This window comes from Nothobranchius furzeri, chromosome 1, assembly GCF_043380555.1.
Source record: "Nothobranchius furzeri strain GRZ-AD chromosome 1, NfurGRZ-RIMD1, whole genome shotgun sequence".
NCBI lineage: Eukaryota > Metazoa > Chordata > Actinopteri > Cyprinodontiformes > Nothobranchiidae > Nothobranchius > Nothobranchius furzeri.
In genome coordinates, this window is record NC_091741.1 from 107,356,110 (window position 1) to 107,492,850 (window position 136,741).

Consider the following 136,741-nt stretch of genomic DNA (forward strand, 5'->3'; position numbering starts at 1 on the left):
ATCCTAGAATATCCATCACAAAAGAAACACTGAAAGACATGCAAGATCAGGCTTCAACACAGGAAAAAACTTTATGGTTGGCAAGAGGCGCCACTAACACAGATGTTTGGAGAAGTCCAGATGGTAGACCCATACTACCACCTGGCATCAGGCAAACTGCAATGGAAGAAGCACATGGTGTTGGACATGTTGGTGTAGCACAGATGATGAGAAATTTGTCCCCCTGGTGGCATCCATACCTAACAGACATGGCCAGATATTTGGTTAAAACTTGTACAGAGTGTACTCAGTTTGGCATTAAACCTACCTTGAAACCAATCCAAGGTCAATTTCCAATACCAACATGCCCTGGAAAAGAGATAATCATAGATTTCACAGATATGATTGACAGGGTAAAAGGCTACAGGTATCTCCTAGTGTGTGTAGATGCCTACACTGGATGGCCGGAGGCTTGGCCTGCGAAAAAAGAAGACAGCAAAACAGTCATCAAATGTCTGATCAATCATTACATTCCCCAACACGGGTTCCCGGAAAAGATCAGATCGGACAATGGGACACATTTTAAGAACAAAGATCTACAAGAGGTTGAAACCATGCTGGGACTGAAACACAAGTTTGGTTCAGTGTATCATCCTCAGTCCCAGGGAAAAGTGGAAAGAATGAATCAAACGTTAAAGGTCAAATTGGCTAAAATCTGTGCACAGACCAAATTAACTTGGTTAGATGCTTTGCCCCTTGCTCTGATGTCCACACAGAGCTCAGTTAACAAAACCACAAGGTTTACTCCCTTTGAACTACAGACTGGACGGCCGTTTCCAGGACCTGCCACAAAACTACCTCTGACTGCTGACCTGACTGACTCCCTCGACTCAAGGTCATATTATAACCTGTTGCATAGTCTTGTCTCTCAGTTCTCGTTACAGGTTAAGGCTGATCGTACCACCACAGATGCCCCATCTCCACAACCTGGGACAGACTGGGTCCTGCTGAAGGTCACCAAAAGGAAGTGGACGGAACCGAGGTGGACCGGACCCTACAGGATCACAGAGAGGACGTCACACGCTGTCCGGCTGGACGGCAAAGGAGACTCCTGGTACCATTGGACCCAGTGTGCTGCTGCGGAGGAGCCACACCGCACCCTGACCGAGATCCAAGAGAACCTGTCACAGAGGGAGGAGCCTAACCAGGAAGAGAAGTAGCTGACTACAGTAGCGTGCAAAGCTACCAATTCTGCGGGACGAGGTAGCGTGCCAAGCTACCACCACATCCTGCAGGACGAGAATCTTGATATCATCACCCCCTGCAGCTGCCTGGAGCCAGTGAAGGGACCTCAACAGGGGGAAGAAGTAACCACCCTATGAACATTCTACAAGGGTTCTATTTAACACCCTCATTTATTTTACAAGGGTTATATTTAACACCCTTCATTTATTTTATCTGGGTTCTATTTCACACCCTCATCTATTTTACAAGGGTAATATTTTACACCCTCTACTCATTTTATATTATTATTCATTTACCTGTTTAGTATTAGATATATGTTTGTGCTCATTGCATTTCTACAACCTTTATGTACATTCTGATCACTCATTTGTCCTGGCCAGAAGAAGATTCTGAGGGTAACATAATTCAACAAGAATCCTTTACAATAGTCTGGTATCCAAGTAAGCTGAACCGGTTGGCATACAGGGACAGCAGGTTGGGGTTGTGGAACGACAGATACTTTCGCGATTTCTCTAATTTAGAAGATTTGTTAACAATAGCAATTTTAGCTTATAGCGCGTTCTCTGGTACTGATTACAGCAGCTATAACCCATACAATTTCTTAAATTAAGACCTGTATAAGTCTAATTATGTCTTGGCCATTCCCTCCCATTATCACGTGCAGGCAGCGTCTCCTGATCCTACTTCTCACTGTTATCCTGCTATGTATCCCATTGGCTATTTTATTCCTCTGTAATGACTTCCCCTTGCCACCCTCACCCCCTACATCCACTAAGAATACCCCGCTAACACCAACAGCCCATCCACCACCTATTGACCGGCACAAGCGATCCCTACCTCTCCCATCCCCCTCACCTCCTTGTAACTCTGATTTTCTCTATTTAACCCAAGCAATCACTCTGTGTATCCCATTATCCACAGCCACCACGGTTACACTCCCCTACGATGTTTTGCCCTCGAACCCTGCACATGGTCGTTACACGCCATCTGATCTGAAAGAGCATGTTTGGTACTTAACGTGGGGATCTTATTCTCAATGGAAGTGGAGCAGTCTTGTTGCTGAAACAGGCGATGATTGGTCATCCTACTCCAAAGGAGTAGCTACAACTTGGCGTACCAGAATCAAATTGATAAAACAAGGAGGATCCAAAACAGGCCCTTTGACTTTCATAATTAGTTCAATAAACTCTCTCGGATGTACCCTATTTGTACTTGCTCCCTGGATTAGTGGAAGGTACTACTGGACAGTGCACCTTTGTGTCCGTAATATTACTTCACCTACCTCTACGGTCTTTGATATTGTCGGCCTAAGTAAGTCTCACCCCACTCCTGTGTTAACTGACATGGATAAAGTAAATAAACCCTCACCAGCGATAACTATTGACACTAAAAGCCCTTCTGTTGATGAGACGTTTCAGACGGTTACAGGCATTTCCGCTAGCACTAACAATTGGTTACTCCTGGCTGAACAAGCAGCTAATGCTTCAGATCAAGATTGTCTTGTTTGCCTTTCAGCTCGTCCTACTCTCCGTATTGTACCTCCTCCGATCCCTCCAGAATGTTTCCTTCATTTGATGAACGGGACTTCCCTAAATTCTAATTGTACTAAGTTTGGACAAATCTTTCCAAAGCAAAAACCAGGTGATGACATTGGTACGCCCTTCTTTTCAAACATTGTGGCCCCTAATAACTTCAGTTGTATTCATCTAATTGGACGAGGCGGTCCTTTTCTAGGGAATGTCACCACTACTTGGTGCGTTAATACAACCGTGTCAGTTTCATCACAATTCAAACCCAAAAAGCGTGCCAACCTATGGTGGTGGTGTGGTGCTCCACAACTCTATAATGGTTTTCCCAGGAAATCTTCAGGTTTGTGTGCCCTTATTACTTTACTGTTACCTGTCACTGTTACTCCTGTAACACTTCGTGATACCCCTGTTTCCAGCTCTTACTCTAGCATACGGCGAAAACGATCTGTACCAGCTTTACCTGCATTTCACAATCCCACTTATATAGATGCCATTGGCGTCCCCAGAGGTGTTCCCGACGAATACAAATTAGTTGACCAAATAGCCGCCGGATGGGAATCTATTTTTGTCTGGATAACTCCCAATAAAAATGTCGACCGCATTAACTACATCCATTTCAATGTTCAACTCTTAAGTAACTACACTCGTACTGCACTTGAGGCAGTTCACCAACAACTATCGGCTACTTCCTTGATGGCGTTCCAAAACAGAATTGCTGTAGATATGCTGTTAGCTGAAAAAGGGGGCGTGTGTTCCATGTTTTCTCACGATTGCTGTGTTTACATACCCAACAATACGGCCTCGGACGGTAGCTTAACTAAGGCCTTAGACGGCCTCCGCTCTTTGACAGAAAAAATGAAATCCCACTCTGGTGTAGACACCTCCATGTGGGACTCTTGGCTTGATGTATTTGGTAAATACAAATCGCTCGTTTCCTCCGTCCTGGTGTCCATGTCTGTCTTCGCTGCCATTCTTGTTACATGCGGTTGTTGCTGTATCCCTTGTCTTAGGCAACTAGTCCAGAGATTGATTACCATTGCCATCTCTCCTCCACCTGCTGACCCAATTATCCAGATGCCCTTGTTACTAGCCAATCCTAACATCTATTTGGGAGGGGAACCCTCTGATGAAAGTGATGACTCTCATGATGAAGAAGATGTTGTTAGAGTGTGAGAATATTGAGTGATTTATGTAACAATCCCTTAAACTGTTTATTTCTATGAGTTTTTTGATTGTGTTGTTTTTATTTTTTTGATCATTGATGTCCTAGGCATGCCCACTCTGTGCCAAAAGGCGTTCGCCTCAAAATGAGGGGACATGGGGGAATTTTCCCTATTTGACGTACATAATTAGGGTTTTTCGCCCTCATACGGGTGTGCATGCGATCCATACATGTTGTAACATGTTCAGTTGAAAGTATAATGCTAGAGATGTGAGAAAATGTAATCTGATTGATTGATTGTATTGGTGTTTTAAAACTCTGCTTATTATATTCTTTTTGATGGAATTTGGGGTTGTTGTTGTTTTGCTTTCCTACATCTTTGGTGAACTCTTAAAAGAGTTCAAAAGGGGGATTGAAAATATATGTAACTCTCATATAAGCTCTTTTATTATTCATTCTTACATGCTACTCTTTTCATTATGGGATCATGTTATAATATAAAGGTCTCTCTGTGTTTCTCTCCTGCACAAGCTCTTAAAACAGCTGCAGGAACTCCAAAAGGGAGTGAGACATTGCAGTCTCTTCTTGTACCAGGTTACCAAGGATGTTTCTGCTTATCTTAAGAATTACAAGTTCTTGTGACATGTTAGATCCTGCCTAACGAGGCAATATATATATATATATTTACCTTATAAGCTCATTTTATTATTCTATGCTATGGAAACTCGCTCAGATACTCAAGGCCTTCACACAAAGATTAATAGCTGTGTATCTTCTCCTGCACAAGAGAAAGGAGTGTGCACATTCCATCTCCACTCAGTGCCTCTCGGTACCAGTGAATGTATCTTCTCCTGTCATGAATATATCAGGATGTTCCTGGTAATCTCAAGGATGTATGTTCTAGTGATGTATTAAACTGTCCGCTAACAAGGCTGTTATTTTCACCTGTCATGATCATTGACGTATGTACATGGCAAACTGCGTATGTAACATTCCTGTAATCTTCAATAAAAATCAGCCGTTTTCAGTAGAACGGCGAGAGTCTGTCCGAAGCAGCTGGCAAGAGCAGGTCGCGGGACTTGCTGCAGAGGCTCTCCCCCTCATGAGCGGTGAAACAGTGAATGGACTTCTGATCATTTGTCTCCTCGTTCTGTCAACTTAAAAGGTGTTTAACTCCATCTTCTCCGTACCCGTGCTTGGTCTAACAGAAGAAAGACCAACAACTTCTAATGACTGCTCAGAGTGAAGGGAGCTAGCATCGTCTAGTTAGCCGTCGTCTTCGTCACTGCCGCGGCTCCGCCCTCTCGGTCCTCCAGGCATCGCCTACCAATGTTGCAGTTTTTAAAATTGATACGTGGGTGGAGTAAGACTCTGAGGCACACTTGACATGCACTTTAACCATGCAATAAAAATGCAACAAAAAGAAAAAAATTACGTAAAATCATTCAACACTGTAGCCCCATCTAAATTTCTACTAGTGAGCAGAGCGGTATGACTATAGCAACCTTTTCTATTGTCTTGCTTAACCGAACAGTGGATGTGCTAACCACACATCGACCAGCAAATAATGCTCTCAACAGGCAAAAAAAAAGACACTAGGTAAGAAGTGCCTATTTCAAGCAAACTCCAAACATGTACAGGCTTTCCAAAAAAATGTCTGTCTGGATGGGAATGGAGCCGAGAAACCCTTGCAATGACATGTTGGCATGTAGTGTCTTTTGAAATAATATTAACCATTAAAACTGCTTTATAATGGGCGGTTTTAGAGGGTCAATAACAGCTTCTTGTCACACCCTGTCCTGTCTTCTCCTAGGTTGTAGTCTGTGTCTCCGTTAATTGCTCCCACCTGCCTCTTGTTTCCCAATCACCATAGCTCCCGTTCCTCATGTATTTAAACCCCTTCTGTTCTGTGTTCCTTGTGGTGTCATTGTTTCATTGTCCAGCGTGCTTAATAAACCCTTGTTAATCGTTCCAACCTGCCTGCCTGTTTCCTCCCCGGTCTGGATCCACGCCTTTCCTCCGCTCCACTCCGCAGCACGTCGTGACAGAATGACACCACCCGAACCCGTTGATGGATCCAGCCGGGAGATTCTGCCCTGGGAGAACCTGCTCCAGTGGCTCACGTCCGACCACCGGCCAGCTTCTCCATCTCCTTCTGCCCCAGCTCCGCCTCGCCGCCGCCGGCGTCGCCGACCTTCGGCCGCAGCGTTCCTCCCTGTCCTCTCGGAACCGGAGGCATGTTTGGACCGGGAGCCGCTGCCAGATCGCTCCAGCTATGAGGGCACGAGGCTGGCGATCTGTTCCCCCGGAGTCGGTCCACGGCGTGGGGAGAGACGCCGGAAGCCACCACAGCCCAGCGCTTTGGGACGGAGCTTCGAGCCCGCCGATGGCTGTGCCCGGCGCGGCAGTTCGGACACGCCCCCGGCCAGACCACCAGTCCCGTCTCCTGCCGAACCGGAGCCTCCGTCGGTTGCAGAGGAAGGAGCAGCAATCGCGGCCCGGCTGATGGAGCAACGGGCGGAGCTCGGCCGGTTCCGCGAGCTCCTCAGCCGTAAGGAGTCTCACCTGGACGCCCTATCCTCCTCGTCCCAGGGCCAGAGGAGCGAGCGCGGGGTTCCCCCAGCGGAGCTCGCCGGTCAGCGGGCTGAGCTGGCCCAGCTCAGTTGGACGCTCAGCCTCAGGGAGCTACAGCTGGACGAGCTGACCTCCCACCTCTCCTCAACGCTCCAAGCCCTCCTAGCAGCGGCTCTCCCACCGGCCAAGAAGCAGACGGCACCGGCCCATAAGCCAACAGAGCGGGCCCAGAGACGGAGGGTACCGACCCGGAAGCAGATGGAGCCGAATCCGGTCCAAAACTCGGCGGTTCAGAAGTCGAGGGACCAGAAGCCCACTCCACCGGGCCAGAAGCAGATGGCTCCGGTTACGGTCCAGAGGTCGACGGTCCGAAAACCGAAGAACCAGAAGTCGACGCCCCTGGACCTGAAGTCGATGGAAGTCGACGCCCGTTCCTGTCCTGAAGTCGACGCCCGTTCCTGTCCTGAAGTCGATGCCCGTTCCTGTCCTGAAGTCGACGCCCGTTCCTGTCCTGAAGTCGTCCCCTCTGATGACGTCCCCTCTGTTGACGTCCCCTCTGATGACGTCGCCGCCACCTCTGATGACGTCCCCTCTGATGACGTCTCCTCCACCTCTGATGACGTCTCCTCCACCTCTGATGACGTCTCCTCCACCTCTGATGACGTCTCTTCCACCTCTGATGACGTCTCCTCCACCTCTGATGACGTCTCCTCCACCTCTGATGACGTCTCCTCCACCTCTGATGACGTCTCCTCCACCTCTGATGACGTCGCCGCCACCTCTGATGACGTCGCCGCCACCTCTGATGACGTCCCCTCTGATGACGTAGCCGCCACCTCTGATGATGTCCCCTCTGATGACGTCGCCGCCTCCCCTGAAGTCGGCTCTTCTGATGACGTCGCCGCCTCCCCTGAAGTCGGCTCGTCTGATGACGTCGCCGCCTCCCCTGAAGTCGGCTCGTCTGATGACGTCGCCGCCTCCCCTGAAGTCGGCTCGGCTGATGACGTCGCCGCCTCCCCTGAAGTCGGCTCGGCTGATGACGTCGCCGCCTCCTCCTCTGAAGTCGGCTCGTCTGATGATGTCGCCGGCTCGTCTGAAGTCGGCTCGTCTGATGACGTCGCCGCCTCCTCCTCTGAAGTCGGCTCGTCTGATGACGTCGCCGCCTCCTCCTCTGAAGTCGGCTCGTCTGATGACGTTGCCGCCTCCTCCTCTGAAGTCGGCTCGTCTGATGACGTCGCCGCTTCCTCCTCTGAAGTCGGCTCGTCTGATGACGTCGCTGCCTCCTCCCCTGAAGTCGGCTCGTCTGACGTCGCCGCCTCCTCCCCTGAAGTCGGCTCGTCCGACGACGTCGCCGCCCCTGAAGTTGGCTCGTCTGGGGATGCTCTCTGCTCTCAAGAGGCCGATGCTCCATCCAGCCCGGCGCCTCCACGGCCTCCGGTTCCGATGGTGGTTTTGAGAGCCACGCCGGCCCAGCCTGCAAAGACTTTGTCACCGGTCCAGCCTGCAGAGCTCCTCTATCGTAGACGCAGGTCCTCAAGAGTCCGTCCTCGTCTCCTCCTCTGCCGCAGGCGCCGGCCTCCAAGGGCCCGTCGCCTCCTCTTCTGCCGCAGGCGCCGGCCTCCAAGGGCCCGTCGCCTCCTCTTCTGCCGCAGGCGCCGGCCTCCAAGGGCCCGTCGCCTCCTCTTCTGCCGCAGGCGCCGGCCTCCAAGGGCCCGTCGCCTCCTCGTCTGCCGCAGGCGCCGGCCTCCACGGGCCCGTCGCCTCCTCGTCTGCCGCAGGCGCCGGCTCCCGGACTCTGCCGTGCCCTGCCGCCTCTCCATCGTCCTCTGGGCCCTCCCTCCGGGTCCCCCTCCCCCCGCCCTGCTCCTGGTTCCTGTGGGCGTCTGGAATCCGCCCTTTGAGGGGGGGGGGTACTGTCACACCCTGTCCTGTCTTCTCCTAGGTTGTAGTCTGTGTCTCCGTTAATTGCTCCCACCTGCCTCTTGTTTCCCAATCACCATAGCTCCTGTTCCTCGTGTATTTAAACCCCTTCTGTTCTGTGTTCCTTGTGGTGTCATTGTTTCATTGTCCAGCGTGCTTAATGAACCCTTGTTAATCGTTTCTACCTGCCTGCCTGTTTCCTCCCCGGTCTGGATCCACGCCTTTCCTCCGCTCCACTCCGCAGCACGTCGTGACACTTCTTCAAAACTGTTGGTGTTTGAACACCACCTGACATCAATGTGTGCAGACCTCTCAGCTTTTGACTCTTCTATCAAATCCAGTGTTACAGTTAGCATCATCGAAAATGATCTACTTGATTGGAGGCAATGGCACCACTAGACTGTTTTCAAAGAAAAGTTTTTATGCTGACATTAAAGCATATGTTTCACATAACTCATATCAGTCATAGTCATAGTTTTGATGTCTTTCACAATGTGTTCTATTATTTTAGAACTGATGGAGTCGATCAGTTTGTTTTGGATTGGTTTGCCAAGATAACTAACGTGACTGCCAGCTCCACTTACTACTCTGCTAACATGCTGCTTCATCACTGGATCGAATTTGACTATAAGCTCCACATCTTGTAGAAAATTTCCATTGTCGGGTTCCTTTAGTGTGTCTGTGGACCCCCTAAATGCCATGTTTCTTTCAGCTAAAGACTGCATTATTGCCACCAGCTGAGCACAACACACAATGGAACAAACCAGAAAAGCACTACTCCAACAAAGGATAAGGAACAACATAACTAAACAGAAACAAGTGGAAAATGAACTGGAAAAAAAAGATTCCTGGATCTAAAAATGGATTTACAAACTGGATGGGAAAACAGAAAAACAAACAAAATGACACATGATAGAGCAACAAGAAAGAGTTGAACAAAGTTAAGAAATGACATAAAGAAGTTAAACAAACTATTTGACAAGAAAAAGAAGAAAGAACAACAAGATCTCACAAAACTAAAGCACATCCTGAGTGTCCGTCTTCTGAAATCTGTGGTCCACACTTTCATCACTTCAAGGCTGGATTACTCTAACTCCTGCTTATACGGCATCAGTAAAGCAGCTCTTTCTAGACTTCAGCTGGTCCAGAATTAAGCAGCTAGGTTCCTGACTGGAGCTGAAAGAAGACAACACATTTCACCAATTCTGAAATCTCTCCACTGGTTGCCCATGCAGTTCAGGATAAATTTCAAAATTTTGCTTCTGACTTACAAATCCTTGAACCATCAAGCTCCTCCATATCTGTGTGAACTTGTCCATTACTGCAATCTGCCGCGTGCTCTCAGGTCCGAAGATAAGCTCCTCCTAGCTGTTCCGAATGCACGTTTAAAAAGCCGTGGAGAAAGGGCTTTCTCTGTCTGTGCTCCCAAGCTGTGGAACGCATTACCACTACTAGTGAGGCAAGCACCAACAGCTAGCATTTTTAAATCACGCATGAAAACTCACTACTTCAACCCAAGCCCCCACAATGCGGCTCCAAAAATGGTCCCATCCCGGAAGTAAGAAAAAGTGCAGTTCCACCCTCATCCGCTGGGGGCTGGTACCAGAAGCGAGCAAATCCTCATTGACTCCCATGTTAAAAATGCCATTTTCACAGCAGAAATAAACATGTTTACAGCCTGGTACCAAAACATGATTTTTGTCTAAATTATCTAGTTTATACTCATGACAACTCTGAGGGGGGTGAATTTGTTTCTCACTCTTCTGTTTAAGTGTATTGAAAGCCTAAATTTCTGTATAATTAATGAGCATCCGACACACGTGACCACCGCCTCAGACCCACGTGACCACAGAGCTAGCTCCGTGGAAAGGCCTCAGTACAGCCTCGGTCTCTCCTGGAAACTGTTTCGGGATTTTGAGTCTCTGTGCTTGTGAATTCTGTTTTGGATAATATTGGTGCAATTGTTGGACAAAATTACTTGCTGTGGCATTAATTGCACTAATAGAGCGTCCAAGGAGTCTCCACTTCATTTTTTTTTCGGTAAGTTAAAATCTATATTTGTATTTTATGTCACTGCCGCCTTTAAACTAGCTGAGTTTACAGAAGTAGTTAGCTAACTATCAGTTTAACATGTAGCATGTACTGTTTAACCATGAAATTTAAATGTAAAATACGGTAAAATAACTAATAGGGCATATTTCGATGGGTAAAAGGGTAAAGGTGTTTTCATCTGAACCCTTAAAATCTCCAGCAGGCTACGCTGCACTATTGAACTTAGCGACGTGACATGTCTCTGAGAAAGCGTAAAAACACGGACGCTTCTTCTGAAGCGGGAAAATAACACTTCTTCTTAAGCAGAGCAGGATGTCGCCTCGGCTCGTTCACGGCCGAGCCGGACTGAGCTCGATAACATTGACCAAGCACAGCCACTGGGTCGTTGGAGCTACCACCAGGCCTGCTGAAGGAACACCAGCAAGTTTCATCAGACTCGTAAAGTTTGTTTTTGCTGGGGACCCCCTGTATTTTACCGCTCCCTCCTGCAGTCTTCCCCTATTAAAATTTAAAATGTGTAACTTTATGTATTTTGATGAATGACTGAGGCCTAGTCCACACGTAGCCGGGGTTTTTAAAAAACGAATATTCGCCCCTCCAAAAACTTGCATCCACACCACCGTAGTGTGTTTACACTAGCCGACAGCATGGATGCCCTCAGAGCTGCGCTCTGTCACTACCCGATCCATCAATTGTCCAAGCGCTTTTTGCTTGTTTGTTTTTGCAAGCGGAATTACTGCTCCTTGCGGAAGACCACCGGCTACGTGTGGACAGGGCCTAATATTCATGTTAAACTAAAACGTTAGGCATTTAGGGGGAAAAAACAAAATAATAAACATTATACAGATGTCAAATAAATCAAACTGTAATTAAACTATATATTTTCAAAGTCTCGATTCTGGATAAAATCCAACAACATATGCTTTATAAATAACAAAAACTACACATGGCTTTTACACACACACACACACACACACACACACACACACACACACACACACACACACACACACACACATGCATGCACGCAAGCACATTCACTCACATACACACACAGTGCTCTGGTGTACCAGTGTGTTCATGAAACCAAAGAAGTCCAATTGCCTTCTTTAAAAATCCATTTGATGTCATACTGAACAACTGTTGTATTTGATTCTAATTTGAATGATTCTGTTTCAGGTGGAAATGCTGTGTGATTCCTGTGCCATGTGGCCCATGACCTGTGTCAGCCAGTTCTGGATGTGGCCTTGCTGAGTTCTCTGTAGCAAGGTTTTCTGGCGCTTGGGGCCGTTCCAGAGTGCACCTGGTCCTTGGCGGTCTCGCACTTCATATCCCAGCACACGCACGAACACATGCTTGTTGATGTTTGTTGTTCATGATGTTTGTGGTTCATGGTTTACATGTTTATAGTTGTTCATCCCACGTTTTCTTGATGACTCTTAGAAATGTTTCTTCACAGGTGCAGCTGCTGGTTGCTGTTTTTATGTTGGTTTCCTAGTTGTATAAATTTTTCCTCCTATTTACTTGTTTATCCCACACTTTCTGTATACCTGTATTTTGTTGTTTTTCAATAAAGAATGACTAATTATTTAAGTTTGGTTTTTGTTGCACACAAATATCTACAAAGCTAATATTTACATAACAAGTATGATTGGGTTTTGCATACGGCACTCTGTTTATTTTAGTAAGATTTTTAAACCAAGTAAAAATAGTAAAGAACACATTTCTATTGGCTGCTAAGAAACTGTTGGGATTTAAAATGGGCCTGTTGTACAAATAACTTGTAAATGATTATTCCTCACTTTGTAGTCTTAACCAAAGAAATTCCAGTAATTGAGCAAAAACATTTATTTTTTTACACTGCATTTTATAAAACAACAGGGCACAAAGTGTCGACACAATAAAAAAAAACGTAAAATATTAAAAGGTTGTCTCCGAGGGTCTCTGCAGCTCTCTGGGCACCACGCCTCACGTAGCTGTCTCCAATGATCCAAATGGCTATGGAGAAAAAATAACAGGTTTGTCATAATTGTTTAAAGTACAAAACCATACATGAAGTGGTCAAGACAGGTATTTGGAACTTACACTTGCTGCGTTGTGTAGCTGATGTTGGAGACACACAGGCTGCCATGGTGACCTTTAAACAGATCTAAGAAAAAAATGTAATAAAAGAATGAAACTTAAAAACTCCCAGATCTCATGTCATATTTACTAATCAGCTATGGCTGATTTATTGTTTGGATCACTGTGAGTTACACTAATTCTAATATATTTTTATTTCTATTACACAAACATACTTTTTAACTGTTATTTTCACATAACTGTTATCAGGCTCTCTTGTTCTGGTTCTCATGATAATTCCCTACCTAACCTTACCCAAGAATGACTTCCCCTGTCCCGCTGGGAGGGTTTCAAACACTGCCAGCATCTGTTGGAGCTTGTGGCGGGGTGCTGAGGGCCGGCTCCAGCCCAGGAATGAGCTCTCCTCGCCGGCCGGGAGGGTTTGAAACACCGCCATCCTCTCCTCTGCTGGCTGGAGACCATGACGCACTGTTGTTCATTCTGTTATGGTTACCGGTGCTTGTGTTGCAATGTGAAACGCTTGGTCTCAGATTTTGTAAGAAAAATAATAAAATGTCCCCCCAAAATATGACTTAAATATATTTTCTCTTCTTCATTATACACTTAATGGCTGGTGCGACTCAGGAGCGATAGCCCGGAGAATATGGTACTGAAAACTTGCTCAAAGCAAAATGTTTTCATTATGGAAACAAATTATAAACTTACCGATTTTATACTTTTTTTAATCCAGGTACTTTTCACGAAAAGGCGCCGAAAACCTCCACCTAAACTTCGTGTTAGGTTCAGGTCCATGGGTGTTCCCCAATTAGCTCCGGTAGGGTTGAAGCTAGGTGGCTACATCCGTTAGCTCGGCTCCCACCTCCGCGTTAGCTTTAGGTTATCCAGGGTTAGCTCGTAGCTAGTTCGCCCGGGTGTCGTCACTCGATCCCAGCCTTACAGCCCCACCCTCAGCTCCTCCTCTTATCCCTTTTATGGAATTGTCTGGGCTGGACGGAACCTGTGACACGGTCAAAATGGTGGTGGTGGCCACCTCCCATTATAGACAAAAACGTGTTATTGGAGCCTATGGAATCGTTTTGTCCAGTATGTACAGTATATGCTTCAACCTAGCGTATACCACATAATTATGAACCTCACTTACAACTACATTGTTTAAAAATGGAATTCACAATATCAACTTCCGTATTATTGAGGTTCTTTTTTTTTAAATGTTTTTCTTATTTTTTATTCTCCTTGTGTTTTATTGATTTTTAACTGTTAGTTTTAGGAATTTTGTTGTATTTCCTTTTTATCTTTTATCTCTGCTCTACATGACTGTATAACGCCGGTTTAATTAACTAACATTTTTAGTGTACAGCGCCTTGTTTGGTTGTAATGCCTTGTTGAATGCGCTTTATAAATAAAATTGGAATTGGAAATGGAATTGTGCCCCAGGATGCCAGAACAGACGTGGACGAGATAAGAGAAGAGCCTTCTACAGGATTCCCCAAGATCCGGAACGCCGCAAACGTTGGATCATCGCAATGAAACACGCTTGCCTCCAGGCTAAAATGAAGCTGTGGGATCCCGAGAGTAAATGTTTTCGGCTATGGAGCAACCACTTCATATCAGGTACTTAAACCAACGTTTCCTCAACTGTGTATGGTATTTATTTTAAATGCTTTTATTACGATTATTAGTGAGCTTCCTAAACTTATTTTGGCGTGGCTTTTTCTGTCTTATTACTCATAGCAACAAGTAAACGTCACGTAAAACGTTGCCTCGTGATTTCTGCGTGCTGCCGTTTACGTGTTTTATGATCACAGCAATTAACCAGCTAAGCTGTATTTCCTTTTTAAGCAATGGTTGATCAATTGTCAGATCACACATAAAAAGCACTTTGGATTGTTATTATCTGTCTCATCGAGACAGATCTCAGACAGATCCTGAGATGCTCCTGCCTGACATATTTATTTTATTCATGGAAAAAAATCAGACTAGTGATTTCTCTTGGCGTTCAGTTTATGCATTCAAACAGCACAGCACTCTATTTAAACTACTTACATGTAAATCTATGTTATTTGTGTTTTTGTTTAATTTGTTTTATAAATTATAAATGTCAGGGTCTCACATCCGGTAAGAGGACCGCTCTGACAGATTCTGGCGTTTTTAAAAAGTATCGTAGGGGCACGGTAAGGGTAGAAGATGTTTAGTCTATTTAATTTCTTACTATATTAAACGATTTCTTCGGTTTTAAAGTGTGAAGTAAACTCCGGAGTAAAATCCAAGCCAGTCCCATTCATTTGGTTTACCTTTGTTGCCTGCCAACATGGCATCTACTCTCTGTGAATCACGTGATGTCCGGAGCTCTATGGATGACAACACACTGATCTCACATGATGTTACATCCCGGTTCACAAAAACACCAACCCAGGCAACCATCACTATAGTAGTTAACAGGATCAGACAAGACCAAACTTTACATAAAAGGACAAACCTCACAGCAAACCTCACAGTAGCACGGTTATTAGAACTGGTAGCAAACTGCACTTATTTCACTTAGAACCATATACAAACAACTAGAAGACATCACCATGGGAAACTCGCTATCAGCCACCCTTTGGGAGTTCTTCATGGAAGATCTGGAACAGAAAGCCATTGCCACCCATCAGACCATCTGGTCACTGAGCTCAGCGCAGCTCGCTGTCAGCGCGCACGTGAGTTGGACAGCGAGCTTAAGATGTGTAGATCGGGGGCTTGGAGTGCATCGCAGAACCAGAGCACATGCGGGAAGATTCATCTCACTGTGTTTTCCAAACCCTGTCTCTCAGAGAGACTTGTCACTTAGAAAATGTTCCCTGATTATGAAACTTTGGCTGAATAGCACTTGTTCCTGTCTCCAATGTGGCGATGCATCCATGAGCCTGTCTGAGGAAAAAGTCCAGAACCTCATATCCTCTTCAGCTCAGAAAGCTCCTACAGAGACATCTGATTACGCTTAAGCAGGTGACTGGTCAACTGTTGGACCCGTTCAGGTTTACACAGACAATCACATTTAGAATTGGCATACAGGTAAAAATGAATGCAGTAAAATAAAATATATTTAAATTAAACATTCATTCATTAGTTTACAAGCAGAGAGCCGCATCAGATGTGTGGCAAGATGGAGAAACGAGGGCCCGGGCGGGATTCGATCCCCAGGCTCCCGGGTGAGAGACATGCGCGCTAACCAGTCAGTCAAAGGGGCATCCCCTTGGTGAAGTAGCCAGGGTGCATGATCAGTCGGGACACTGTGACAGGACGCTCACACTGCCACAGATGGAAGAAAGAGCCGCGGGTTGCCGACCCCTGACCTAGCTACACACACGTAAGTGAGGGGAGCATATCCAGAACTGGGCTGACCCAGGCCATGGCCCACTGGGGCAGAAGGAAACCAGAATCTAAAGGCAACTCCACCTGACACAGAAGAATTTAAATAAGAATCAAATTCTATTTGGGTTCAATATGATGTCATAACTGTTCTGATTATGGAAGATGGACTCAGATTAATTCAATTCAATTCAATTCAAGTTTATTTATATAGCGCCAAATCACGACAAGAGTCGTCTCAAGGCACTTCACATAATAAACATTCCAATTCACAGTTCATTAAGTCAATCAGAAATAATGTTTCCTATATAAGGAACCCAGCAAATTGCATCAAGTCACTGACTAGTGTCAGTGACTATACAGCAATCCTCATACTAAGCAAGCATGCAGCGACAGTGGAGAGGAAAACTCCCTTTTAACAGGAAGAAACCTCCAGAGAATCCTGGCTCAGTATAAGCAGCCATCCTCCACGACTCACTGGGGATCGAGAAGACAGAGCAGGCAGACAAAGACACAGACACACACAGACACAGACACACACACACACACACACACACACACACACACACACACACACACACACACACACACACACACACACACAGACACGCACACGCACGCGCATGCACACATTAGTAGATTAGTATGGAAGCCCATTCCTGCCACTCAGACTAAAAAAATTATCTCATAATTATGACTTAATAGTTAGCTAAGTCATAATTATGAGTTAGCTAATTATCTCATAATTATGAGATAATTAGCTAACTCATAATTATGACTTAGCTATCTCATAATCATGAGATTGTCACGACCAGAACTTGGAAGACCCGTGATGACACCAAACACAGTAAAAGTTCATGAAAAGTCTTTAATGGATGTGGCGTTACCAGAGGAGTGCGAGGCTGGAGACAGTCGGAGAGGAGGCGTGGGTCAAAAACCAGAACGAGGCGAAGCAGGTAAATGGAGAAGGCTAGAGAAGGGGTCAAAGGCAGGCGAGGGTCAAGATGGCAGGCAGAGTCCTAGGCAGAGGTCAGGCGTGAAAACGAGGTCCGGAGGCTGTGATCAGGCAAGGTGCAAGGCTGGAAAATCTACTGGCAAAGAGTGTTCAATAATCTGGCAGGGGACTGGTGGCTGGCAGGTGAATATATAGCAGGGGGAGCAGGTGTGTGTAATGAGCTGATGACAGGGACAGGTGAGATGAATGAAGTGGCTGAGGGCTTGATGAGGAGGCAGAAGAGGTAGAGTAGGGTGTAAGACTGGGAGGCATGACAGAGATTCTATCTCATTATTATGACTTAGCTATCTCATAATTATGAGATAAATTCTGCTGGCCTCCACGGACTTCCATTTTTGTGATTCCTTATTTTTCAGCCGGCAGCACACAACTTTGTTCGCGCTGAGTGGTGAGAATGGCTATTTGTACGCGTTGCTGCAAGACCTCTCAAGAATAATGATTAACGATGTACAACAAATCTTTCTTGCCTCGCCAAAGCGCCAAAATCAAGTATGGACAAAGCTCGTATTGTATGTGTCCGGCTACATACACAGCTATGAAGGTAAGCTAACAAACCTCTGCTCTGTGTTACTAACGATGCTACATGCTAGCTCTTTACTAGCCTAAGTTAACAGCACAAGGAAATGTTACTGGAGTGACAACTAAAGGTCATGGGTGTTTTTTGTGTCTGATATGAAAAACCATATTTTATATGTTATTCTCAGTTTTAAACAAGTAGTCAGGAGAAGTCACGGTTAGGTTCGTGTGTTTCAGGTCAATGAGGAAAAACCAGAAGCCCCACTGTCTGAGTGTAGGGAAACGTTACCCTGCAGGTTCAGTGCAGGATTGATTCAGGTTCAAAAGAAGCCTGTTCATGTTTTTAAACGTCCCATTTTTGCGAGTCATATCATTGCTCTTAGTTTGATAACAGGTTAATGACATCCCTGAACTATGTGTGTCCTGTGGTAACAGAGATAAAATGTGTCCCAGAAAGAATGTAGTAAGTAAAGTTTGTATAAATAGCATGTCGCAGAAAGTCAGCAATTACAGGGAGTACAGAATTATTAGGCCACTTCCTTTCCTTTGGCAAAATGGGTCAAAAGAAGGACTTGACAGGCTCAGAAAGGTCAAAAATGGTGAGATATCTTGCAGAGGGATGCAGCAGTCTTAAAATTGCAAAGCTTCTGAAGCGTGATCATCGAACTATCAAGCGTTTCATTCAAAATAGTCAACAGGGTCGCAAGAAGCGTATGGACAAACCAAGGTGCAAAATAACTGCCCATGAACTGAGAAAAGTCAAGCTTGCAGCTGCCAAGATGCCACTTGCCACCAGTTTGGCCATATTTCAGAGCTGCAACATCACTGGAGTGCCCAAAAGCACAAGGTGTGCAATACTCAGAGACATGGCCAAGGTAAGAAAGGCTGAAAGACGACCACCACTGAACAAGACACACAAGCTGAAACATCAAGACTGGGCCAAGAAATATCTCAAGACTGATTTTTCTAAGGTTTTATGGACTGATGAAATGAGTCTTGATGGGCCAGATGGATGGGCCCGTGGCTGGACTGGTAAAGGGCAGAGAGCTCCAGTCCTACTCAGACGCCAGCAAGGTGGAGGTGGAGAACTGGTTTGGGCTGGTATCATCAAAGATGAGCTTGTGGGGCCTTTTCGGGTTGAAGATGGAGTCAAGCTCAACTCCCAGTCCTACTGCCAGTTTCTGGAAGACACCTTCTCCAAGCAGTGGTACAGGAAGAAGTCTGCATCCTTCAAGAAAAACATGATTTTCATGCAGGACAATGTTCCATCACACGCGTCCAAGTACTCCACAGCGTGGCTGGCAAGAAAGGGTATAAAAGTAGAAAAACTAATGGCATGGCCTCCTTGTTCACCTGATCTGAACCCCATTGAGAACCTGTGGTCCATCATCAAATGTGAGATTTACAAGGAGGGAAAACGGTACACCTCTCTGAACAGTGTCTGGGAGGCTGTGGTTGCTGCTGCACGCAATGTTGATGGTGAACAGATCAAAACACTGACAGAATCCATGGATGGCAGGCTTTTGAGTGTCCTTGCAAAGAAAGGTGGCTATATTGGTCGCTGATTTGTTTTTTGTATTGTTTTTGAATGTCAAATGTATATTTGTGAATGTGGAGATGTTATATTGGTTTCACTGGTAAAAATAAATAATTGAAATGGGTACGTATTTGTTTTTTAAGTTGCCTAATAATTATGCACTGTAATAGTCACCTGCACACACAGATAAAATAAAATAGCTAAAACTTAAAACAAACTAAAAACTACTTCCAAAAACATTCAGCTTTGATATTAATGAGGTTTTTGGGTTCATTGAGAACATGGTTGTTGTTCAATAACAAAATTATTCCTCAAAAATACATCTTGCCTAATAATTCTGCACTCCCTGTAGATGACTCACAGAAGCACAACATTGTTGAGTTCTTTTATTTTTTTTCATTACTTGTTCTACTCTATTTTAAAATGAGTAAAGTGAAGTTAATCATCAATGTTTGTCTCTCTTTAAATGCAGTAGTACTCTTAGCAAATATTCTGTCTTTTAATAGATTGTGCTAAGGGATTCAAAGCCGGTGTACTTGTGCAGGTGCAGCCTTGTGATGTCATGTGGCAGCTCAACTCTACCAGACGGCACATTTCTCCCAGCTGAAACTTACATCGGCCCCCCAGTGTTGAGCTGCACAGAAACTGAACCACAGTGTCACAAAACAGGGACCAAGGTTACAATCTTTTGATTATACTTTTATTATGTGTATACATATTTCTGTTATAAGCTTTAAACTTGTTTTTATTTGGAAACAAGGTATTAAACCAGGTCCAGTTAATGACATGGTCATTATATCAGCCAGAACAAGAGAGAGGAGACCGGTAGAATGAACAAGGTATGTTTTTCTTTCTGGGCTGCACGTACACACACACACACACACACACACATGCACACACCCCATTTGACTTTTGTTTTTTTTTTCCCTAGAAGCAGTTTGTAAAAAGGAGTCGGCTTCCCCGATGACAGACAGCTTCGTTCTGATGGTGCTGGAGGCGTACCACGGACTTGGTGCAGATGAGGCTCCCGTGATCACAACCATGGCTGTCTCTGGTGATGTACCTCAGGTTGGGTCCACTTTTGGTTCGGTGCAGGAGGGAAGCGGGCCATCTTACCAACTACCAGTGAGGACGGCCCCAGGACGCGTCCACACAAAGATAACCCTTCTCTCCCACAACTGTCACTCTCTCATTACAGACTGGGACCCTCTACATGTGCATTTGTGTTTACTGAACATCATCATTTCACATCCCTCACAACATCATTGGGGAAATCATACGAAGCTGAGAACAGGACACAATAGAGGTTCTGTGTGGAGGGGCACCAACTAAGGCAGGGGTTGGTAACCCGCGGCTCTAGAACTGCATGCGGCTCTTTCATCCATCTGATGCGGCTCTCTGCTTGTAAACTAAAGCCCCATTCCCACCTGTGCCGGGTCGGCCCGGCCCGGCCCGAGTGCTTCCTCACCCTCCTCAAGTCCCTGCCCCGGAATGCGGACATGGTGTCGGTCCCCAGAAATTGGCGGGAGAAATTGGCGCTAAGATGTCAGTGAGGTCATATATCAGCGACTATTCAAGCCGCCCTGTGTTGTTGACACCTTGTAAACAATGGAGAACTTCGTGGTGATAGTTTTCATGGTTCTGCGCTTGTGGCTCGTTTTGGGGGCCAGACTCCGCGCCAGACAGGCCGAAAGGCGTCGGCTTCGCCAGCTGAGGAGGGATGAGAGAAGGATGAAATCTGCAAAGCGTCTCTGAGGCATGCAGGAAGCCATTCTGAAGCAGTACAACACATTGCTGCGATTACGACAACGCAGACGACGCATCCTGGTAATTGCTAAAAGTCCAATGCTGACGTGCGTGTTTAATACACTTCAAGTTAATAAAATACGTTTCATTTTTTTTAGATGGCTATTTTGGAAGGCTCCAGCCGCAGACGCGTGATCTGGTCACTCAACCGATCCTCTGACTGGTGGGATAATTACGTGCCTCGTTACACGGAAGCGCAGTGGCTGCAGCACTTCAGAATGTCTGAGGAGACGTTCATTTTCCTGTGCAACAAACTGCGGCCAGCATTGCAGCGAAAAGACACTTTCTTCCGTGAGTGTGTGCCTCTGAGGAAGATTGTGGCTATTGCTTTGTGGAAATTTGCCACAGGTTCAGATTACAGACCCATCAGTGTTCTGTTTGGTGTTGGCATCTCAACTGTTGCCAAGTGTGTGAAGGACTTTTGTGCTGCTGCAGAAGCATTGCTGTTGCCGGAACTGATTCATTTACCCGATGAGGGTAAATTTCGGGAGATAGCATCCTATTTTGAGAGCAGGTGGGGGTTGCCACAGTGTGTGGGTGCTATTGATGGCTCACACATCCCCATCATAGCACCCAGAAACTTTCACACAGACCATTTCAACCGGAAAGGGTGGCACTCACTCATCTTGCAAGCTGTGGTTGATGGAAAGGGACTGTTTTGGAATGTTTTTGCAGGGCTTCCAGGGAGCATGCATGACGCGAGGGTCCTGAGACTTTCCTCCGTCTGGGATTTGGCAAGCCGTGGGAATCTCTTCCCTGACCATTCCATCCAAATTGCTGGCATTGATTTTGGATACTGCATCCTGGGTGACTCTGCTTACCCGCTACAAGACTGGCTGCTGAAACCCTTCACAGACACTGGGCGACTGACAGAGCAGCAACTTCTTTATAACAAGAAGTTCAGCCGGGCACGTGTGGTGGTTGAAAATGCCTTTGGTAGGCTGAAGGGAAGGTGGCGTTGCCTGCTGAAAAGGAATGACTGTGATGTCAGTCTGGTGCGTTCCATGATTCTGACCTGCTGTGCCCTGCATAATCTGTGTGAGAGCCACGGGAAGCATTATGACAATGTGTGGACGACAGAAACAGAATACCCTGAACCTGTGGCTGCACCCCCACCGCCACAAAACACAAGAGAAGTGGGAGGGAGAGCAAAGCGTGATGCTCTGATGATGCACCTTGTGGGGCAGCAGTGATTTAATTTCATTTGACTGAATGTTTTGCCCAAATAAAGTTTTCTCCACGCAGCTAATGTTTGACCCTTGAACTTTTTAATGCACCACCACCTAAACATTGTAAACATGAGCAAATATATTTCATGAGTTTGTATTAAGTCAAGTGTGGACTATACACATTTGAGCATCTGGTACTTCTAAACACGCCTGCTGACAAATAAAGGAAATACTCTTAAATCCAAATAAATTATATGGACATCATGTCCAGAATAATGCAGATCAGCTAGATAAAGCTGACTTAAGCAATTGTTCTATGCACATCCAAGGCTTAGCCATATGACTCAAGTCGTTAAGGCAAGTGCAGGTAAATATTTGGACTCTACATTGCCTGACAAAAGTTCTTAATAGCCAAGTGTGGGGGGCACATTTGAGCTTCTGATCCTGCTCTACACTCCTGCTGACATATAACCTAATCTTGTCTACACTGACACCTACCTGGTATTTATTCCTATATAAATCTGAGTTGAATAAAGCAAATACCCAAGGCTGGTGTATGCTATTTTAGCACAAAGTTTTATATTGGACCTTTCCACTTCACATTCTGTGAACAGAACAATGATGGATTACACGTTGCATTGTCAAACACTTTATTGCACATCTAACAAAATAAAAGAAAATCAGGTCATTTGGTTGATTTTTCAACAGCAGACACCAAACTGCGCAGCACATCCAAAAAGGAGTCGTTAAATTGCTGCTGTGCCATCCTCTCCTCTCGTCTCTCCTCCCTGTCCAGGCGTCTGTCCTCTGCATCTGCCTCCATTTGCTGCTCCATTAGAGCGTTCATCCTCCTCGCTGTCTCCAGGAACCCCGCGTCACTCTCCACCAGCGTCTCCAACAATGGTGACACGCTGGTGCTCCCCCGCTTCCTTTTTCCTGAATAAACGCCAAGAAGATGTATATGTAATCACACGCGCTTGTCATATTTTGATGTTGTTGTTGCAAATGAACTCACCGTAGCGTGGTCTGCTGCCCACCGACGGAGCTGAGACGCTCGGGCTGCAGCTACGGCCGCAGTCGGCAGTTGAGGGCCCAGCGTCCATGTCCCTGGTGTCGGGCACATCCTGGCTCCCATCGGCGCACATTTCCAGAGTTGTATCTTTTATAATGAGAAAACTGTTACTTAATATGCACAAATAACAAGTACTAACCGAAGAAGTTAATGGGCTAGCTAGGCTAGTAGGCATGCCACAACTAGCCTGGAGTTAGCCTAGCCTTTTGTCGCCTAGCCTGTTGTTGTTGTTATGTCGCACATCAGCGCTACCCAAAGCTAGCATAGCATTTCGTCCGCACTATAGTACAGTGTAGCACAAACGGAGGTCATATTATTACTTATTATGATAAGTGCTCACTCACCGTTGTCCTGAGGTCCCGTGTTAGCTGGAGTGGCTGTGTCCACGCCACTCTCGCGGCCATTACTCACTGGCTTCTCACCATAAATGGCGTCCATTTCGGCAAACCACTTCCACTGCCGTCTGTCTGCTCCACTCCTGCTGTTGTGGGCCTTGACGGACCTGTACTCAGCTTTGAGCTTTTTTATTTTTTCTCGGCACTGCTTTGAGGTGCGTTCAAAGCCGTGGGTGAACATCGCAATCCCCTGAAAGATCTATTCGTTACGCACCGTGCCGTCCAGTTCGCGCTGGATTCTCTCGTCGCTGAGCAAAGTGAGGAGGGTTCTATTTTGTCTAGTCTTAGCCCTTAAGCGAGCTGCTATTGGAAGGGTGATCTCAGCATCAGCCAATCATGAAGAGCTTAAATGTACGCCCACCACGTGGGCACCCCTTGTGGGTATATAAGTGGAGCGACTCCACTGCTCGCCTCCGTTTTCTCTTCACGCCAAGCTTAAGAGCTTCCTTTAAGAGCAATTATACAAGAAAAATCTACTCACCGACCATGTCCAGCGACGCCAGGACCTGCCCGGCCTGCCAGACTGGCTTCATCTCCAGCGGCGACCTGCACGCCAAGTGTGAGGTCTGTCTCGGGGCTCACCACGCTGGCCTGGCCTTGACCCCCAGGCCTCGTGCCCGTTTTGTACCGCTCTGCCCGTGGCTGAAAAGGTCCGCCGGGTCGAGTACTTCACCCCCTCCACAGACGAGGAAATTCCGGTGGCTGGCACGTACTCGCTGGAAAAGGCGTTACGGTTCTTCAACGTCGGCCAGGAGCCGGCTGGCTCCTACCGACTGGACGATGTCATCGACAGCGAGGAGTACGACGAAGCTGGCTGCCATAGCCCTTCTTCCCTCCTGTACAACACGGAGGTCGAGAAGCCTCGTGAGGAGTACGACGAGGCTGGCTGCCGCAGCCATTATTCCCTCCTGTACAACACGGAGGTCGACCACGAGGCTGGCTGCCATAGCCCTTTTTCCCTCCTGTACAACACGGAGGTCGACGAGCCTTGTGAGGAGTACGACGAGGCTGGCTGCCGCAGCCATTATTCCCTCCTGTACAACACGGAGGTCGACGAGCCTTGTGAGGAGTACGACGAGGCTGGCTGCCGCAGCCATTATTCCCTCCTGTACAACACGGAGGTCGATGAGCCTTGTGAGGAGTACGACGAGGCTGGCTGCCGCAGCCATTATTCCCTCCTGTACAACACGGAGGTCGACGAGCCTCGCTCAGCGGGTCCTTCTGCTCCAGTGGTTTCTTGCTCCTCCCTGCCAGCAGTTAGAGCGCTGCTCCAGGAGCTGCCCGCCATCATCTCCGCGGCTGCGACCCGCAGGGGGCTAGCCGTTCCAGAACTGGCTCCCCTGAGGCTGATGAATTGGCGGAAATTTTCGGGGCAACACAGACGCGCTGTCCAGACCCCGTCTGGCCGCGCTTCCCCGCTGCCATGAGCTGCTGGTCCGCCACCTTCTCCAAGCCTGCCAGGCTCGAGGCGCCAATTTCCACATATGCACCCATTACCAAGGTCGAGGGCTTCTCCGACCAGGGCTGGCCATCCGTTCCTCCACTGGAGCCGGACTTGGCCTCGCTGTGTGGCGTCAAGAACCACCTCACTGGACCGCGAGCAGTTCCCGCTAAGCATGACCAGCTGCTGAGGCGGCTCGCCGATCGCGCACACCAGTGCGCCTTCCAGACCGGCGCTGCAGGAAATAACATCGCCTTCTCGCCTTTGGCGTTTCCAAAATGGTGGAGGAGCTTGACTCTCCTGTCGAGTCAAAAACCATCATTACTAAAACTGCTGATGCCATCCTCAATCTGTGCGCTGCTCACCGGTTCTGCTCGCATTGCTGCCTGGCAGACCCTTATCCAGTGGCCTTGTGGCTCATGGCCCTGCCCTCCATTCCTGAACACCTGCACAGAGAGATGCTGGAAGGCCACATCACCTCTGACGTTCTGTTTGGTCCCCATCTTACGAGCGTCATCTGGAGGGCTCAGCGGCTGAACTTTCAGCCACGGTGCGAGACCTGGTCCACTCTCGGTCAGCCTCGCACTCCGGCCGTTCCCCCAGAGGATGGGACGAACGGCGCGGAAACTCCATGCGCCCAGCTGCACGGTCCGCCCCGCGGAGCCGGCCTCCCGCTGAGGCGGGACCAGGGATTTGGCGGCCAACGGTTCCGAACGAGCTAGCAGACACAGCCTTGGCAGACACAGGAACCTCGCCGAAAACAACCACGAAAACGACACTTTGGGCGGAATGTGTGTGCTTATGGCTGCAATGTTAACTCTGTGAATTATTTTGGTTTTGAAATAAAACCCAAAAAACGTCACATCGAGAGCCGAATCCTACAGTCCTCTGCAGAACCTTCTGCCGAATCCTCACACATGATGTTCCCCGCACCAAGCACTGTAGCACATCTGCATGTTCACACAGTCGGACTAAGTCATGTTACACGGTTAGCTGTAAGGGTGCGCTCCATTTGCGCACCGCCCCCAGCCTACGGCCAGGCCCGACTCATCCCGCTTCCCCCCACAACGTTGGGTGGGACGGGATGTCATGGCACTGTCGCGACCACGCGCAAAGCGCGCACATTGCGCGGCTCCATCCCTGGCACTTTGACGTCCCCGTGCACGGGCCCGGTTCCCACTCGTCCTTCATGGACTCCACGCTTTGCGGTGCGGATCAGCCTCTTCCAGCTGTTTCACACTCGCCCTTTCGAGCACAGCCCTCCATGGGTCGCTCCCAGTTCTCTGGTACGAGCGACGGCGGTAAGGGCGCGAAACCAATCCTCAGACGTTGCTCACGTGACCTCGAGCACACGCCCGCTGTCGGAACGCGCGCACGAATGCCTCCCTTTCGGCTACTCGCTAGCCCGCACTTTCTCTAAATGTCTGGAGACCGCGCTGCAGCCACTGCACGGCGGAAGCGAGGGTTTTATTTTACCGGGACGATCTGCTCCGATGCGCCCGGTCCGAGGACGGGGCGTCAGTGCAAACCAGGAGGTTAACAGAGCATCTGTCAACCCTGGGGTTTTCTATAAACTGGGGGAAGAACTCCGTTCTTCCATCCCAGTCGATTGTTTCTCGGGGTGGAGCTGAACGCCTCTCTAATGAGAGCACGTTCGTCGCCGGTGAGAGCGGCAGATCTCACCACGGTGATCTCCCGCGTGCAACTCCGCGAGATCGTGAGAGCCCTGTTAGTCATGAGACTTCTGGGCATGATGGCTGCAGCCCACTCGGTGGTGCTGCTGGGGTTGTTGCACTCGAGGCGCCTGCAAAGTTGGTTCATCTGCCTCCGGGTACACCCGATACGTCAGAAGAGACGTATGTTGAGGGTTCCCCCCTCAGTGGACGGGGACCTCGCTCACTGGGGGAATCCCTGCATCCCCTCACACGGGATTCCCATCGGACGTCCTGCGTCACACGTATCTGTGTTTACGGATGCGTCACTGTCTGGGGTGGAGGGCACGTGCTTGTCCCATACGGCGGCAGATCGCTGGCCCTCCCACACGCACGAGCACATAAATGTGTTGGAGCTTATGACAGTGAGGAATGTGTTCATGCACTTCGCTGCCCTTCTCGATGGCCGTCATGTCGAAGTTCACACAGACAGCCAGGTGGCGGCAGCCTACATAAATCGCCAAGGGGGAGTTTGATTCCCCCCTCTATTGCGCATAGCCACAGATTTACTGTGTTGGGCACATGTCCACCTGCTGTGCCACCTACATTCCGGGGATCCTGAATGTAGCGGCAGACATCCTGTCGAGAGGGGGTCCCCGCGACTCCGACTGGCGTCTGCATCCCGCGCTGATATCACAGATCTGGATAAGGTTCGGGGAACCGTGTGGATCTGTTCACGGCTCGCGAAAACGCTCAGTGTCGCCTGTGGTTTTCCCTGAGTCTCCGGGACCAAACCTCGCTCGGAGCGGACGCCTTCTCACACCAGCCCGGGCTTCGAACGCTCCTTTATGCGTTTCCACCAGTCCCTCTGATTCCCCGTCTCCTGGACCGAGTTCGGTCAGAACAGCTCTCGGTAATTCTGGTGGCTCCCAGACGCCTGTCCGCTTCATGGCTTCCGGACCAGCAAGCGCTACTGTCCGGCTCCCCGTGGAGACTCCCGCGAAGGGAGGACGCCCCTCTCCAGGCGGATGGGATAATTAGACATCCTCCGGAAATAAGCCATCGGCTGTGGGTCTGGCCGCTGAGCGGTTTCGATTAGGGGTTTCTGGGCTGCCGCATGATGTGGTCACCACGATTCAGAGTGCGCGGGCGCCCTCTACCATTGCGTCTTACGCTGCTAAATGGGCAGCTTTCCAGAACTGGGGCACAGAGCGGAATGTTCAAGCGCTCTCCTGCCAGCTGGCGGATGTCCTATCGTTTCTGCAGATACGGACGGACAGGGGGCTTGCATTCAGCACTATTAAAACATATGCTGCAGCTATCTCATCCTGTCACCAGGGTTTTGGTGATAGGTCTGTTTTCAATCATCCCCTCACAAAACGTTTTCTAAAAGGTGTCAGAAGGAACAGACCTGTGTCCCGTCCGCTAATTCCCCAGTGGGATCTAACGGTGGTTCTGCGTGGCTTATCTGAAGCCCCATTTGAGCCCTAGTTGGACCAAGTTCCTGTCACTTACAACTGCCTTGCTGCTGGCATTGGCATCAGTCACGAGAGTGAGCGACCAAACCGCCCTCTCAGTGGCTCCCGCATGCCTCAGGATCCGGGCACATGGCGGGTCTGCTGTTTTCTGCCCCAACCCAGCCTTTGTGCCCGAAAAACATTAATGCTTCCTTCAAATCCAGGTCAATTTCATTGGCTGGACTTTTTCCTCCTCCCCATAATTCTGAGGAGGAGGCGGCTTCCCCTCTTCTCTGCCCGGTGCGCGCGCTCGCACGATATGTGTCACGCACTTCAGGGATTCGCCGCTCACAAAGCCTGTTTGTGCACTACAGGGAGTCTTCCCTTGGTCAGGCGCTGTCAGCCCAGCGCCTTTGACTCTGGCTTTGTGACGCCATTTCACTCGCTTACACATCGGGGCTGCATCCTCCTGAGACACTCAGGGCTCACTCAGCCAGAGGGATTTCCTCTTCTGTGGCGCCCCACAGTGGTGTGTCAATGGAAGTCATTTGTCAGGCTGCTTCATGGGCTTCACCCTTGTGGCGCCGAGGCACTTGTCAGAATGACCCTCATGCGCTCCGGAGGAAAGTAATACTGAGGAGGCCGTTGTCCAGTGCAGACCCAAGTGTACTTTATTTACATTTAACAAAATTAAAATCCAGGCAGCACAAATCCATGCCTGCCGCTCCATCCAACACTCAACTCTCTCCAACAAACACAGAGCTGTATTTATAACAGGTGTGCCTAATTGGATTAATCCTAAAACTCAGACACAGGTAAATACAAAAATACAATCTTCCAATACTCTTAAATTATACTTAAATCATCATCTCTAAGATCTCATTAAATTATTACAATACAAAAATAGAAACATCCTTAATCAATCCTAAAAACATTCAGTGAAACTAATCTGCATTCCTGGAGCAATTTCACAGGTCACCCCTCCCATTCCTACTGAATGGAATGCTCCAGAACCTTCTTTAGGTGCTCCAGCTCCCCGGGGACTCTTTTAGCTGGAACACTTGCAGAAGCACAAGGGAAACAGGTAAGTACAAACATTCATTTATTTACCACTTTAAATCTTCTATATTCATACTAACTCTTCTTACAGGTCCAAACGTTTCCCCCTTTCAAATAAACATTAAAACAATCATTGAGTCTGGTTTCATTTATCCTTCAGTCATAGAAAAACCTGTGTAATGGACTTGCTACATTACATTCCTCCCCTCCTCCTTTAAGGGTGCAATACCTTCTAATCCTCATACATCCGCGAGAGAGAGTCCGCCACCGTGTTGGACTTCCCTGCCCGATAGCAGACAGTGAAGTCATATGGCTGCAGAGCCAAGTACCAACCAGCTAGTCTTGTGTTGGCGTCCTTCATTCTGTGAAGCCATTGCAGAGCACGATGATCAGTCTCCAAGCTGAAATGACGTCCCAACAGGTAGTATCTCAGCGACTCGACCGTCCATTTCATTGCCAAGCACTCCTTCTCCACAGTTGAATATCTAGTTTCTCGGTCCAGCAATTTCCTACTCAGGAAGGCAACAGGTCTCCTCTCTCCATCCACTTCCTGCAACAAAACTCCACCCAAACCTACACCAGACGCATCAGTTTGCAGAATAAAAGGTTTATCAAAATCAGGAGTCTGGAGTACTGTATGTTCATTTATTGCCTCCTTAAGATCCGTGAATGCATGGTCACATTCAGCTGTCCAAATTACCTTCCTTGGCGCCGCCACTTTAGTCAGGTCATGCAGCACGGCCGATCGATCTGCAAAGTGAGGGATGAACTTCCTATACCATCCCACCAACCCAAGAAAACTTTTCACTTTCTTCTTTGTGGTTGGGATCGGGAAGGAACGGATTGCCTCCATCTTCCCCACTTGAGGTCTCAGTTTCCCATGACCTATGACGAATCCAAGGTACTCCACCTGTTTTTGAGCCAAACAGCATTTCTGCGGGTTGATTGTCAATCCAGCTGCCTTTATACACCGCAGAACTTCCTTCAGATGACAGATGTGCTCTTCCCAGCTTCTGCTGTATATCACCACATCATCTAGATATGCAGCGGCATAGTCTGAAACCTCCCTCAGAACATCGTCCATTAACCTCTGAAAGGTGGCTGGTGCTCCTTGGAGTCCAAATGGCATCACACAAAACTGGTACATACCAAATGGCGTTCTGAAAGCTGTCAGCTCACGAGCCTCAGGAACCAGAGCAACTTGCCAATAACCCTTACTCAGGTCTAAGGTGGAGATGTACTCAGCTTGTCCCACTCGTTCCACCAGCTCGTCGATCCTGGGCATAGGATACAGATCACACATTGAAACTGCATTCAGGTAACGAAAATCAATGCAGAATCGCAGTGAGCCATCTTTCTTCGGTACCAGCACCACTGGACTGCACCATTCACTCCTGGACGTCTCAATAATACCCAATTCCAACATCACATGGATTTCCTTCTTCAGGCTCGCCACCAGCCTCTCTGGAACCCTGTAGCTCTTTCGGCGCGGAGCTGCTTCCTCCTTCAACCGAATGTTGTGTTGCACCACGTCAGTGTATCCAGGGGTGTCTTTAAACAGTTCTGGGTCGATGAGCAGAGCCACCTCTTCCTGTTGAGCCACAGAAAGGTGTGATATGTCCATGACAGATGACTCACCCAGTTGTCCTGGTATGAACTTCTCTGGTGTCTCTTCATCCCCCACGGCACGAATCAGCAGCTGCGAAAGCACGTCCTGACAAGACTGAAATTCTTTCAACAAGTTCACATGGAAGGTCTGATACTTTTTAGTTCTGTCAGGCATGAACAGTTCATAGGTGAGCTTACCCACTTTCCTGGTGATTTCATGAGGACCAAACCATTTAGCAAGGAGTTTGTTTTCAGAAGTGGGAAGGAGTAGGAGTACCTGTTGGCCTGGTGTGAAACTTTTCTCCCTATCCTTGCAGTCGTACCACCTCTTTTGGTTCTGCTGGGCCGTCCTCAAGGACTCCTGTGCCAGCGCCGTCATTTCCTCCAAGCGTTGCCTCATCTTCACCACATAGGCCACCACGTTGTCTCCCGTAGATGTTGGATTTTCCCAGTAGTCCTTAAGCAGGTCCAAGGGCCCTCTGACTTTGTGACCATAGAGCAGCTCAAATGGGGAAAATCCTGTTGAAGCTTGTGGCACCTCCCGGTATGCAAACAGCAGGTACGGCAACCATTGGTCCCAGTCCTTTCCTGTCTGAGAAACAAACTTCCGCAGCATACTTTTCAAAGTTTGGTTATACCGTTCCACTAGCCCGTCCGTTTGGGGGTGGTACGGGGTGGTCCTAATCCCCTTAACCCCTAGGAGCTTATACACCTGCTGCAATAACTTTGACATGAAGTTTGTCCCACAGTCAGTCAAAATTTCTCTAGGAATCCCCATTCTAGAGAATAATTGCACCAAACAGTTAGCAACATTCTTAGCCTTCACTGTTTTTAGAGGGAAGGCCTCTGGGTATCGAGTTCCATAGTCACAAAGAACTAATATGAATCTATACCCTGTACTACTACGCTCTAAGGGCCCCACTATGTCCATACCAAGTCTCTCAAATGGTGCTTCCATGATGGGTAGAGGCTGCAACATTGCCCGAGGCACTCTGCGTGAGGAGGTAAGTTGACAAATTTCACAAGTACTGCAAAATTTTGAGATGTCATTGTACATGCCTGGCCAAACAAACCTGCTGGCAATCCTACACAAGGTCTTCTGGAAAGCCATGTGGCCAGCCCAAGGAACAGAATGTCCCAACTCCATTACCTTGGATCTGAACTGCTTAGGCAAAGCCAAAGCTTCTACTGTCCCCTTACTCTGGTACAATATGCCGTTCTTAATGACATATGTTGCATCCTCCAAACATCCCAAGCTACCTTGCTTTACTCCCTCAACCTCTAACACCTTGTTTAACCAGGGTTTCAGGGTAACATCCTCTTTCTGTAGCTTAGCTACATCAGAAGGGAGATTTAACTCAACTGGCTGAAGAGAAATGTTTAAACTTTCCATCTGTTTACCACCATTTCTGCTCAGTTTCTCTCTTCTTCTTTGTGCTTTTGATTTCCTAGGTTTGCCTTTCCCAGGTTCAAGATCTTCCCCCCAGAATGGCAATTCCTTTAAGGTCTCACTAGCACTCTGAGATCTTGTCACAACCATGTTAAACCCTGTAGGTGGATTAGCTACACTCAGTGAGACTGCAGCCAAATGTTTAGATGGATCTAGCTCTACTGATGATTTTTCTGCTTCTTGCACTAAATCTAGCAGGATTGGTACATCATTACCCAAAATCACCTCAAATGGCAAGCTTGAAGCTAAAGCCATTGGCAGTAAAAAGGTCTGGCCACCAGCCGTTAAATACACATCTGCCATAGCATACTGATGTCTGTCACCATGAACACAGCTAATACTGATTTTATCCTCCCTCCATTTTTCTCTGGATATTAGGTCAGCAGAAACCATGGACTGAAATCCACCTGTATCTAATAATGCCATAACCCGATGACCATTAATTAGTACTGGTGTGGTAAGTGCTTTCTGGGTAGTTACTACAGAATTTGGCAACCCAGGTCTAGGTACTGCACAGTAAAGGGAAGGTTTTGACTTATTGGTTAGAGGACAAGAATATTGGGTGTGGCCTAACTCATTACACACATAACATCTAACCTCTTTACTGGACCTTTGAAAACTGTTAGCAGGATTTGGCTTATGGTACTTATTAGCTGTAAACTGCCTTGGTTTAGACCCTGCCCTATGTGGACCAAAACCCCTTTCACCCCCATCGGACTTACTCTGGGCTTGGTCTCTGGGTCCATTTTCTCTGTCCCTCTCCCTCTGGAACCGTGTAGAACCTTGTCCAAGGATCGTCCGACCGGATCCTTTCCTTGCAGCCAGAAAAACCTCCGCCAGTTCCGCTGCTCTTACCGCTGTCTTGGGGTCTCGCTCACGGATCCATACTTCTAGGTCTGGATGAACCATTCTCAGGAACTGCTCCAAAATCAGAGTCTCTGAGATCTGTTGTTTTGAAGATTCGTCAGGTTTTACCCACTTTGAGAACAGATCCTTCAGCCTCACATACAGCTCTTTAGGAGTTTCGTCTGGAACCATCTGTGTAGACCGAAATCTTTGACGGTAGGTTTCTGAAGTGATTTCATATTTTTCCAGGATAGCTGTTTTTATTTTATCATAATCTTCAGTGTCAGAAATGTCCATGAGCACATATGCACTTCGTGCCTTACCAGTCAGCAGAGCTACAGACGGAGAGCCCATTCCCCTCTTGGCCACCTACAGACTTGAGCCATCCTTTCAAAAGTAGTCAGAAAATGTTCAATATCATCCTCTGGTGATAACGGCAACAACTTTGGCTCTCTGTGGAAGATTGACTCTCTGTGATGTCTGTCCTGGTCAGCATTACTGGTTCTTTCCTCATTCTCTTGCTGGTCAGCAGGGGGGGCAGAAACTTCTTCTTGATCAGGAGGTCGTTGGATAACTTGATGCACCAAAGACTGGATTTCGCTGAATTGGTGCTGCATGTCCTTCCATCTCCAGTCTTGTCTTGCTGCTTCCTTTTCCAGATACTGCTCTGTAGTTGTTTGAGACTTTGCAAGAACCCTCACCAGCTCTGCCAATTCCTCCAACTTCTCCTCAGTGGTGCCCCTTCTTGCAGCTCCCTGATCAGCAGATGCACTTGAGTCCACCTCAGGCTCTTCACATTGCACTGGCTGCGCTTTCCTTGTTTGCATCTTTGTGGTCATCCTCAGCACTTCACGCAGGCAAAACTTCTGACACCAATTGTGGCGCCGAGGCACTTGTCAGAATGACCCTCATGCGCTCCGGAGGAAAGTAATACTGAGGAGGCCGTTGTCCAGTGCAGACCCAAGTGTACTTTATTTACATTTAACAAAATTAAAATCCAGGCAGCACAAATCCATGCCTGCCGCTCCATCCAACACTCAACTCTCTCCAACAAACACAGAGCTGTATTTATAACAGGTGTGCCTAATTGGATTAATCCTAAAACTCAGACACAGGTAAATACAAAGATACAATCTTCCAATACTCTTAAATTATACTTAAATCATCATCTCTAAGATCTCATTAAATTATTTCAATACAAAAATAGAAACATCCTTAATCAATCCTAAAAACATTCAGTGAAACTAATCTGCATTCCTGGAGCAATTTCACAGGTCACCCCTCCCATTCCTACTGAATGGAATGCTCCAGAACCTTCTTTAGGTGCTCCAGCTCCCCGGGGACTCTTTTAGCTGGAACACTTGCAGAAGCACAAGGGAAACAGGTAAGTACAAACATTCATTTATTTACCACTTTAAATCTTCTATATTCATACTAACTCTTCTTACAGGTCCAAACGCTTCCCCCTTTCAAATAAACATTAAAACAATCATTGAGTCTGGTTTCATTTATCCTTCAGTCATAGAAAAACCTGTGTAATGGACTTGCTACATTACAACCCTGTTCCTTTACTCGTTATTATTTACGAGATGTGTCTTCAGGATCCATCACTCGTTCAGTGCTTGGACCTCAGCAGGCTGAGTGAACGCATTATGGCACCTCATCAGCCCTGCTTGAATGAATTTCATCCTCTTGTGGATGATATTTTTTAGTGGTGGCCCCACTCTTCTCTCTGGCTGCCTCAGCCTTTTAAGCCCTGGGCTGAGGCTGAGCTACACCCACTAAAAGGAGACATGTTGGGTGTGTCCATTGGTTGTGTTAACCAGTGTGGCGTAAACCCATCCAGCTGCGCATTATTCCAATAGCAGCTCGCTTAAGGGCTAAGACTAGACGAAATAGAACGTTGGTTACGTATTGTAACCCCAGATTCTATGAGTCTAGTCGCAGCCCTTAAGCCACTTGGCCACACTGGTTCTGTTAGGACTAAGAGCCATCGGAGGCGAACAGTGGAGTCGCTCCACTTATATAACCCACAAGGGGTGCCCACGTGGTGGGCGTACATTTAAGCTCTTCATGATTGGCTGATGCTGAGATCACCCTTCCAATAGCAGCTCGCTTAAGGGCTGCGACTAGACTCATAGAATCTGGGGTTACAATACGTAACCAACGTTTTAACCTCTTCATTGCTCCAGGGGTTAGGAGATGAGGTCTGGGAGCAGGGAGAAGCCATCATGTCAACGCTGGTGAACTGGAGATTGAGTTTGGAGTTTGGAGATTTGAGTTTGGGCGTGATTCTGTGACATCACTACAAATAACACAGCAGGGCCAATCAGAAGATGTTATTGAAGGGGAGGGTAACACATGACTTGACCAATCGGTGGACAGTGGGCGTGTTGGGCCAGGTCAGCCTGAAGCAGTACCCCTCGGGAAGAGGGCCGAGAATGAGCCTTGGTTGGCCCGGGAAAATTCCAGGCCACCCAGATATGTAAACAACCTACGCTGCCTGGCCCAGGCCGACCCGGTACAGGTGGGAATGGGGCTTAATTAATGAATATTTAATTACAATGTATTTTATTTTACTGCATTCATTTTTATCTGTAGCCATTTCTAAATTTAAAGATTGTCTGAGTAAACCTGAACAGGTCACCTGCTTGTGTGTAATCAAATGTCTCCATAGAAGCTTTCTGAGCTGAAGAGGATATGAGATTCTGGACTGTTCTTCAGACAGGCTCATGGATGCGTCGCAGTGTTGGAGACAGGAACAAGCGCTATTCAGCCAAAGATTCATAATCAGGGAACATTTTTTAAGTGACAAGTCTCTGAGAGACCGGGTTTAGAATCTTCCTGCATGGTCCTGGTACTGCTCCAAGCCCCCGATCTATTTTCAGCTTGCTGTCCACCTTACGCATGCGCTGACAGTGAGCTGCGCTGAGCTCAGTGTCCATCTCAGATGTTCTGATGGAAATCTTTTCCTGATTGGTGTAGCTACCTCTACAATGTGCATAACGATTAAAATGTCAGCGCATCTGCAGGCTTGAGATTTCTCCGTCAAAATAAATATGGGAAACATTTGGTCAGTGCGAACCCTGTCATTTAACCATTTTATGATACTAGGTATCATAAAATAACACTCATGGGCTACTTCACAACTGTAGCTACATTTCTACCAGCATTATGAAGATCAATAAGCAGATAAAAGGTTAAATCTAAACATTTCATTACAAAAAGTCAACTAATAAAATTCTGCACTGATAACATTATATTTTCAGCTAAATAAATATTTATTGTACGTATAAATAATGCTGGAATGAAGCTGAATCATTTAGTAAACAGTTGAGTGTTCAAATAAAAACCAGTGTGACTTTAATCTGTCCCTCCTCATGTCACCATCTACAGAAACAGCCGTCTGGGACACCTGACCAACCAGGTGGATTTTATTTGTGACGTTTCCATAACTTTATAAAAGCTGCTGATGAAGATGATCAGATCATCTCCTCCTTTCGGTTCTAGCTCTCCCGTCGCGGTTCGCTCCGTTTCTTTCAGTGACGCTGCAAAGCTGGTCAAATCAAAATCAAATCACTTTTATTGTCACGTCACATGTGCAGGTACACTGGTACAGTACAAGCGAGTGAAATTCTTGTGTGCGAGCTTCACAGCAACAGAGTTGTGCAAAAATACAGTAACGTAAAAACAAGCAAAATATAAAAATGGCTAATCTAAGTAATAATATATATAGTATGTAAGGTTTATACATTACTAAATGTGTGTGCTAATTATTTTATTTTTTATTTTTCTACGTGTGTGCATGTGAGTGTGTGTATAATGCGTATATACATATTTTACAAATGAATAAAGTAAACAATAAAATAAGAGATATAAAATATACAGAGGTTGGTATGTGCAAACAGTGGCATTAATGTACAGTATGGAGCGTGTAATGTTGGAGTTTCAGTAGTGAGGGTGAGGTGTCTGTGAAGTGTTCAGCAGTCTGATGGCCTGATGGAAAAAGCTGTCTCTCAGTCTGCTGGTTCTGGACCGGATGCTGCAGAACCTCCTTCCTGATGGAAGTAGTCTGAACAGTTTATGGCTGGGGTGACTTGAGTCCTTGATGATCCTCCCCGCTTTCCTCAGGCACCGCTTCCTGTAGATGTCCTGGAGGGAGGGAAGCTCACCTCCAATAATCCTTTCTGCACACCGCACCACTCTCTGGAGAGCTTTGCGGTTGTAAACGGTGCTGTTGCCATACCAGGTGGAGATGCATCCAGTGAGGATGCTCTCAATGGCACAGCGATAGAAGGTCCTGAGGATGCGGCAGCTCATGCCAAATCTTTTCAGGCTCCTGAGAAAGAAGAGGCGCCCGTGTGCACTGATCACGTAAGATCCTCAGCCAGATGAACTCCAAGGAAACGGAAGCTGCTCACCCTCTCCACAGCGTCGCCGTTGATGGTGATGGGGGTGTAACTGTCCCTGAGACAGTTAAAATAAAGTTGTTTATTTCAAATATTTCTGTGATAGAGAGATGCTTAATTTGGTTCATTTAATTACTAGATAAGATGATAAAAGTGTAACATTGATTTAAAAACATGTCTAAAATATGTGATTACAAAATATGGGTTTGTTAAATATGTAACGTGCTGTAAAGTTTGTATGAGGTAGAGTTTGTAATGGTCACATGATCAGAGTTTGTTTGACAGCGCTACCATAGCAACCATAGCATGGATACGTGGCTACTCGACGTTAATGTCATTCTGCATGTGGTCCAAGAGGCGCACACGGTATGGTTTCATGTATAATGTTTGTATAATGTTGCATATGTGTTCTACACTGGTAATGAGAGGACATTTTTGTGATTTATTATTGCGCATTTTCTTTCTGTTCTGCTTGCTCGAGACTGTTTATGGACAATGATATGAGAGACTGATAAGTTAAAACAGTTATGGTGTAAACTTTGTGTTTCTTCAGTTTTCACGGTGTCTGAAGACAATAAGAGAGAGAGAGAGAGAGAGAGCAAAATAAACATCCGAAGACATCAGTATGATGCGTGGCCATTCTTTGTTGGACCCCTGTAGTTACAGGGGGTGTGTATTCCTCTGCACCTCCGGAAGTCCATTATCAACTCCTTTGTCTTTGTGACGTTGAGGGTGAGATGGTTGTCCTGACACCAGTGGGTCAGGGCGCTGATCTCCTCCCTGTAGGCCGTCTCATCATCGTTGGTGATGAGACCCACCACTGTGGTGTCGTCCGCATACTTCACAATGATGTTGGAGTTTCTAGTGGCCGTGCAGTCGTAGGTGTAGAGTGAGTACAGGAGAGGGCTCAGCGCACACCCCTGTGGAGCACCACTGTTCAGTGTGACGGGGGATGAGGTGGTGCTGCCCAGTCTGACCACCTGGCGTCTGTCAGACAGAAAGTTAAGGATCCAACTGCAGAGGGAGCTGCTCAGTTCTAGATCCTGCAGTTTCCTGTCCAGCTTCGAGGGAACAATGGTGTTGAATGCTGAGCTGTAATCTACAAACAGCATTCTCACATACGTGTCCCTCTTCTCCAGGTGTGACAGGGCAGCATGGAGTGTCAGGGCTATGGCATCATCAGTGGACCTGTTGTGGCGGTATGCAAACTGTAGAGGGTCCAGTGAATCGGGTAGTGCAGAGCCGATGAAGTCCCTGACCAACTTCTCGAAGCATTTGCTCATGATGGGGGTCAGGGCTACAGGTCGCCAGTCATTCAATGAGTAGATGGTGGAGGATTTGGGTACAGGGACAATGGTGGCCATTTTGAAGCAGGCTGGGACTACAGACAGAGAGAGGGAAAGGTTGAAGATGTGTGTAAACACTCCAGCCAGCTGAGCCGCGCATGACCTGAGGACGTGGCCGGGAATCCCGTCCAGACCAGTAGCTTTGCGTGCGTTCACCCTCCTGAAGCACCTCCGCACATCCTGTTCATACACAGTGTGCACGCTGACGTCATCCTCGGTGGGCTCACTGTCCGGTCTCATGGAGTTCGCTGTGTCGAATCTGGCGTAGAATGCGTTTAGATCCTCACACAGAGAGGCCGTGGTCTGCGGTGTTCTGGTTTCCCCTCTAAAGTCTGTGATTGTGTTTAGTCCCTGCCACATACTCCGGGGGTTGTCAAACTGTTGCTCCACCCTGTCTCTGTACTCAACGTTTGGCTGCTTTGATCGTCTTCCGGAGTTGATAATGTGCGTGTTTGTAGTCTGATGTGTTCGCGGAGGCAAAGGCGGTGCTCCGCGCCGCCAGCGCCGTTCGCACACCTCCATTAATCCAGGGTTTTTGATTTGGGAAGGATTTAAGGTTTCTGGATGGGACAACATCTTCCACGCATTTCCTGATAAATCCGCAGACTGAGTCTGTGTACTCATCAATGTCTCTAGCAGCTGCGTGAAACATTTCCCAGTCCACGCAATCAAAACAGTCCCGCAGCGTAGACTCTGATTGGTCTGACCAACGATGCACCACCCTCAGGGTTGGAGCTTCCCGTTCCAGCTTCTGCCTGTAGGCAGGTACAAGCAGGATGGAGCGGTGATCTGATTGGCCGAATGGGGCGCGGGGAAGGGCTTTGTACGCATCCCGGAAAGAGGTGTAGCAGTGGTCGAGTAGCCGGTCTCCACGTGTATTGAAATGGATGTGTTGGTGTAGTTTTGGTGAGACTTTCTTCAGGTTACCCTTATTAAAGTCCCCGGTCGTAATAAACGCCGCCTCTGGGTGTACGGTTTCCTCATTGCTTATCGCGCTGTACAGTTCTCTGAGTGCTCGGTCAGTGTCGGCTTGTGGGGGAATGTAAACAGCAGTAACAATCACCCCTGTGAATTCTCTCGGTAGCCAGAATGGCCAGCACTTAATCATCAGGTACTCCAGGTCCAGAGAGCAGAAGGATTTGACCGGGTGCACGTTCGCATAATCACACCAGCTGTTGTTGATCATGAAACACACACCACCACCTCTGCTTTTACCAGTAAGCTCCTGTGACCTATCCGCACGGTGCACGGAGAACCCCGGTAGTTGTACTGTGGTGTCCGGTGGTGTCCGGTACTTTGTCCGATAGCCAGGTTTCTATGAGGCAGATTGCGCAGCAGTCCCACATCTCTCGCTGGAATGAGATCCGAGCCCGAAGCTTGCACAGCTTGTTCTCCAGGGACTGCACATTAGCCAGTAGTAAACTGGGTAATGGTGGTCTGTTAGTGCGCCGTCTCAGTCGAACCAGAACGCCAGATCTTCTCCCTCTGCGTCGGCATTTGCGGCCTCCACGTGCCCATAACAAATGCGTCTCAGGTGAGATGAATGGGGGATCTGCAAACGGCGGGTCCGTGATGAAAAACCTGAACTCCGGGAAGCAATGAGAAAATCCGTCTTTTATGTCCAGTAAGGTTTGTCGGTCGTACACAAGGAGACATGTGCTACTCGTGAAAAAATAAAGAAAAAGAAAAAGTAGTAAACACAAAAAACAGCTGTTGCTTGGTGGAGCTCGCGACGAGGCAGCCATACTCGGCGCCATCTTGCAGTTTGGTTTCCTTCTAATAGTGATTTTTGGAGTAACATGAATTACATCATGTAATACCTCGTTGGAAAGCAGGTTTTATGTACTTTTATAAACTGTTTGAATTATTTTTATTCAATTAGTAATTCAGAAGTTATGACCCGGAGAATCTAGAGAAAAACATCCGTGATTCTTTGTGAGTTTCTTCAACACTTCAGGAGACGTCTCTCTCATGTCTCATTTTCTGTCCCAGCTACCTGACTCTGCTCCACACACACTAGCCACAGACTCAAACGCACGTAAACAAAAGCTCTGATATTAAAATCTATCCAGACTGGCGTGAAGCAGGCAGAAAAAAAACTTACAGTTAGATGAACGCAGACTCCTGTCCGCAGGGAAAACACCGGTCTGTCGTCTCCATGGCTACAAGGTAGAGCGACAGCAAGGACACCCAATCACACGTTATTATGATGCGGCAGAGCCAATCAGTGAGCTTGTAGGCGGGTCTAAGGGAAAATAGCCTTCAGCTTGAGGCGGCTGCCTCTGCATGGTCCTAGTGCCCGATTTGTATCACAGTATAACAGTTTTGTATGGTAAAATCTGACGAACGACCGGAAAAAGGGCACTTTGGGCACTTTGGACAAAAGAGGCAGGGTCTCACCCCCCCCCCCCCCCCCGCACGTGCCTGTTCCTAATAATCCTTTAGGTGAGTATACAACGATATAAAAACGTTCGTGATTAAATGTTAAAACGGCTTTCCATACAGTTTGTGATTAAATGTTAAAACGGCATTCCATACATTGCACCCCTGTTTTTTACCTACCTGTTGCGTCTGAGTTGCTAGCGGATGGCCAGCTGAGAGCGCAGACATGGAGAGGAAGGTAAGAAAGCTTGTGTGTCGATTGTGGGGTGTTTTTCTGCCACCGTATCCTTTCAGCGAGTCTCCAGGAAAACGTGACGCCAACAGTTGGTTGTTCGTTAAAGGAGACATTATAGAAACTTCTCGCTGTTGCACCAAACAGATAAATGATTCAGCCCGAAATTTTCCGGGTTTTTTTGGCCTAATTTGTCGTAATTTTGGTTTTAATTTTCTAACAGAACATTGAAAGAGTGGTTCAATGCAGCGTTTATGTTTAACTGTCCAGCACACCTTGCGAAACAAAATAATTTACAGGGGTCTGCGGGGGGTGGGGGTGGGTCGCTCCTCCGAAAGGGTGCTGTATAGGATTGGGACAATATTCAGCGTAACTAACTTGTACCAAGTTTTGTAACTTCAAACATGTTTCATTACAGGTAACTTTAGATTCGTAACCTGTAACTTTAGTTTTCTAACTTGTAATTCTCAATTCGTACTTCTATTTCTTTTTTGTAACAGGAACGTTGTATTTTGTATACGTATTTTTTATTTTGTACATTTACTACTCATTTTGGAACATCAAACATTCATTCAGAAACATGAAACTTTTGTTTTGTAACTAGCAGACTTCCAAATTGAAAAAAAAATCAAGGTACAAGTTTGAAATCAAAACTCTCAAAACACACATTTCATTCTACAGGTACAAACCTCAAGTCTACAGTGTGTTACGAATCTTTTTGTCTCGATTCTAGCGCATCCTAGCGTCAGTGAGAGGAACTTGGGTGGAACCAATGAGCGCACGAGTCTTAGCTACCAATCACGTTTCTCGAATTCCTGTCCGATCATTGGGAGAGGAGGGCAGGGTTTTCAATAATACCTAGCTGCAGACCCTCTCCAAACACGACCCCCGGCCAAACACGCCCCCATGTCCCTGTTGAGCTATCTCCCCCATACAGAAATAGTAGTAATGTAATTAAAGAGACAGGACTCCAGGTTTAAATATGAATGTATGGATTTTTTTTCTTGCATACACACTTTATGGCCATCCCCAGTGAGATTATAAAACACAGATACCACCAACAAATAATCAGTTGCCAGACAATAGGCACAATGCTTACTTAAGTTAGCAGGTGAGTAATGTATGTGCAAGTGTTTATTTAAAATGCAATAAAATTAAATATCAGAAAAAGTAATTTGTGGTAATCGTTTTAATTAACCCCTTAAGCCCACTAGCCTCCATTTTTGGGAGCACGCCTCCTACAGCAACATTTAACTTTCAACCATTTGTTATTACAGGCACCAACAGTAGGTCTAAGTTCATACGAGTGAGTAGTTAATATTTATGTTACTATTTATGATTTTTTTATTGCTTCTTTACAGTGAAAAGCTGCTGATGTGTAATTTTAGGCATATTTACATGTGTATATATGCATTCCATATTTTCTGTTAACAGGTATAATTGCTGGCCCTTTGACACAAAATGTATTGATTTAGAAATTACTAAAATATTATGCATTAAGTATACAATTCACAAGACTAGTAAACTGATATTGACCATGCACTAATCTGTAAAGAATGTACTGTAAACACAAAAGCAAAAAAGTTTGGCTTTAGAAAAAAAGTTCAGACAAATGAAACAACCAGCAACAGCTTTTATTGCCCTTATAAAAAACCTTCGGAAAAAAATGTCCACACAATGAGATGAGTCCAGAGCTTTTCTGAATTTCTCCGAGTATATGAGCAGTTCCATGGCATAGGACATCAGCTGCCTCTCACTAATGAGACAAATAGCAATTAGTAAAAATGACATTTACACCTAGAGGCTGTCATAAACAATGTGAAAACAATACATATAGGCATTAGCACTGTTCTTGTGTTTGTAGAATACCTCCGGGCTACGACATTGCCGTCATGAGTTTGCTGCTTATGCATGAGGAGTCATAAACGGTCAATTAAATAGCCTATTGTTACGTTTATTTTGGCCAAAAGGCTTGCATTAGAGCCCTGCACGGGCCTAAAATCTGAGCCCGTGTCCGACCCGGCCCGAGGGGGTGGAGCCCCAGCCCGACCCGGCCAGAAATGGTTTTCAGGATTCTCTGGCCCGACCCGAGCCCGACTTTTTTTTCAACCAACTAAATGAAAACAAAGTGCGTCAATCCTGACCAATGTGTTAAAAGACGTGCAGGATCCGATCAATTTGTTTTTCCCTCGTTTACTGTCCCGGAGAAGACGGCGCACTGGCTCTGGTGGTAATCAAGTTAAATTTTATCTCTTTCCAACAATTTTCACAAGAAAACAAAACAGTCAAAAGCAGGGCATGTGTTGACCGGATAGTTTCCGTATTTGACTGTTTATTTTGACGGAGAAAGAATAGAAAGAATTACCCCGACGCATGCAGACGAACTGACATTTTATTCGTTACACACAGCGCAGATGTTGCTAAATCACTCAAGAAAAGATTCCCATCTGAACATCTGAGCTGCTCAGCGCAGCTCACTGTCAGCGCATATGTGCATAGCGAGCTAAAGATGTGGAGAGGGGTTTGGAGCGCATCCCAGAACCATAGCGCATGCGGGAAGGTTCCTCCCACTGAAGCGAGTGTTTTCCAAACCCCGTCGCTCAGAGAGACTTGTCACTTAGAAAATGTTCCCTGATTATGAAACTTTGGCTGAATAGTGCTTGTTCCTGTCTCCAATGTGGCAACACATCCAGGAGGAGAATCCCAGAATCTCTTCAGCTCAGGAAGCGCCTATATGATTACGCACAAGCGTGACGCGTCAACCCGGTCTCACAGTAAGACTGGGTTGGACCTGTTCAGGTTTAAGCTGACAATCTTTACATAGAATTGACTTACAGATATAAAATTAATTCAGTAAAATATAAAGCATTTTATTTAAACATCCATTCATTATTTTACAAGCACAGAGAGCCGCATCAGATGGATGGAAGAGCCGTGGGTTCTGACATGTTTTCTCCAGGACCAGAGAGGACGCAAACTCGATACATCTCTTTTATTGTGAGGTAATAATTTCTCCGAGTTTTGCGGTTGCGGGCGGGAGTAGACATGCATGCTGCAGGTGCGGGCGGGAGTGTAACACACACGTTGCAGTTGCAGGCTGTAATTGACAGAAATTCAGCGGGAGCGGGCAGGAACGGGATGAAGAAAACAGTCCCGTGCAGGGCTCTACTGCTGCGTTTGTGTTTCAACTTTTTTCAAATGAATTCGATTAAAAATAAAGGCGCCCGGCCCGGCCCGTGTCCGAGGTAATTACACAGTCTTTGGCCCGAAGCCCAGCCCGAGGGCCGTCGGGCCGGGCCGACCCGAGGGCCTAGGGCTTCAGTGCAGGGCTCTAGCTTGCATGTAGCCCATTAAAAATTATATTAAAAAAATTTGCGTCCATGACGTCTTCCCCCACTGCCAATAATGCTTAATTTTATATAAAAGTGTTTCAAAAAAAAATTACGAATGTGCTATCTATCAAACTATGTCTTAAATGTTCAAATTTCTTGTACAAAATCTTCGCAAGTTGTAAAAATATAAATCTGTCTTTACCTGAACCGTCATTTCTATCTGTTGCAACACGCATGCGAGTTCTCGTCTTCGTATGTGCACGCGTGTTTTGTACATAGGGCACGGGGGCGTGTTTGGCCGGGGGCGTGTTTGGCCGGGGCTGCGTCTGCAGCTAGACCTTACTATTAAAATTGAGTCAAACCCAGAAGTACCAACAATTGCAGTTCCACCCTCATCCACTGGGGGCTGGTATCAGAAGCGAGCAAATCCTCATTGACTCCCATGTTAAAAATACCAATTTCACAGCAGAAATAAACATGTTTACAGCCTGGTACCAAAACATGTTTTTTGTTTAAATGATCTAGTTTACACTCATGACAACTCTGAGGGGGGTGAATTTTTTTCTCACTCTTCTGTTTAAGTGTATTAAAAGCCTAAAATTCTTTATAATTAATGAGCATCAGACCCACGTGACCGCAGAGCTAGCTCCGTGGAAAGGCCTCAGTCTGAGCCTCGGTCTGGCTTGGAAACTGCTCCGGGATTTTGAGTCTCTGTGTTTGTGTATTCCTTTTTGGATATTATTTGTGCTATTGTTGGACAAAATGACTTGCTGTGGCATTAATTGCACTAATAGAGCGTCCAAGGAGTCTCCAGTTCATTTTTTTCGGTAAGTAAAATTATGGTAAATGGCCTGTATTTGATATAGCGCCTTCTAGAGTCCTAGAACCACCCAAGGCGCTTTACAACACAATCAGTCATTCACCCATTCACACACACATTCACACACTGGTGGGGATGAGCTACAATGTAGCCACAGCTGCCCTGGGGCGCACTGACAGAGGCGAGGCTGCCGAGCACTGGCGCCACCAGTCCCTCCGACCACCACCAGCAGGCAACGTGGGTTAAGTGTCTTGCCCAAGGACACAACGACAGCGACAGACTGAGCGGGACTCGAACCAGCAACCTTCCGATTACGGGGCGAGCACTTAACTCCTGTGCCACCATTGCCCCAATTATATTTATGTATTTTAGGTCACTGCCGAGCTGAGCTTAGATTTTAACATGTACTGTTTAACCATGAAATTTAAATGTAATAGGGTAAAACCCAGTGCATTTAACATAATGCTGCACTTTAGAAAATGGGTTGAAATATAACATGTTGGTGGAGCTGGGTTCTGACTATCGGCATATGGAGCTCTCAGGAGACTGATGTTTTCCACCCGGAATGCCGGCTCCTTCTCCCCGCAGCCCGGTCCATCTCTGGCTGATCGCGGCTCCTGTTAGCTGCGCGGGCTGACGGCTGGTTCTCCCAGCAGCTCGGCGTATCTGTCTGATCGCGGCTTCTGTGTGCTGTGCGGCTGGTCTCGGAGACCTCTGTGTTCCACCCGGTTTTACCCAGCGGTCAGCCCGGCGTATCTCTGACTCAGAAGCTCTGGTGTTGTGCACAGTTAACTCCGGTTGTAGCTAGGTTGCTACCTCCGTTAGCTTAGCTCCCACCTCCGCATTAGCTTTGGGTTAGCTTCAGGTTAGCTTGTAGCTAGTTTGACCGGGTGTCGTCAGTCGATCCCAGCCTTACAGCCCCACCCTCAGCTCCTCCTCTCTTCCCTTTGTTGGAAGTGTCTGGGCTTGATGGAACCTGTGACGCGGTCAAAATGGCGGTGGTGTCCACCTCCCATTTGGCCTCAAAAAAGTGATATTGGAGCCTATGGAAATTAATTGTCCAGTATATATGTCGATGGTCGCCTCCCGTGTGTCAGGTAATAAAAGCGACAGCGACAAATTTCGCTGATCGCAGTCGTTTGTCGCCTCCCGTGTGTTAAGCCCATTACTCCGTTTTTGAGTGGCTCGGGGGTCTGCGGTGTGGGACAGCAAATCATCCCATGTCACTCCTCCGAAAGGGAGCTGGTGTAGTCAGAAGTTCTGTGTCCATGAACGGGTTGTCCCCAGAGGCGGAGCTAGCCTAAATGGCACCTTGTGCGAGAACCCCCTGTGACCCCCCCCCCCCCCCCCCACACACACACACACACACACGCACAAGAAAAAAAATTACACATAAAACTTTGTTTCAAATTGCGTGGAGTGTATTATATATAACAAAGTTCTTGTATTGCAAGATTTAAGCCCCACATACACACTGCACTGAAACTTTTCAAATATATACATTTAGAAACAAATAAAATAACATGTTTTGTTTATGTATTGGTTGATGCTAAAAAAAGAAAACAAAAATAGCCGCATATGTTGCACATATCAAGCTCCGCCCCAGGTTATCCCCCAGAACACCACTGGGCCGTTTCATTAGCGAGCGACACATGTAGAAGCGGACAGGGCCGTTTCAAAGCATTTGGGGCCCAAGACAAGATGGACTTTGAGGTTCCCCCTAGGGCTGGGTGATATGGCAAAAATAGAATATCACGATTTTTCCAATATTTTTTCACGATTTCGATTTTATCACGATTTTTTATCCATGAATAGCATAACTTCAATTGCGTATTAAAGAAGAGAAACATTGAATAAATAAACATTTATTCATATTAGGGATAATCAGCACAGTGCTAACACACTTATATTTTAAACTCACACCAGAGATGATAAAAGCCCTGAGAGAAACAATTACAAAAATCAGTTTTTCTCGTTTTTCAAGTAACTTAACATAAATTAAAATCGTAAACATATTTAAAGTGCAAACATGTCAATTGCAAACTTATTGTGCAAACATTAACTTGTTCAAAATACTATGTAGCTCCCAGTTGCTCATGTAGTGGATAGTTAAGCTCAAATACGGCTCTGATGTGCGGCTGGACCAGCTTGTGGTAGCAAATAACTGCGCATTCTGAATATTTTCTGCAACAAGTCTCTAAATAAAGTAAAATTTTCCAGTGCAGATTGGAGACAACCCATGGAAGCACTGATTTGATCTCATTTCAGAGAAAAATAGAACAGGTTAGATGCACCTAATAAATAAAATTACTAACAAACTCAGGAATCTTTCTTTGCTTCACTGGTGTTCTGGTGCTGAAAATATCACTAATGTGGATCAAAGGAGATACACAGATGAATGCACCTCTTATTATTTGGAAACTACATTTACTGCAGCTGGCAGAGGCAGAGATTGTTTCTATTGATACACGGATTTACAGAATCATTTTAAATGTTAACCCTTAGATGCATGAATTATGAAATCTTCAACCATGATTTTTTTAACATTTTTTTTCATTCGTCTTTAGGTGTGAATAAAACAAATTTCAACAAATGTTTTTTTTTGTAAAATTTTATAATTTACAAATAATTTATTACATGTCCACTTCAGTGGGCAGCGTGCATTCTGAGCATGAAATATGTTGGCTTGGCTTACTGAAGTCCAAATGGAGGGGCTCAAATGCAATAAAGTCTTCAACAGCTGTGCTTAATAGCAAAAACAAATAAATAACAATTTTGAGTACCTGTCCACTGTAGTGACCATTATGCATCAAAGGGTTAATAGGGGAAGACTGCAGGAGGGAGCGGTAAAATACAGGGGTCCCTAGCAAAAACAAGAAACTACGAGTCTGATGAAACCCGCTGGTTTTCCTTCAGGCAGTCATGGGGCAGCTCCAACGACCCAGTGACCGAGCTCAGTCCGGTACCGACACCGGCTCGGCAGAGGGTGGACGAGCCGAGGCGACGTCGTGCTCTGCTTAAGAAGAAGTGTTATTTTCCTGCTTCAGAAGAAGCGTCCAACGTGTTTTTACGCTTTCTCCGAGACATGTTACGTCACTAAGTTGTTAGCGCCGCGCGCTAAGGAAACCCTGCGTTCCTCTTCGGAACAAAAACCTCGTTGTCGCTCTCAGCCGCGGCGAAGCCATGTTTGTTCACACACAAGTGAAAACAAGCGGGGCACTAATATATTACTATGACTCACTCTGATTGGTTAAGGGTCAAACAAAGGCGTGTCATTCGCCTGAGGTAAGTTCCATTTTCATTCAGAGGCAGAAATTCAACAGCAGAGCTGTGAATTGTGATAAAAAGGTCTCTCAAAAATGACAGACCGTCAGATGTGTAGATCGTAAAACGGTCTAAAATCGTCATATCGCCCAGCCCTAGTTCCCCCTCTCCGTTAAGAATGAACCTAGAACACCCCCCCCCCCCCGAGGCACAGCATGGACACATTGTTTACGATCCTCCCTCCTGGTCCCCCCCCCCCCCCCCCCTCTAGTTTTCTAGTTCTTTCGTTTCTTTAGATCTGCAATTACGAGTTTTAATGTTAATAATTAGGGCCTTGGTTCTGAGACAAAGGCAATTGCTCATCCATATTTTTAATTGTGGTTCTAATTCTAGGTTCACAAAAAGTATAGCACAGAGCGTGCTTTATACTGTTGGATTCATTTACTCTTAAAGGTCAGAGTGGGCTTGTAAACAACCCACAAGAAGTTTATTTTTTAGTTTTTAACAATATTTCTTAATAAAACTACACCAGACGACATCTAAGATGTTTTCAGCCCTAAATAGGGACTAAGATCTTTTTGTGTTAGTGTACAGTGAAAGTAAATGAGTTGCACTAGTATTTCACTGCATGAATCTGCAACTGTGGATTCTAGTAAACTGAGTGCAACTGTGGACTTGTTTAACCCTAAAACAGGGAGTGCAACCCTTTTGGGTAACTTATAGTGAAAGTAATTAAACTACAATAGGGATTTGTCTTATTAATCTGCAACTGGGATTTGTAGTGTGCAGAAGTCTGCAACTGTGGACTGGTTCAACCCTAAACAGTGATTATGACCTTTTTATGTCAATTTACATTGAAATTAACTGAATGGCAGTAGGGTTTTATGTTGGGTAAGTTCATATTTCTATAATTGAACCTTTTGAGGCCTAAAAGATGCCCACTTAGGTGTTGTTAATACCTCATGAATCTCCAGGTCTCCCAACTAAGGTTGTTCATGAAAGATTATACAGAGACGCCGGTCTGCAGTCAGGGATGTTGTTTGTGGAGTTCCAGCAAGTTGATTTTACATTTCCAAAGAACCTTCTGTGCCTCTGTATTCTGGGAAGGACTTGCCTTCTCCCTCCTTGTTCAATAAACCCCTGGCAACCTGATAACCGACAGTAAATGAGCTACATTAGTATCTAACTACATTTATTTTAATCTTTAACAATTTTTCTTAAATAAAGATAAACCAGACGACTGTTATGATGTTTTTAGACCTTAAATAGAAACTAGGTTCCCTTTGATGGTAGCAAAAATACATGAGCTGCACTGGTGTTACCTGCCTTTTAGTCTTTAACAATTTTTTCTTATTAATAGAAATATATCTGATGGCAGCTAAGATGTTTTTAAACCCTAAAAAATAAAAACTAGGATCCCTTTTGGTATTAGCAACAATAAATGAGCTGCACTAGTATCTACTTGCATTTATTTTAGTTTTAAACAATTTTTCCTCTTAATAAATATAACCCAGACGACAGCTAAGATGTTTTTAAACCTTAAATAGAAACTAGGTTCCCTTTGATGTTAGCAATAGTAAATAAGCTGCACTAGTGCATAATTACATTTATTTTAGTCTTTAACAAATTCTCTTATTAATAAATGTAAACCAGATGGCAATTTAGATGGTTTTAAAACCTTAAATAGAAACTAAGATCCCTTTGGTGTTAGCAACAGTAAATGAGCTACACTAAGGTGTAACTGCTTTTATTTTAGTCTTTAACAAATTTTCTTATTAATAAATATAAACCAGACGACAGCTAAGATGCTTTTAAACTCTAAATACAAACTAGGATCCCTTTGTTGTTAGTTACAGTAAAATGATCTGCACTTGTGTTGAACTGCATGAATCTACAACTGTGAGGTTCTAGTGTTACTAATCAGGGCCTTGGTTTTGAGACAAAGGCAATCGCTGCTCATCCAACTTTTTAATAAATCTAAACCACACGACATCTAAGATGTTTCTAAACCCTGAATGGAGACTAGGATTCGTTTTGAGACCTAAAAGATGCCCACCTGGAGTTGTTTAAACTTCACTTAAATTGCCAGGTCTCCCAACTGAGGCTGTTCAAGGGACTTTTAGTTGAGACATTTGTCTGGAGTCAGTGATGCTGATTAGGGAGTTCTGGGAAATTGATGGGCAGTTTCAGGGAAATCTTTATTCTTCGGTAATACGGGAAGTTTCCGCCTTCTTGATCCTTTACTATAAAGCTCTGGACGCAGGTAGAACGTGAGGAGAGTGACGCCGGTACAGTTCTGAGACGGTTCGGACGAGGAGTCGCTTGGAGTTTTAATACGCCAGCGGTTGGCTGGAGCTTTAATCGCAGGACTACTGATTTGGGGACGGAATACGGAGCAGTTGTTTGGAGCGCTAATATTTGGCTGCAGTCATAGCGGAGTCGACCGGAGGTTGAACGTACGATTACTCACAGGTACGAAGGTTTTTCTCTTATTATCCTAGCGGATGCTTAATTTTTAGTCTCCATCTATGAAGGTCATTCTGTTTCAAAAAGCACAAACTTGTAGATCTGTTGTGTGTATTTGTACTACATGATGGGTGCTTGAAAACAGTGTGTGTGTGTGCGTGCAGTACAGTGTGAGGAGCTGTACACCAACACCCGTAAACCTGTAAAGCTAAATGTGTACCTGTAAGAAACACGCACATGCGTGTGAAATAAAATACAGTTGTGTGGGACATTTTCAACTACAAGTCTGTAAACACAAGTGTACAGATCTGTTTCTGCACACGCTCAACTCTTTTATTACAATTGCACAGCTTTCCTCTCACACATCTGATTTTTGAAACTATTTTCATGATTAATTTGTGTCAAAATGCACAAGTTTGTAAATGTGTTGTCTGAGTCCGTACAACACAGTGTGGGCTTGAAGATTGGATGTGAGTGTGTGTACCGTAAAATGTGAGCTTGAAGTTTTGAGGTGAGTGTCTGTGCATTAAAACGTGAGAAGCTGCACATCAACATGTGTGAAATTGTGAAGATAAATGGTACTTATAAGAAAAAGTAAATTGTATGTGAAACAAAAGAAACTAATATGTAAAATTTTCTTCTGCGACCCAGTAAATACAACTTCTCAAATACGTTTCTGCGCATGCTCAGTTGTTGTTTTACAAGCGCACAACTCTCCTCTCGCGAGTCTGACTTTTGAAACACTTCTGGCAGGTTGTGTGTTGCAAATTGCAGCTGTGTGTATCTCATAGACTGTACATACTGGACAAATGGATTCCATAGGCTCCAATAACACGTTTTTTGTCCATAATGGGAGGTGGCCACCACCGCCATTTTGACCGTGTCACAGGTTCCGTCCAGCCCAGACAATTCCATAAAAGGGAAGAGAGGAGGCGCTGAGGGTGGGGCTGTAAGGCTGGGATCGAGTGACGAACTAGCTACGAGTTAACCTGAAGCTAACCCTGGCTAACCCAAAGCTAAAGCGGAGGTGGGAGCCGAGCTAACGGATGTAGCCACCTAGCTTCAATTCAACCGGAGCTAACTGGAACACCCAACGACCTGACCCTCACACTGAGTTTAGGTGGAGGTTTTCTGCGCCTGTTCGTGAGAAGTACCTGTATTAAAAAAGTTTTAAATCGGTAAGTTTATAATTTATTTCCATAATGAAAACATTTTGCTTTGAGCAAGTTTTCAGTACAGTTTTTTTCGGCGCTATCACTCCTGAGTCGCACCAGCCATTAAATGTATCATGAAGAAGAGAAAATATATTTAAGTCGTATTTTGGGGGGACATTTTATTATCTTTCTTACAAAATCTGAGACCAAGCGTTTCACATTGCAACACAAGCACCGGTAACCATAACAGAATGAACAGCCAGCAGAGGAGAGGATGGCGGTGTTTCAAACCCTCCCGGCCGGCGTGGAGAGCTCATTCCTGGGCTGGAGCCGGCCCTCAGCACCCCGCCACAGGCTCTAACAGATGCTGGCGGTGTTTCATATATTTCCAAAACGTAATACTTGTTTGTATCTTGTACAGCCAAGTAGCCTTTATTCTGGACTCAGTACAATTTACCAAAAGTAAAGAGACATTATACAGATGAAGTAAGCACAAGATAACTTACTGGAAGACACAGAATTATCATCAGAACCAGAACGAGAGAGCCTGATAACAGTCATGCGAAAATAACAGTTAAAAAGTATGTATGTATAATAGAAATAAAAATATATTAGAATTAGTGTAACTCACTGTGATCCAAACAATAAATCAGCCATAGCTGATTAGTAAATATGACATGAGGTCTGGGAGTTTTTAAGTTTCATTCTTTTATTACATTTTTTTCTTAGATCTGTTAAAAGGTCACCGTGGCAGCCTGTGTGTCAACGTCAGCTACACAACGCAGCAAGTGTAAGTTCCAAATACCTGTCTTGACCACTTCATGTATGGTTTTGTACTTTAAACAATTATGACAAACCTGTTATTTTTTCTCCATAGCCATTTGGATCATTGGTGACAGCTACGTGAGGCGTGGTGCCCAGAGAGCTGCAGAGACCGTCGGACACAACCTTGGCCTCCCTGACGTCTGTGTCTCCTGGTTTGGTTGGGGCGGACCATCGACATACATAAATGTGCCGACACTTTGCGCCCTGTTTTATAAAATGTAGTGTTAAAAATAAATGTTTTTGCTCAATTACTGGAATTTCTTTGGTTAAGACAAAAGTGACGAATAATCATTTACAAGTTATTTGTACAACAGGCCCCTTTTAAATCCCAACAGTTTCTTAGCAGACAATAGAAATGTGTTCTTTATAGGGCCGGGACTTTAACGCGTTAATTACGATTAATTAATTAGAAAAAAATAACGCGTTAAAAATTTTTAACGCATTTAATCGCAGCTTGCATTTCAAGCACGGCGGAACCTTTGTCATTGCACGACTTCCTCGTAGACTGAATATCACTGACGCACACAACAATGCACAGCGCTAATGGCTACTAAACGTAATAAAAACAGAAAGAAGTTGCCTTGCTTGGACTGATGCAGGATTTAGGAAACACGTCCGCCTCTTTTCTTAACTTGGGGGGAAAAAAAACTTCCAGACAACAACGGAGTCCGTGTCGCGGACATTTTTCAGAGATCGTCTCTGCTACGGCTGCCCGCCCGGTAGCACCGTAAACTTTACAAAAGTTGCGGTAAGCTATATTTTTAACATTTACGTAACATCTGTGCAGCGCTGAAAGCACCAGACAGAATAATTCTTTGCCCTAACAGTAGTTTATGAAAGTAGTCAGACAAACGAGAGGCACCTGGCTGCCGCTGGGAGAACGCTCCGTGTTCTCGTGTCTTACAGTTGAAAACAGAAGTTTAAGTTAAAACAGAAACACTCTGAAACTTTTCTGATGATTTTCTAAACAATTCTGTCAGGGAATTCTATGTTTCTGAGACGAGTCTCTGTCTAAACATCACATGCATTATTACTATCATTAAGCAGCGAGGTGTGTTAAAGCTGTGTATCTGGGGCAGCGAGGAACGAGGAAGTTGTGATCCGGCTGAAGATCACACCAGATTCGCTGCAGCAGGCGTGAATCTGCGGGTCTGCAGCATCCCCTTATTAACGTGACAGCAGGACTTCCCATGTAAGGAAGGTCCGCTCACCTGTTCGTCAGATCATTATTTCCTCGCCATGATCTTTTATCTTCCCATCAACCTCCAGTCATTCAACTGGAACCATTTAGTGTTCCTGATCATTCTCAGAATATGCCACGCCTGCTCTGGTGTTAAAAGTTAGTACATTTAAGTCCTAGATCATATTTGTGCCTGTTCTACTGTCATTTTGAAGGATTATTATTTATGTGTTTTTACTACATTATGAGTAGAAATGCTAATAAAAACTCCCAATTATACAAACAAGTGAAACTGGAAAAATTAGAATCTGGTGCAAAGTCAAATTTATTTCAGTCATTCAACTAGACAGAGAGACTATTTAAAGGCTCAGGAACCTTCTATTTGTAATTATAAATTTTAGTTTATTTGGGTTTTGTTTCATATCACACAGTGACATTTGAATAATTAAAATGCATTTTTTTATTAAACGCTTTAGTTTACAGTAATAACCATGTCTGATGTTTGATTCTCTGTCTCAAAATTTTAATTAAAAGTTTTACTTTGAAAGCACATTTGCCTGAACGATTAAAATGCGATTAATTGAGATTAATTAATTACAAAGCCTGTAATTAATTAGATTAAAAATTTTAATGAAGTTCCAGCCCTAGTTCTTTACTAACTTTACTTGGTTTGAAAATCTTACTAAAATAAACTTGAGTGCCGTATTGCAAAACCCAATCATACTTGTTATGTAAACATTAGCTTTGTAGATATTTTTTACAGATATATATTTGTGTGCAACAAAAACCAAACTTAAATAATTTGTCATTCTTTATTGAAAAACAACAAAATACAGGTATACAGAAGTGTGGGAAAATGATAATGTGAAAGTATTGCACTATAAATGAAGTGAGATGAGATGAAGGTGGACGCCAGCGGGCTGGACGCCGGACGAGGAAACCTGGAGACGGATCGCTCAGACAGGAAGGGAAGAGCTTCCTCTTACCTTGATGGAATTAAAGTTAGCCGTCACCTGAATGCCCAACCGTACGGTCTGAGGTCAAAGGTCACAGGAAACACACCAGTCAGCAGTCATACAGATGCATAAAGATAACTGTAGCCATGGCAACCAGCTGACATGTCCCCACTTTCACCAGCACCTGGTGCCTGCCGGGTCACCTGAATTCCTGTGTGATGTCAGCACGGTCGGCCGTGACTGCGGCCATCAGAGGTGACCTCTGATCAGCTGAATGAACTCACCTTCCAGGGTGACGCCGTGTTAGAGTCGGCTTCATCCTGTAAACAAACAAACAAACAAACAAATGAGTGGTAACAAAAACACCACGTCTGGTTCTGGTGGAGGCGGAGGACAACATGCACCTTTCCAGGAGCAGAACCCAGATGTTCTTGTTGCTACAAACAGAGACGAGCAGAGTTAAACCAGGAAGTGAGAGGGACCAGCTGCTGCAGACAGGTGACGCTCACCTGAGCCTGAACCATAGGAGCCTCCTCAGCCATCAGACCTTCTGACTCCAGTTCAGATGCCACCTTGTTGATGTCCCTCAGGCGTGACTCGTTGGCCTTCAGGTCCTGCAGGACAAAAGCACCTGCTGATTACCTTGTTGCTGTCGGGTTAACAGGTCTGGTGTTAGAACGTGGTGGATAAGAATGTTCTGACGGGCCGAGGGTTCTGAACTCACCCTGCAGGACTGGGCCTGCTCCTTCAGGGCCTGGATGCTGCTGCCGTAAGCCGACAGGTCCGACATCAGGGCCTCGTGCTTCTTCAGGAGAGCCTGTGGAGCAGAACATCAGAACCTTCAGCTCGTCTGACACAAGTGGCGCTTTCTCGCAGCGATGGTCCAATCGGATCCGCCACCGTAAAACAAACCCTGCTCAGTTCCCCGCAGACGCAGCTCTGCGGGTGTTTAGTGGAAAAGCGTGAACCTTCTGCCGGCTGCCACGTGTCATGGCTGCTCTGCAGCAGGAACACACATCACAGCTTGTAAACCGTTTGAAATAAGAGCAACGGGAACACGTTTGTCATCACTTCCTGTGCGAGGCCAGCACTTCTACCCCTAACCCATGAGACGCTCAAACGAGCAACGTCTGGTAGACAACCGAAGGAAATGACAAATACAGAAACACTAATTATGAAGGACTGGAAAGAGAGCAAAGAAAAGCGATTGGAGTTTCTCAGGAAGGGACTTCCATACCTCGGCCAAGTCCTCGTCTTTCCCTTAGTCTGGACTTCCAACGATGGGCTCCTTCTCCCTCATCCAGGACTCGGCCTCATTAGCATCCGCAAAGTACTGCTGGGCCTGCAGAGAGTCCTCCAGGTCCTGCCTCCTCTGGGACGCCTTGACCTTCAGCATGTCCCAACGTCCATGAAGCTCCCACAGTTTAGTCTTCACTTCCTCACCAGCGAAGTGACCTGGACCCAAAAAAAGTGAGCCAGAACCTGCAGACACCTCAGAAACATGTCAGGACCAGACCTGCTCTACCTTCCTCCACCATGGTCTCTCCTTTCTGGGTGACAGTCTTGATGCAAGGTTCATGACCTGTGATCTCAGCCTGCAGAGCCTGGTGCTTCTTCAGCAGGTTCTGGACACCAATCAGGTCCTTCCCTGAGGACACATGTTAAGAGTTCAGCATTATGCAGTAGACAGACCAGTTTAACCCAGCGGTTTCTTTCTTCTACAATCTGCTCTTTAACTGTATTATTTCCTGCTATTTCAGCTGTTAACTTTATTTTTTCTCTAAGTGTTTTTCTCCCCAGAAGAAGCTACAATGGTGTTCTGCTGAGCTGTGGTGGCCTCATGGAGGGGGCCATCGGCTAGCACACTGCTGCTAACCACTTAAACATTCTCCCTCTCCTGATAATAACATTTTACTTTCTTTGATGTTGGATGTGCTACTACTAGTTTACCCGCTTAATTATAGATTCACTAGGATAAATACAATAAAGTTATCTCTCGCCAAATAGAATATTTACTAAGAAATCACAATGTAATGTGTGTGTGTGTGTGTGTGTGTGTGTGTGTGTGTGTGTGTGTGTGTGTGTGTGTGTGTGTAAAAGCCATGTGTAGTGTTTATTTATAAAGCATATGTTGTTGGATTTTATCCAGAATCGAGACTTTGAAAATATATATTTTAATTACAGTTTGATTTATTTGACATCTGTATAATGTTTATTATTTTGTTTTTTCCCCCTAAATACCTAACGTTTTAGTTAACATGAATATTAGTCATTCATCCCAAAACATAGTTACACATTTTAAATTTTAATAGGGGAAGACTGCAGGAGGGAGCGGTAAAATACAGGGGGTCCCCTGCAAAAACTAAATTTACGAGTCTGATGAAACTTGCTGGTGTTCCCGCTGCTTCTTCAGTAAACAGCGCCAACAAAAACAAAGAAACTTGGGATCTTGTCGGCGTGGCGGTGGGATTTAAGGGAAACGCTGTATGCCCTATAGACTTCTCAACGAGCTGCAGTATTTCTCCGGTCAGATCTGTCTCCCGAGTTCGAGAGCTCCACGAGCGGTCAGCCCGCAGCAGCGAGGCGCCGCATCGGTCAGGCTGCCCGGCCTGACCGCTGGGGATTACCGGATGAAAGAATGGAGCACAGGTGTCCCTCCAAGCGGCGCGCTCCGTCGTATTTCAACCCATTTTTATCTTAAATGCACTGGGTTTTACCCTTTTACCCATTAAAATATGCCCTATTAATTATTTTACCGTATTTTACATTTAAATTTCATGGTTAAACAGTACATGCTACGTGCTAAACTGATAGTTAGCTAGCTACTTCGGTAAACTCAGCTAGGTGGCAGTGACATAAAATACAAATATAGACTTTAACTTACCGAAAAAAATGAAGTGGAGACTCCTTGGACGCTCTATTAGTGCAATTAATACCACAGCAAGTCATTTTGTCCAACAATTGCACCAATAATATCCAAAACAGAATTCACAAGCACAGAGACTCAAAATCCCCTCAGTTTCCAGGAGAGACCGAGGCTGTACTGAGGCCTTTCCACGGAGCTAGCTATGTGGTCACGTGGGTCTGAGGCGGCGGTCACGTGTGTCGGATGCTCATTAATTATACAGAATTTTAGGCTTTCAATACACTTAAACAGAAGAGTGAGAAAAAATTCACCCCCTTCAGAGTTGTCATGAGTATAAACTAGATAATTTAGACAAAAAACAATTTTTGGAACCAGGCTGTAAACATGTTTATTTCTGCTGTGAAAATGGCATTTTTAACATGGGAGTCAATGAGGATATGCTCGCTTCTGGTACCAGCCCCCAGCGGATGAGGGTGGAACTGCAATTTTTCTTACTTCCGGGATGGAACCATTTTTAGAGCGGCATTGTGGGGGCTTGGTGTATCTGCAGAGGCGAGTGGAGCAGGGGATGAGGGCGAGGGTGGGGGCAGAAGGAGGAGCCACAGAGGGAGGGTTGTCATTGGTCGGCTCTGGTTTCCAGGACAACAGGCTCAACCAATCAGAGTGAGAGTTGCGTTTTTCCCTCGGTTTTCAGTCCGCTGCCGTCTGCAGTTCGCGATGGCAGAACGAGCTGGGGTAAGTACATTTCAACTTATTTTAGTCATTTCCTCGTCTTTTTATTTAAACAAGGTGACACACTAACTTAGTCATGCTATTTATACCATTATTAAGGCCTTATTATAAGATATTTGTACAACTATGTAGTCTAGCTAAAGTTTATATGAGCTGCTTTGCTAAGTTAGCAGAAACAAGAACGCCACTGCTAACACTGTAGTCTTGCATTAAGGCCACTGTGCTTGGGTATAATCCCAGGGGTGTTTCTCAATGTCAAGGCTTAGAGGACACTGTCCTTCCTTGGTCAAAGAAAACAGTTAAATGGAACTGACTTGCATCACGTGACCAGGGCACGGGCCTAAAATCTGAGCCCGTGTCTGGCCCGGCCCGAGAGGGTGGAGCCCCAGCCCGACCTGGTCCGAAAAGGTTTTCAGGATTCTCTGGCCCGACCTGAGCCCGACTTTTTTCTAACCTTTCATAATGTTTTAGCGTGATAGAATGCTCAGCATTCTAATTATCTGTGGGAAGCGTTCTGCAGTTAAAAAAAAAGAAAGAAAGAAAGAAAGAAAGAAAGAAAGAAAGAAAAACAGCAACAATGCAGCTGTTTTTTCTAACAGAGCGTATTTTTCGAGCGGCAGATGAAATTTACGAACACTATATTAAATGGATGCATTTGTAAATTTAATCTGCTCTGAAAATTAGAAAATTAGAATGCTGCTTTTTTTCTAACTGCAGAGCGCATTTTCAGAGCGGCAGATTAAATAAACACCCCCAATTAATATAGCGTTTGTAAATTTTATCTGCCGCTCTGAAAATGCGCTCTCTAGTTAGAAAAAAACCCAGCAATGAATGCTGTATTTTTTTTAACTGCAGAGCGAATTTATCCACAGAAAAATAGAATGCTGCTGTTTTCATGAGAATAAACGAATGGTTTCTGACATCAAAGTGGACATAAAATGGCATATTAGAATAGGGGCACATGTTTCAATCAGCAGTTTGAGAATTTGTTCATATAGGCCCATTTATAAACCACACAGACCTTAACTGAGCTAACGGGTGCTGGTGCGTGAGAAGCAGGCAGGTGCTGCTGCGTTTAAGTGTTTCAGTTTTTTTTTTATGAATTCGATTAAAAATAAAGGCGCCCGGCCCGTGTCCGAGGTAATTACAGTCGTTGGCCCGAAGACCGGCCCTCGGGCCGGGCTGACTCCAGGGCTGGGCTTCAGTATAGGGCTCTAACAGAGATTAACGATAGATAAAATCACTGTTGGAAAATGTCTCCCACCCCATGCTGTTGCAGACGCTGTTCCCCACAAATTCACTTATTTGTTTGCATTCTTGCTGCTTCAGTGAATTTCACTTTTATTTTACTAACGCTAATTCACCTCATTTGCATTATTCATAGAACATTTAGAGTTTTTCAAAGCACCAAAATGTCCACTGAGGGACAATGAAGTACTTAGAAAATGCTGATAAGTGTCTGACACCTCGGATATCAGCCCAGGCTGCTGACACTCTGAACAATCAGATCTCCTGGCAACTCGGCTCCTCCACCATTACCACATCAAAGCTCTCAGCCTCTCCTCTGCTGTCCACCACAGATTTCACACCTTCCACCACAGACAGAAACATCTTCTGTTTGTGTCCTAAACAAGCCTATAGAGCTCCGGGAGTTAACGTCACTTCTCCCGGCATGCAACAGTTCAAATCGAAACGGCGCCATATTGGCATGCAGAAGCCGGCAGCTGGACTATTTGTTATTGTCAGAAAACTCAATCAAACGGGAAATATGGTAGATTCCTGTTGTGCCCCAGGATGCAGAACAGACGCGGACGACATAAGGAATGAGCCATCTACAGGATTCTCCAAGATCCGGAGCGCCGCAAACGTTGGATCATTTTAATAAAACGCACTAGTGACCGGGCGAAAATGAAGCTGTGGGATCCCGAGAGTAAAGGTTTTCGCTTATGCAGCGACCACTTCATATCAGGTACTTAAACCAACGTTTCCTCAACTGTGTGTGGTATTTATTTTAAATGCTTTTATTACGATTCTTAGTGGGCTTCCTAAACTTATTTTGGCGTGGCTTTTTCTGTCTTATTACTCATAGCAGCAAGTAAACATCACGTAAAACGTTGCCTCATGAGTTCTGCGTGCTGCCGTTTCCGTGTTTTATGATCACAGCAATTAACCGGCTAAGCTGTATTTAATTTTTAAGCAATGGTTGATCAATTGTCAGATCACACATAAAAAGCACTTTGGATTGCTGTTATCTGTCTCACCGAGACTTCTTACGTGTAAATCTGTTATTTTTCCGTCCATCCATCCATTTTCATCCGCGTATCCGGAGTCGGGTTGCGGGGGCAGTAGCGTGACTTCCCTCTCCCCAGCCGCCGGAGCCAGCTCCTCCGGGTAAATTCCAAGGGGTTCCCCGGTCAGGTCCGGTGTTGTGCCGGTAAGAAGTCCGCTCTGACAGCTTCTGGTGTCGGAGCGGGCAGTAGAGTCAAGCGTCCCAGACCTTCTCCCCAGCTCCTCCGGCCGGGGGAATCCCAAGGGGTTCCCCGGACAGGTCCGGTGCTGTGCCGGTAAGAAGTCTGCTCCGACAGCTTCTGGCGTTTTAAAAAAGTATCCCAGGGGCACGGTAAGGGTCGGAGATGTTTAGTCTATTTAATTTCTGACTATATAAAACGATTTCTTCTGTTTTAAAGTGTGAAGTAAACTCAGATGAAGTAAAATCCAAGCGGATCCCGTTCATGTTCATGGTTACATCCGTGTTTGTTTACCTTTTTTGCATGCCAAAATGGCGTCCACTAACTGAGAGTCACGTGGGGTCCGGAGCTCTATTGACTCAGTGATAAATTATAAACTACACATATCAAACAAGCTCACCAAAATAACGTACTATAGATAGCAACTCTGTACTGCTTATAATATAAAATTAATGCAAACATTATATAATTAATTAATTTTATATCTGTAAGTCAATTCTATGTAAAGTTTATCTGCGTAAACCTGAACAGGCCCAACCCGGTCTACTGCTCTGCCTCCCTCTGCAGCCTCATGTCCTCCCTGATCAGCTCCAGAAGCTGGTCATCGCTGGCACCTTCCCCTGGATGCCCATTTTCTCCAGAATAGTCTTAACAAACATGTAAGAAAAAAAAACAGGAAGAGAAAAGAGGACAACGGGTTATTCCTTTCATGGTTTCGCAGAAAAAAATAAACTCAAGTTTTTAAAATATGAGATGTTATTGTACCTCCATGCCACAGCCGCCGAATACCTTGCTCCAGTGATCATGTGGTCCATCTCCGCCCTAAGCTTAATAAATTCCCTGGTTTACTCTTTTGTCCCTAAAATACAAACTCCTATTAAAATCAGGGGGAAAACGTAGCGGGAGAAGTACAACACAGAGCGGCCGAACATACGAGCCGAGACCTCAATACAAGCACTTTCAATGTAACATTTCTAACTAAAATAACGTTCATGTATCACAAAAAGCCCTTAACCTAACAGTTTTCAAGTTTATACTGACATTTATATGCGCAATCCTCTCCGACAGCTCCTGCTTCACTGTCCGCCATTGTTTTTAAGTTTTTCTGCTAGCCGGCCCGCAAGGCATCTTGGGAAATGCTACCCATTGAAGGATACGCCGGACCCGTCCTTCATTCAGGCGAAAAGAAGGCCGGATTCGTCGACCGCATTTGAAGGAGTCTTCTAATTGGGACAGGCCTAGTCGCGGCGCTGTGACGTAACCGGCCGACGAATCCGTCCGACGTAGGATGCAGACCCTGAATTGAGACACAGCCAAGGACAACACGGTGAAGCTAGCCATGCTAGGCAGAGCTAATGTTGCCATGCAGCTCGACGAGGGAAACGGAAGAAACGGAGGACGTTTGGACAGGGAGAACAACAGCAGCTGGGTGCAGAGGTAAGCTGTACATTACATTTCTGTGAGCAAGACAATCAGAATCAGAAATCCTTGGTTGTCCCACAAACAGGGACATTTGTTTAATAACATGTACATTGTTTAATGTGCAATAACTGTAAAAACTCATTTCAACACACTAGGGCTGTCGCGGTTGAGGAATTCCCAAGCGGTGATTCAGGGTGGCTTAATATTGCGGTGTGCGATATTATTGCAGCCCTTTTTTATTGCAGTACTATCTAAACATAATGTTTACACATTTAAAAAAGGTTAAAAATTGCCGTGCCTTCTTTAATAACACTTTACTGAATGCAGATCAAAGGGCAGTAACAACCGCAGTAACGTTTGTTTCTCTGACAGTCAGAGTCCGACTGAACTTAAAAACAACAAAATTCAGGAGGTTAAACTTTTAAATGCAAATTTGGCTGCAGCATCTAACAAATAAGAAACAAGTCCCCATTTTGTTTAGTTGTTTAAAATCAAGCATAAAAAATTACATGTACCGGGCGCACTATCATTTCACTTTCACACACACGAATGACGGTGATTTATAGCTCGGTCACGTCCTTGTTACCTACAAGGAAAACCAGCATGTTAACCATATACGGTTTGAGAGAGGATCTGAGAGGGGTGGCAACATTTCCAGCAACACTGAAAACCCTCTCAGATGGTGCGCTCGTTGCACTTACGCACACGTACCTGCGTACGACTGGCGAGCAAAGGGAATCTCTCCCGGTTGTTGCTCCACCATGTCAGGGGGGTTTCTTTAGGGTGGATGCATTCCTCCTGCAGGTAGCGAGTGAGCTCCAGCTCGGCTCAAACTCTCTTCGGGGCGGTTGCAGAAGCAGTGCTTGTCCGGGACTTCAGCAGGTCTCCGAGCATTTATTTATTTATTTATTTTTGCCGCTGGTGGCAGCTCTGTCTCGGCCAAGGACTCTGGCTGTGCAGCAGCTGACGTACTGAAAACCAAAGTGCTCCCAAAGGAGCGAAGTAACGTTTCGTTTTGATACCAGTGCAGCCATCCTTCTCAACATGCATCATTGAGTTGAACCAAGTTCAGTAATCGCGGTGGCCCATGATGCAGCGCGGTGGGCTTCTTCATATTGCGATATTTCATTTTTGCGGTTACCGCGACAGCCCTACAACACACACACTTATCATACATATTTAACCATGTAAATGTGTATTTCATGTAAATTTGTACATACATCAATCTGATTCCATTTTACTTGTTACACTTCTGCTGCAGCAAACACATTTCCCAGCTTTTGGGACAATAAAACATTTCTGATTCTCAATTAGATGTTTTTACATTTGAAGTAAAAACATCTCATTGAGAATCTGAAATGTTTTATTTCCCCAAAAACTGGGAAATATGACATTTGTAAGAGGATACTGATGACATTATTTCCTATGAAAGTGTTTCCTATGTACTTATCTGTTGTTTTTTATTTATCATATGACAGGTTTGTGACACCATCCTGAGCCATACAAAAGAGCGATTCTCTTTTACCAAGCACCTCGTTACTGCCACTCTGCTACAAAGTGACTTGTTTGTGAAACACACAGCGCAGTTCCCAGATGCACCACTGGCGACCGCTGTAGAGGCCTACCCCATGCTGAACAATGCTAAGCTCAGAACAGAGCTATTCCTCATCTATGAGAACCATGAGTTCAGGGCTTGCATTGGTGCACTGACTCTCTTCCAGTTTTTCATGGAGAACAATATTCAAAGCACGTTCACAGAGACTGTCACTCTTTTGAAGATTCTTGTCACCACACCCATGACCACAGCTGAATCAGAAAGGTGCTTTTCTACTTTAAAGAGGATTAAGACTTCCCTGAGGAACACCATGACACAGGATGGGCTGAATGCTCTTGCCATTCTCTCCATGGAAAAAAAGCTTGTCACAAACATTCCTGACTTCAATAAAAAGCTAATCGAGAGCTTTGCCACTCAGAAGGACAGAAGGGCAAAATTTCTGTACAAATGAGGTATCACACACACACAAATGCATCCACTTGATCTTTGTATAAAGTTGACCTTGGCACAACACTCCAGAAATATTTAACTGTAAATTTCTGGCATTTTGTCTAAGTAGTGTTTACTACCATTTCTGTAACAGTGACCTGCTCATAATTTTTCGTGTTCACTCAAATGTTGAAATTAAACAAAAATGTTTTTGTTACTTGCCTCTTGCATTGCCCATTTACCATTTATGGTCATGTTATTTTATGTGCAATTTAATGCAGTATTTTTCAACCTTGGTCTGCAGGGCAGTGTGCCAATAGTCAGACACACCTGGATTAATCAGTTTGTCCAATTATGTAAGACAGGAAATAAAAGAGCTGTGCTTAATTCAGGAAATAGTGGAGTTGTGCACAAAGCTCAGAAAGCACAAGTTTGTTTAAAAATAGAAAATAGCACAGCCCCACCAAAAATATTTTTCACCAGCCGCCACTGCTATCTATCTATCTGTCTGTCTGTCTGTCTGTCTGTCCGTCCGTCCGTCCGTCCGTCATCTATCTATCATCTCTCTTATCTTATCTATCGTATCCATCTATATTAATTCATGCACTTAAATATTAATGTTCTGATTTTATTGATAAACTTGTTCTGTAATAGTTCCTTTACTATTGTGATCAAAAATATTCAATCTCTATTCTAAGGCTGCTCTGTAAATAGTTTTCAAATAAACAATACACATAGCAACTTCTGATCATTCCATATCAATTTCAGACTTAAAATAATGTATTGATGTTAACCACACCCACTTCTGGGTTAGGCCCCACCCACTCAGAGTACAGATGCAGCTAATTTAGATGGTTGAACAGATACAGACACAGATATAGATAGTGGTGTACTCGCTCATCCCTAGTACGAACCACCCATTTGGGAAACAGTTTTTTCCCTAGAGCTGTAAATTTTTTTAAGTCGTATACTTCTTCTAAACCATCAGTCACAGATAACACCTTCAGTGATGCTCTGTTACCTTAGAAGCTTGCTGCAGATTTCCTAGTGGCTTCAATATTCACACAGCTTAGCATCAGGTAATGGGAATATTATCTAAATGTATAATCACACAAATGCATACAATCAGCGTGTGTTTAAAAGGTAACATTTACACATCGTCTTATTTATCTGCAGCACTGTTTTCCTTTCTTCTTCCATAATGGAGCATCGCTCGCCGCTGAATTCTTCATCTCCCTACTCTCTCTGCGTGCTCTAGCAGCCTCGACGTGATACCTGTAATTAGATCACTCATCAATAGTATTCTTGTGAAGCAGGTAATGAGCACAGCTACCTTTTCTCCCTTTAAAGCTTCTTTCCGGAGTATTTCTCTTATCTGATGGCACCATCTAGTGGCTGATAAACACATCACACACAAAAAATCTGTCGCTCTGTTTTTTAAAATTGCGACTTCATGTTTCTGTTTATAAATGTGCTTCTGTAGCCGACAAACAGAGCTAAAACATGTTGTTTTATGAGTATTATTCTCATGTCATGTTGTATTCTCATATATTTATATTTTAGAGACTTAGTTGTCCATGAAAAGTTCATCAACTCTGCATCAGCTGAGGTACTTCCTTAAATATGAAGCAAGTAAGCACGCTATTGGTTAGTTCTGTTCGGCGCTCAGTTTCCTATTGCACGGAGCTCTGCGGGGTGGGGTACGTGCTTAGCAGAAGAAAAAGATTTATTGCTTACATTATATCACAGTACATGATGAGATGATCACTTTTACGGATTTCTGACAAATCATACATCATTTCTGAAAGGAGAAACTCCGGAAAGCAGCTTTAAGCTTAGCTTTGTGGCGTTGTTATTTCGGCATTTAATAAACACGTCACACTGTCCCAGGCAGTTTCGTTAGGCTCACCTCTAAAAGGTTGCTGAGAGCTGTGCGAACGCTATCTGAAAAGGTTCCCCAAGGAAGAGTAGTTCTAAGAACTAAATTCTCGCTTACGCAAAATAACATGAGGTTTTTGTCAGACTCAAAACCAGAAAATGGCTGCAGGTAGTGAAGCACCAGGCAGAAAACTTTGAAGATACCAGTGATCCCCCTCCCATCCCCACAGCCAATCAGCGGTCACAGTCGCGGCAAAGACCTGACTCAGCCTTGTCACAAACCTCAGCAGAGCAGGGACTAGAAATTGGGGAAAAGGGAGAGGGAAAATTCCAAACCATGTTCTTTGAAAAGGCTGAGCTGCAATGGTCCAAGTTACTCTGATTAGTGAGGTATGCATTTATAACTAGGGATGTCTCGATACTACTTTTTCACTTCCGATACGATACCGATATTTCAGCCTTCACAGTATTGACAGTACCAATATCAATCTGATATATCAGTACAAATCATACATACTTTTACCTATTTGATAGTGTGGTATGTATAAAAGGCCTGATCAAGTGATATTAGTCGAACAGAAAACAAAAGCCAGCAACAGTAAGTGTAAAAAGCAATAGTTGAGTTTTGTATCTATTCACTTTTATCTGGTTTGTTGTGGTTTTTATTGTTTGTATCTTGTTTTATTTTTACCTGGTCTCCTATTGTTCACTCTCATCCTTTTATTTATGGGTTTTATCATATACTTTGTTTTTAATGCCATACTTAGGTTGCGTGAGCAACAGTAAAGGTGCTATATAAATAAAGTTAACCTTGACCTTTGGTGTCGGATCGTGCATTCAAATTGTCCTTGGAACTCAAAATTTATGAGCAGGAAATGACGTAATGGGTTTGTTTTACATTCCAGCTTCCAACTCAGAAGAAATGGATGCCACCGGTGTTGTTGAGCACTAAACCAAAAGAATTATTCAATCAAGTATTTTCCACATCTAAATACATAACCCTAACCCTATGACACAGTTGCCACATACAACAGGAAAAACATTACAAATCAAATGTAAAAATATAAACGCCAAGAAAAGTAAAAACCATAAACACCGGTCAATTTTGGTGTCAGTGTTAAATGCTTCAACAATGTAATTATTGAGAACAACAATAAACAACTTTGCTGTTGAATAACAAAAAGAAAACTGACCATATAAATGAGTAAAAAATAAAGATGATACTTCCTGGTAGCACTAGGCGCAGCCATCTTTAAATTTGGTATCTCGGGTTCCTCTGAAACCTATGAGCTTGCAGCTGGGAATTCTGAGTTCAATGCATCATTTCCGGCTAACTTATCTAGGAAAAACGAGTTCCGAGGACAACTGGAAGGCACCAAGTCTCCTGCTACAGGTCTCCTTTCCTATCTTCCAGCTAAACAGCTGAGCAGGCTGGGTATAGGACCCTAGTAGGGCTGGGCGATATGGCAAAAATAGAATATCACGATTTTTCCAATATTTTATCACGATTTCGATTTTATCACGATTTTTTATCCATGAATAGCATAACTTCAATTGCGTATTAAAGAAGAGAAACATTGAATAAACAAACATTTATTCATATTAGGGATAATCAACACAGTGCTAACACACTTATATTTTAAACTCACACCAGAGATGATAAAAGCCCTGAGAGAAACAATTACAAAAATCAGTTTTTCTCGTTTTTCAAGTAACTTAACATAAATTAAAATCGTAAACATATTTCAGGTGCAAACATGTCAATTGCAAACGTATTGTGCAAACATTAACTTGTTCAAAATACTATGTAGCTCCCAGTTGCTCATGTAGTGGATAGTTAAGCTCAAATAAGGCTTTGATGTGCGGCTGAACCAGAGATCGCTTGTGGTAGCAAAAAACTGCGCATTCTGAATATTTTCTGCAACTCTCACTTTGCATTCAGCGTACATGCTTGGAATGGCGGTGTTCGAAAAATACTTGCGGCTGGAAAACTCGTAGCCCGGATCCAATGTTTTTATCATTTTCTTGAATCCCGCTCCTACTGTTCGCACGGGACACAAATCTTTAACCAAGTGGTACGTCACTGCATTGGTCACACTGTTCCATCGTCTGCTGTCTCTGTCGTAAGGAGGGTTTTGTGAGTGTTTCTGTTAGCGTTTGCTGCCTGGAAGAAGCACTAGCCGCTGCCGCTGCAGCCGCAGGCTTTTTAGCTTTAGCTGCCAGCTGGCTCTCATTGTATTGTTTGGGATGCCTTCTTTTCAAGTGATTAAACAAGTTCGTGGTGTTGCCATCACTTGCCTTGACGCTCTCCTTGCAAACTTTGCAAATGACGTTTCGCTGCTCTTTGTCATTGGTGAAAAACCAAACCAGTTCCATATAATGGATATGGATGGGTACCTTTGACATTTGAATCGATCCAGTACTAATTCCCGGTACCTACGAATTGATACCGGCACTTAACGGTACCAATTTTCGATACTTTTGAGTGTTTCATATTTTAATTCTCTTTTATAATTAAATATATATATATTTTCTCAATATATAACAATATTTGATAAATATCACGATAAATAACATTCAACTGTTTGTATTTTAACATGGTCCTTGTAGTTTTATAAGCTGATAATTAAACTGAAGCAAACATCTTTACTGTGAACTAAATTTACTGTGTATCTTCATTCCTTTGGCCGTCTTTGTTCATTTGATTTTTCCTACTGGGAAGTTAGAATTTCCAAGGAGAAAGCGAACGCACCATTAGCTGATAACAACGGTGGCATAGGAAGCTAACATATCAAGGTAACGTTATCTTAAACATTTTATTTACCTACCGGAGCAGATTAAGATGAGGATGTCTCACACTTATATCGTTGTCTGTCGCTAGTTTCATCACCCAGTTACCCATCACATTTAGTGAAGTGGACCCAAGCGTTAGCGTGCGTTCTTTCTACCATGCTGCTCTGTTTACAACTGGCTCGCAGGGACTGACGACATAACGCTCTTGCGTATGCGCAGCTTTCTTTGCAAGTTCTCGTTATGAAGGACGGGTACCGAAACGAGGCACCGTTTGAAATGACGTGAATCAGTGCTTGGTCAGTACTATAGAAAAGGCGTTCCTCTTCGGAACGAAAACCTCGTTGTCGCTCTCAGCCGCGGCCGAAGCCATGTTTGTTCACACACAGGTGAAAACAAGCGGGGCACTAATTTATTACTATGACTCACTCTGATTGGTTAAGGGTCAAACAAAGGCGTGTCATTCGCCTGGGGTAAGTTCCCTTTTCATTCAAAGGCAGAAATTCAACAGCAGAGCTGTGAATCGTGATAAAAAGGTCTCTCAAAAATGACAGACTGTCAGATGTGTAGATCGTAAAACGATCTAAAATCATCATATCGCCCAGCCCTAGACCCTAGTAGAAAACGTTCTGGTCTATGGTGAGGAAAGTGGCATTATCCTCAACACAGACAAAACTAAATAATTAATCATGCACCTAAGGAAGAATCCCCACCCCCCACCCCCCAGCAGCCTCTCAGAGGGACAGTGGTGGAGAGCAGGGGCGTAGCACCAAATTCTGGGCCCTAGGTACAAGTCTTCCAGGTGGGCCCCCATGCTCAATTACTCAATATCTCTCTTACACATTTTTTGTCATGCTATAAGACAAGATAATAAATATGATCTTAGTTTAACCTCTATATTGAGCAAATACAAATGCCAGCATAATAAAAGTGAAATGCCCAGACTTCACATATAATTATTTTTCTTTGCCAACAATGTGTTCAAACAAAAATCCTGGAATTTATTTTCCAGTAAATGCCCACTGACGGGTCTTCATGTTAGCAAAATCACTTATGAGATCTTTAAAGTCCAATCCTTTGGCTAATTGGCTTTCAATAGAAAGAAGAGCTAGGCTGTTCAGTCTATCCTGGGACATTGTTGATCTCAAATAATTTTTCACCAGTTTCAGTTTGCTAAAAGCCCGTTCACCCCCAGCAACAGTCACAGGTAGTGTGCAAAATATCCTCAGTCCAATACAAACTTCTCCAAAAATGCTCTGTAATTGCATCCTGTATAGCATTAAGCAGCTCAAGAGGAGACCGAATGTGTGGGAATGTGGCACCATATATTGTTCTCAGGTGTAGCATCTCATTCCCAAATTCAGCTGTGAGATCCTTGTAATATTTTCTCATCAGTGCCTGGCATGATATCTTCATCTGCTCTTCAGTTATGTCTGTCATGGTTCATGATGGTAAGCTTTGCTAATACTGATATATATTGATATATTAAATACATATGACACAAAATAAACCAGGTTCTCTCTGTGAATGTAATGTACTCTAAATTTCATAATCGCTGCATTATCAGCCAAATTATAAGTTTGTCCTTTTTCAAGATCAAATATAAAGAAATTTAAAATAGGCTTAAAACATCTAACCAAGTCAATAACAATCCTCTAACACCAGTGTCATCATGCTATATGAAAAACAGTGGCAGCTTCTCATTCCTGAGATTACCACGAATCCATCGATACCAAGTTTGTCCTGGTCCATGACTGGGAAGGAGCTGAAATATCCACACAGAGTGAACCTGTTTTTACTGCGAGGTCCGCGAATTAATTGGCGGCGGCCGCCCGCGATAATAATTCTGGTTAATATATATATATTAATTAGTGTTTTCACTGATAACACTAATTAATTTATATTTGATCTTGATGGTGAAACTAAAGGCGTTTAACACTGAACACCTAACATGAATGCAGCTTCTGAGAGCTAGCTAATATCAGCTAAAACTGTGTTCTGCTGCTCACCATCCTTCTACTTGCTTCTGTTCAATTAACCTTTTCTCCTTCTCCTTCTTTTGTTTTCTTTTCTGGAAGCCAGATTTCCCTTTCTTGGGAAAGGACATGACTGACTCTCCTGCCTCCAGCTCTGGCTGTCGGCATCTGCGATGTCTCATTAGCTGTACATGCGGCCGTGCAGCCCCTGGCCGCGGGTGTGGACTAAACCACTTTGCACATTTTTAAGGGGTGATAGATGCCTCAGAGATTATTCAGTTATTATTTTTAAGGCGAAATTCTGTTTCTTAACCTCTTTATCCAGGTAAAGGGAAGTTTATTAAGACAATAAGTAGGTTGGGGGAAAAAAACAAGAACAATAAAACATTTTTATTCAAAGCTGTCTCAGGGCCCCTCCCTGCAGTGGGCCCTGGGTAAACGGTACCCTCCCCCCCCCAGTCCGACGCCCCTGGTGGAGAGGACCAACAACCACAGATTCTTGGGACTACAGGTTACATCAGATCTGAGCTGGACTCTCAACATGACAGAAACAGTGAAAAAACTTTAGCAAAAGCTGTATTTCATTAGGTTGCTCTGGAAAGCCGGCATGAACCATCATCACCCTCTCACTCAGGCCTATAGAGGACTGATTGAGAATATCCTCACTGCAGGCATTACTGTGTGGTACGGAAATACCACACAAACAGAGATGAAAGCTTTGGAAAGAGTCATAAAGTATGCAGAGAGGATCATAGGAACAAAACTTCCTTCAATGGACTGTGTGTACACACAACACTGCCAAAAAAGAGGAGAGAATTATTAAGGATTCACATCCCCCAGCTCACTGTCTGCTTCGACACAAAAACTGCAGATACAACCTTAGACACAACAGACCAGATAGTATCATCACACAGAACAAGATTTTTCAACATTTTGTCCCCTGCAACTGCAGACTGATGGCAAAACACAAACATTGAAATACTTATACAACAAAATCAGACTGATGGCACACAATGCCATGGTACTGATGCCAATGGTACTAATGGTACACACCCTGTACATTTAAAATTACACTGCTCTGCTGTACCTTATTTAGAAGAAGAAGAAAAGATCTTTTCTATAGCACCTCTCAATATAGAAATCACGAGGCGCTTCACAAAAGCAAAAAATGTAAAAATATAAAAAGAATTAAGAAAAATGGTTAAAAATATATTTCAAATGAGCAAAAAATAGACAATTGTGATTTAAAAATTGTTAAGAGCGAGAGTGAATAGGAAAGAGGGAAATCAGTGGATCCTGAGGAAGGTGGAATAGGTGGGGAGAGGAGAACAACGAGAGAGTGGTGAAGAAGGTCATACAAAAGCCGGCTTGAACAAGTGAGTCTTCAGCTGCTTTTTAAAGGAGACCACTGAGTCCACTGATCTCAGGCTCAGGGGGAGAGAGTTACAGAGTCTGGGGGCCACAGCAGCAAATGATCTGTCACCTTTGGTCTTTAGCCTGGTGCACTGCACAACCAGTAGGCTTTGATCACTGGACCTCAGGGACCTGCTGGGTGTGTAGGGACTAAGAAGATCACCAATGTATGATGGTGCTTGTCCATGTAAGGTCCTATAGACCAGAACCAGGATCTTGAAATGAACCCTGAAGTTGACTGGCAGCCAATGAAGCTGGAGGAGAAGCGGGGTGTGTTTGGAGGACTTGGTCAGAAGCCGAGCACAGGCATTCTGAACCACCTGTAGACGGTTCAGGGAGGTTCTGCTCAGACACGTGAAAAGAGAGTTGCAGTAGTCTAAGCGTGAGGAGATGAAGGTGTGGAGAACTGTCTCAAGTTCAGAGCGGGACAGAATGGGACTCAGCTTAGCAATGTTCCTGAGATGGAAGAAGGAAGAGCGAACAAGAGAACTGACATGAGAATCCAGGGTGAGAGCTGGGTCAAAGGTCACGCCAAGATTCCCGACGGAAGGTTTGGTGTGAGAAGCCAGCTGACCAAGAGAGTCTCTGACTTTGAGAACCAGCTTGTCTGGGGCAGAGATGAGGATCTCAGTCTTATCTTCATTCAGCTGAAGAAAGCTCCCAGCCATCCAGGTTTTAATAGAGTCTTAAGCAGGTGTGTAACAACTGCAGCTTAGACATCTCATGGGGCTTAAAGGAGATGTACAGTTGGATATCATCTGCATAAAGATGGTAGGAGATTCCTTTGAAGGAGCTCAGGATGTGCTGAAGAGGAAGCAGATAGAGGAGGAAGAGCAGAGGCCCCAGCACAGAACCTTGTGGGACACCATGGGTAAGGAAGGTGATGGAGGACCTAAACTTGGAGACAGCCACAGAAAAGGAGCGCTCAGAGAGATAAGAGGAGAACCACTCCAGAGCAGTTCCTGATAGGCCTACCTAGTCTCTCAGCCTCTCCAGTAGCAGGTGATGGTCAACAGTGTCAAAGGCTGCAGTCAGGTCCAGCAGGACCAGAACAGAACAGTCCCTTGCATCACTGTGAGCCAGAAGGTCATTAGAGACCCTAAGAAGAGCTGTTTCAGTAGAATGAGCTCTACGAAAACCTGATTGTAAGCTATCATAGATGTTATGTTCATCCAGAGCACCTGTGAGTTGTTTAGCCACAACCTTTTCCAAGATCTTGGAGATGAGCGGAAGTTAAGGAATGGGTCTGAAGCTGCTATGGAGAGAGGGGTCAAGACTCGTTTTTTTAAAATGCGAGTGGATTACAGCATTCTTAAAGTAAGCAGGGACCTGACCAGAAACCAGAGAAGCATTAATTATAGAGAGCACGCTGGGACCGATGGACTGAAAAGCACTTTTAAACAAAGATGAGGGTAAGATGTGGAGGGGGCATGCAAAGGTCTTCATAGAGTTAACTAGTTTGGTAAACTCAGGCAAAGAAACAGGAGCAACGCTATCTAGGATGACGGGCCTGGTTGGAGTCGGGAGAGGCAGCGATAAGGCTGAAGGAGAGATGCTAGATCTAACCTTATTGACTTTGTCCACAAAGAAAGACAGAAAGTTCTCACAATCTGCAACAGAGTGAATGGAGGCTGTATGAGAGGCAGGAGAGACAATGCTGCTGATGGTGTTAAACAGCACCTTGGGGTTCCCTTTGCTCTGGGACACCAGGTTGGAAAAATAGGAAACCCTAGCGTCTCTGACTGCGGAGTTAAAGGATGTCAGAAGATCCTTTAGGTGCAGCAGATGGACGTGGAGATGGGTTTTCTTCCACAGGCGCCCAACTTTTCTGCATTGGCGCTTTAGGCTGCGAAGGCTGTCATTAAACCAGGGAGTAGGGTTCACTGCAGGAACTGATCTGGTTCTGACAGGACAGATATTGTCCAGAATGGAGAGGCTGTGCTGGTTAAACTGAGAAGTTAAGGAATATGTGTCGTTATCAGTAGAACATTTAGAATGTACAACTGGTTAAAGTGCAATATACTCACTACAGACTTGTGTAACAGGTCTGTGAAAAGGTACAATATTATGTGTGTATTTTTATAACTGCTTTGTTTTGTTTTTTTGTAAATTATTTATATATTTTTAACCTGACCTGGAGAGCTCTGCACATGAATTCCAATGTGCACGGGCGTTTGGTTCGTACACAAATGGCAAATAAATTTCTTGAATCCTCTGATTAGTCAATAACTTGGTCATTTATCTTCTGCTGTCAAGACAAACTTGAGAAATGTGGGTGTTGTTTGACCAATCAACGTCTCTTGAAGGCCACTCAAAAACGCTGGTCCAAAACGTTTTTTATCACTGAAGAAATATCTCCAAACTTCAAAGGTTGTTGTAAAAACATGAACTTGAAATAGTTATCCATGCCTTTATCTCCCCCCATCTAGATCGTGACCTTGTTTGTTGGAGTTATTCAAAGCTCTACTATATCTAGGGGCATGTTTTCAAAATCCAATATAACCTCTCTCAGCAAAGATAATTTGTGAGCAGTTTGGTGTAAATGGGACCATGCATGGAGAAAGTAGCTCCAGACGACAAGACTTATTTCCTTATAGGGATGTAAGAAAATATCGATATGGCAATATATCGTGATATTTTCCCCAGCAATATTATATCGATATCCAATAGCCGTGTATCGGAAGTATCGATATGGCAATAGATCGTGATATTTTTTACTGCGATTATTACATCGATATTCAAAAGCCGTGTATCTAATTCTTGAAAGAATTTACATGCAAACTTATGTGTATTTTCTTTTCGTTTTGTGCAATTCAATCGCCACCTGCTAGTTGGCAGCAATGTGCAACGGGTTTTGTTCCCACCATTGAAATGTAAATCCCTCCATCATGGTTCAGATACCTCATGTTAAACATGTTATGTATCAGTTTGGACTGTTTATTGAACATTCTTACAATAAATTCAGTAAAAAAATTGCTTGTAACGTCTGACTGAACGTATCGCAATATATCGTGATATATCGTATCATCTCCCCTGTATTGTGATATGTATCGTATCGCCAGAATTTCAAAAATGCACATCCCTGTTTCCATATATTTGGACATTTTGCCTCTGATTGGCTAACAGAAACACGATTCTACCACTGACTGTTTGCTTTGCAACGTTGATGTTTTTACTCCACGAATAACACAAGCCTGAAGGAGTTTTGCTGGTGGTGGAGTTGCTAATGGGTGTGTCCATGAATGTTAAGTGACAGTGTGATGTAGATCTATCAGGCTTTTCTAATCCTAGTGTTTTATCATCTATTTTCTACCAAAAGCTAGATCTAGTTGTTCTCATCGTGATGCATGGCTCTAGCACTGGAACCAGTTTTCCTGAGGGGGCTGGACACTAATCTGATTTCAATTGGTCTGCGGCCACAGTACTTGGTGGTGGGTTGGCTTCAATGGTGGGGGAGCATTATTTCCCCTAAAAATGTTTCTAACCGTGGCTGTGCCCCACCTGAGCCTATGTAGGGAAAATACGGGAGGATGCCGGTCAGACCTTGCAGGTCCGAATGTATTGTGAGTGTCTTCTGGGAACATCTGGCGTTCTGACTCCTGTCAGAAAAAGTTTAAATTCCCACCTCCGACATAACTCCCAAAATGTTCCGATCCGGAGGAGGCGGGGGACATTGAGGGTGTGTCCGAATTAGGGCTGCTCGATTATGGCAAAAATAATAATCACGATTATGGTGACTTAAATTGAGATCACGATCATTTAGGACGATTTTTCAAATTATGTTGATTTTATTTGTTTTTATTCAGTCATAAAATTGCTCAGGGCACAATTGGGACAAAAATAAGAAACAAGATGATCACTAAAAGAACTCCTGATTCCCAGTACAAAAAGACCAATACACTTATAGCTCATAGTTTATGACCCAAGGGCTATAGACCTTGGTTTAACTCATTTAAGTCTAACCAGTACAGACCCAAATGCCAATATCTTGCAAATACTGACAGCAAGAATTATACAGTGGCATTTATAACAAATAAATGCAAATAAATTGATGATAACAGAATGTTGCATAACATTTATTGAGTCGTGTCAAGGTGCTGTAGGAGCGTGCACTAGCACCGTGTCCTCAGAGAGATTAGTTATTATTTATCAGCGTGAGGAACTTATTTCTACCTTATTAATAAACTATGTATTTACAGGTCCATCAGTTAATGTAATAATTGTCCCAACCACAGCTGCACCCCCCACCCCCCAACCCGGTCTCACAGCAATCGGGGCAAGCTGCACGTGTGTTTAGTATGCCGCACTCGCACATTTAGCCATTTTTAGTGGCTCAGGAGTCCGCAGGTACGGTGTGTGTGTCATCCGCAGGTACGGTGTGTGTGTCACTCACTCTGGTTAATCCAACAGAGCCGACTCTGAGAGCCGTTTCTTTAGCGACTGACACATCACTGCATCATTCCCTTTCCTAATGTCCTGAAGAACGGTCCGGAGCGCAGGCGGAGTGTTTAGTTAACCTGCAGGAAATGTCAACGACAGTTATCCAGACAGTAGCTAAGGGTTACCAGAGATGTTTCTGAGGTGTTCGCTAGGTACTTTTAAGATTTAAAAAGTCAAGAAGGGGGTCTGAAAAGCTGTTAGAAATAGCGTCAAAGTCGCTAAGTTGGCAACACTGTGGAGGAGCGCTTCATTTGCAACTCAGGGCAGCGCAAGTGGGAGGAGCAAATAATCGGCTTGTTTTGTTTTTATAATCGTTCAAAACTCACATCGTAATCGTGATTAAAATTCGATTAATTGAGCAGCCCTAGTCCGAATCCACGGGCAGGATGCTTATGAGTACGGGTCCTCGCCGGTCTAGCAAGGCCGGGTCCTTGCTCGACCGCTAAGACCGGAACCCAGCGGCTCTGAATTCGTACAGTCTAGCCTTCACCTCTACGGGGGCCCGTAGGTCCCGTCACAGCCGTGGCGGCGGCTACACGCAAAGGAAAAATGCTAAAGCTAGCGAAAATGGAGCAGGAATATTAAGGAGCTACAGCAGCTTCACGTCCATCAGCAGCGTTTGTTCACAACCGTTTTCAGGTAAAGTAACTTTGTTTATTCTAGAAACTTTCAGGACTTAAATGTTAACTTTAGATGGTTTCATGTATGTTTTAAGCTACAGAATGAACTTGTTAAACATACACAACACATTTCTACTGAGTATTATCATGTAGGTAGTTAATATAAACCAAATGCATTATAAATGTTGAATGCAGTAGGATGTTTTCTACTGTAAACTGGACCTTAGAACTTATTTTGCATCAAATGAGGGTAAAACGTTTTTAAAAAACAGGCTTTTTAATAAAATAGCATTGAACTGTTTTCAATGTGCATTTCTTTATACAACTTAAGCCTAATAATGATTAGATCTGTCTTAAAAATGTAAATTCTCTGTAGTTTTCCCTGCTGCTTTTCTTTAAGCTGAACAGAACCAGTGTACTGCAGGTTATATGGTTTGTTTTACATTTTTCAATAAAAAACCTCTTTTTTAATCTATTACAGGTCATCATACACTGTGCTGCACATCTGCCTCTGTGCTGGTGAAGTTGTGGGTCTGGAGGATGAGCCTGAGGAAGATGTGTGTGGTCAGCAGTGCTCTGTCCTGGAGGAGGTACCAGCAGACCACCACTACTGTTAACAGGCAAGTGTGTAGGAACCTCTATTAAAAACAACACTGGTTTTATTTGCTGAAGAGTCACAATTGTTATACCAGTGGATCCAAAACCATCTCATTTTGTATTTCTGAATACATCTTAGAGATGTAACAGCCGTCGTCTGAGCCAGCCCAGCAGGCCCTGTAGATGGACGATGGAGTGGACAGAGAGAGGAATCGTCCCAAAGCTCTCTCTGCAGACCGTCCTGTATGATGTTCCTCTGGCCAGAAACGTCCAGCCACGGGTCTGCTCCAGCCTTCCATCCACGTCTGGATCCTCCTGCAGCAGATCCAGCTGCACTGTTAATGACTTCCTGCTCACTCAGTTTAAATAAATGATCCAGGAAGAGTCACTCAGGTTAATCCTGCTTTAACCGTACATAACTGGTCCATACTGGTTTTGATCTGTAAATAAGTGCAACATATAAATAATCTTGTCTCCTTACCATCTTTTCATTTTCTGTTCATGTAACATGTTCAAAAACATCTGTAATAATAAAACTGGTGATAAAATCAATGACCAGAAAGAGTTACCAGTTAGTATTTGTTTTAATAAACGTGTTCAAATATCAAACAGCTAAATAACATCAACATGATGACAGTAGAAGGCCTCTCTCCCAGGAGGACCAACAGGTAAAGCCTCTCCTGACCCATGACACCTGCAGTCCTACAGAGAAAATCAGAGACCACAGGTGACAAAAAGGCAATAAACACATTTTTACATTCATCCACATGAGAAGATAAAACTTATATTCTTCACACAAACAATTTTTACTTCATTAAAACGTGTCAGCTGTGTTAGTCCCTGAATGTAAAACTACTTTTCACAACAGAACACACGATGACCTTCTGTGGTCGTGTGTAAACAGCTTCACTCATCACCTCTAAGCTTAATAAAAACGCTTCTTTGCTCTGTTGTCCTTAAAACAAATGATAAGAAGCTTAATTTGCTAAAGAAACACAAACACGATTTTAATTGTTCTTTAAAACATAAACTGAATGTAAACTACTTTTCATAGCAGAACACAGAAGAACTACTGTGCTCATGCGTAGACAGCTTCACACTTCACCTCTAAGCTTAATAAAAACATTCTGTTGTCCCTAAAACAAATGACAAGTTTAATTTGCTACACACACACACATACACACACATAAACGGGAATAACTACGGGACCCGCGATACAAACTCGTTCTGGCTGATTTCTGCTTAAAATATAATTTAAAAAGCAAATATACAAACGAAAAATGTCTATAAGCAGAACCGCAATAGGCTTTTTAGTTTTCTACGGCTAGTTTTTAAATAAACTTATGTTTCAAACGTCATACCTCCCACATTTTCCTGTTGAAAATCCACAGCCGGTGCGCAAAGCTTGCTGGGATAGCCTTGTTCTGTGAGGATACAACAAACCCATCCTCGAAATGTGGGTGGAGCGAGGACGCATTTGAGGACACGAGAATGAGTATTCATGAAATTCGGACAGTACACGTTGCTGCGCTGTGATGTCATCAACCTCAAAATGCACCCTCACAAGCATTCTTAGCACGGATTCGGACACACCCTGAGTTAGAGTAAGCCATGTTCCATGTTGCCGTTGCTGAAGCGGCTGCAGGCTCGTCGGTGCCTGTCGTGGCAATCCCCGAACCTGCTGGTAGACAGCGGCGGCCAGGGATGCAGTCCAGCTGAAGAAAGAGTCCTATGGGGTTGTTTAGGTCTATGGAACTTAAGAGGCTAAAGGGTTCCGGCAGGCCAAGCAGAATGTAGCTCGGGTTTTCATGGAGGCAAAATCTCAGGCGTAGAAGGAGTTTGGTGAGACCATGAAGCAAAACTTTTGTGTAGCTTTGAGGAGATTCTGGTCACTCATCCGGCGACTCAGGAGAGAAAAGCAGCACTGTTAATAGTGGGGATGGTCTGTTGCTGACATTTACTCCGAATCTTGTAGATTGGTGGGCAGAGTATTTTCGAAGACCTCCTCCATCCTACTAGCACGACTTCCAATGAGGAAGCAGAGTCCAGGGACTTTGGGGTAGGCTCTCCAATCTCTGGTGCTGAGGTGACTGAGGTGATCAAATAACTCCTCAGTGGCAAGGCTCCAGGGATGGATGAGATCCACCTAGAATTCCTTAAGGCTCTGGATGTTGTAGGGCTGTGTTGGCTGACGTGGCTCTGCAACATCATGTGGACATTGGGGGCAGTTCCACTGGACTGGCAGACGAGAATGGTGGTTTCTCTGGACAGGAAGTGAAAGCCAGAGGTGGCTGCCAAATACTTTTTTGCCTTGTTGCATTTGTTTTTACGTTCTTTCACACAGCTTGTTTCCCGGAAAGCGTGCTTGTGATGCGTGAAGAACTCATGTTTTTATCACAGAACTGCATGATTGCTGCTGGGTGCATTAGTCCATAAATAATGTTCTATTTTTTTCCACTTCAGACCGTCAGCATTAAGCGAGTGGAGGCTCTGGACGCCTGGCTGTCTGAAACTAAAACACAGCTGAAACAAATTAATGGCCAGAGAAAATATGGAGGACCTCCTGAAGGTGAGATGTTATTAAACTATGTTGGGAAAAACTGAACAGTCGGGATAAATACAAAAACTGAGTAACATGAAGTGACTCAATCGAACATTTAAAATATTTGTTATTTTAAGTCTCATTTATTTTCCTAAAAGTAATATAATGTTCTAGATCAGGGGCCTCCAACACGTCACTTCGCGACGCACTTGAAAGTCGCTCGCCTGGAAGATGCAAGCGAGCCAGCTTGTCTGACTTGTAATCAACGACAGGCGGCTTTTAAATTGGATAACAAGCTTTCCTAGTTTTTTTTTTATGTTTGATTTAAAATTAGCATTTTGTGGAAGTAAAATCTGATTATTTTCCAGTTCTTTTTTTTCTACTGGAAATCTACAGATTAATTGCTCGAGTTGCAGAAAGGATCTCAGCAGCTGGTGTATGCTTCTAAAGAAGACGGGGCAATGTCAGTTTTACAGCTGGTTTCAGAAAAACCTCAATAAAATATTCTGCATGATTGTAAAGTCTATCTTTATCATCTATCTAAAGTCTATAGCTCATTAACACAAATAAAATGCCATTCATTTATTAACACATGATGAACACAGGAAGTTCTTTATAGTTTTAATAATTTCAGCAGCAGAGCCTGGTTCACGCTCCATCACATTTCTGAAACGAGACCACTGGGCTCAAACAAAACAACAAATCATTTAAATTCATGTTTTCCTTATTTCATTGATAATCTATATAGTTTTGAAAGCTGACTTGTTTAAGTTGTTAATTTAAAAATAATAATTCAAATGTAATAAACAAGCATTTAAAACCTCACCAATTTTATCCTTGGCCCGTTTTCATGTCTGCAATATAAACCTTACTGGGTCATCTTGTTTCTTGTTTGACATCATGTGTCCAGCAGGTCATGTTTATCCCTAGATCATCTGGTGCATCAGACAATGCTGAAAAGTAGCTCCCAGGCTTTTGTGGTTTTTGTTAAAAGCTAATCTAAAGCATTTCTTTTTTTAATCTGTCTTTGAATATTTTGCCTTGTTGTGAATCTACTTTGATGTATTTTGTTTCTATGAATGTCAACGGGTTTTTGTGCTTTTAGAAACAATTTATGAATGAAGTTTTACCAAATTTACTTATCATTAATTGTTGCTTTCCCTTCATGGATAGATTGGGATGGCCCCACCCCAGGAGCTCGCTGTGAGATCTTCATCAGCCAGATCCCAAGGGATACCTATGAGGATGTGCTGATCCCTCTGTTCAGCTCCGTGGGGCCACTCTGGGAGTTCAGGCTCATGATGAACTTTAGTGGAGAGAACCGAGGCTTTGCATATGCCAAATATGGGACGGTTGATCAAGCTACCAATGCCATCCATCTGCTGCACAAATACAAGCTGGAGCCTGGCTGCCGCCTCAGTGTGTGCCGTAGCAGAGAGAAAAACTGTATTTCTATTGGAGATCTGCCAGCTACCACCAGGCAAGAAGACCTGCTGCAGGTATAGCTGAGTCCTGAAATTTCTCGATTGAAGTTGTAATTTTGACCTTGTTTGGTAGTTTGTAAGGTCCACATTTGATTGAACTTCTAGAGATTTTGGTTGGTTGTCTGGAAATGTGCATTTGCTCATGAGGCATAGGTGATCAAAATTACAAAAAAGAAATTAATCTTGTTTTTGTTCCTATTGAAGGGGTGGGGCCAAGCCCCATACAAATATGAATTGCTATGATTTCATAATTGAAATTGTAATGATTTAAATTACATGTTATTTAATAAGCCATAAGACGTAGGATTCTATAGGAAATATGAAATCAACCTTATGGATCTGTAAAGTTATTTTAAACCAGAAGTTTGGAACTTTTTAATGCAGGGATTAGAGAATGGTGTGACGTGGAATGTTGCTCAGAACCAGCAAATCCGAAGAAGCAATTAGTTCTGATGGGAATTGAAGGTGATATCTTCGCGCTAAGCTTTGATTAGGAGATTCATAAACACATTCAATGCCATTTCGCCGGCCTACATATCCTTAGCGGAAGTCACCGTTAGATCATGAATGTCGAGGTCCAGCTTGACCTTTTCTGGAACCGAAGCCGGTAGGAAAAGCGGGGGTTGCCGACCAGACCAGTCTGTGAGATACTTCCGGGTCACGACAATTTTGTTGGCATCTAGCGAGACCCAAACCTGGGTCTTGATGGTTCAGCTTTTATTCTGAAAGGAACCGTTGCAGCAGTTGGAACAGCAACAGATTTTATCCAGCTTGTCGTGGGTTCTTTCGGCTGAAGAGGAAAGTTACGGATTGGCCACTCCGGCAACTTCTCTAGAACGCTTTTAACTGGCGTTAGAGATGACGTGGGCATAGTTTTATACTTCAGATGTTTTGAAATGAATGAAAAGATGACAGATTTACCAAACACCACCAAAACCACGCCTCCGTCAGATCTGGCAGATTCTGATTGGCTCAGTGAAAGTAAAGTGTCATGTCTTTTAACGCTACGTGAGATCAGTCCTACTGGAACATTTAAAGTCATAGTACTCATCATATTCTATAGTATTATAATAAGGTAATTAATATTTTGATTTCACAGATCGGTCACATCTTATTTATAGACTAACACTTTGCTTGATTAGCTTTATTAAAATAGAGTTCTTTGATTAATTAAAAGGAGAGAGTCCATTCTTCATTATTCTGTTGAGCTGAAAATAAGCAGTTTATAAGCAAATGCATGAGACCTTGAGGCTCTATCTCATGCAGACTAGTTATGTGTCAGAGGAGAGGGGGAAAATGACTTTTAGTGGAAATCAGTCATTTCATTCTGTTACATATCCCCCCTTTTCAATGGTACTGTGGTCCGTGCAGAGACCACCTGGCGTTGAACAAACCAGAGTCCTAAAGGGATTCCGATGACAGGGGAAGGTGCAGTTCCCCAGGAAGAGGCCAACAGTGGTGAGATACGAACCCCACTCCGAAGAACAGTCTATGGTTTCAACAGTCTCGCATAATCCCTTTGGAAGCACACAAGTCAGCAGATTATTAAGGTATCCACGTGGAGGTAATCATTTGAAGCAGGAGCAAACCTTATGTCCACGTATTACTGTTATCTAAATTTTTTTTTTATTCAGTGTTTCCCTTACATAGGCGTAGCCGTGGCGGCCCGCCACGGCTGAAATCCCAGCGCCACACCTACAAGATCCCAAGTTTTATAGATTTTTAAAATTTTTTTATTTTGCGCCTTTTCCCGAAGAAGCAGCGGGAACTGCTCTGTTATTGCTTATCATCTGATAAGGATCGTTCAGTAGCGTTTTGTTGCAGAGGGACAGAGGAAGGTGCAAGTGACAGTGGATGTGATGTGCCGTCGCGGAGCTCTGGAGCAGTGAGACAGAATTCATGGTAAAAGTGTAAATACTGCAGTGATATGTGACAGATTGTTACTTCTCTGTAGTTAATAAAGGACGATGAGAGGGATGAATGTCTAGCAGACAGATCAGCTGGAAGAGGGGAAAAGGAGACCCACAGCCGGAGTTTGCCGCTAAAGCAAGGGTTTTAAAAACGAAGCTTCCTCTTTGAGGAAGGTGAGTTGGGTCATGGACGGACACTAAAAAGAAGTGCTCTTATCTTTTCAGCTTTGTTTTGGTTAGCGGGTCTGCTTAGTGACGTATGCTTTCGGAAGGTGCGGTGATGACGCTGGAGCGAGACATGCAGTCTGCCTCACTGTGTGACACCATCTTTTGTGCGTTCATACTGTGTTTTTTCCATAATCCATTTTTATTTTTGTTCTTTTCTTACACAGTTTAGTAAAAGTTATTTGTTTACCTTACATGTTTCAGCTAGTAGCTCTAGCCGTCCTCAGATTGCCGGTGATGGTGGCATCACTTTCTTTATCTGCGGGCAGCAGAGGTTGGTGTCGCCCTCTACTGCCCACATCCTCCTTGCTGATGACACAGTCCTATGCGTGATCCAATGTGTATGTTCCATCTTCTCCGTTCATGGTCCAGAGGAGGTGTGCGCACAGGACATAAGGACCATGTGTTCTGGGCAGATGAAGTTGGCTATGGACAGTGTACTGGTTTAGTGCTCAGATATACAAGGCCTGTCCTATGCTACAAGCAAGTACCACGTGCCTGCCACAAAGTTCTCCAGGCCTCTAGTCTAAAAATATTCAGATTCTGATACAGAACATCAGAACGACAAACAAATCATGTGGAGAAAGAAGAGACGAAGCAGATTTCCGGCATTGCCATGGAAACATGTAAACGCTGAGCGTTCTAACTAAATAACTCCAGCTACACTGCTTTAGTCATACAGCTCATGGTCTGTTTCATTGAAAACGATTGCCTCAATGTAGCCTTTAGTCATATCTTAGACTCAATTGGTTTTACCCAAAGAATACATAGCTCCACCCACTCCTGCCATCATACATTAGACCTTGTGCTGACTTATGGCATAGAGTCTGAGGAAATAACCATATTTCCACATAATCAAGTCCTCTCGGGCCACTTTTTGATAACCTTTGAGTTTTTTATAACTGAGTTCTCCAGACATGAAAGTAAATTTCAACCAGTATTGGTCGCTCGTACAAGCCGGGGCTGTGTCGGGCTGAACCCGTTGATACAGCAGGTGAAGAGGTAGGGTCATTTGTCTGCCCGTCATCATTTCAAACGGGGAGACACCTGTAGACTCGTGGGAGGTAGCCCGTATGGCCATGAGGACCAACGGAAGCTTCACATCCCAGTCTCGATGGTTAGCTGACACGTACTTCTTCAACATGCCGATAACTGTGCGGTTCACCCTTTCGACTTGTCCAGAAGACTGGGGACGGTGGCTAACGTGGAACTTAGCCTTGACACTCAACAGTTCCCACAGATGTTTCATCACTTCAGAGGTGAAATGGGTACCCCTGTCCGAGTTGACCCGCGTGGGCAGACCGAAGCGGGCAAAAACGTGATTCATCAAGAGGATCGCTGTCGTCTTCGCCGTGTCATCAGGTGCTGGCAAACATTCAACCCATTTGGTGAATGCACAGGTGACAGTCAACATATATCTACTTCCCCTGGTGGATTTGGTCAGAGGCCCCACCCAATCGAAATGCAAGTCCGACCATGGAGTGGTCAGCCCTCTTTCCTGTAGGGGAGCTCTGTGCGTAGGGTTGGACGGCTGAAACTGACAACAAACCAAGCAACGCTCGACGTGGTCCGAGATGTCACAACGCATCCCCGGCCAATAAGCAACCTGGCTCAGGGCACCGAACGTGGCCTTGACACCTTTGTGACCGGCGGAGGGAGAGTCATGAGCCTGCGTGATCATGCCCCTCCTTAGCGGCTTTGGTGTGACAAGGACGGGCGGCAAAGGAGGCTTGGCGGCGTGCATCAGCAGCCCTTCGACCATCCTCAGCGTGGACCGCACGCGAAAGAGAGACCGAAGCTCAGGAACGGAGTCAAGCTCGATGGAAGTCGGTAGCAGGGTTTTAGGATCCTAAATGTACTTGATCATCCTACTGATAGCAGGGTCCCGGGATTGAAGACTGACAAGATCGGTACCCGAATAGGCAGGTCTAACGGACACCGCACCTTTGGTTGGTTCCGAGGTGGACGCGTTAGCGGCCTGAGCTCGAGTAACAACACTCACCTGGGGTTGGTCAGGGAAAGGCCACACCCGTCCCTCAAGCCACCTGGGGTCAAAAAACCACGTGGTACCATCGGTCGCGCCCCGTTTGGCCAAAGAGTCTGCGAGATCGTTCAACTCCTTTTCTGGACCGGGTGCGCGAGAGTGACCTTTGACTTTACGCCAGTAAACGTGCATGTCATGTGCAGTCATCAGAATGTCACATGCCCTGAAGAGAGCCTGATGTTTGACGGGCTTCCGGTTAGCCGTCTGGAACCCGTTACTCTTCCAAGATGGTAGATGACATATGAAACTGAGACGCGTGTAGTCCGAGTCAGTGCAAATCACCAGTTCACGGAAGCCGCGGTCCCTAGCGCTGCGTAGCACAATCACGATCCCCGCTACTTCAGCAAACTGTGAGGTCCTCTCACCCAGAGAGTAACATTGGGACTCCCTCTGGTCACCGTCTACCCAGACGACACCTACGCCCGCTCTAGGCGCAGGGCCGTGCGGAAAAGCACTGCCATCTACGTACACGGTCGGCAAATCCGCACAGAATGACTGGTCGTAGTAGTGGTGGTTGTGGTTTAGAAGAGTGAGGGGGGCTGGCTGGCGGGACTGACGCGATGGCGTCGTCCAAGCAGTGTTGGCACGCAGCCAAACCCATGCCAAGAGGGCTACGTCGGTTCTGGGCGTAGCGCACCACGATGTCGAAGCTTTGAAGAGCCAGCAGCCATGACGCAATCCGCGAATTGGTCACCACACCATCTCTGGTGCGCTGACTGTTAAGGAAGGTCACCGGCTGGTGCTGTGTCTCAATGATGATTTTCTGGCCGCCAATGTAGTTCGCAAAGTACTTAACTGCCCACATGGTGGAAAGCAAAGCTTTTTCACAGTCTGAGTACTTCAACTCAGGCCCAGACAAGATCTTACTAGCATAGGCTACCACACGCCTGTCGCAGTCATGAACTTGGTAGAGACCAGCACTCAAACAGTGAGTTGAGAAACCAACCTCAAGGTGGAACTCCTTGTCACAGTCGGGGAGCGCCAAGCACGGAGCCGAGCACATCGCGGCCTTCAGGTCATCCATGGCCTGCTGGTGCTGCTCTGCCCACTCGAATGTCACATCCTTCTTCAACAGATTAGTCAGAGGTCGTGCTATGTCAGCGTAATGTTCCACGAACTGACGCGAGTAGTTGCAGACCCCCAAAAAGCTCCGAAGTTCGGAGACGTTTGTCGGAGGTGTGATGGTGGCAATGCCCTGAATTCTGCCAAGTTGAGGCTGCACCCCCTGTGGTCCCATCAGGAGGCCAACGTACTGAACTTGCGACCTGCACCACTGTCCTTTGGCGAGAGAGATCTTTGCACCTGCCGCCACGAGCTGACCCATGACATGGTCCAGCTCGGACAGGTGGTCATCTAATGTACTCTTACGAATAAGAATGCCGTCGACATAGGTGAGGGTCCCTCGCTCTCGAGCATCGGGGCAGGCTTTGTTCAAGAAGATGTTGAACTCAGCAGGTGAGTTGGAATAACCAAAAGGACACCAGGTGAAGGTGTACTGCCGGTTGGCAAAGGAGAAGGCAAGTTTTTGTTGGTCCGATTCGTGGACGGGAATCGTCCAAAATCCGGACGCAATGTCAAGTGTGGAAAAGTACTTAGCATCTTCACTCTAGGAAGCTCCTGCTCTAGGGGTGCCATAGGCCACCTAGACAAGGGAACCTGTTTGTTGAGTTGCCGGTAGTCAATGGTTAGTCGCCACTTACCATTAGGCTTCTGTACCGGCTACAACGGAGCCGAGTAGGTGCTGTTGCAGGGTCGAATGATCCCGTTAGCCAAGAGGCTATCAATGAGTTCCTGGACTGGTCCTTGGGACGCCAGTGGAATCTTGTATTGCCGCACAAAGGTCGGCGGTGCATCTGGCCTTGTAGGAATCCGGACTTCATGGATAGTGGTTAGACCACAATCCAAGGAGTCAAGTGAAAGAAAATCCTTGTACTTTAGCAAAAGTTGTCGCAGTTTGTCTCGCTCGACCTCATTGGTGAGAGCATCCGCTTGGTCTATTACATTTTCAATCTGGGACAGAACTTCAGGGGGCTTTCCTGGTGGCTTTGAGCGTGGTGGTGAGCCCGTAGTCGCGGCCTCACCCGAAAGACTTGCCACAGAGTAGCGGAAGTCCGTGTCAGGCGGCGGTTTGTACGGCTTAGGCTTTCTCACACGCGCAAACAGTTGTCCGGACTTGTAGCTGATTTTTGAGTTAAGGCGTTGGAGACAGTCCAACCCTATGAGCATGGGAATGGTCATATTTTCATCGATGTACACGGGGTGTTTTAAGGACATGGCCCCTATCGAGATGTTCACCTCAGTCTTCGAAGACGCGGCCACTGGAGCGCCACTGAAATCAGTGAAAATCATCGAGCCTGGAATGAGTGTGGGGGGTGAGAGGCCCTCCCCCCTTTTTTCGCACATGCTGTTGTAAAAACCTCCGCTCATGAGCGTAATGTCCGAACCTGTGTCTAGCAACGCGACACAGCGATGTCCCTGATGTACAGTGACCTCTACTGCGGGCCTACCAGACCCCTTCCTCACGACCAGAGGTGCGAGCAAAACTTTGTCAGCCATGGCGATAGCGGTACCGGGGCCCTCGTCCATGGGTGCATCGCCTAACATCGCCACGGATGGAACGACCGGTGAGGTGTTGTTGTTTTCCTGTGAGTCAGAACCTGTGAAAACATCAGCCTGCAGCATCTTCGTCGCATCTGGCGGCTTCTCAGCCAAACACGGGGTCGCTGCCCGTGTCGCCTGAAGATCACGCACAAAATGTTTGACGCCCTCGACGTCTTGCTGAAGAGTGCTGAACATGCTCATCATGTTCCTTATCTCAGTCATCATCGATAGGAGAGCGCTTTGCATCGCCACCTGAAGTTGGGATGGTAATTACATCGTTTCGTCTGAGCCCATCTTCCAATTAGTAATGTGTTCTTTAATTTACTAATTTTTCCAGAAACAACCTTACCTGTAGACCTATTAAAGGATTAGTTACAGGGAAGCTTGGCTTTTGAATGAATATTTGGGGCAAAATCGTTTAGTAATGCCAAAAATATAATTCTCTTTTGACCTACCCAAGATGGCCGGTCGAGCTACCTGTCGGGTTACCTAAGATGGCGGATTGTTGCGCATGCGCTATCCGTCACTCGGCGTTTATCCCCGTAGCAGAATCACGATTCTACACACCGGAGCGTTTTACAAGAACCACCGCTAATGTAACCTACTGTACTTCGTACCGGAAGGTTTAGCGGATTTTAGGACGCAGAATCGCTGCGTCGGAACGGTTTGACAGCTTATCGGGACGCGTTCCCGTGTCTAAACCGGGGTGGCTAGTTAGCTCGTCGGCTAAGCTAGCGAGTATCTGGAGCGACCAGAACAAAATTGCCCGTTTAACCAAACGTGCCTTAGCGACGAGGTAATTAGGGACTTTAGCGTCTGCACTCTGGGGTGCAGATGCGCTCTTCGGCGTATAACGTCGGCTTATAGCGAATAATTTTAGCAAGTTAAGCTAACTATTATGCTCGCGATGTTTACCGGGAATGGACAGATGCGGATCAGACGTCTTCCGAACGGAAGTAACTTCCGACGGGGATAAATCTATCTCCGATTTCACAAATATGTGCACACAGTGTCACAAACACAGCGACAAAAATAAAACAGACAGTTTTCAACATACCAAGACAGGAAAAATACACCTTCATATGTAGGCCTCAAAATGGCCGCTAGTGCACGTCAGCTTTAAGGTGTTGTGATGAAACAGCGCCTCCCGTGGAGGGTGATGAATGTGCAACCCCCCTTCAAGATAAAAGCTCTGCTTCACCATTCTTTTTTCTGAACTCACACTGAACAAAAATCCCAAATATGTCTCAAAATCGGCACAAAGTGTAATAATTTGTGCAGATATCAGGCTAGGCTTGCCAAAATGTAGTGATCTGTAGTTTGTATATTTATACACTGTAATTAGATCTAAATATTATAATCAGAAGTGGTTGTTTTTATCATCAGGGAGTTTACTTAAACACTCTGTATTGACTGAGAGACAAGAAAAGAGAGAGTTGGGATCGTTTAAGAATCTTTAATTTCTATAATTATAAATTCTTACAATCTACCAGGACTAACTCCGTGATGGATGCATATGGATTTGGATGTTTCGTGTTGGTGTGTGTGTGTGTGTGTTTCAGAATCTCTAGGCTGACGTAGCGAATCTGGTTGTTATGACTAGGAACCACGAGGCTTCAGAAGCTGATGACATGAGCAGCCATTTTGTCGTAACTACGTACCAGGTGGAGCCTCCCGTGTTAGATCAGGAATTGCCAGGTCCTCGGACCTTCAGGTGTACTGGAGCTGGTGAAACAGCGGTCGCAGCACTACAAAGCCCGTCTGCGGGTCGACTCCGGTAGCAGCGGCAGGCGTCAGCGAGTTCAGCTCTTATTTTGAAGGGACGTCGTCTTGTTGTTCAAACGACGGAAATCTCCAGCTTGACAGTTCTCAGCTTAAAGTAGAAAGTACATCTGGCCAGGCTGTACTTCTCTTTTGGTGGTGATGGATTGAGAGCTGGTTGAAAACAATGTTGAGAGTAAGATGTAACTCCTTTGGAACTCAGATCGAACAGAGCTGAGGTTAAAATGGAACTGAGTTTAAAATGGCGTTGCCTTGTTGTATATCCCCTAGTTGTTTATAAATCTTAGTAAACCGGATTGGACAACTTCATTAAACAACCCAGATTCTGCCCTACGACAGACGAAAGTTCTGATTGGTTGAGAACAATGTGTCATGCGTTTCCATGTTAATGTAGATCAGTCTGTCTGGTGCAGTCCTGTTTATTCATTAAACACATAACTCATGACATCTTTATTTCACAGATCATTCACCTGATTATTATTGATCAACATATGCTTTGATGAGCTTTATCACAAATAAAGTACTTTGATTAATTAACGGAAAGCGTTCTTCTTCTCTTCTTCTGTCTCTTCTCCTGGAATGTAAACATACTGAAACCAGCATCCGACCTTGGCGATTCCTACACGTTGTTACTGTGTGAAGGGGCAGCTGTTAAGGGCAGACAATTATAATATTCATAACGCTACACTATAGTCGGTCTCTGTCTGACAACGCTGTTGCATCTTTTAAATCAACTGTTCCATCTTTACTATCTTCAGCATCTCAGAGCAACGTAGCAGAGGGCAATATTTTTATTTCTAGCCCCTCACAAATTGATGCCTTAGTTCTTAATGTTACTTCCTCTTTATGTGTGGCATTAGATGATGTTGCCCCTTTAAAAAAGAAGGTAATTAGGGACAGGAAGTTGGCTCCCTGGTTTAGTTCTCATTTACAAACTTTAAAAGAAAACTCTAGAAAATTGGAGAGAACATGGCGCTCTACACACCAGGAGGAGTCCTACCTATCCCGGAAAAATTGTCTTGCACTTTATAAAAATAAGCTTCAACAAACTAGAACTGCTTATTTTTCAGCATTAATTGAATTGATTGAATTAATGGACAGTGGACAATTAATGGATTAATGGGCACATAATTAATTGAATTAATTTCAGCATTAATTGAATAAGCATAATCCTAAATTTCTTTTCAGTACAGTTGCCAATTTTACACAGAATCATAGCTCTGAGCCATCTATTCCCTTAGCCCTCAGCGGTAATGACTTTATGGGATTTTTCACAAGTAAAATTAATTCTATTAGAAACAAAATCTTTAGCATCCTCCCTAATGCAATTTCTTCTTCCTCAGTAAGTGAGGCAGCATCAGAGGTAACTGTAGAACCTCATCTGTGCTTGAACCATTTGGATCCAGTTGAGATTCAGAGTTATCAAAAATATTAGCTTCATCTAAATCTTCCACTTGCATTTTAGATCCAATCCCAATTAAATTAAAAAAGATGCATTTCCTTTGGTTACTGCCCCCGTTCTAGATATAATCAATCCATCCTTAGTAAATGGGTATGTACCACAGGATTTTAAGCATGCTGTAATCAAACCTTCACTTAAGAAGCCTTCTCTGGATCCAGATGACCCAATGAATTATAGACCAATATCTAACCTTTCATTTTTATCCAAAGTCCTTGAGAAAATAGTGGCCATCCAAGTATGTGAGCATTGTAGGGTTTAGGAAATTGAGTGCTTTAAGAGCTCAATAAATATATTACCTCTACTTTTGACCAATAAGCTGTGATACTCTATTTAAATATAGAATCTCAACTCTGCTTGGTCTTTACTGTGTTTATCAGAAGATTCTACGATTCTTTATTTATTAAGAGATTGTACACACTTCGTTTTGATTCAGAAAAGAGTCAGGTTTATAAAAGTAAGAATTTATTTTACCAACAATTAAAACATGACAAGTTAACTAAGCATTTACTGTGATGGATGGAACTAGATGTGACGTATGAACCTAGGTGTGAATGCGGTTAGTCAGAACTCACTTATCTAGAGCCCTTTTCAGATAGACATTCTAGAACATTTGCGGACAATTCAATCCGGTTTTTAACCGGAACTGTGTTTTCAGACACACCACTTTTGTACCGGAACTTGTCCTTTCGGCTGCGTTCACACAGCAGGGAAAAGTTCCAGATGTCTGACGGGGGTGGGGTGGGGGTGGGGGAGAATCGGACATATGTTAAGAAGAAGAAGAAGAAAATATCGTTTCTATAGCACCTCTCAAGATAAAAATCACGAGGCGCTTAAGCATAATTCTGCGCACATGAAGACGCATAAGAGACCTGGATGATGAAGCTCAATGGTTAAAGGAATCAGTGAAGCGGTGTGAAGCGCTCCGTCGCGCGTCTAGGGGGTACCATAGGAGGCGAGCTGCCGTGGTTCGCCGCAATGCTACAGCAGCGGGCTGCGCACAGCGTCCCCCCGGTCCCCTCCTCCTCCTCCCCCTACCCATTGTCCGGAACTTTACCTCACCAGTCTGAAGCAGCCACCCTGTCAGTAACAAGTCCGGACCTGTTACTAGGGGCTTCGTCCGGTAAAATTCCGGAACACGTTATCCGGATGCTGGGACAGAGTCCAGAACATTTCCGTTTTTCATGGCCTGTCTGAAGGGGGCTTAGGAGAGCTGAGTTCTAGATGTAAAAGAATTTGGTTTGCGTTAAGCTATGAAGGTGGTTGTTATCAAAACACATCAGATGCAATCTGTCATGTCTACTTCACCTGTTCTCGGAGACCCTCTTGGTGGATCCGAAGGTCAGAGAGGTTGGCTGACCTCTGGTACCGAAGGGCTGTAGAATACCGTGGCACCGACGCTTCAGTCCAGAGATGTCTCGGGTCACGACAGACGGATGGAACTGCACGTCTGGGACCCTTAAGGAGTCTAAACAATATCAGCTTGTTCTGCAGGAACTATTGCTGTATCAGCTTCGCAGGTGCAAAAAGATTTTGATGACATGTCAAAAGCTTTGATGGTTAAAGAGGGTTTTGCTTCAGGTGGCCGTTCTGAAGCTTTCTCTAGAACTGCTGAATCACCCAGAGTGATCCGGTTTTAAGGATCTCATGTTATGATTTGCGTAGCCAACCAAAGGTTGACAGGTTTGAGAAATGTTACCAAGAAACAGACACACGCCTTCTTTGATACAGAGGCTCTGACTAGGGTAAAAGACTATTTACGTATGTGTCAGAGTTTAACTTAACCTTACTTGAGCTTGTGTGAGTGCAAATGGTGATGACCTTGCCATGTAAACAACATAACATTCATTTCAAATTTCAGTCATTGAGCACAGATCAATGAAGCATTTAATTATATTGTAATTATTATAAGTAGCAATAAACAAACATTTATTTAATGAGTATCTAGCTTATAAGTTGTAGAAGAAATTCATATTGATTTAGGAAATCATTCTTTGACTTAGCAACTGATCCGAGCTGGAGTGTTCCATATATGGAGGCATGAAGACCTGAAAGATTGGACCTTGAGGAGAGAAAGTTATTGTTGGCATTTTGTTATCTGTGTTTAGAGCTGCACAGACTTTGAGCTCCAGTTGATGGGATGAAGGCAGGCCAATTTAAAGGGAACACATGCAGTCTTGTGTCTCACTTTTTGACCAGATGTTGAATAGATGTTGAATGGTCCAACTGTACCCAAAAACTGACCATTGCTGGATGTTACAATTTAAACACTAATGATCTGTTTGAGGAATTTCAGTCTGGTTTTAGAGAGTATCACAGCACTGAAACTGCATTAGTGAAAGTTACAAATGATATTCTCATGGCCTCAGATAAGAATCTTGTGTTTGTTCTAGTCTTGTTAGATCTCAGCGCTGCTTTGGACACATTTGATCACAATGTTCTTTTAGAAAGACTTGGACATGTTGTAGGGATCAAAGGAACAGCGCTAGGCTGGTTTAAATCCTACCTGTCTGATAGATATCATTTTGTAAACGTACATGACAAATCTTCTTCATACTCCAGGGTTATTTGTGGAGTACCACAGGGTTCAGTGCTTGGAACAATTCTTTTTACTGTATATATATATGCTCCCAATTGTTAAAATCATTAGAAGAAGAAGAAGAAAATATCATTTCTATAGCGCCTCTCAAGATAAAAATCACGAGGTGCTTCACAAAAACAAAAAATATAAAAATTGTAAAAATATAAAAAAGCATTTCGAAAATGTTTAAAAATATATTTAAAATCAGCAAGAATAAGCAATTGCGATTTAAAAGGAAAAAATGTTAAGAAAGAGAGTGAGTGAATAGGAAAGAGGGAAATAAGTGGATCCTGAGGAAGGTGAAATAGGTGGGGAGAGCAGAATAAAGGGAGAGTGGTGAAGAAGGTCATACAAAAGCCTGCTTGAACAAGTGAGTCTTCAGCTGCTTTTTGAAGGAGACCACTGAGTCCACTGATCTCAGGCTCAGGGGGAGAGAGTTACAGAGTCTGGGGGCCACAGCAGCAAATGATCTGTCACCTTTGGTCTTTAGCCTGGTGCGCTGCACTACCAGTAGGCTTTGATCATTGGACCTCAGGGACCTGCTGGGGGTGTAGGGACTAAGAAGATCACCAATGTAAGATGGTGTTTGTCCATGTAAGGCCCTATAGACCAGAACCAGGATCTTGAAATGAACCCTGAAGTTGACTGGCAGCCAGTGAAGCTGGAGGAGAAGCGGGGTGATGTGGGTGTGTCTGGAGGACTTTGTCAGAAGCCGAGCACAGGCATTCTGAACCACCTGTAGAAGGTTCAGGGAGGTTCTGCTCAGACACGTAAAAAAAGAGTTACAGTAGTCTAAGCGTGAGGAGATGAAGGTGTGGAGAGCTGTCTCAAGTTCAGAGTGAGACAGAATGGGACTCAGCTTAGCAATGTTCCTGAGATGGAAGAAGGAAGAGCGAACAAGAGAACTGACATGAGGATCCAGGGTGACAGCTGGGTCAAAGGTCACGCCAAGATTCCTGATGGAAGGTTTGGTATGGGAAGCAAGCTGACCAAGAGAGTCTCTGACTTTGGGAACCAGCTTGTCTGGGGCACAGATGAGGATCTCGGTCTTATCTTCATTCAGCTGAAGAAAGCTCCCAGCCATCCAGGTTTTGATAGAGTCTAAGCAGGTGTGTAACAGCTGCAGCTTAGACATCTCATGGGGCTTAAAGGAGATGTACAGTTGGATGTCATCTGCATAAAGATGGTAGGAGATTCCTTTGAAGGAGCTCAGGATGTGCTGAAGAGGAAGCAGATAGAGGAGGAAGAGTAGAGGCCCCAGCACAGAACCTTGTGGGACACCATGGGTAAGAGAGGTGGTGGAGGACCTAAATTGGAGACGGCCACAGAAAAGGAGCGCTCAGACAGATAAGAGGAGAACCACTCCAGAGCAGATCCTGATAGGCCTACCTAGTCTCTCGGCCTCTCCAGTAGCAGGTGATGGTCAACAGTGTCAAAGGCTGCAGTCAGGTCCAGCAGGACCAGAACAGAACAGTCCCTTGCATCACTGTGAGTCAGAAGGTCATTAGAGACCCTAAGAAGAGCTGTTTCAGTAGAATGAGCTCTACGAAAACCTGACTGGAAGCTATCATAGATGTTATGTTCATCCAGAGCAGCTGTGAGTTGTTTAGCCACAACATTTTCCAAGATCTTGGAGATGAACGGAAGTTTAGAGATGAGTCTGAAGCTGCTATGGAGAGAGGGGTCGAGACTCGGTTTTTTAAGAAGTGGGTGGATTACAGCGTTCTTAAAGTAAGCAGGGACCTGACCAGAAACCAGAGAAGCATTAATTATAGAGAGCACGCTGGGACAGATGGACTGAAAAGCACTTTTAAACACAGATGAGAGTAAGATGTCGAGGTGGCATGCAGAGGTCTTCATAGAGGTAACTAGTTTGGTTAACTCAGGCAAAGAAACTGGAGCAATGCTATCTAGGATGATGGGCCTGGTTGGAGTCGGGAGAGGCAGCGATAAGGCTGAAGGAGAGATGTTAGATCTAACCTTATTGACTTTGTCCACAAAGAAAGACAGGAAGTTCTCACAGTCTGTAACAGAGTGGATGGAGGCTGTAGGAGAGGCAGGAGAGACGATGCTGCTGATGGTGTTAAACAGCACCTTGGGGTTCCCTTTGCTCTGGGACACCAGGTTGGAGAAATAGGAAACCCTAGCGTCTCTGACTGCGGCGTTAAAGGATGTCAGAAGATCCTTTAGGTGCAGCAGATGGACGTGGAGATGGGTTTTCTTCCACAAACGCTCAGTTTTTCTGCATTGGCGCTTCAGGCTGCGAAGGCTGTCATTAAACCAGGGAGTAGGGTTCACTGCAGGAACTGATCTGGTTCTGACAGGACAGATAATGTCCAGAATGGAGAGGCAGTGCTCGTTGAACTGAGAAGTTAAGGAATCTGGGTCGTTATCAGAAGAACAGGGTGGATAAAAAGCAGCAGTAAAATTGCTAGCAGTGCTCTCATTAAGAAAACAAGAACTAACCATACGGCAAGCAGGAGGCGGGGACGCAGAAACTGACAAGTTGAAGAAAATGCAATGGTGATCTGAAATATAAACATCCTCAGGACAAACACTGTCAGCATTTAGACTCAGGGTAAAAACAAGGTCTAGAATGTGCCCTCTGGTGTGTGTGGGGCCAGAAACATGCTGGGTAAAGCCGAAGGTGTCCATAAGGCTGGAGAAATTCATGACAAAGAGATCGGAGGGATCATCAACGTGGATGTTAAAGTCACCAACAATCACCAGTCTGGACAGCTTCACAGTGGAGGACAGAAAGTCACTAAACTCCTGAAGGAAAGAACTGTTTGGACCAGGTGGACGATAGACCACAGCACAATAGAACGGGTCCTTACGCCCGACTTTAATCAGCTGCAGTTCAAAGGAAGCAAAGTGACCAGAGGTTGTAGAGCTACATGGAAGATGGTCTCTGAAAACAACAGCTATGCCTCCACCACGACCAGAACCCCGGGGCTGGCTAAGAAAAGAATAACCACTCGGGCAGAGTTCAATCAGACCAGAATAATCAGATGTTTGCTGCCAAACTTCAGTCAGAAACAGCAAATCCAGGTTTTTAGAGAGAATTAGATCATTGAGCAGGAAGGTCTTATTGTTAACAGAGCGGGAATTTAATAGAGCCATACTGATTGAGGTGGAGGAATCAGAAACTACAGAAACAGCTGGAGTTAGTGGACGTAAATTTGCAGGGTTAGATCCACGGTGTTTATAAAAACCACTTATGGAGGGAACGGGAGGGGAAACCACTGAGGAATGAGGATAAACCGACCTTAAAAAACTGGGACGGAGAAACCGCGCCGCAAAGCAGCCTGGCGGGAATGCGGAAGTGGCGCCCAGGTCACCAAACAAAGAACAAGAAGCTAGAAGACCGCGCCGATGTTTACCAGATAAACCACGCTTTAAGAGAAGTCTTATTCTCACCTTGATTCCTGCTCGTGTACCTCTTTTCCTCTGACGTTTTCCTGTGACCGGACAAACCTCGCTAGAGGTGCGCAGCTCTGGATCGTCGATTGCTTCCGGGCCGGTACGCCGCTCAGGTAAACAAACAGGATGGTAAATCCTCGGTGCATCTTGGGCGATCGTGAACGAACGGAAGGACAAAAGAGTCTGGCGATCATAGGAGATGGTAGCGGGGACACTACTGAAGAAGATCGCAGACAGGAGCAAGGTGGAAAAGAGGAGGTTAGTGGAGAAAAGTTTGAAAAAGTGGCCGGTGACCGCGGCTAAGCCAAGCACAGGCGCCATCATGCCGACTGGAACCACGCTTGGGCCATTAGACAGCATGGGATAAACTTCCACTGTTATGCTGACAATACTCAGTTATCCATTAACCCTGATGAACCTAATCGGTTAGTTAGATTACAGGCTTGTCTTGAAGACATAAAAAATTGGATGACTCAAAACGTTTTGCTTTTAAATCAAGACAAGACTGAAGTTCTCATCTTTGGACCTGAAATTCAGAAAAGGAAATTGCTTAGTCAATCACCTGACCTGAATGGCATTAAATTAGTCTCCAGAAACAAAGTAAGGAACCTTGGTGTTGTCTTTGACCAGGACATGTCATTCAAATCCCACGTTAAGGAGGTTTGTAGGATTTTCTTTTTCCACCTTTGGAATATTGCTAAGATTAGAAGCATCCTTTTCAGGAGTAATGCTGAAAAACTAGTTCATGCATTTATTACATCAAGACTGGATTACTGTAATTCATTACTCGCAGGAAGTCCACAGAATGTACTTAAAAGTCTTCAGCTTGTCCAAAATGCTGCAGCTAGAGTTCTGATGAGAATTAAAAAAAGAGTTCATATCTCTCCTGTCTTAGCTTCCCTACATTGGCTGCCTGTTAAATTCAGAATAGATTTTAAGATCATATAAAGCTCTGAACAATCAAGCTCCATCATACATCTGATTGTTCCATATGTTCCTAACCGAGCACTTCACTGTTAGACTGCAGGTTTATTGGTGGTTCCCAGAATATCTAAAAATAGGATGGGAGGCAGATCTTTTAGTTATCAGGCTCCTCTCTTGTGGAACCAACTCCCAGCTTTAGTCCATGAGGCAGACACCTTGTCTACTTTTAAGACTAGGCTTAAAACATTTTTATTTGATAGGGCCTATGGTTAAAATCTGATGTTAGCCTAAATCTGGACAAGTGGGGGAGTCCAGGGAGGTGGCGTGTACAGTCGGTAAAGACGGCTCTCCCTTGCCCTGCCTCCAACATGCCTCCATCTAAAAGGTTGGGTTATCCAGAGTTATCTCTGTAGTTATGCTGCTATAGGATAATGGGCTCGACACACGGGAGGCGACAAACGACCGCGATCAGCGAAAATTGTCGCTGTCGCTTTTATTACCTGTCACACGGGAGGCGATCTGCGGTAGCGGCCAGCGGCAAAGCCGTCTACGCGTTCTGTTCCATGGCGAAATCGAAACTTCCGTTGTTTTGTTTGGCTGTGTCAGGTTGGAGGGAATTAAGGTTATTTAAGCGGTTCAGAGTTAATAAAGTGGTAGATATGATGTTTCACAAGGTGCTGCTAGAGTTATGTGAAATCTTACTTCTGATTTTACTATATAAAACATAATAATAATCAACTTCTCCTTCATGTTTGCTCGGAGATGTGCGGAGCATCCTGTCCGCTCATTGGTCAGTGAATGAAACCTCCATTGATTGGTCCTCGCCCGAGCGACAGCGATGAAAAGTTGAAAATGTTTCAACTTTCTGGGACTGCGTCGCTGGGTCGTTCGTGCACGACACGTGCACGAGTGCAAACTTTCACATGCACGTTTTTCACATTTCGCTTGGTAGGAGAGAGACCCGCGATTATCGCTTTGTCGCGTATGTCTCATTGAAAATGAATGGAGGAGAGGCGATGTCGCCTCCCGTGTGTCGAGCCCATTAGACAGCTGGAGGACACACTGACCACTTTCCACACTCTACTGCTTTCTTCTACAATCTGCTCTTTAACTGTATTATTTCCTGCAATTTCAGCTGTTAACTTTATTTTTTCTCTAAGTGTCTTTCTCCCCAGAAGAAGCTACAATGATGTTCTGCTGAGCTGTGGTAGCCTCATGGAGGGGGCTATCGTCTAGCACACTGCTGCTAACCATTTAATCATTCTCCCTCTCCTGATACTAACCTTACTTTCCTTGACATTCTTAGGTGTGTTCTTGCTGTGCGTTATTTCTAATTCCATGTTGTCGTTCTTTTTTAAAACACAGAAACGGTTTTGTTACCTGTTTTTGACGCTACGTTTCGCCGACGGCTGCCGGCTTCTTCAGGCTGACAATGGCGCGTCACTTCCTTCTCCGTTTATCTGCGGGCAACAGAGGACGTTGTCGCCTCTACTGCCCGCTCTACTGCCTGCATCGTCGGAGAGGGGAGAGCGGGCAGTAGAGGGCGACAACGTCCTCTGCAGGCCCGCAGATAAACAGAGGAGGAAGTGACGCGCCACCATCAGCGTCAGCCTGAAGAAGCCGGCAGCCGTCGGCGAATCGTAGCGTCAAAAACAGGTAACAAAACCGTTTCTGTGTTTTAAAAAAGAACGACAACATGGAATTTCCTTGACATTGAATGTGTTTACCCGTTTATAGATTCACTGGGATAAATACAATAAAGCTTATCTCTCACCAAATAGAATATTTGCTAAGAAATCACAATGTAACCATAGAAACATTACTTGATGTGTGTGTGTGTGTGTGTATGTGTATGTGTGCTCTGTCTTCTTGATCCCCAGTGAGTCGTGGCGGATGGCTGCTTATACTGAGCCAGGATGCTCTGGAGGTTTCTTCCTGTTTAAAGGGAGTTTTCTAGGGCTGCAACAACGAATCGATAAATTCGATGAAAATCGATTACTAGAAGCGTTGGCAACGAATTGCGTCATCGATTCGTTGTGTCGCACAACTCTCCCAAAAGCACCCCCCTCCCGCCCGCCGTTGCACGCAGAGCAAGTCAGATCAGCGCGAGGGAGAGCCGGCAGATCAGCGCGAGGGAGAGCCGGCAGATCAGCGCGAGGGAGAGCCGGCAGATCAGCTTAAGGTTTGCGCTGCTGCGAACCGGTTCCGCCCAAGGCCGGATTAACTGGGCAATTGCCCAGGGCCCACGAACTCTAAAGGGCCCAGGTCACGAGCACAATACTGTATCTATAATTTCCCGCTTTATGAGGACTATGGTGACCGTACGTTCCGTTTTCCCCGGACTTGTCCACTTTTCACTCTGTCCGGGCGTCCGGACTGCGGGTTCTTGTATTGATAAAAATGTCCGGCTTTTCATCCAGGAGCAGGGATCGAATTATGGGGGAGCTGTATATCCTACACATCCAGGGGAGCCGGAAAAAAGTTTTCTATATTATATCATTTCTGGACTCTTTTGAGCAGAGAGCGGCACAGCACATTGTTGCGCAGCGATCCAGGCAGCTGCTTCCAGCGCACGGTCCATTCTCAAAGTGGCACAACCAAAAAACTATAATTAGCACACGATCGTTCATGTCTGCACATGTTCTCTATTTTCTGTCTTATTTGTGCCTGAAGCGCGCTACTGCAGAGCTCATCACCTGCGCTGTGGTGATGTCACCTCACGCAGCATCGAAAACTCGCTCTGCGGTCAGGAGATCACTTTGATCTGCTCAAAAGTAACCGATGAGGTGAAAAAGTAAGAATCCAGGCAGCAGATTTTCTGGAGAGTTTAGAGGAGATGCAGGAAGATGAGACAGACAGGACAGGAAATAGTTAAATAAAAACAAGAAAACAAAACTAAGTGTTGAAAAGTAAAATGTAGTTAGATTTATCTCCACTACACATTTTTACCAGTAAAAACCAATAAGTTATACACATGTAATATTTATACATCTGATACAATTCAGATCACCTTCAATACTCAGTCATACACCCAGGGCCGTTTCAAGACATTTTGGGGGCCAAGGCAAAATGCCCCCCCCCCCCCCCCCCAATAACTGGGCTCCCCAGAAGCCTCTGTGTAATTGTTACCCTCTCCAGTACTGTTAGTTATACAGTGTTTATAAAAGCCCCTCAGACATTACTGACATGTTCTAATATTATCAGATGAAAAACTAAATTATCAGACACGCTGTCTCATCTGCTTCTTTTCTAAACTTGCAAAAAGTAACTAAACTATTTGAAAGCCACTATTTGTGGATTCTCTGAAAGTTTCCATGGAGTGTGTGACAACTTATTTTTTCATTGATCCTATCGTCTAATCTCACAGCTGAAACAAGCATCCTTAATAATCTGTGCACAGGAAGCTTACCGATGCTGTAGTAAAACAAAAGGTATAATAATTTATTATTAATAAAACCTTGTTGCAGCACTAAAGCAGAAAAATTAGATTTTGCATTAAATATGCTAAATATTTACTTATGAATTGTTTTAGAGCCCTTTTATTGGCAGAATCTGATATTAATTTAGTTCTTACAAAAAATGGGTCCCAACATGGTTTGTGTGGCGTTGCCATAATGTGACGTCATAGGCACAGATCCCCTGTCCTCTTGTTTGGAAATGGAAATATGGTCACCCTATTAAACAAACTGTCCACCCGGGCTTTTGCGCTGCACAGAGACGCTTCGCTGCCTATGACTTTGAACGTCAGTTGAGAGTCAGTCTTAAGCCGGGCGTACACTGTGCGACTTTTTCACTCGCAGCGTTCAGCTTCCGCTCAAACTGTACGACTTCCTCGCAGAGCAGATCTCACGAGTCGTGTGCTCACACTGTACGACCCAGTTCTCGCATGCGACCTGACTGCTCACACTGTACGTCTGGTAGCAACACGTCGGACCTAAAAATATGCTAAAAATAGCAGTTTTACTCAACACATCAGACTTTTTTGTCTTGCCTGTTGTCCTTCGGGAGTGCTGCAGGACACACAGGGATTTATGGGATTTGGATGAGGAAAACGAAATAAAGAAAGTGAATCAGTGTTTTGTGATCAGTTTAATTTGACATGAACATGACAAACACACTTTCTTGACAATCTTTGTGAGTAAAAAAAACGTGTAGAAACAAAAACGAACAGCATGTGTTATTAGGGAATTAGCGAGCAACCGGCGTTGATGCAGGATTGCGCGCGCATGCGCCGTGAGCGGTTCTGATACTTTTTTGGATCGTAGCTGCTCGCAGCGCCGCTTCAACAGTGCGATACCCTCACGAGGGACGAGCGAAATATTAAACACACCAGAAGTCCCTGCGACCTCACGACTGCTGATCGGCGGCTGGTCACGTGGTGTTAATCGCCTCTCGTAACCCCCTGTACACTACACGACCGCTCGGCGCAAAACTCGCCCCGATGTCGTGGCTTCTCGCACGACTGGAAAATCGGCTCAAAAAAGTGAAAAAGTCGCACAGTGTACGCCCGGCTTCATGCAGACTGACCAATGAAGAGAGGGCCTCAAGTTAAGACCCTCTCCTCATTGGTCAGTCCACACGAGGTGGGTCAAAGGTTACTCTGGCCGGGTTACGTGTTGTCAGGCATTCAAGTATTGAGTATATTTACTGCATATTACAGTAAAATATTCTGTATGTGACCACATTATGGTGATCCTCGGGTCGTGATGATGGAGCCCTTGAATATTGTTGCCCAGGGTACAACAAAGTGTTAATCTAGCCCTGGTTCCGCCGTCACATTCCCGCAGAAACTTGTTGATCACACCGGGGCCAGACTACTAGCATGTGGTTTTACAACCACAATGTCCTCGGAAGCAAAAACGCTTTTAAAAGGGAGGGATGAGTCCTAACTGTTGCTGCAGGCGTGTTGTGTGAGAGTGCAGTTATATACTGGTTAATATATTTTTGGGTTCAGTTGCTTTCATTTGGCCTAATGTGAGTCTATTTGTGTTCATTGGAATGATCAGCAGCATTTCTTGATGTGACTTTATGGCAGTTGCCCAGGGCATCATCACAAGCAGGATGGCATTCATTTACTTTTGTTTTATTTGGTATTTTTTCAGTCATTTTTGGAAATAGTGATCAATTTTGATTAATTCACAGCCCTTGTTTAATTACATTTAAAAATTAGTTGTTTGACATCCCCAATTATAATAAATGTCAACAGATGAGATCAAACAAAACAGATGAGAATTGCCCTTAAGCTGTTTAACTTGGACCAAGCATTTTAGGTCACAGATAGATGTAGCTTAGGGTCTCTGTCTATACACCTTATAAGACAATTTAGGTGATGGCATGTTGTTTTTCTGCTATTGAACTGTTTTCTAATAATGTTGTTTTAAATAAAGTGAAGGAAGGAAAGAAATAACGTTTCCCTAGCAGTTTTTAAAAATTTCCCCATGTAATCCGATTAATCGACTAATTGCGTCGAGACCCCATCTGATTCATCGATTATCCAAATAATCGTTTGTTGCAGCCCTAGAGTTTTCCTTTCCACTGTCGCTGCATGCTTGCTTAGTATGAGGATTGCTGTAAAGACTCTGACACTAGTCAGTAACTCGATGCAATTTGATGGGTTCCTTATAAAGGAAACTTTTTTCTGATTGGCTTAATCAATTGACTTATATTGGAATGTTTATTATGTAAAGTGCCTCGAGACGACTCTTGTCGTGATTTGACGCTATATAAATAAACTTGAATTGAATTGTTTTAGTTCTGATATCTTTGTAGTCCTTGTAGGCTTGTATGAATTATTCCTGCTCTGTCTGGATGAAGAACGAAGTTCTGTCCACTCCTTCCATTCTCATTTATCTAGCTTTGATTAACAGGGGCTGTCTGTGGATGCCATCAACATATAAAAATGTGGACATAGCCTGCCCATTGTTCTGCGGGGGGCAGGTTGAAGCCAAAAATGGGAGGTTCCCACCACTGATTTTTCACCATGTCACACGTCTCATCATGCCTGTAACCAGTGTAACTACTAGCTAATTTAGCTAACCCATGAAGCTAAGAAGGGCTCCGGGGACAGGGGTAGCCCACCCGCATGGCCGACTGCCTCACGTGCGAGGCTGTAGTCATGCTGGTTGCCTGTGGAGATCTAATATAAATTGAGACTGGTAAATTACAAACAGAGCCTCAGACCATTGTGATCGTAGCTGGGTGCTGTGGCCTTTTACATTAGCTCATGCTCCAGATCAGCGTGACATTAGCCACATGCTAACCTGAAGCTAGCATGAGTATTCCGGGGCGTTTTTAGCAATTAAAACGCGGTAGAGCTACTCAAAAGTGAAGGCACTTCTGGCCTGCTTGGTAACAAAATCATAACTAAGTAAGCTGACCGAAGATATCAGGCTTCGCTGGTCCACCGCGGTCAAAGATCTGCGAGTCCGCCGTTGTCGATGGTCCCGGCTCTGTGCTGAATGACCAAGCGGTGTCATGGTAAATGAGTAGAATTTTACCCAATTCAAATTGCACACACATATCCACTAACACGTTTGACCAAGCAGTTAAATGGCACAGCATTCCCCCCATTCAACCAGCGAAATAAAGTACAGGAATATAATTTTACTTACTGATAAAAAGAAGCAGAAACTGCTTGATCAATAACCACACTTGCCCTCTGTCCAAATAATTCCATGGTTAACATCCAAACACGAACACAGAGGACTCGGAATAACTTTTAACGTGAGGCTGAGGCATTTTCCCAGAGCTAGCTCTGAAGTGGATGCTCATTAATTATTCAGAATTTTAATTATTTAATTCCACTTAAACAGAAAAGTAACAAAATAATTCACCCCCCTCAGAGTTGTCATGAATGTAAACTAAATCTATTTAACCTAGAATGGAGTTTTTGAACCAGGTTGTAAACATGTTTGTCTTTACTGTGAAATTGGCGCTTTTAACATGGGAGTCGATGAGGATTTGCTCACTTCTGCTGCCAGCCCCTAGTTGATGCTGCAACTGCAGTTTTTGCTGCTTCCTTTTTGGCTTCATTTTCATCCCAGAATTATGGGGGTGTCGTGGATGCACGTGAGCCTTGCTTGCCGCTCCTTGCTCGGGTCGTAGGGGATTAAATCCACCTGACAATCATTCTTGGAGCCAGCAAAACTTGGAGGGAAGGGGAATGCTTTGTCAAGCTGGGATTCATCAGGAAAGCCCAGATGTTTTAAACTCCCTTTCTGTGACACCCCCCAGGTCATTTGCTGGCAAGTGTAGGTGGCAGTCAGATTGTCCATTTTCCTAACCCTAACCCTGGCCCAAAACTTGGTGTTAATCATAAAAGGTAAAAATAAACAGACAATCAAAACTTTTCAAAGCACCAATCCAAAAATACATTTTTATTATTAATCAGCTGATTGTGCTTTAACCTATAATCAGGTTTGAGTCACAACCATCTAAATGATCTTAACATGCATCGGTAACAATGTTTGGTCACAGGTGCTGCGAGTGCTGGCAGAAGGGGTTGAGACACTTTCCCTCCAAGCTGGGCCTGGCATCAATGGGGTGACTGCCATTGTTTCTTTCTCCTCGCATCATGCAGCATCAATGGCCAAGAGGGTGCTGATGGAAGGTAGGAGCCCCCTTGCTGGCAGAAACCTTTCTAAGTTGGTTTGGTCCAGTCAGCACTTGTGCTGTAGCATGTTGTTGACTTTTTACTGTTTTCCTTTCCTCGTTGGGGCAGCAGTTATGTTCAGAAAAATGAAGTTTTTATTCATGGATTTCTGTCATTTTTTTGTTTAGATTTCAAGAAATTTTTTTCTCTGGATGTCTCCATCAAGTGGCAGTTAGTAGAGAAACAAGCTGAGCACTGGTATACTCAGAAAGCTCCTAAGAGTGTACTCCCTCCAGACTCAACACCCATTCCAGGGTTCTGCAGAGCAGTGGGGGGTCCGACTGCCACCTCGTCCTCTCTCCCTGGATACCCTCCCTCCCAGGGATGTTTGGTGTTTGCAGCATCCCCAGGCCTGCTCCTTTGCAAGATGTGTGAGGAATTGGGGTTAGGCCAACCACTGGTTGAAATATACTACAGTCACACCAGGCCAGATGGGTTCCTGCATTTCACCTACATGGTGCACATTCCAAAGATGAGCAAGACATTCAAGGGGATGGTCAAGATTTTACCAGGACCCAATGCACTGAAAGAAGCTGAGACAGCTGCAGCCCAGCAAGTTCTGGAGAGGATCAGAAACCTGGCTGCTGGAACACCTGCTCATCACCTCCAGTTCTGATTTATGTGATACTGAGAAAAAAACAAGCTTGCATATTTGTGTTCCTGTGTGATTTTAGTAGTGGGTAGTTTGTATATTTGTGTTCCTGTGTTATTTTAGTAGTGGGTAGTTGGTTTGTATATGTGTTCCTGTGTGATTTTAGTAGTGGGTAGTTGGTTTGTTGTGTGATGCATGTTTTTATTCTTTTGATTTAAAAAAAATAAAATTTAAAGCAGACATAACATGAAAAACCCACTTTTTTATCCATTAACACAGTGTGTTTCACATTTTAAGTGTCTAAGTGAGCAAAAAGGCTTATTTTATTCACTGGAGTTGCTATTTAGATATTTAATAATTAAGTTTTGGGCATATTTGTCCACCCGTTCAGTTTTTCAAATTATTACATCAGTAATTTATTTCGTCAGGATAACTACCAAATATGGTAATGGCCCTCGGCTAAACACAGAGCCAATCCGCCATTTTTTCTTCTCGCTAAGATTTTTTGTAGTCCTATTGGAAAAATGCAGAATGTCTGGTTATTTTAGCCACACACAGCTCAAAACTGTTCCTCGTTTTAAGGAAGGGTGGTGTGGCAGTATTTAAACCCAGGAGCTGATGACACTAGTGCTAAAAAAACAGAAGTAGTGTGTGTGTGTGCGTGCGGTTCGTTCGTTCGTGTCTCCCAGTCTAGTAAGTACTGAGGGCTTCATCTATCTAAAAGGAGTCATTTCCATCTGAATGTGGCAGCGACGGAACACAGCAGCAGAGCGGTAAGCTTCATATCACTCTAAAATGTCGACAAACGTTACTTTAGATTTACGGGCATTAGCAGCACTAAAGCGTTAGCATCCGACTTGCTATCGCTAGCACAGTATGCTAGTAAAGTTAGCACCCAGATTCATGTGGATTTGGCCGATTTTCGTGGAATAAAACGTGATCTGGGATTTCTGATCAACAGAGCACCAGATGATAACCTTCCACTGATTGTAGCAGCAGAGAGCCTGTATGTTATTCTACGCGAGTGTGATATAATCTTAGCATCCAGTAAATAAAGTCCCATATCAGCTAAAATGCAGCGTGACAAAGTCGTTAAAGTGCGTCAACACAGTGGATTTAATAGAGTTTTAAAGAACAATCTCTAAGTGAAGTGAGGTTAGTTTTTTGTCTCACTGCAGATATAAAAACTAACTCTGCATCAGTCAGACGCAGCAAAGCTCACCGTCTGTATGAGCGTGAGCGTCGGAAAGCTGATAAAATCAGCTGTAAAATAATTAAAACAAAAGTAAAAATGCTCCTTTGCTTTTTAGTGTCCACATCCAGAAGGCTGGAGCCGTGTTTCACTGACAGGCTGTCAGACTAAAGCCCTGATGAGCTCAGCTGGAATAAACTGGTTTGATGTTTAGGTAAGTGAAGATCTGCTTCTCCAAGACCTTGAAATGCTAGTAAAAAATAATTTAGCCAGCTTGCTAATGTTACTTTAATTCTCCTCTAAGGAACGCAGAACGTTCAGATGTCGGAGCTTCACATCAGCTATTGAGGAAGGAGACCCACCAGTAAAGAGACGGTCTGGACCAGACCAAAGTGAGTGATGACACACCTCAGCCACCCTCATCATTAAGAACACCTCACCACCTGAATCCCTCCGTCTGATGACAGCAGAGTGATTTATTTGATGTTTTACTTGTTTAGTCTGTTTAGAAATTATTGAATTACATTATTTTCTGTAATCGACCATCTGATCTGGACGTGTGCAGAATAACTTTCCCCAAGTTCAGCAGCAGCTGGCCTACAAAAACAGCTGCAGCATGTAGTAAGTCTGTCTGCACTGCTCTCTAATGAGCTTCCTTTCATAAGGAATCATTCGTATAATTTTAGTGTCACTATTTTATTACATCTGTAGGAAAATATGAAGTCACTGCAGCAAAGTGAACTTGTAAACAAAGTAAACCAAAACAACACAAACGTGACTATAAACATGAAAGCTAAAGAACCAACTTTCCTAAAGCTGCTTGTAAACAAAATATGGCATTAAAGTTATTGTCTCTCATTGCAGAATATGACGATGACATCATGGAACTGGTCTTTGGAAAAGTTTTCCCTGAACCAACTCAGTATCTAGATGAGGTAGAGAAGATCTGCATCTCACCAACTCTCTGGTCTCAGTATTCAGACAACAGAGGTCTCCCACTGTTATCCAGGACCAGTTTGAAGCCCACATACTGCCCCTCCCTCATCATCAGGCAACATCAGTTCCTATCCTGAGGACAACAGAAGACGGCAGGAGGACAGGAACTCTGAGACCTAGACACCACCAGCACCGAGACACAAAGCACCTGTGTGCACAACGCCTGTTTAACTACTAAAGCCTGTTTATTATACTGTTCTACTTATTTGCTGTGCAGGTTAATACTTAGAAAATGTGTATATTAATGTAAACAATAAAAAAATCACTGATTGTATGTTTTCTTTTAGATGTAATGGTCCAAACTCAGCCTTGTAGACATTTATTGCATCCTGCAGGTAAATACACAGAACAGGCTCAGGTCCAGGATGACCCAGCATGCTCTTCTTCCATTCTGGCTGTTAAGCCGGGCGTACACTGTGCGACTTTTTCACTTTTTTGAGCCGATTTTCCAGTCGTGCGAGAATCCACGACATCGAGGCGAGTTTTGCGCCGAGCGGTCGTGTAGTGTACAGGGGGTTACGAGAGGCGATTAACACCACGTGACCAGCTGCCGATCAGCAGTCGTGAGGTCGCAGGGACTTCTGGTGTGTTTAATATTTCGCTCGTCCCTCGTGAGGGTATCGCAGTGTTGAAGCGGCGCTGCGAGCAGTTGCGAGCAGCTACGATCCAAAAAGCATCAGAACCGCTCACGGCGCATGCGCGCGCAATCCTGCATCAACGCCGGCCGGTCGCTCGCTATTTCCCTAATAACACACGCTGTTCGTTTTTGTTTCTACACGTTTTTTTTACTCAAAGATTGTCAAGAAAGCGTGTTTGTCGTGTTCATGTCAAATTAAACTGATCACAAAACACAGATTCACTTTATTTCGTTTTCCTCATCCAACCCCCATAAATCCCTGTGTGTCCTCCTGCAGCACTCCCGAAGGACAACAGGCAAGACAAAAAAGTCTGACGTGTTGAGTAAAAACTGCTATTTTTAGCACAGTTTTAGGGCCGACGTGTTGCTACCAGACGTACAGTGTGAGCAGTCAGGTCGCATGCGAGAACTGGGTCGTGCAGTGTGAGCACACGACTCGTGAGATCTGCTCTGCGAGGAAGTCGTACAGTTTGAGCTGAAGCTGAACGCTGCGAGTGAAAAAGTCGCACAGTGTACGCCCGGCTTAACGGTATTTATTTAGAATGCAGGTAAGATTTAACTATATTTGTTAGCAAAGCAGACTGATCTTGGGAATTTCACTGCAGCACTGATGTCCACCTCTGTGTACACATTAGAGAGAATTACCACGGTTTTTAATAAAGATATAGGCTACGCATTGCAGACAATAAAAATAAAGTTGTAAGCATTATAATTATAATGATCACATTAAAGAACATTTGGAGAAATGTTCTTTATTTTTGACTAGAATCTCAAATCTTTAAATTAAAATGTAACTGCCTTTTATCCATTTTCACCCATTAAGACACCCAATATAAAATAAGACTACTTATAAAATTATTTATAATTATATGTATGTATATAGATAGAGATCTTAATAAAATATATTCTTTCAATGGTGTTTTAATGAGCTGTATCATTTTTTAAAACATTTTTTATAGAAATAAATAAGCAAGCAGCATTCCTTGTGTGTGTGTGTGTGCGCGCGTGTGCCTGCTCGCTTGTCCCTCCGTCGGCCGTGTGTGTGTGCGTGCGCGTGCCTGCTCGCTTGTCCCTCCGTCGGCCGTGACGGGTGTGTGAGTGACTACAGACAAATGCATGAGAGAGTTAGCAGCCTTGAAACAGCCTGATGAACAACTCTCCCCACATGTTTTAAAAATGCTTATGCTAAATAATGTTTTCTCTATAGAACTACAAAGTCCGACTGGGGGAGGAGAGTACAGGTCTGCAATGTGGAGGGGGGCGGAGTTTACAGCTCCTCCAGATTTAGAGACACCCAAAAACGGCTCGTTCTCAAGACTCCTCAGAATAGAGCTCCGGGAGTTGACGTCACGTTTCCCGGCATGCAACAGTTCAAATCGAAACGGCGCCATTTGGCAGGCAGAAGCCGGCAGCTGGACTATTTGTCATTGTCAGAAAACTCAAACGGGAAATATGGTAGATTCCTGTTGTGCCCCAGGATGCAGAACAGACGCGGATGACATAAGGAATGAGTCCTCTACAGGATTCCCCAAGATCCGGAGCGCCGCAAACGTTGGATCATTGTAATAAAACGCACTAGTGACCGGGCGAAAATGAAGCTGTGGGATCCCGAGAGTAAAGGTTTTCACTTATGCAGCGACCACTTCATTTCAGGTACTTAAACCAACGTTTCCTCAACTGTGTATGGTATTTATTTTAAATACTTTTATTACGATTCTTAGTGGGCTTCCTAAACTTATTTTGGCGTGACTTTTTCTGTCTTATTACTATGTTATTAACCGGCTAAGCTGTATTTTATTTTTAAGCAATGGTTGATCATTTGTCAGATCACACATAAAAGCACTTTGGATTGCTATTATCTGTCTCACCGAGACTACTTACGTGTAAATCTGTTATTTGTCCGTCCATCCATCCATTTTCATCCGTGTATCTGGAATCGGGTTGCGGGGGCAGTAGCGTGACTTCCCTCTCCCCAGCCGCCGGAGCCAGCTACTCCGGGTAAATCCCAAGGGGTTCCCCGGTCAGGTCCGGTGTTGTGCCGGTAAGAAGCCCGCTCCGACAGCTTCTGGCGTCGGAGCGGGCAGTAGAGTCGAGAGTCCCAGACCTCTCCCCAGCTCCTCCGGCCGGGGTAATCCCAAGGGGTTCCCCCGGCCAGGTCCGGTGTTGTGCCGGTAAGAAGTCCGCTCCGACAGCTTCTGGCGTTTTAAAAAAGTATCCCAGGGGCACGGTAAGGGTCGGAGATGTTTAGTCTATTTAATTTCTGACTATATAAAACGATTTCTTCTGTTTTAAAGTGTGAAGTAAACTCCGACGAAGTAAAATCCAAGCGGATCCCGTTCATGTTCATGGTTACATCCGTGTTTGTTTACCTTTTTTGCATGCCAAAATGGCGTCCACTAACTTGAGAGTCACGTGGGGTCCGGCGCTCTATAGGGGTAGATGAGGGTCTGTAGAGCAACAATAATGAGGAAATCAGACCAAAGAACTGCAGTTCCACTGTATTTAGACCCCAACTGAAGGATTTAGATGTAAAAAGGAATAACTTAAAAGCATGTTATGTCTCCTTTAATGTAAAGAAAAGGTTGGATGTTGCAATTTGTACACTAGAGTCTAGGGCTGAAACAATTGATTAAATCCGTAGAAAAATTTTGTACTGATTGAAAGCTTCAGTAAATGTGCACACCACCGTCTAAACACATTTTACTGGTGCACAATGTGGTGATCCTGGTGCTGTGGAGGAAAATATAGAAACCAGCAAAGACACAAAACATTGTAAAAGGCACAGTCCAAAGTTTGGGATCAAGAGTGAAACTATTGGGTGGATTAGCTAATGCTAGCATGTAGCTTGCTCATGGCTATGACTAAACTCTACAATTGGAAGGAAAATCCCCACCATTCCATTTATTTGTGGGAGTCTGCAGCCTGCACCGCTATGGAGCAGAACTGCAGCAGCTAGCTCGAATCTGGTTGTTGCTTTGAGTTTGCTCCACAAGCGAGAAGGAGTAGGACCTGGCTGCAGACATCAGCTGGCGTGCCACCGGAAGAACTTTCTAGCGAGAACAAGATGGCAAGTCATTACATTTACCGGAAAATCGACGAGTGAAAGACCTCGGCCGGAAGTTGGTCTTTTTTGGCAGCTGCTTTAGTTTCAACCATACTCGGCAGGTTTCAAAGAGGAAAGGTAAGGATGAAATTAACTAATTGTTGCAACCGTTCTTAGTTCTTAATAGGCACTATAGCATTTAAAGCTTTACCAGAGAATTATTACAAAGGCACCGTGTTTCATAGCTAATTGTATCAATACTAACACGCAGTCTTAAAACTAATGCTGGGAGTTCACAAGCTAACACAAAAGCTACATCAATAAAGCAATCAGCAATTGTAGCTTAGCTTTAACTTAGCTATTTGATTTTTCCGGTCTCCCTGTTTGTTAAAACAGTTAAAGTAATATTAACTTTATATATAATTTAGATATGATATAAAGACCACGATTTCTAATACTGACTTGACTGAAACGTTATTAATACCCATTTTTTAAATAAAAAGCGTAGATTTTCAGAAGTTTGTAAGTGGTTTCAATCACTAGTTTTCATACAAGGCTAAAGTTAGCTTCCGATTCGGGAAATGGCTAAAGGGCTAATACACCCAATTTTTCTCTTCTCTGACCATTTTTAATCTGCTCTAGCTCAAAAACTACAACACATACACTCTTCAAACTTGTTTTAGATTATTCTAAGCTCGTAGGAATGCATAAAACATAGTTTGTGATTTGTGAAACCTTCCTCGGATTTGTGAAACTTCAAAAAAGACAGATTTATGAATTTATTTTTCAGCATCTGGCGCACACTGGAACTGGTCCTGTGCACCCAAAAAAAAATTTTTCTGGACAAGCTTAGCTTTCAATATCTCTAAATATTTTTCAGTTATTGTGTGTGGTGTGCTGGGTCATTCAACTGTGGTTGCACAAATCAGGTGTCCTGCAACAGGTACAATAACTTTGAAATAGTAGCCGCTTCTCTAATTAATGCCTCCCTCCTTCTGATTCTGTTTCAGAATAATCCTAACCTTATAAAAAAATTGATATTTTTGCCAACTGACTGCTTTGATCGGGTTTGGTTTATGTTAATATTACCGGATTTAAGCACATTTAGCTGCAAATCATTCAGGAGTTTGAGGCCTTTAAATATAGATCTAAAATGAATATCAGACTTCTTCAAGTGACACTGACAAAACTCCTTACATGTGCTTGTATTCTTCATTTGCTAATAAGATGTATTTTTATCTAAATTACAGGACAATCGAGGCTTTGAAAAATGGAACCCAGGCAGTGATTTCAGATGGTGAAATCAAGGTAATGTTTAATTATAATAAATTAAGGCTCTAAAATTGGACATAGGATAATGCAATCCCTTGTTTTCTGTGGTAATGTTGCTTATTTTTAACTCTTGTCTCTACTCAGACTGTGTATAAGGATCTCTGCAGCGATGGAGTGAAGTCTGGCCGCATGTATCTGTGGCACAATCCAGGTGTCTCGCTTAAATTAATGCAAAGACTAAAGCCACTGATGTTCCACTTTGCTGATGCACAGGTAAAAGTATACTGACTTACAATAAGCTGCATCACATTTATTTATCTGGATGCGTGGCCAGTGGGACATGGGTCCGTTGTCTAATGCCGAGAGGAATGTTTTGTTCATATTTATGTTAACGTGTTTTATAGGTTGACGAACTGACAGAGCGGATTGGTTCATGCTCAGGAATAGATAAACTAATAAAGAAGGGAGAGTTCCAGTTTCTGGACTTGGTGTTTGATGTCCTTGTTCCAGAGGTACAAAGCACTCTTCAGGAGTGATTGGTATAAAAGTTACTTTTTGAAAACATTTGACAGTGTATGAAGTAATCCTTAACAGAGTTTGGTGGCAGGAGAATCTCGTCTCTGCTTTTTGCGGATGATGTGGTCCTCCTAGCTTCATCCAGCTCTGACCTTCAGCTCTTGCTGGGTAGGTTCACGGCCGAGTGTGAAGCGGCTGGGATGAGGATCAGCACCTCCAAATCTGAGACCATGGTTCTCGACCAGAAAAGGGTGGCTTGCCAACTCCGGGTCGGGGGAGAGGCCCTACCTAAAGTGGAGGAGTTTAAGTATCTCGGGGTCTTGTTCACGAGTGAGGGTAGGAGGGATCAGGAGATCGACAGGCGGATCGGTTCAGCATCTGCAGTGATGCGGACGCTGAGCCGATCTGTCGTGGTGAAGAGGGAGCTGAGCCAGAAAGCCAGGCTCTCGATTTACCGGTCGATCTACGTCCCAATCTTCACCTATGGTCATGAGCTTTGGGTAATGACCGAAAGAACGAGATTGCGGATACAAGCGGCCAAAATGAGTTTCTTCCGTAGGGTGGCCAGGCTCAGCCTTAGAGATAGGGTGAGGAGCTCGGACATTCGGGAGGGACTCGGAGTAGAACTGCTGCTCCTCCGGATCGAAAGGAGCCAGTTGAGGTGGTTTGGGCATCTGGTCAGGATGCCTCCTTGACGCCTCCCCAGGGAGGTGTTTCGGACATGTCCTGCCGGTAGGAGGCCCCCAGGTCGACCCAGGACACTTTGGAGAGGTTACATCTCCAATCTGGTCCGGGAACGCCTTGGGGTCCTGCCGGAGGAGCTGGTGGAGGTGGCCGTGGAGAGGACGGTCTGGAGCTCCCTAGCTGGGATGCTGCCCCCGCGACCCGGACTCGGATAAGCGGAGGAAGACGACAACAATGAAGCAATCCTGCATGTTTTTCAGGTATCAATAAAAGTGTTGGAAAAATGGGAGGGGATGAATCGATATGCAGCTGAGAAAGCCATGCTTCAGCAAATTCATTTGTACCCAAAATAAAATGGTTGTGAAATTAAGTGTTTCTTTGGTTTTCTTGTCTTTCACTCAACATAAATACCAACTAGCTAAATAGTTATCAGCTGTAGTAGTTCAATTCTGTAGCAATGAGCTGCTGTGATACACAATAGGACAGGGTTATGGATATTTTGTAACCAATTTTTGTTGCTGGTGAGAGAGGAGTGTTGCTGAAATGTTTTTCACAGCTTCTGGGAGTTCTGTACTTAAGCAATTGGTGTAGGTCAAAAGTTCATCTTGGGCTTAACAATAAAACTGAATATTTAGCAAGTACTATTTTGTTTGCACATTTTGAAAAGTCTTAGTTTAATGTGTTCTCATTTTTTCCATATATGTTTTTTTTTATTTACAGCCTTTTATTGTTGTGTGTGTGTGTATGTATACATACATACATATATATATATATATATATAAGTTTACATACACTTGTAAAAAAATATAATATAATGGCTCTACTGAGTGTCCCGTTATTTCTAAAACTCTGATTTTTCTCTGATAGAGTGATTGGAACAGATACTTCTTTGTCACAAAAAAACATTCATGAAGTTTGGTTCTTTGATGTCTTTATTATGGGTTAACAGAGAAAAGTGATCACATTTGCTGGGTCACAAGTATACATACAGCAACATGATCTGGCAATTTTGGTGACTTAGAAACGTGTCAGTGAACTGAGCTTCATAGCATGGCCTCTTAACTTCTTGTGAGTGATTATGAGTGACTACAGCTGGTCACTTCTCTTAGGCCAGGTAAACAGGGCTCATTGGATACAAACGCCACAATGGGAAAGTCAAAGGAGCTCAGCATGGATCTGAAAAAGCGAATTATTGACTTGAACAAGTCAGGAAAGTCACTTGGGGCCATTTCAAAGCAGCTGCAGGTCCCAAGAGCAACAGTGCAAACAATTGTTTGTAAGTATAAGGTGCATGGCACTATTTCATCACTGCCAAGATCAGGAAGAAAACGCAAGCTATCACCTGCTGCTGAGAGAAAATTGGTCAGGAGGGTAAAGAGTGAACCAAGAATCACCAAAAAGCAGATCTGCCAAGAATTAGAAGCTGCTGGAACACAGGTGTCATTTTCCACAGTCAAACGTGTTTTGCATCTCCATGGACTGAGAGGCTGCCGTGCAAGAAGGAAGCCCTTGCTCCAAAAGCGGCACCTTAAGGCTCGACTGAAGTTTGCTGCTGATCACATGGACAAAGATGAGACCTTCTGGAGGAAAGTTCTGTGGTCAGACGAAACAAAAATCAAGCTTTTTGGCCACAATGCCCAGCAATATGTTTGGAGGAGAAAAGGTGAGGCCTTTAACCCCAAGAACACCATGCCTACAGTCAAGCATGGTGGTGGGAATATTATGCTGTGGGGCTGTTTTGCTGCCAATGGAACTGGTGCTTTACAGAGAGTAAATGGGATAATGAAGAAGGAGGATTACCTTCACATTCTTCAACATAACCTAAAATCATCAGTACGAAGGTTGGGTCTTGGGCGCAGTTGGGTGTTCCAACAGGACAATGACCCCAAACACACATCAAAAGTGGTAAAGGAAAGGCTAAATCAGGCTAGAATAAGGGTTTTAGAATGGCCTTCCCAAAGTCCTGACTTAAACCCCATTGAAAACATGTGGACAGTGCTGAAGAAACAAGTCCATGTCAGAAAGCCATCAAATTTAACTGAACTTCACCAATTCTGTCAAGAGGAGTGGTCAAAGATTCAACCAGAAGCTTGCCAGAAGCTTGTGGATGGCTACCAAAAGTGCCTAATTGAAGTGAAAATGGCTAAGAGACATGTAACCAAACTTTAGCACTGCTGTATGTATATTTGTGACCCAGCAAATGTGATCACTTTTCTCTGTTAACCCATAATAAAGACATTAAAGAACCAAACTTCATGAATGTTTTTTGTGACAAAGAAGTATCTGTTCCAATCACTCTATCAGAGAAAAATTCAGAGTTTTAGAAATAACGGGACACTCAGTAGAGCCATTATATTATATTTTTTACAAGTGTATGTAAACTTCTGACCACAACTGTATGTGCTATTGTCATAAAAATTCCCTGTCTGAAAGACAAAGGGATTTAATATTCAATTTTCATGCAACGTAGGTAACAACGTTATTTAAAAGTTTGCCAGTCCAGATCTAAAGGAAAAAAAAAATCCGAAATAAATAGCTTTTTCCGGTAAGTTTTGTTTTAAAAAAACTACTTCCAATGAAAGTAATGACTTCTGGTTAAGGTAATGACCCACCGTGTAATTTTTCTCTTAAAGACAGGGTACGCAAGATTTAAATGTGAAATAATTTTAAAAATGTTTAATTTTGACCATCTGACCTATTTTTATTTAAAAAAGTAAATAATCTTTAATATTTCAATTTTCTCCTTAGTCCCTCCCCTGCCCTGTAGAGCTCAGCCAATATTTCGAGAAGGGTCTGGCTGCGGCCGCTGTGGAGCTCCACAGTAGCTGGAAACACGTAGCTTTAGTTAAATTAACTTTGACAGCGAAAACTAAATAGCGATTTTGTTACTATTGATGCTGCTGAGAAATAAAAGACTCCTGTGTGAAATGTATGGTTGTAGTTGTGTGTCTTATTTTGAAATAACTATTTACACGTTACCATAGAGATCAGAGAGCATTAAGCATGCCCGTCTGAGAAAAGTGTATAAAGCATGTAGTGAGGGGTTTTACAGTCTTAACATCTATAATAATTGTAAAAAATAAAGTTGGCTACTTCATGGATTTCACCTACCGCGGGTTATTTTTAGAACGTAACTCCTGCGATAAACGAGGGACTTCTGTATTATTAATAGTAGAGTCTGGGACATCTAATTGATTAACATCAACATTGATTATTATGCACTATTATTTTTGTTCAACGGTGATAAAGTCCTAATGTCTTCATGAAAGTTCCTTTTTTTCCCCATCTGAGCATCGGGGAAAAGGCTGTCTTGCAATTGCTGAGGTCACTAGTGTGTGCCCCATTTCTTCCAGGATCACTCTCTTTATAGGTTTATAGGTCTTTATGGACTCCTAGGACTGTGAAGTGGTTTCATGGTACAAAGGCATTGCATTCCAAGATCTGGGAGACTGTAGAAATGAGCAGTGATGTCCTTCCTACCATCTTTCCAGAAAAAGTGATCTGGAAGCTGTTAGGCTTACTTACAGCAGCAGCAGCACATTCTGCACCTGCATAAACTCCAGGACACATTTACTAAGTGTTTGTTGCTGTAGCTTTGAATTTTTTAATAATATATATTTAGTTAATATTTTGGTTGTGCTGTCTTGTTATGAAGTGTACAAGAGTAAGTGTTTTTAGCATGTGCTTCAAAGCTAAGTTTGACTGGGAAACTCAAAGCTAAATAGTCTATCAACAGAAATTCACTGCAGCCTATGTAATATTTGATGCGTCATAATTTATTCTACTCTATCTTGCAAATACATATTTGTGTGGCAATGTCATGCACAACACACACAACTATTAGATCCTTAAGATCAAACCCGTGTCATTCTTTTGGTCCGCTGCAGTGCAGCAGTCAAAAAAAAAAAAAAAAGTGAAGTGGCCACAAATGGCTAGGATAGAGCCCAGAGTGCTAATGTTTAAAATGTATACAAATATTATTGATTACAATTCTTTACTGTTAATATCAACAATAAGCTTTTTATTTTGAAATTACAAGTATAAAAAAAATGCTTTTACATTTAATGCTGTTACATTGTAATCCTTCATTATAAGTATGGACATAGAATCAAGTGAACAACATTTTGAAATGTTTAATTGGAATTTTGTACTATACAAAAACAAAACAACAACAACAACAACATATTAAACAAACAAACACAGTCAGTGCCTTCATTTGTCCATTACATGTCAAACATAGCACTGACCCTTAGTCCCTGCTCATCAGCACATGCTTTCAAAAAGAGCTCCATGTCCTCTGCAAACTGAAAAACAAAGAGGAACATGTCCCTTGCTCCAGTGTCTTCTTCCTCTGACATGTCTCTTAAGACCCTCTGCTGGTCCCCTTGATTTAAGGACAGATATTTAGGCACTGTTACGTGTCCACAGAAAAGTGCCTTATTTTGGACAACCCACTGCACAGCAGGACGCAGATCTTCAACAACTGCTGGCTCCTGTGTCAGGCACTTGGGGATAAAAACATAGCTATTTCTCTGTTGCAGAACAGTTTTTTAACAGTTATTAAAATGTCACTTACCATGTAATTACACTACTGTTTAAAGTGAATACTGACCTGACTGACTTCCTGGAACTTGCGCTTTTTCAGTCTGAAAATGGGCGCGTGTTGTCCTTCAAGCACAGCTTTGGCTTCCTCTCTCCAGTGTGCAAATAGCTTGCCAGAGTTTAACAGAAAATGTTGATATTGTTAAGGTGTGTAAACTTTGACACAACATAGAACAGAAGTCAAAATATAAATACCTCCTGAGATCAAAGTTCTCCATCAACAGCAAGCACCACCATTTACGCAAGTAGGGCATGTCTGACTAAAATATTAATATGAAACATATTTAACAACTTTCAAAAGATTCAAGACTCCATTGCTGTGAAAGTAAACAGAATACTTACTATAGTATAGTCAAATGGTGCATCGAGTGCCACGTACAGAGCAGACTATTTGGAAGAAAAAATAAAAATGTCATTTTTTTAGAAGCTTAAATTAGCTTCTGTATGAATCTCAAGAAGAGAAGAGAAAAATTACCATCAGCATGAAGATCTCACAGTCAACTCCGTAGTCTTGGCTTGGAAAACCCTGTATTACATTGAAAATAAAGGCTCGTTAATAAAATCCCTTAAAAGAAGACTAATGTAATTCATATTACTCACCATACACTTAAACTAGCACCTTCAAGTCAAAGCTGTTTTTTTCTGACCACTGCCCGGGAATGAGCTTCACTGCAAGATTCCTTTTTTTCAAGACAGTTACATTCACAAGTTAACAGACATCATCATGATGGGTGTGAAATGTTTATTGCTAATAGCACCAACTGTAACTACAGGCCTTAGGAACACAACCTCAACAAAACAGCATAACAAAATGAAAAAGTACAGTCACATGCTCACAGTTGGTCAAAATAAAGCATTTTCAGCTTTAATTTGAGGTTGGCATATTTTATAAACTAATATTTAATGGTGTTTTATGTTAAACTAAAACGTTTGAAGACCCTATTTATGTCTGAAACTCATCTAAAGACAGCATCACTGACTTGATCAGAATGTGAAGATGAGAAATAGAATAAAATGTTGAAGCATCGTGCTGATATAGTTTATAAAAAAAGCATGTGAGTGTACTGTATGTGTGAACACTCAAGATCAGCAGAACATGATCATGCACTTAACCTGGAACACTGAACAGGTTCCTGAAAATTCTGGAACAAACCAAAAATGCTTATAAAAATGTGACCACAAAAGTGAAACATATTGTTGGCCACTAAATCCTGCCTTGGTGTATAATGGGTCAATGTAACATATATATATATATATATATATATATATATATATATATATATATATATATATATATATATATACAGTGGGGCAAAAAAGTATTTAGTCAGCCACCGATTGTGCAAGTTTTCCCACTTAAAATGATGACAGAGGTCAGTAATTTACATCATAGGTACACTTCAACTGTGAGAGACAGAATGTGAAAAAAAGTCCATGAATTCAGATGGCAGGATTTTCAAAGAATTTATTTGTAAATCAGGGTGGAAAATAAGTATTTGGTCACTTCAAACAAGGAAAATCTCTGGCTCTCACAGACCTGTAACGTCTTCTTTAAGAAGCTTTTGTGTCCTCCACCCGTTACCTGTATTAATGGCACCTGTTTGAACTCATTATCTGTATAAAAGACACCTGTCCACAGCCTCAAACAGCCAGACTCCAAACTCCACTATGGCCAAGACCAAAGAGTTTTCGAAGGACACCAGGAAAAGAATTGTAGACCTGCACCAGACTGGGAAGAGTGAATCTACAATAGGCAAGCAGCTTGGTGTGAAAAAATCAACTGTGGGAGCAATTATCAGAAAATGGAAGACATACAAGACCACTGATAATCTCCCTCGATCTGGGGCTCCACGCAAGATCTCATCCTGTGGGGTCAAAATGATCATGAGAACGGTGAGCAAGAATCCCAGAACCACACGGGGGGACCTGGTGAATGACCTGCAGAGATCTGGGACCACAGTAACAAAGGTCACCATCAGTAACACACTACAATGGCAGGGAATCAAATCCTGCAGTGCCAGACGTGTTCCGCTGCTGAAGCCAGTGCATGTCCAGGCCCGTCTGAAGTTTGCCAGAGAGCACATGGATGATACAGCAGAGGATTGGGAGAATGTCATGTGGTCAGATGAAACCAAAGTAGAACTTTTTGGTATAAACTCAGCTCGACGTGTTTGGAGGAAGAAGAATACTGAGTTGCATCCCAAGAACACCATACCTACTATGAAGCATGGGGGTGGGAACATCATGCTTTGGGGCTGTTTTTCTGCTAAGGGGACAGGACGACTGATCCGTGTTAAGGACAGAATGAATGGGGCCATGTATCGTGAGATTCTGAGCCAAAACCTCCTTCCATCAGTGAGAGCTTTGAAGATGAAACATGGCTGGGTCTTCCAACACGACAATGATCCCAAACACACCGCCCGGGCAACAATGGAGTGGCTCCGTAAGAAGCATTTGAAAGTCCTGGAGTGGCCTAGCCAGTCTCCAGACCTCAACCCCATAGAAAATCTGTGGAGGGAGTTGAAAGTCAGTGTTGTTCGGCGACAGCCCCAAAACATCACTGCTCTCGAGAAGATCTGCATGGAGGAATGGTCCAAAATACAGTTGAAGTGTACCTATGATGAAAATTACTGACCTCTGTCATCATTTTAAGTGGGAGAACTTGCACAATCGGTGGCTGACTAAATACTTTTTTGCCCCACTGTAAATCTATACACACATCTATGTAATGCATGCAAGTCTAGTAATTTCCTTTTCCTCCAGTCACTTATTCTTAGTTTTAAACCAGCCTGCATATTTGCCATCTCCAGGATTATCCTGAGACATGCATTCCCTATCTGTTGATGTAGCATACAAACAGCATCAATTAATTTTTAATGATTATTTTTATGAAAATATACTTCATCAGTAAATTGTACATTTGTTAAGCACCATTGCATCCATGTCTCTCTGAAGTCCAAGGGTCAAGATGTCATTTCTGGAAAGGCAAGTTGGTCCGTCTTTGATGATGAGCTCACTTCCAGGTCCTGTCACATCCAGGACATAATTGATCTAGGGTAACGAGTATTAAAAAAAGAACTATTTATCCAACAGTTAACAATAATGACAGTATGCAGAAATATATGTTTACCAGCTGCTCCTGCAGTGGATGATGACCCTTTATAGTCCATGAGGTTCTGCAGGGCTTTAGAAATGAAATGGCTGTTATGGCCTCACATTTCCTCGAACACTGGTTAATGTTCACGAGATCCAATCCCACTGTATTTAAATAAAGAACATCATCATGTCCTGCTCATGAGACATGTTTGTCTAACAAACCATTTATATAGATGGCTTTCCACAAAAGGATGGCCAACTACCTTTGGGATCTGCTGGAAGTGGAGTTCCGCTCAGAAAAAGTGTAGTTTCTAGAAATTATAACTTAACCATCAATATAGCAGTGCATACAATACATTAAACATTCTTAACTGTTTATTTTAAATTACACACCCATTACGGCCTTTCCAGATGAATCCAGTGTGATATCTGCTGATGATATTTTATGAATGTCGGCCAGGGTCTTCTCATTCAACATGGTATTGTGATGATAAATGATAGCGCGCATGAGAAAGATACCGTAAATCCTCTAATACAGGCCGGTATTCAATTAACCCTCTGATGCATGAATTATGAAATCTTCAACCATGATTTTTTTAAACATTTTTTTTCAGTCATCTTTAGGTGTGAATGAAACAAATTTCAACAAATATTTTTTGTACCATTTTGTTAATTTACAAATACGTTATTACATGTCCATCTCAGTGGACAACGTGCATTCTGAACATGAAATATGGTGGCTTGACTTACTGAAGTCCAAATGGAGGGGCTCACATGCAATAAAGTCTTCAACAGCTGTGCTTAATAGCAAAAATAACAATTTTGAGTACCTGTCCACTGTAGTGACTATGCATCAAAGGGTTAAAGGCCGGGTCTCCAATTTTGGCCGGTGTCGAGTCAGTGGAGGTGAATAATGGACGGTCTCTTATTGTGGCCGGGTGGAATGTGGTAACAAGCAAGTACGGGGGGCGGTTGTGTCATCGTCTCACTTTTGATTTGCCAGTGATAGACCGCGAGGGTAACTTTAACCGTGCGGAGAAGAAGAGGAGGCGAAAATTTGATATCAAGTTCAAAGAGAACGTGCTGATTATGCTGCAGAACACTCTGGGGAGCAGTAGCAGGGGTTGTATGAACTAGTCGACTTCACTATAGTGACTTTTTATGCCTGTCGTTGACTAGTCGCTGTCACATGATAATGACCGGCAAGATGCAGCCCTCGGAAAAGACAGCAGCCTGCTGTCAGCAGGTGACAAGCTCCTGCGCTCGGGGGGGCAACGCGCTGTGCCAGTGCGTCGGTACTGACACGCGATCGTTCATGTCGGTTCATTTCCTTTGATGTTTTCTGTCTTTTATTTGCGCCTGATATGTTTCGCTGCTGTGGAGCGGGGCACACCTTGTCCTCCGACGCACTGATCACTGATGCGGCCGCCAAGCAGGGAGCGCTCCGCTGTTTTTGCGGTCAGATCTGCCTCCTGAGCACGGCCACAGTAACAATCAGGTGTTGCCAAATTATTTAACACGCGATCGTTCATGTCGGTTCATTTCCTTCGATGTTTTCTGTCTTTTATTTGCGCCTGATGCGTTTCGCTGTGGAGCGGGGCGCATCAACTTGTCATCCGGTGACGCACCAATCACTGATGCGGCCGGCAAGCAGCGAGCACTCCGCTGTTTTTGCGGTCGGTAGATCTTTTAGAACAGCAGTTCAAAGGTAACTCATAAGGTGAATATATATATGAACCCAGGTAGCAGTTTCTCTTTAGGACTGAGAGGAGATGCAGGAAGATAATAAACAGGCAGGACAGAAAAATAGTCAAATAAAAACAAGTTAGTTTTTGTACCTGCTGTTGCAACAAACAGACACCATTGAAGGTCATCAGAAGTGAGGAACAGAAAATGAAATAATTTTTTTAATGTTTAGAGCAGCAGGAACTCTGAGAGGCTGCAGGCGCATCAGTGAGTTTGCGGCCGCTGTGCAGGGGGAGGGGGGAGAGGGCTGAAGCAGAAACTACCGTTGTTAAAAGAAATGTGTTTAACTTTGAAAATGTGGGCGCAATTTTAATTGTCAAAAACTCCGGTGAATCATTAGTTCATTTTGCTCAAATACAAATAGAGGTCTGCCTCTAATACTGGCCCTCCTTCCAATAAAGGCCTGGAGCTTGATGAGCTTGAGTCAAATACAGGCCTGGGCCTGTATTAGAGGATTTACGGTATGACTTCCCGGAGACATCATATTTAGAAAGTAGTTATTCTTCCTCATTTTGGAGAACAACTGCTCTGCTACTTGAGAATTCACCCAACCGTGCAGTTCGGGTACCAGTGACATTTTCCTCAAGCAGTCTTTTACTTCTCTTGTGTTGGCCTCGTGGAAAGTGTCATACAGAGCATAGTGTGCAGCTGAACCTGTAGAGGGGTGTGCATTGCTGTCTGCATGCTGCTTTTTAACCTTCAACCATGGCAGGTTTACTTTCAGATCACCTTTCTGGGCAGACTAAAGGTCTTCTGGCGTGGCATCAGCAAGTCTGCCTTCATTTGGCATCAAGGGGATTTTTGAAGGTTCACGCAGGTTTGTGTGCGTGGCCAAACCTCTTGCAAAATCACATATGACTGCATTAGGAAAGTGCTTAAATGATAGCAACATATCGCAATAGTCCCTCGGACTTTCTGCCCTCACACTGAGCGTGACAGAATTCATGATTCCACAGGGACACATTATAACTTCCCAGCCACCTTAACAAGAAACAAAGAAAGGGACGTTAGAGATTATATTATACACACACACACGTTCGACCGGGTGTCGTCAGTTGATCCCAGCCTTACAGCCCCACCCTCAGCTCCACCTCTCTTCCCTTTTGTGGAATTGTCTGGGCTTGACGGAACCTGTGACACGGTCAAAATGGCGGTGGTGGCCACCTCCCATTTAGCCTCAAAAACGTGTTATTGGAGCCAATGGAAATGAATTGTCCAGTATATATGTCGATGATCTGAGGACAGACTGATTAATGAAATTATTAACTTGAAGGTGAGACTAGCGGTGATGCCTGGGCTAACAGACCACAACAAAAACACCTGAAAACAACCCATACTTTTAAATCTAATTTATGTTAGCATCTTTGCATTACAGTTTCTGTCTGTTCAAGTATTTGCCCATGTTTTCACAGGTTGATGCAGTGCGAAACCTGGCCAAACAATGTGGCCTTGAGTCCACGGGTTCCAAAAAGGATGTTGTCATCAGGTTGAAAGAGCAGATGAAAAGTCACAGTGCTTTTGACAAGGTCTTTTCAAAAGTGTGGGGTGCATCTGGTAAGCTTATTGAAGCTAGTTCGACCGGGTGTCGTCAGTTGATCCCAGCCTTACAGCCCCACCCTCAGCTCCTCCTCTCTTCCCTTTTGTGGAATTGTCTGGGCTGGACGGAACCTGTGACACGGTCAAAATGGCGGTGGTGGCCACCTCCCATTTTAGACCAAAAACTTGTCATTGGAGCCTATGGAAATGAATTGTCCAGTATATATGTCGACGGTCCAGACATGCCAGCCGCACCTGTAATCGTGCGTCTCGAGATCCTTCCGTCGGCGAACCTGGGGAGGTCGGAGCAGACTTTCGTAGTTTTTCCCGTCTCCGTCGTCTCACCCTCACCATCCTCTGCAGCAGCAGGGACACCAGGATCGTCGCACTCAGCAGAATTGGCAGAAGAGCCTTCTGGTTCAGTTTTTGTGCCAGACTCATTCTCAGTCTTTAAAATCCCCATTTCCTCTAAACGGTCCACAATAAGCAGTTTCAAGTCTCTTTTCAGAACAGGGTTTGGGATGTCAAGAGCAAGGTTGACAGCTATCTGCAGTAGGTCAGCCTTGCGGCAACGCCCCAGCACCTCACAGGATGGAGCCTCCATAAATGTCTCCACACAAAACTGAGCCATGTTTAAGAGCACAAGAACAAAAGGACACAACACAAAACAGCGTGGGTTTTGTGTCTCCCATAACCAACAAAGAGCTGCTAATTGTTAAAACTAGTCCAAACGTTTGGCACGGGCTTAACTGATCTAAAACAGGCTATAAACATGTAATAAAACAGCTATAAATCTCGGACGAGCCCCCATTAATGTTACACCCCTCTGTGGGCTCAGCTAGGAGGGAGAGGGGAATAAACATAAGATGGACACGTATAACGAAAAGTGTAAAAGGCTTGACCAAGCAAAACCAAACTCAGTGTCCTTGTCTTTTCAAAAGTTTTATTAAAAAGGAAAAGAACAACCAAAAGAAGGGGCCAAAAACCCCTTACCAAGAAATTAACTAAGTTAAAAGTAATTATCTGAAAATGTCCAGAGGACCAACCACTCTATAAATCCTAAAATAAATCTCTTTTATTTAAAAGGCTTTGAACTCAAGAAGGGGCAAAAATCCCACCAAGTAGTTAAACAAAAGGTTTGTCTCAAAGACAAACCAAACAAAAGTACTAACCTAACTAAAGTTGTCCAAAATACCAAAAATGGCTCAGGAAACAGAGACTTCAAAAGGGGAAACCCCCACCCGGTAAATTACCAAAGATGGTCCAGAGGACTCACCAAACCAAACATTACCGGTTAACTCACAATTATCCCTAAAACACACAAAGTCCTAAAGTTACTTCTTCCCAAGAAGCAAACCAACAAGCCGGTTAAAAACCACTAAACCCTCAGACAACCATCAAGGGGAGAGAACACACGTTGCTACTGCAACCCACAAACATTTCTCTCCCCTGATGAGCTCCAGCTGGACGCTTTTGAAGAGCCAGCTGATGAGGTGCAAAGTCCCAGCTGGCATGACTGCTGCTCTGGCGCTGTCCATGGTCCTGAAATTACGGACGGCTTCCCAAGTAGTAGCTGTCCACGGTGCTGCGCTGCTGCTGAACAGGGAACGGAGCGCAGCCCACCACTGGGCTCCAAAACGGTGGCGGCCGTAACATATACGTTGTAGTTCTTTTCATGATTGTGGGTCTAAAGGACCATACCAGACAATTATAGATGAGAGTATGCTTTGGACAATGGCAATGTAAAACTGAAACAGGATATTGTGCCTGACTTAAATTTTTTTTGTTGTCTAAGGAAGAATAAACATTTATTTGCTTTTTTGTAAATTTGATCTGCGTGCTTTTTCCATTTAAGGTTATTATTGATGAGCGTACCTAGAAATTTATATGACTGATTATAATGGGTTGGTTGGAAGTTGAGATGGGTATCTTGTGTGTGGGAGAGCGGGAAACGGGCAAAACTGCCCAAAGATAGGTGTGGCAAGCTTGTGGCATCATATTCAAAACGACTGGAGGCTGCAATTGCTGCCATAGGTGAATCAACAAAGTACTGAGTAAAGGCTGTGAATACTTATGTTCATGTGATTTATCACGTTTTTTTTTATTTTTAATATATTTGCAACAACTTCAAAGACACTTTTTTCACTTTATCATTATGGGATGTTGTGTGTTGAACTTTATGGGCAAAATGAATTTAATCCATTTTGGAAGGAGGCTGTAACATAAACAAAACAGTGGATTAAGTGAAGCACAATGAAGACTTTGCGGATGCACTGTAATTTTTCACGATATCGCTTCTGCGTCAGCCCATTTAAAGCTTCTGCATACTTGCTTTTGTTGTAGAGCAAGACACATTAGTTTAGCCTGACTGCAGGGTCTCAGGAGTGAAGCCCAGCAATGTGTCAAAATGTTTATTCCAAAATCCTCTTTGAGGCAAAAAAAAAAAAGAGTCCAAGCTAAAAGTTAATGAAACAGATCAATTATTCCTCAATTTTCCAAGTGAAAATGTAGACGGGATTTTCTGGACACAGTTTAATGAAAAGATCAGGTCACCAGAAGAAGTGACTGAACAGTGAAGTGTGAAAGTCTTTGATCCAAAGCGTTTACATTTCAGGGAAGCTGCGTCGCTGACTGACTCTTCTGGAGCTTCTGTTACAGCAGGGGGGGGGGACCGATATGAGCGTTGCACGCTCCTCGTTGAGCCATGCCAGTCTTTATGGCTGCACTCAGGTCCATCATCCTTTACCAAAGACCAGATCAGGACTTTAGGAAAAGCTTTGGCACAGCCACAGTTAGGCCTCGGAAGTTCTCCTCCTGATCTCCCTGATGAGATCGGCTCGGGAGAAATCCACCTGCGGAGGCAGAGGTTCTCTTAGTTTAAAATGGCAGAGCTGTAAAACACCAGCTAAACCAGTCACCGCACTAGACGGCCTGCTTGACCCGCTATGCTAGCCTCTCTGAGTGCATCTGTGGTACCTCCTCTCTGGTTGCCACCACGCGGAGTTTGACCACACCGTCCTTCAGCTCCTGTTCTCCCAGTATGGCCACCAGTGGGATCCCAGACTCCTCACAGTGCTGCAGCTGGCTGAGCAGTTTGGGGTTCTTCTTATACATCACCTCCGCCTGGGCACATGAATGCAACATCACCCTGTCACTGCGAGTGATGAACCCCACATCACAACTGTCAATCAGGAGAAACTCCTTAACCCGTTATCTGAACAGAAAGCCCCTGGCTGCCAGCGCTTTAGAGCATCTTTACTGTTGTTTGAAGAGTCAGTGATTATCGTGCTTTATGACCATATAAGGAGTTGACTCACTTCTTACATCAGGAAGAATCAGTGTGTTTCTAGCTTTTTACCAATCTTTCACAATCCGTTGTCAAACTTTGATCTGCAGAAGTTTTTCCCGGTTAGCGTCTCGCTTCAGGCACAGCGTCCATCTCCTAATACTTCATGATCACATGACACACATGGACGTAAATCTACGTTAGAGCCGTGATGTTTACTCTCAAGGTTCACGAGCTCGCTCCCAAACACGCCCCGTTAAAAAACGCAATTAATGGCGTTTAACGTTTTGCTTCTGAGCAGATCCCGTGGCCGTGGGGGTTGATTTCGAAGCAGTGGTGCAGCGCCATGCCTGAGCCTATGCAGGGGAAACGGGGAAAACTTACAAACTCATCCGGGTTCTGACGGTCTGAGGACCGAACGATGGCGCGTGCGCGCACACACACACACACACACACACACCTTTATTCCAGCCTTCCACAGATCAGTGACCAGCTTGAGTCGCTCCTCCAGCAGGTTCTTCTGAGCAGATGCCACCAAGACCTGAACCTCTGTCGTACGGACCTTGTCTGCTGAGGACTGAACAATAAAGTTTTATTAGTTTCAACACGGCCACTCACCATCAGAACAGGAAACAGCAGCAATCACCTCAGCCTTTTGCTCCATGATGGTAAAAATCCTCTCGATTCCGAAGCTTACTCCAACACATGGGACCTTCCTACCCTTGGGGTCAAACATTCCCACCAGACCATCATATCTGCCCCCCCCAGCCACGCTGCCCACACTCACGCTGTCCTCTGCCCCGTTTAGGGTGTCACCAGACAGCCCTGCTTGAGTTAGTACTGCTTCATAAATGAGTCCGGTATAATAATCCAAACCGCGGGCCAGGCTCAGGTCAAACACCACCTGCAGAAAAAAAGACGTCAAAACGACTCTGGCAGAGACCAGCGAAGCTCAAAACATCACAGCGAGGAGAAATAAGGGATATAAAGGTAGGGATTTTACTTCACAGCTGCTTTTTTTATGTGTGTGTGTGTGTGTGTGTGTGTGTGTGTGTGTGTGTGTGTGTGTGTGTGTGTGTGTGTGTGTAACTGCTCTGCAACTTTGATGTTTCATCTCCACAAATAGCACCATATTTATTTATCTGAAGGCGTTAGCTGTGAGGTGGAGTTGCTAATGCTCATGGTTAGCTCAGACGCTAACACGGGAGATGGGTGTAGGAGACTATTTTCATGTTCAGCCTGCATGAAACACTCAAGAGTGGCTGATTATCAGAAATAATCATTAAAGAACTTTTTTCAGTGAACCACACCTTTAATTATATTTGCCTAATGGCCTTTTTTGAGATTCCGTAAAAAGACAAAAGGTTGGACTGTTGACAGCTGGTCAGGGCTAGCGCTGAAGGATGGAGACACCTTAATGAATTAAGATCCTACTAGTGCAGGTGTTATTATGAATATTACTCATTATTTAAAAGTAATCTCTACTTGTTCATAACTTTAAAAATTCCATCAGTAACAATAATATTTGGACAAGGATAAATTATATTATGTAGAACAGGAATTACAGAAAGGTGTAGATTAAATATTAAAATGAGTTGCTGTACCGGCGTGTTGTAGACATATACAGGGGAAACGAGGAGCTAATCTGTCTGCGTGATGATCTCAGAGACGATAAGTTGGGAGTGTTGTGTTCTGCCGGCTCTGCAGATGGACGAGCCGTCGTCCTGAATTTGTCTTTTAGCAGCTTTGGGAGTCTAAAATATTCCCTCAGAGGAGACTTGAGGACTTCCTAGGAGGAAACGGAGCAGTCCCGGTGGTTCTGCTGCATGCGTTTGTTCACTGTGATCCGCTAATATTTTTTTTATTTACGGTGGGTTAACCGCGGCGTTTCACACCGTGGTCAATAGTCAAACCGGTTAATCCTTGCACCCCTACTCCTGATCATCATCACTCTTCTACTGCATCGTTCCACAAATGTGGAATGACCTTCCAAGCACTACCAGAACAGGGGCTTCCTTTTCGACTTTCAAGAAACTCCTGAAGACCCTGCTCTTCAGAGAACCTCTTCTAAACCAGCACCCTCCCTGCACCCGTCCCCCTCTCTACTGTCCATTCCTTGTTCCCTCCTCTCCATGATTCATCATGCTGCCTCTCTGCCACCTACTCTGCTTCGGACAAAAGCGTCTGCTAAATACATAAACATGATTCAAACTGGACACAATTATAAGAGAAAACTGTAGTTTTACTCTAGAATTTCCTGTTTGTGCGTGCAGCGCTTTTGTTTACTGAAGTGGTTTATGAACGTTTATGTGGAGGAATTCCCAAAACGACTGGAAACCTCTAGGTTTCAGGATTTAGACAGATGTTTGAGCATCTGAAAGCATCAGCGGTAGGGCTGCTCGATTATGGCAAAAATGATTATTGTGACTGAAATTGAGATCTCAATTTTTTTAAGACAATTTTTCAATTAATGTTGATTTTATTTGTTTATTTATTCAGTCATAAAATTGCTCAGGGCACAATCAGGGCAAAAAGAAAGAAAAAGAAAGCAACGAGATAATAAAAAAAACAACTCCTGACTCCTGGTATAAAAAGGCCAACACACTCGCTCATAGTTTATGACCCAAAGGGCCGAGGTTTAACTCATTCAAGCCTAACCAATACAGACCCAAACATCCAGCCAATATCTTGCAAATATTATTATACAGTGGCATTCATAGCATAAATAAAAACAAACATATGTTTTAGTGACGGTCAAAAAATGTTGCATAATATTTATTTAGTCCAGTCAAGCGGTGCTGTATGTGTGTGTACACTAGCAACGTGTCCTCAGAGATTAATTCATATTTATCAGCGTGAGAAACTTATTTCTGTCTGTTTCTAAACTATTTAGTTACAGGTCCCAACCCAGTCTCACAGCAATCAAGGGCAAGCCGTGTGTGTGCGTGTTTAGCACACCACACGTGCACATTATGCCGTTTTAGCAGCTCAGGAGCCTGCAGGTACGGTGTGTGCCACTCACTCTGGTTAATCCAAGAGGAAGCCGGCTCTGGGAGCATTTTTTTCCCCCTAATGTCCGGTAAGACAGTCCGGAGCGCAGGTGGAGTGTTTTGCTAACCTGCAGGAAATGTCGACAACAGTTTTCCAGAAAGTAGCTAAGGGTTGCCAGAAATGCTTCTACATTGCTCGCTAGGCACTTTTACAACTTAAAAAGTCAAGAAGGGGGTCTGAAAAGATGTTAGAAACAGCAACTAATTTGCTAAATTGGCAACAATGTGGGAGGAGCGCTTGATTTGCAACTTGGAGCAGCACAAGAGGGAGGAGAAAATAATCGGCTTGTTTTGTTTTTGCAATCGTTCCAAACTCCGATCGTAATTGGGATTAAAATTCGATTAACTGAGCAGCCCTAATCAGAGGATTTCCCTTCCAGTTGTTTTTGATCCACCATGTCATCTGAAACGTTTTAAAACTCCTCTTCCTTTTGCTGACAGAACCTGTATTAAAACAGGTGCTTGGAGACTGGATTTTAACCGTTATGCAGATCATTTGCTGCAGAAACAGTCACGTGAAATACGTTTCTCTCAGATTGCTAAGAGAAAACATGCAGAGCAATAAAAACTCAAACAGGATCTGGAGGACCTGCTGTCGTGGATCCCACTTTGTCCCACCTTGTCTGTGACCTGGAAGAGCTCCAGGTAACTGAAGAGAAGCTTGACATCCGACAGGCCGCTGCAGGCCAGCTTATTCTGGGACAGTCTGGGGTTCTGAAGGAGACGCTCAGCTAGGTCCCGTCCCCCTGAAACACAAACAGCTTCCACGTTAGCTTGTCTACGGGATGGAGACTATACCAACTTCAGGCACTCATGGAACCGGCCAATCATATTCATGTCCTGGCCAAGACGGCGGGGCACATTGTCCACAGCGTTGGTGGTTTAGAAACAGCCATAAGGTTTAGTCGCTCTGCTCAGAATATAATAAGTGAACAGAGCTGGACAGACGATTATTAGAGATCAAAATACAAATGAGGAATTCTTAGGAAACACCAGAATAAATCCTAAATATTGTAATGATTGTGGCTAGGGCATCTGGTCAGGACGCCTCCCTGGTGAGGTTTTCCGGGCACGCCCAACTGGGAGGAGACCTAAAGGAAGACTCAGGACACGCTGGAGACTGTCTCTCAGCTGGCCAGGGAACGCCCCGGAGGATCTGGCCCAGGTGGCTGGGGAGAGGGAAGTATGGGTCTCTCTGCTGCCCCCGCGACTCGACTTCGGATAAACGGAAGAAAATAGATGGAATATGTGGACATCTCTCCTCTGATTGGCTAACAGCAACACGACAACCACTGACTCTGGTTGACTCTCCCCAATAACTCAAGTCTGGAGGAGTTCTGCTGTGTGATGGAGTTGCTAATGCTAACAGGTAGCTTCTACTAGCTGAGACGTTCTCTGCTGTTTCCTGGGCGCTAAACCAACAACAGCCTTCCCCGTCGTGAGTCCAGATGGGTGAGTCCATGAATGTTAGTGACAGTGTGACGTAGATCTGTCAGGATTTTCTAATCCTAGAGTTTCACCGTCTGTTTTCTATCAGAAGCTAATGCAGGAGATAGGTGTAGGAGACTATTTTCATGTTCAGCCTGCATGAAACACTCAGAGATTATGATCAGAAATGATAATTAAAAATGATTTTTTATTGTTCCACACCTTCAAAAGCACGATGTCGTTTTGCCTGGTGCTTTTGTTCTGCACAGACGAGGGGAACCTCTCTTACCTCACACTTGTACAACAACCTTAATCTCACGGATCAGTAAGAAAGCGCTGCTCTGAGTCTTACGTTTTTACCTGGTTAATATTTAAACATGTCGGCAAATTTTGGTTTGCTTTCTCAAACACAACATTCCCCAGTTCAAGAACTCGGTCGGCCCCTGAATTAACACGAACAGTGGTCCTTCTGGACAGGCCCAGTGAGATGGAGGGATACAAAAATATTTCAGAGGTGCTGAGAGTGGAAACGTACCGCACAGTTTACAGAGTCTTACCCTGCATGCTGACGAACTCCCCAATCAGATCTGCAGCCTGCTCCGACAATCCTTTCTCATTCACCATCTCGTTCTTCACATCCTCCCAGGACATCTGGAGAAGCAGCACAAGGACGCATGTTAGGCTGATGCACCAGGAGACAAACTCAAGCTACACTGACCCAGAGATTTTCTGATCGAGCAGACGTGAGAACACACGTAATGTCCACTTGAGACGGAGCAAGTTAGCGGCTAGTGCTAGGGGCCAGCGCTAATTGTGCACGGTGCATTCCGAGTCGTTTATGTCCGCATCTTAATGCATCGATTATCAGATTATTTTCCTCAGTTCTACGAGCACCTCGCCTAAACAACCAACGTGCTCTGATGGGTTTATAGATATGCCTGTCGTGCCGACAGAATCAGATTTCTTAACCTCCTCATTAGGGGAGGGAGGGAGGGAGGGAGGGAGGGAGGGAGGGACAGACAGACAGACAGACAGACAGACAGAGAGAGACAGAGACAGAGACAGAGAGAGAGAGAGAGAGAGAGAGAGAAAGAGAGAGAGAAAGAGAGAGAGAAAGAGAGAGAGAGAGAGAGAGAGAGAGAGAGAGAGAGAGAGAGAGAGAGAGAGAGAGAGAGAGAGAGAGAGAGAGAGAGAGAGAGAGAGAGAGAGAGAGAGAGAGCGAGAGAGAGAGAGAGAGGAGATTACCTTTTTCAACGCCAGAACACCCAAAACAGAAGACCACATAGAAGCATGAGCAGAGCGGAGCCTTCAAACCTTGTCTAGTTTGTCCACCGTTGAGCAGATCGTTCGAAACTTGTCATCTGGAACGCCGCAAGCAGCAAACATCCCATCGAGGATGCGCCTGTCATTGACCTGGAGATACAGGATGTCATCAGGAAGCGACCTGTGACCAAGTGGTCCTGAACACCGGGATGAAGCAAGTGACTAACCTTAATGCGGAAGTCTCCGAGCTCCAGCTCACTGAGAATCTCATGAACTATCTTGAGACACTCAGCATCTGGGATCATGGCATCATACTGGCCTGCTATGTCAAAATCCTAAAGCACACAGAAAGCGTTACTACGGGGTTCAGAGAACAGCAGATTAAAGTTTTCTGGGATCCCAGAGCACTTACACACTGGTAAAATTCTCTGTAACGCCCACGGGTCATGGATGGGTTGTCACGCCGATAGACCTTAGCTATGTGGTAGCGCTTGATGTTTGTAATCTTGTTCATGGCCAGGTAGCGTGCAAAGGGCACCTGGAAGAGGATAAGTAAAGGAAAAGGCACCACGCTTTGCTGTGCCGCTGCAAGGGAAATCAACGTGATGATAATATGATCAGACAGGTTATTGGCTAGTGACTACGTCTGTTATTGCCCTGGATCATGCTGGCGGACGCGATGACGGAAGAGGCTGAGCCACGAGTTAAAG

The 136,741-nt window shown here is 44.4% G+C and overlaps 3 protein-coding genes and 1 long non-coding RNA gene across 8 annotated transcripts in view; 1 reads left to right on the top strand and 3 right to left on the bottom strand.

The window, feature by feature from the left end:
- The first annotated feature begins 41,183 nt into the window (after positions 1 to 41,183).
- dnd1 (DND microRNA-mediated repression inhibitor 1) lies at positions 41,184 to 107,913 on the top strand. The gene is made up of 5 exons (XM_054738900.2): positions 41,184 to 41,289; positions 80,930 to 81,035; positions 82,182 to 82,507; positions 106,918 to 107,050; positions 107,221 to 107,913. The coding sequence occupies exons 1-5, from the start codon at positions 41,278 to 41,280 to the stop codon at positions 107,706 to 107,708; spliced, it is 1,065 nt and encodes a 354-aa protein (XP_054594875.1). The 5' UTR covers positions 41,184 to 41,277; the 3' UTR covers positions 107,709 to 107,913.
- Positions 55,123 to 56,560, bottom strand: LOC129162786 (spectrin alpha chain, non-erythrocytic 1-like). 3 transcript variants are annotated; one of them, XM_070552933.1, is made up of 6 exons: positions 56,518 to 56,560; positions 56,005 to 56,097; positions 55,790 to 55,894; positions 55,685 to 55,717; positions 55,565 to 55,600; positions 55,123 to 55,358 (listed from the first exon to the last, which is right to left on the bottom strand). In XM_070552933.1, the coding sequence occupies exons 2-6, from the start codon at positions 56,068 to 56,070 to the stop codon at positions 55,281 to 55,283; spliced, it is 318 nt and encodes a 105-aa protein (XP_070409034.1). In that variant the 5' UTR covers positions 56,071 to 56,097; positions 56,518 to 56,560; the 3' UTR covers positions 55,123 to 55,280. The 3 variants fall into 3 exon arrangements, with proteins under 3 accessions (XP_070409034.1, XP_070409035.1, XP_070409033.1); XM_070552934.1 differs by lacking the exon at positions 55,685 to 55,717; XM_070552932.1 differs by having other exon boundaries at positions 55,565 to 55,717.
- A 12,335-nt stretch (positions 107,914 to 120,248) lies between the features above and the next one.
- On the bottom strand, positions 120,249 to 121,255 carry LOC129162785 (uncharacterized). Of its 2 annotated transcripts, XR_011521808.1 has the most exons (6): positions 121,227 to 121,255; positions 121,102 to 121,152; positions 120,969 to 121,013; positions 120,822 to 120,886; positions 120,637 to 120,735; positions 120,249 to 120,529 (listed from the first exon to the last, which is right to left on the bottom strand). It is a non-coding gene; the product is annotated as an uncharacterized lncRNA (long non-coding RNA). The 2 variants fall into 2 exon arrangements; XR_011521807.1 differs by lacking the exon at positions 121,227 to 121,255 and having other exon boundaries at positions 121,102 to 121,183.
- Positions 121,256 to 129,075: 7,820 nt separating this feature from the next.
- The window catches only part of hars (histidyl-tRNA synthetase), a 17,016-nt gene continuing 9,350 nt past the window's right edge, over positions 129,076 to 136,741 (bottom strand). For both annotated transcript variants that reach the window (XM_015966741.3, XM_015966664.3), the window contains 9 exons: positions 136,444 to 136,569; positions 136,259 to 136,366; positions 136,083 to 136,181; positions 135,326 to 135,419; positions 133,959 to 134,086; positions 130,937 to 131,194; positions 130,751 to 130,867; positions 129,981 to 130,127; positions 129,076 to 129,856 (listed from right to left, as the gene is read on the bottom strand). In XM_015966741.3, the coding sequence (XP_015822227.1) occupies positions 129,797 to 129,856; positions 129,981 to 130,127; positions 130,751 to 130,867; positions 130,937 to 131,194; positions 133,959 to 134,086; positions 135,326 to 135,419; positions 136,083 to 136,181; positions 136,259 to 136,366; positions 136,444 to 136,569 (1,137 nt within the window). In that variant the 3' untranslated portion in view covers positions 129,076 to 129,796. The remainder of the gene's footprint in view (positions 129,857 to 129,980; positions 130,128 to 130,750; positions 130,868 to 130,936; positions 131,195 to 133,958; positions 134,087 to 135,325; positions 135,420 to 136,082; positions 136,182 to 136,258; positions 136,367 to 136,443; positions 136,570 to 136,741) is intronic.

Coding starts and splice junctions, on each gene's coding strand:
- dnd1 (XM_054738900.2), top strand. Junction 82,508..106,917: donor GGCAAGAAGACCTGCTGCAG/GTATAGCTGAGT, acceptor GTTTGGTCACAG/GTGCTGCGAGTGCTGGCAGA. Junction 107,051..107,220: donor CAAGAGGGTGCTGATGGAAG/GTAGGAGCCCCC, acceptor TTTTTTGTTTAG/ATTTCAAGAAATTTTTTTCT.
- LOC129162786 (XM_070552932.1), bottom strand. CDS start 56,070: ATGTCGGACCTGTCGGCTTACGGCAGCAGCATCCAGGCCCTGAAGGAG. Junction 55,895..56,004: donor AGCAGGCCCAGTCCTGCAGG/GTGAGTTCAGAA, acceptor TTTGTCCTGCAG/GACCTGAAGGCCAACGAGTC. Junction 55,359..55,564: donor ACACGGCGTCACCCTGGAAG/GTGAGTTCATTC, acceptor CTTTGACCTCAG/ACCGTACGGTTGGGCATTCA.